This window comes from Oncorhynchus tshawytscha, linkage group LG26 (assembly GCF_018296145.1).
Source record: "Oncorhynchus tshawytscha isolate Ot180627B linkage group LG26, Otsh_v2.0, whole genome shotgun sequence".
NCBI lineage: Eukaryota > Metazoa > Chordata > Actinopteri > Salmoniformes > Salmonidae > Oncorhynchus > Oncorhynchus tshawytscha.
In genome coordinates this window covers 32,586,861-32,723,009 of record NC_056454.1, presented here as the reverse complement: position 1 = coordinate 32,723,009, position 136,149 = coordinate 32,586,861, and the positions used below count along the sequence as shown (strand labels likewise).

General features: G+C 42.2%; 1 protein-coding gene across 2 annotated transcripts; it reads left to right on the top strand.

Annotated features, from left to right (window-relative positions):
• Positions 1-21,999: 21,999 nt before the first annotated feature.
• ube2e3 (ubiquitin-conjugating enzyme E2E 3 (UBC4/5 homolog, yeast)) lies at positions 22,000-81,115 on the top strand. Of its 2 annotated transcripts, none has more exons than XM_024389606.2 (6): positions 22,000-22,145; positions 23,342-23,561; positions 24,924-24,974; positions 63,780-63,912; positions 79,003-79,150; positions 80,247-81,115. In XM_024389606.2, the coding sequence occupies exons 2-6, from the start codon at positions 23,353-23,355 to the stop codon at positions 80,342-80,344; spliced, it is 639 nt and encodes a 212-aa protein (XP_024245374.1). In that variant the 5' UTR covers positions 22,000-22,145; positions 23,342-23,352; the 3' UTR covers positions 80,345-81,115. The 2 variants fall into 2 exon arrangements, with proteins under 2 accessions (XP_024245374.1, XP_024245375.1); XM_024389607.2 differs by lacking the exon at positions 22,000-22,145 and adding an exon at positions 22,189-22,339.
• Positions 81,116-136,149: the final 55,034 nt, after the last annotated feature.

Genomic DNA, 136,149 nt, shown 5'->3' with positions numbered 1-136,149 from the left:
GAGAGAGAGAGAAAGAGAGAGAAGGAAAGAAGAGAGAGAGAGAGAGAGGAAGGAAAGAGAGAGAGACAGAGAGAGGAAGGAAAGAGAGAGAGAGACAGAGAGAGGAATGAAAGAGAGAGAGAGACAGAGAGAGGAAGGAAAGAGGAAGGAATTGAAAGAGAGAGAGAGACAGAGAGAGGAAGGAAAAAGAGAGAGAGACAGAGAGAGGAAGGAAAGAGAGAGAGAGAGACAGAGAGGAAGGAAAGAGAGAGAGAGAGAGAGAGGAAGGAAAGAGAGAGAGAGAGAGAGAGAGGAAGGAAAGAGACAGAGAGACAGAGAGAGGAAGGAAATAGAGAGAGAGAGACAGAGAGAGGAAGGAAAGAGAGAGAGAGACAGAGAGAGGAAGGAAAGAGAGAGAGGGAAGGAAAGAGAGAGAGGGAAGGAAAGAGAGAGAGAGAGAGAGAGAGAGAGAGAGAGAGAGAGAGAGAGGAAGGAAAGAGAGAGAGAGGAAGGAAGGAAAGAGAGAGAGAGAAGAAAGAGAGAGAGAGAGAGGAAGGAAAGAGAGGGAGAGAGAGAGAGGAAGGAAAGAGAGAGAGAGACAGAGAGAGGAAGGAAAGAGAGAGAGAGAGAGAGAGAGAGGAAGGAAAGAGAAGAGAGAGAGAGAGAGACAGAGAGAGGAAGGAAAGAGAGAGAGAGACAAAGAGAGGAAGGAAAGAGAGAGAGAGAGGAAGGAAAGAGAGAGAGAGAGAGAGAAGAGAGAGAGAGAGAGAGAGAGAGGAAGGAAAGAGAGATAGAGACAGAGAGAGGAAGGAAAGAGAGAGAGAGACAGAAAGAGGAAGGAAAGAGAGAGACAGAGACAGAGAGCGGAAGGAAAGAGAGAGAGAGAGACAGAGAGGGGAAGGAAAGAGAGAGAGAGAGAGGAAGGAAAGAGAGAGAGAGACAGAGAGAGGAAGGAGAGAGAGAGAGAGAGAGAGAGGAAGGAAAGAGAGAGAGCGACAGAGAGAGGAATGAAAGAGAGAGAGAGACAGAGAGAGGAAGGAAAGAGGAAGGAATTGAAAGAGAGAGAGAGACAGAGAGAGGAAGGAAAAAGAGAGAGAGACAGAGAGAGGAAGGAAAGAGAGAGAGAGAGACAGAGAGGAAGGAAAGAGAGAGAGAGAGAGAGAGGAAGGAAAGAGAGAGAGAGAGAGAGAGAGGAAGGAAAGAGACAGAGAGACAGAGAGAGGAAGGAAATAGAGAGAGAGAGACAGAGAGAGGAAGGAAAGAGAGAGAGAGACAGAGAGAGGAAGGAAAGAGAGAGAGGGGAAGGAAAGAGAGAGAGAGGAAGGAAAGAGAGAGAGAGAGAGAGAGAGAGAGAGAGAGAGAGAGAGAGAGAGAGAGAGGAAGGAAAGAGAGAGAGAGGAAGGAAGGAAAGAGAGAGAGAGGAAGGAAAGAGAGAGAGAGAGAGGAAGGAAAGAGAGGGAGAGAGAGAGAGGAAGGAAAGAGAGAGAGAGACAGAGAGAGGAAGGAAAGAGAGAGAGAGAGAGAGAGAGAGGAAGGAAAGAGAGAGAGAGAGAGAGAGAGACAGAGAGAGGAAGGAAAGAGAGAGAGAGACAAAGAGAGGAAGGAAAGAGAGAGAGAGAGGAAGGAAAGAGAGAGAGAGAGAGAGAGAGAGAGAGAGAGAGAGAGAGAGAGGAAGGAAAGAGAGATAGAGACAGAGAGAGGAAGGAAAGAGAGAGAGAGACAGAAAGAGGAAGGAAAGAGAGAGACAGAGACAGAGAGCGGAAGGAAAGAGAGAGAGAGAGACAGAGAGGGGAAGGAAAGAGAGAGAGAGAGAGAGGAAGGAAAGAGAGAGAGAGACAGAGAGAGGAAGGAGAGAGAGAGAGAGAGAGAGGAAGGAAAGAGAGAGAGCGACAGAGAGAGGAAGGAAAGAGAGAGAGAGAGAGAGAGGAAGGAAAGAGAGAGAGAGACAGAGAGAGGAATGAAAGAGAGAGAGAGACAGAGAGAGGAAGGAAAGAGAGAGAGAGAGAGAGGAAGGAAAGAGAGAGAGAGACAGAGAGAGGAATGAAAGAGAGAGAGAGACAGAGAGAGGAAGGAAAGAGGAAGGAATTGAAAGAGAGAGAGAGACAGAAAGAGGAAGGAAAGAGAGAGAGAGACAGAGAGAGGAAGGAAAGAGAGAGAGAGAGAGAGAGAGAGAGGAAGGAAAGAGAGAGAGACAGAGAGGGGAAGGAAAGAGAGAGAGAGACAGAGAGAGGAAGGAAAAAGAGAGAGAGACAGAGAGAGGAAGGAAAGAGAGAGAGAGAGACAGAGAGGAAGGAAAGAGAGAGAGACAGAGAGAGGAAGGAAAGAGAGAGAGAGACAGAGAGAGGAATGAAAGAGAGAGAGAGACAGAGAGAGGAAGGAAAGAGGAAGGAATTGAAAGAGAGAGAGAGACAGAGAGAGGAAGGAAAAAGAGAGAGAGACAGAGAGAGGAAGGAAAGAGAGAGAGAGAGACAGAGAGGAAGGAAAGAGAGAGAGAGACAGAGAGAGGAAGGAAAGAGAGAGAGAGAGACAGAGAGAGGAAGGAAAGAGAGAGAGAGAGAGAGAGAGAGAAATAGAGAGAGGAAAGAAAGAGATAGACAGGGGGAGAGATATAGAGAGGGAGAGACAGAGAGACATAGAGAGGGAGAGACAGAGAAACATGGAGAGACAGAGAGAGACATAGAGGGGGAGAGACTGTCACGCCCTGATCTGTTTCACATGGCTTTGTGATTGTCTCCACCCACCTCCAGGTGTCACCTGTTTCCCCCATTAGTCCCTGGGTATTTAATCCGGTGTTCCCTGCTTGTCTGTTGCCAGGTCGTATTATCAAGTCAACCAGCGTGTTTTTACGTGCTCTTGCATTTTCTTATCTCTCTTGTGCTAGTCCTCCTGGTTTTGTCCCTTGCCTGCCTTGTCTCTGAACCCGCCTGCCTGACCATACTGCCTGCCCTGACCTCGAACTTGCCAGTCACTCTGTACCTCCTGGACTCTGACCTTGTTTATGATCTTTTGCCTGTCTACGACCATTTTCTTGCCTGCCCCTTGGATTATAATAAATATCAGAGACTCGAACCATCTGCATCTGGGTCTTGCTATGTGCCCTTATAGAGACATATAGAGAGAGATAGAGAGAGAGAGACATAGAGAGAGACTTAGGGAGAAAGACATAGAGACAGAGAGAATTAGAGAGATACTTAGAGAGAGAGACAAAGAGACAGAGAGACTTAGAGAGAGAGAGACAAAGAGAGAGACTTAGAGAGAGAGAGACAAAGAGACAGAGAGACTTAGAGAGAGACAGAGGAAGAGAGAGAGACAGAGAGAGACAGAGACATAGAGAGGGAGAGACAGAGAGAGACTTAGAGAGGGAGACATAGAGACAGAGAGGGAGAGAGAGAGACAGAGGAAGAGAGAGAGACATAGAGAGAGAGATACATAGAGAGGGAGAGAGAGACAGAGAGGGAGAGACAGAGATCCTGGACAGAGTGAGAGACAGAGAGAGACAGAGACATAGAGAGGGAGAGGGAGAGACAGAGAGAGAGAGACAGAGACTTAGAGAGGGAGAGACAGAGAGAGACAGAGAGGGAGAGACAGAGAGAGACTTAGAGAGGGAGAGACAGAGAGAGACAGAGAGAGACATAGAGAGACAGAGAGAGACAGAGAGAGACATAGAGAGACAGAGAGAGACAGAGAGAGACATAGAGAGGGAGAGACATAGAGAGGGAGAGACAGAGAGAGTCATAAAGAGGGAGGGAGAGAGAAATAGAGAGACAGAATGAGGGAGAGACAGCAAAATAGAGAGAAAGAGACAGAGAGAGAGTGAGGAGAGAGAGGAAGGAGGAATCACACGAATCCCCCTTTCACTAGCAATAATTAATGAGAGATATTAGTGCATCACATTTAACATGCAAAATACACTGTAGTAATCATACTGGCAGAGAACAATTGGGACACATGGACAGAGGGAGGGAGGGAGGGAGGGAGGGAGGGAGGGAGGGAGGGAGGGAGGGAGGGAGGGAGGGAGGGAGGGAGGGAGGGAGGGAGGGAGGGAGGGAGGGAGGGAGGGAGGGAGGGAGGGAGGGGTTGAGAGAGAAGTTGAGAGAGAGTTTTGTGAGTAATGTTGACTGTTCATTTTTTATTATTTATTTCACTTTTGTTTATTATCTATTTCACTTCCTTGGCAATGTAAACATATATTCCCCAAGTCAATAAAGCTCCTTAACTTGAATTGAATTTGAAGTGAGAGAGAGATATGGGAGTGAGAGGTTGAGAGAGTTTTGTGAGTGTAATGTTTACTCATGAGAGAGAGAGGTTGAGAGAGAGTGTGTAATGTGAATATAATGTTTGCTGTTAATGTTTTATTGTTTATTTCGCTTTTATTTATTATCTATTTCACTTCCTTTGGCAATGTTAACATATGGTCCCCAAGCCAATAAAGCCCCTTAAATGGAATTGAATTGAAATTGAATGGAGAGAGAGAGAGAGAGAGAGATTGGAAAGAGAGGGAGATGGGAGTGAGTGAAGGTGAAAGGGAGAAAGATGGGGGAGAGAGAAAGAGGGTAAGTCTTGAAAGGAGGTCTTTGTACTGTACATCAGCTTTATACTGTATATTAATCTATGTCAACAGAGAGCAGATTGGAGCTAAAACACAATCCTGTTTAATAAATCAACAGCGATTAAGACCAGAGTTGTGTTCGCTCGGCTCCAGACTGAAACAAGGAGGGTTTAGATGGCTTTATCCAATAAAAAACACACATTTTTGTTTTCTAAATAACCCTAATGTGCCCTAATGAACATAACCCTGCCCATAAATGCTGTGTGTTGAACCACCTTCCCCTTGTCACTGTCTCATTCAGTTCCAGAGTCTTTTGGTCTGACTTTGTTTCATGTTTCCTTACCTGCAAGTTGTAATACACCTCAGGTTTCATGAATGAATGAATGATATTAATTGACAGATTCAGTTTGTCCCCCTCCGAGCAGCACTTCTAATCATCACACTGTTGTAACGGAGCAAAATCATGTATCTGTGGCCCAGTGTCGTCAAGATCATACTTTACATAGTGGTCCATGGATAGAAAAACACACATACACACGCAGGCACACACACTTGCACACACACGATGCGTCAGACAAGCTGTATAGTGCATTACATATGGAATAGAGTGTCATCTGGAATTGAACCATTGTGATCAAAGAGGGCGTATATCCACTCTGAGCCCTCCCTTTGGCACGTCTCCAGATATGTTAAATCTACAAACCAATCAGTGAACATACACAGTCAGGAGTTATTCACACAATAACCTCCCCCACAAAAGACAGCATAACTATGAACTTATGACCACTTCTTTTAGACCACCTTTGTGCTATTGGATTACAACAAAGTCAATATTTGTTGTCTTTTGACAAAATCCATTGCAGAGAACAATCTATAAGAAATGTCACGATGAGCTGTTTGTACACTGCTCAAAAAAATAAAGGGAACACTTAAACAACACAATGTAACTCCAAGTCAATCACACTTCTGTGAAATCAAACTGTCCACTTAGGAAGCAACACTGATTGACAATACATTTCACATGCTGTTGTGCAAATGGAATAGACAACAGGTGGAAATTATAGGCAATTAGCAAGAAACCCCCAATAAAGGAGTGGTTCTGCAGGTGGTGACCACAGACCACTTCTCAGTTCCTATGCTTCCTGGCTGATGTTTTGGTCACTTTTGAATGCTGGCGGTGCGTTCACTCTAGTGGTAGCATGAGACGGAGTCTACAACCCACACAAGTAGCTCAGGTAGTGCAGCTCATCCAGGATGGCACATCAATGCGAGCTGTGGCAAGAAGGTTTGCTGTGTCTGTCAGCGTAGTGTCCAGAGCATGGAGGCGCTACCAGGAGACAGGCCAGTACATCAGGAGACGTGGAGGAGGCCGTAGGAGGGCAACAACCCAGCAGCAGGACCGCTACCGCCGCCTTTGTGCAAGGAGGAGCAGGAGGAGCACTGCCAGAGCCCTGCAAAATGACCTCCAGCAGGCCACAAATGTGCATGTGTCTGCTCAAACGGTCAGAAACAGACTCCATGAGGGTGGTATGAGGGCCCGACGTCCACAGGTGGGGATTGTGCTTACAGCCCAACACCGTGCAGGACGTTTGGCATTTGCCAGAGAACACCAAGATTGGCAAATTCGTCACTGGCGCCCTGTGCTCTTCACAGATGAAAGCAGGTTCACACTGAGCACATGTGACAGACGTGACAGAGTCTGGAGACGCCGTGGAGAACTTTCTGCTGCCTGCAACATCCTCCAGCATGACCGGTTTGGCGGTGGGTCAGTCATGGTGTGGGGTGGCATTTCTTTGGGGGGCCACACAGCCCTCCATGTGCTCACCAGAGGTAGCCTGACTGCCATTAGGTACCGGGATGAGATCCTCAGACCCCTTGTGAGACCATATGCTGGTGCGGTTGACCCTGGGTTCCTCCTAATGCAAGACAATGCTAGGCCTCATGTGGCTGGAGTGTGTCAGCAGTTCCTGCAAGAGGAAGGCATTGATGCTATGGACTGGCCCGCCCGTTCCCCAGACCTGAATCCAATTGAGCACATCTGGGACATCATGTCTCGCTCCATCCACCAACGCCACGTTGCACCACAGACTGTCCAGGAGTTGGTAGATGCTTTAGTTCAGGTCTGGGAGGAGATCCCTCAGGAGACCATCCGCCACCTCATCAGGAGCATGCCCAGGCGTTGTAGGGAGGTCATACAGGCACGTGGAGGCCACACACACTACTGAGCCTCATTTTGACTTGTTTTAAGGACATTACATCAAAGTTGTATCAGCCTGTAGTATGGCTTTCCACTTTTGGGTGTGACTCCAGTGTGACTCCAAATCCAGACCTCCATGGGTTGATAAATTTAATTTCCATTGATCATTTTTGTGTGATTTTGTTGTCAGCACATTTAACTACAGTGCCTTGCGAAAGTATTCGGCCCCCTTGAACTTTGCGACCTTTTGCCACATTTCGTGCTTCAAACATAAAGATATAAAACTGTATTTTTTTGTGAAGAATCAACAACAAGTGGGACACAATCATGAAGTGGAACAACATTTATTGGATATTTCAAACTTTTTTAACAAATCAAAAACTGAAAAATTGGGCGTGCAAAATTATTCAGCCCCTTTACTTTCAGTGTAGCAAACTCTCTCCAGAAGTTCAGTGAGGATCTCTGAATGATCCAATGTTGACCTAAATGACTAATGATGATAAATACAATCCACCTGTGTGTAATCAAGTCTCCGTATAAATGCACCTGCACTGTGATAGTCTCAGAGGTCCGTTAAAAGCGCAGAGAGCATCATGAAGAACAAGGAACACACCAGGCAGGTCCGAGATACTGTTATGAAGAAGTTTAAAGCCGGATTTGGATTATGAAGAAGTTTAAAGCCGGATTTGGATACAAAAAGACTTCCCAAGCTTTAAACATCCCAAGGAGCACTGTGCAAGCGATAATATTGAAATGGAAGGAGTATCAGACCACTGCAAATCTACCAAGACCTGGCCGTCCCTCTAAACTTTCAGCTCATACAAGGAGAAGACTGATCAGAGATGCAGCCAAGAGGCACATGATCACTCTGGATGAACTGCAGAGATCTACAGCTGAGGTGGGAGACTCTGTCCATAGGACAACAATCAGTCGTATATTGCACAAATCTGGCCTTTATGGAAGAGTGGCAAGAAGAAAGCCATTTCTTAAAGATATCCATAAAAAGTGTTGTTTAAAGTTTGCCACAAGCCACCTGGGAGACACACCAAACATGTGGAAGAAGGTGCTCTGGTCAGATGAAACCAAAATTGAACTTTTTGGCAACAATGCAAAACGTTATGTTTGGCGTAAAAGCAACACAGCTCATCACCCTGAACACACCATCCCCACTGTCAAACATGGTGGTGGCAGCATCATGGTTTGGGCATGCTTTTCTTCAGCAGGGACAGGGAAGATGGTTAAAATTGATGGGAAGATGGATGGAGCCAAATACAGGACCATTCTGGAAGAAAACCTGATGGAGTCTGCAAAAGACCTGAGACTAGGACGGAGATTTGTCTTCCAACAAGAAAATGATCCAAAACATAAAGCAAAATCTACAATGGAATGGTTCAAAAATAAACATATCCAGGTGTTAGAATGGCCAAGTCAAAGTCCAGACCTGAATCCAATCCAGAATCTGTGGAAAGAACTGAAAACTGCTGTTCACAAATGCTCTCCATCCAACCTCACTGAGCTCGAGCTGTTTTGCAAGGAGGAATGGGAAAACAATTTCAGTCTCTCGATGTGCAAAACTGATAGAGACATACCCCAAGCGACTTACAGCTGTAATCGCAGCAAAAGGTGGCGCTACAAAGTATTAACTTAAGGGGGCTGAATCATTTTGCACGCCCAATTTTTCAGTTTTTGATTTGTTAAAAAAGTTTGAAATATCCAATAAATGTCGTTCCACTTCATGATTGTGTCCCACTTGTTGTTGATTCTTCACAAAAAAATACAGTTTTATATCTTTATGTTTGAAGCCTGAAATGTGGCAAAAGGTCGCAAAGTTCAAGGGGGCCGAATACTTTCGCAAGGCACTGTATGTCAAGAAAAAAGTATTTCATAAGAATATTTCATTCATTCAGATCTAGGATGTGTTATTTTAGTGTTCCCTTTGTTTTTTTGAGCAGTGTATATAATTGTGTGAGGCAGGTAGAATTTCAGAAGCCATTCAAACAAAACTAGATGCATGCTATAACTTGTCAATGAGCAAAGAAATGAAGACTAGAAATTCTGAATAAAGAAATCAGATCAGTTATCTAATAGCCAGATGCAGCAAAAACACACCAAGCCTTTTCTTTCAAAATACAGCATTTAACTTGATAAGAACCATATGGGAAACATCCACAAAGACATCAGGGGTAACACCTTATAATGAAATAACTGGACCATACTCTTAAGGAAATACTATAATCTTGTCTACCAACTGTTCTTTTCCCACAGAGTAAACCTGATTAAATCTCAGCTACAGTGAAAACAAATAGCTCTACTGCTCTAGCCAGTATGAGAACATTGGGTGGCAGTCCTCTACAATACTGCATTTAATGTCTTTCCCAAATGGAACCCTAGTCCCTATATACTGCACCACTTTGACCAGAGTGTGGTCAAAAGTAGTGCACTATATAGGGATAGATTGCCATTTTGGTTGCAACTTTGTCTCTGGATAAGTTACAGCCCATAACTTGGTTAGCGAGGTGCCTGCCTTCCATGTCTCACCGGGAGTTAAATATCAGTGTGAGGAAAATATTACTTCCTCTACAACCACACCAGAGAGAGAAAACAACATCAGATTACACAATGTTCTTCTGCGGGTGTTATCTTTGGCTGCATGGAGCCTCTGACACGGCGGAGTGTCATGTCTAGGAGTCTGTATCTACCAATGTGGTGTTTCAGCCTCTAGATCCAGGAGAAGCAGGAGCACTTCCTTGAGGAATGGAGGCTTCTCTCTTCTTAAAAAATGGACATCAGATTTCTAATGCCCTTTCGCTTTTGAATTATTCTTTGAAGTTACATACAGGGAGATAAACAACAGAGAAGCTTAGACAGAGTAGCCAAAAAAGGGTCTCAAACTCTGCTGCACCTTCTTCACCACGCTGTCTGTGTGGGTGGACCATTTCAGTTTGTCTGTGATGGGTACGCCGAGGAACTTAAAGCTTTCCACCCTCTCCACTACTGTCCTGTCAATGTGGATAGGGGGCTGCTCCCTCTGCTGTTTCCTGAAGTCCACGATCATCTCCTTTTTTTGTTTACATTGAGTGTGAGGTTGTTTTCCTGACACCACACTCCGAGGGCCCTCACCTCCTCCCTGTAGGCCTACCACTGTAGTGTCATCTGAAACCTGATGATTAGTTGGTGGCGTGCATGGCCACACAGTCGTGGGTGAACAGGGAGTACAGGAGAGGGCTCAGAACGCACCCTTGTGGGGCCCCAGTGTTGAGGATCAGCGGGGTGGAGATGTTGTTACCTACCCTCACCACCTGGGGGCGGCCCATCAGGAAGTCCAGGACCCAGTTGCACAGGGCGGGGTCGAGACCCATGGTGTTAAATGCTGAGCTGTAGTCGATGAACAGCATTCTTACATAGGTATTTCTCTTGTCCAGATGGGTTAGGGCAGTGTGCAGTGTGATTGGGCCGGTAAGCAAATGGGCCTATTGGGCCGGTAAGCAAATTGGAGTGGGTCTAGGGTGTCAGGTAGGGTGGAGGTGATATGGTCCTTGACCAGTCTCTCAAAGCATTTCATGATGACTGAAGTGAGTGCTACAGGGCGATAGTCATTTAGCTCAGTTACCTTAGCTTTCTTGGGAACAGCAACAATGGTGGCCTCTCTTGAAGCATGTGGGAACAGCAGACTGGGATAAGGATCGATTGAATATGTCAGTAAACACACCAGGCAGCTGGTCTGCGCATGCTCTGAGGACGAGAGTTGAACAGACCTGAGCGTGGGTGCTTCCTGTTCTAGTTTCTGTCTATAGGCTGGGAGCAACAAAATGGAGTTGTGGTTAGCTTTTCCGAAAGGAGGGCAAGGGAGAGCCTTACATGCGTCGCGGAGGTTAGAATAACAATGATCTAGGGTTTTACCAGCCCGGGTCACGCAATCGATATGCTGATAGAATCTGGGAGCCTTGTTTTCAGATTAGCCTTGTTAAAATCCCCAGCTACAATAAATGCAGCCTCAGGATATGTGCTTTCCAGTTTACATAGAGTCGAATTAAGTTCTTTCAGGGCCGTCGATGTGTCTGCTTGGGGGGGAATATACACGACTGTGATTATGATCGAAGAGAATTCTCTTGGTAGATAATGCTGTCGGCATTTGATTGTGAGGAATTCTAAATCAGGTGAACAAAAGGACCTGAGTTCATGTTTGTTGTTATGATCACACCACGTCTCATTGATCATAATGTATACACCCCCGGCCTTCTTCTTACCAGAGAGATGCTTGTTTCTGTCGGCGCGATGTCTGAAGAAACCAGGTGTCTGTACCGACTCCGATAGCGTGTCTCGAGTGAGCCATGTTTCCATGAAACAAAGAACGTTACAATCTCTGATGTCTCTCTGGAAGGCAACTCTTGCTCGGATTTCGTCTACCTTGTTGTCAAGAGACTGGATATTGGCGAGTAGTATGCTCGGGAGCGGTGAGCGATGTGCCCGTCTACGGAGCCTGACCAGAAGACCGCTCCGTCTGCCCCTTCTGTGTCGCCGTTGTTTTGGGTCGCCGGCTGGGATCCGATCCATTGTCCTGGGTGGTGGCCAAACAGAGGATCCGCTTCAGGGAAGTCATATTCCTGGTCGTAATGTTGGTGAGTTGACATTGCTCTTATATCCAATAGTTCCTCCCAACTGTATGTAATAAAACCTAAGATTTCCTCGGGTAACAATGTAAGAAATAACACATAAAAAAACAAAATACTGTATAGTTTCCTAGGAACGCGAAGCGAGGCGGCCATCTCTGCCGGCGCCAGAAGTCTGCAGCACTTCCACTATACCAGACTAATGCTCATGGCTCTATCTACACTCGGTACTCGACAGAGGGAACCTTCAAAAAGATGGAAGATACACTTCCTGCTCTCTGAGTGTCTGACCTTGCTGACTCATATTCTTTATACAGAGGCAGCTCATGCTTGGTTTTCCCTTCCATAACAAAGTTAAAAGAGAGGGGAAAGCTTAAGTGGCTCAATAAACTAACTTCAAATATAGACATCCCCGATACACAAACACTCTTAGTAAATATGATTCAAAAAAACTAACACACACTAGGTCCTACCTTGGGACATACCACTTCCAACCAAAATACATACAGACAGCACAAGAAGTGGATGTTGGGTTTTGAAGAGCAATGTTCCAGTCCAGATGCAGTCTGTTTGTATGCACTTGAAGTGCTTGTTGTGAATCTCTGCCCTGTCTACTGTAGCTGTTTCCCTGGAATGGATGGATGAAAAGAGAGAGAGAGATCTGTGAGCAAGTGATATGTGTATGTGAGAGAGAGAGAGATCTGTGTGTGAGAGAGAGAGAACTATGTGTGATTAAATATTAATGTCCATTTCGTCTGCTTCTGTGTGCTGATGGTCTAATTAAGAACTCATTAATATTAAAGCAGGACAATCATTTTAGGGTTCAGGCAATTCCTAAATTTACTCTCATTTAACCTTTTAAAAGCACAAAGTGAGTGCCACAAAGTACGGGACATTTATTTATAGTGGTTTTGGAACTGTGTGTGTTTGTGTGTGGGCAAATGAATCACTTTGGCTGTCTTGTAAATGCAAACTAATTGTCTTTAGAGTAGCTCTCAGTTTAGTTATGATTTACTTGATTCTATCTACCTGTCGTGCACACCAAAGGCTTTGAAACACTTGAGTATAGCATTTTATGGTCTGACAAATGCAGTTCGCTGATTATGATCAGAAATATCTGCTCAGTATCTACCAGTAGAGTGGTATCTCTCTGTTATGATAAGGAATTTTTCAGTCGCCAATTAACTGTTATTACACATATCATGGATGAGTGATTAAGGACATCCTGCAGCTTTTAGTCAAATGCAGGTGTATAATGTTCCTTTACTTTGCATACATTTGAAAAGGGAGCTTGAAGGCTTCAGTTAAGCCCTAAAACAGTTACATCCACTGGAAGTTGGATTTAGACAGTACACGGATGATAGCTTTGCAGATAACTATCAGTTGACCTACTGATTCATTCAAAGACATTCCTTACCTCCTGGGTAAATAAATACATGAATAATTAACTTGCACATATTCCCAGCCAACAAGTGCTCAGCATATGTGGAAACTCCTTCAAGACTGTTGGAAAAGCATTCCAGGTGAAGCTGGTTGAGAGAACGCCAAGCGTTTGCAAAGCTGCCATCAAGGAAAAGGGTGGCTACTTTGAAGATTCTGAAATATAAAGTATATTATATTGAACACTTTTTTGGTTCCTACATGATTCCATATGTGTTATTTCAAAGTTTTGATGTCTTCACTGTTATTCTACAATGTGGAAAATAGTAAAAATAAAGGCCCCTTAGTCACAGTGAAGGGAAATCGTAACGCTACAGCATACAATGACATTCTAGATGATTCTGTGCTTCCAACTTTGTGGCAACAGATTGGAGAAAAAACATTCCTGTTTCAAGATGACAATGCCCCGTGCACAAAGTGAGGTCAATACAGAAATGGTTTGTTGAGATTGGTGTTGAAGAGCTTGACTAGCCTGCACAGAGCCCTGACCTCAACCCCATCAAACACCTTTGGGATGAATGGTGACACCGACTGCGAGCCAGGCCTAATCACCCAACATCAGTGTCCGACCTCACTAATGCTCTTGTGGCTGAATGGAAGCAAGTCCCCGCAGTGATGTTTCAACATCTAGAGGAAAGCATTCCCAGAAGAGTGGAGGCTGTTATAGCAGCAAAGGGGGGACCAACTCCATATTAATGGCCATAATTTTGGAAGGAGGTGTTCAATGAGCAGCTGCCCACATAATATTGGTTATGTAGTGTATAATATATATGCTATTTAGCAGACGCTTTTATCCGAAGTGAATTACAGTCATGCGTGTATACATTTTTACTTATTGGTGGTTCTGGGAATTGAAACCACTATCCTGTTGTTGGACGTGCCATGCTCAAGTTACAGTTTTTTTCGATTGCTAAACGACAGTGGACACAACTGGAGTCACATGTGCAAAACTCTAACTACAGTCTGCACAGCAGCAGTTCATGTGGACCAAACTCTAGTTCGTTTTTCATTGCTTGAACACAGTTTTCAAAACTCTACACACTTATCCCATGACTTTAACCACAACCTGCACAACACTGTGGATTTACAGCACTTTGTTCAAATGCTAACACACTGCTGTCAAAACTGTGAACCATACATTCAAAACGGAATAGATTTCAGCCTTGTGCCTTTCAAACACTGCTGATTGCAATTTCAGCTGAAAGGCTAAGCAGGTGTCTTGTTTTAGACTTGTTAGTGAACACACACACATATTACAGTATATATAGGTAGAGCTCAGAAAGACTAATTTTGGAAATGGAACAAGGAAGATGGGTTCGTGGAGGGAGAAGGGTGGCAGGGAGAGGGCGGATGCGTGGAGGAAGACAAAGAAGACAAAGAGTTGTTATTTCAGATGAAATAAGGGCTACATTTATAGACCATGTCGTGAACCATGGTCTCTCATTGAGAGAGGCAGGGTTGAGGGTGCAACCCAATCTGCAAAGATCCACAGTGGCATCTGTAATGCGAATTTTCCATCATGCAAACAGGTGAGAGTTTACATCCTTACAGTAAATGAAAACATTACAGGAATCTATTTTGTATTGCAATTATAGAATATTTACACAGATATATATTACAGTAAGTTTGACTGTAAAATATATTTTTACAACAGGACCCAAAGGCTGCCTCCAACAGGGGAAGAGGAAAAATATTTTCAGATGCACAGGAAAATGCTATTGTTGACATGGTTGTTGTCAACAATGCAATAAAACTGCAGGAGATTCAAGATAGAGTGCTGGCTGATAATGATATATTTGAAAATGTTAATTCTGTCAGCACAACAACTATTGCTCGAGTCCTAAAGAAACACCAAGTTACAATGAAACAGTTATACACTGTACCGTTCGAGAGAAACAGTGAACGGGTAAAAGAGCAAAGATACCAATATGTCCAGGTAAGACGTCTGAGGTTACATACACAGCTATACAAAATATTTACAGTAAAAAAAAACACTAGCATTTCTACAGTAAAACTGTGCACTTACTGTTTTTCAGAGAGTAATGGAGGTGGAAGCACTGGAAAGACCACATTCATTTGTATTTATCGATGAAGCTGGATTTAACCTTGCCAAAACACGGCGCAGAAGAAGGAATGTTATAGGTCAAAGGGCCGCTGTGGAGGTTCCAGGCCAAAGGGGGAAATTTCACCATGTGTGCTGCAATGGCCAATGATGGTTTGCTTCTCAACACACCACTCATTGGCCCATACAACACAGAAAGGCTTATAGCTTTCCTAGAACAGCTCTATGTTCAGCTAGTGCCAGCAGAACAGGGTGAGCCAGTAAGAAACCCCCAAGTTTTTGTCATAGTTTGCGATAACGTTGCTTTTCACCACTCTGCAGCTGTCACAGATTGGTTTGCAGCACATCACAGATTTATGGTTTTGTACCTTTTTTTATTTATTTTTTATTTATTTCACCTTTATTTAACCAGGTAGGCCAGTTGAGAACAAGTTCTCATTTGCAACTGCGACCTGGCCAAGATAAAGCATAGCAGTGTGAGCAGACAACACAGAGTTACACATGGAATAAACAATTAACAAGTCAATAACACAGTAGAAAACAAAGGGGGGAGTCTATATACAATGTGTGCAAAAGGCATGAGGAGGTAGGCGATAGGTAGGTATACCTGCCTGCATATTCACCCTTCCTCAACCCAATAGAGGAGTTTTTCTCTGCCTGGAGGTGGAAAGTGTTTGGTCACCACCCACATGACCAAATGTCTCTTTTGGAAGCCATGCGTACCGGATGTGAGGACACGAGTCCAGAGGACTGCCAGGGATGGATAAGGCACTCCAGAATGTTCTTCCCCAGGTGCATGGCAAGAGAAAACATTAGATGTGATGTTGAAGAAAACCTGTGGCCTGATGCTAGAGAGAGGCAGGATTAGCCCCTCAATTATTTGTTCGAATTACAGTATGTACTTTTAGTTTCTACCTTTTTTTTCTCATTACTGTAATTCCGTAAATTACTACAGACTATTGAAGCAAACTGCTAATTTTCATTTACCTTAAAGAATTGTTATGTTCTAAAAATTTTAATAAATCATGTGAAAGAATGTCGCTCTTTTCTTTGAAGAAAATATTACTTTGTATGAAGTCACTGAAATTGTTCAAACTGTAAAGATGAAGAGTTTGTATTTTCTGTATTGGTGTTTGATGCTAGTGTTTTTACTCTCAGTGTTCTGAGTGACAGTGTGTGTTATCTCAGTGAGGGTTGTGCATAGTGTTTGGCTGCACTGAGCGTGTTTTGAGCCATGTGTTAAGAGTTGTGTTGCTTGGAATGAGTTTTGCAGGTGATGTGAACTGTTTAGCTCAGGTGACTGTTGGTAGTGCAGACTGTAGTTAGAGTTTTGCACATGTGACTCCAGTTGTGCCCACTGTCGTTAAGCAATCGAAAAAAAACTGTAATGTCATGTGTAGTGAAATGCCTTTATGCAAGCTCTAAACCCAACAATGCAGCCATCAATATCAATGTAGTAATCAAAGTAACATAAGGTAGAAAAAAAACAAAAAATAAAAATAAGAAATAAGAAGAACACGAGAAGTAAGTAAGCATACTATATACATGGCCAGATTCAATACCATATTTACAATGTGCAGAGATACTGTAGTGATACTCTAGCGATGGAGGTAGATACGTGACTAGGTGACTAGGCATTAGGATATATGATAAACAGAGCAGCAGCAGTGTGTATGATGATTGCTTGTGAGTGTGTGTGAGTGTGTGTAGAGTCAGTGTAAATGTGTGCATGTTATACAGTATGTGCATGAGCAAATTCATTGTGTGTGTGTGTGTGTGTGTGTGTGTGTGTGTGTGTGTGTGTGTGTGTGTGTGTGTGTGTGTGTGTGTGTGTGTGTGTGTGTGTGTGTGTGTGTGTGTGTGTGTGTGTGTGTGTGTGTGTGTGGAGTCTTGCACAGAGACAGGGCAAAAAAATAAAATAAAATGTAAGCATTTCATTTTGTTAGCTATTTAGAAGTCTTATGGTTTGGGCATAGAAGCTGTTCAGGAGCCTGTTGGTGTCAGACTTGATGCACCTGTACCGCTTGCTGTGAAGAAGCAGAGCGAACAGTCTATGGCTTGGGTGGCTGAAATTTCTAAAAAATAAAATTGGGACTTCCTTTCACACTGTCTGATATAGAAGTCCTGGATGGCAGGGAGCTCGGCCCCAGTGATGTACTGTGCTGTCCGCACCATCTTCTGTAGGGCCATGCGATTGAGGGCAGTTCTGTTACCAAGCATACCAAGCAATGATGCAGCCAGTCAAGATACTCTTAATGGTGCAGCTGTAGGACTTTTTGAGGATTTGGCGGCCCATACAAAATGATTTCAACCTCCTGAGGGGGAAGAGGCGCAGTCGCACCTTCTTCACAACTGTGTGTGTCTGTGTGGACCATTTGAAGTCCTTAATGATTTTGAAACAGAGGAACTTGAAGCTCTTGACCCACTCCACTGCAGCCCCGTTGATGTGGCTGGGGGGGCGTGCTCGCCCCCCATTTTCTGTAGTCCATGATCAGCTCCTTTTTTACTGACATTGAGGGAGAGGTTATTGTCCCGGCACCACACTGCCAGGTCACTGACCTCCTCCCTGTAGGTCTACCACCATCGTGTCATCAGCAAACTTGATGATGGTATTCGAGTCATGCGTAGCCACGCAGTCATAGGTGTACAGAAGGGGACTATGCATGCACACACACCTGTGGTGCCCCCGTGTTGAGGGTCAGTGTGGGTCACCCTCACCACCTGGGGTCAGCCCGTCATGAAGTCCAGGATCCAATTGCAAAGGGAGGTGTTCAGTCCCAGGGTCCTGAACTTGGTGACAAGTTTGGAGGGGACAATGGTGTTGAACACTGAGCTGTAGTCAATGATCATCATTCTCACATACAGTAACTTCGGAAAGTATTCAGACCTCTTGACTTTTTCCACATTTTGTTACATTACAGCCTTATTATTATTATTATTAAATAAAACAATTTCCTCAGCAACCTACACACAGCAAAAACTGCTTTTTAGACATTTTAGCAAATGTATTAAAAACAAAAAACAGAAATACCTTATTTACATAAGTATTCACACCCTTTGCTATGAGACAAGAATTTGAGATCAGGTGCATCCTGTTTGCATTGGTCATCCTTAAAATATTTCTACAACTTGATTGGAGTCCATCTGTGGTAAATTCAATTGAGTGGACATGATATGGAAAGGCACACTCCTGTCTATATAAGGTCCCAAAGTTGACAGTGCTTGTCAGAGCAAAAACCAAGCCATGAAGTCGAAGGAAATCATTTCTGCAGGGATCCTGTAGGGATCCTGGCACCATCCCTACGGTGAAGCATGGTGGTGGCAGCAACATGCGTGGTGATGTTTTCAGCGGCAGGGACCGGGAGACTAGTCAGGTTTGAGGGAAAGATGAACAGAGCAAATTACAGAGAGATCCTTGATGAAAACCTGCTCCAGAGGGCTCAGGAGCTCAGACTGGGGTGAAGGTTCACCTTCCAACAGGACAATGAAAATAGCTGTGCAGCAACGCTCCCCATCCAACCTGACAGGGCTTGAGAGGATACGCAGAGAAGAATGGAAGGAACTCCCCAAATACAGGTGTGCCAACCTTGTAGCGTCATACCCAAGAACACTCGAGGCTGTAATTGCTGTCAAGGGTCTGAATACTTACGTAAATGTAATATTTCAGTTTTTTATTTGACATAAATTAGAAAAAAATTCTAAAAGCCTGTTTTTGATTTGTCATTATGGGGTATTATGTGTAGATTGATGAGGGGGAAAAAAAAATTCATGCATTTTAGAATAATGCTCTAACGTAACAAAATGTGGAAAAAGTCGAGGGGTCTGAATACCTTCTGAAGGCACTGTATAGATCTGTTGGGACGGTATGGAAATTGGAGTGGGTCCAGGGTGTCTGGGATGATGGAGATGATGATGTGCCATAACAAGCCTTTCATAACACTTCATGATTACAGATATGAGTGCTACAGGGTGGTAGTCATTTCGGCATTAAGCCTTAGAGTTCTTGGGAACATGTGATGGTGGTCAGCTTAAGACATGTGGGGATTACAGACTGGGATAAGGAGAGGTTGGAAATGACTCTGAATATGCCTGCCAGCTGTTTTGCGCATGCTCTGAGAATACCGTCCAGCCCGCGGCCTTAAGATCACTCAGTTCTCTGGGTCAGTGGTGGCCCTCACGCATGGCACTGTGTTTTATTGTAGAAGCGTCCATAAAATGCACTGAATTTGTCTGGTAGAGAGGCATCATTGGGCCGATCATGTCTGGGTCTTCCTTTGTTATCCGTAACTGACTGAAGCCCTTGCCACATGTGACGTGCATCGGAGCCTGTGTAATATTATTCCTCTTTATTCCTGTATTGTTCTTTTGCTTGTTTGATGACTCTGTGAAGGTCATAGTGGAACTTCTTGTACTTGTTCCTGTCCTCGGCCATAGCCTCAGGGTGGGGACAACGTCACCTTCACAGTGGGGACAACGTCACCTGTGCATGTCCCAATGAAGCCGGTGACGGAGGTGGTTAGCTCGTTGATGTTATTGTCTGAGTCTCGGAACATATTCTAATCAGAGCAAGCAAAGCAGTCCTTTAGCATAATCTCTGATTCTGATGACCATTTCTCAATGGAGCAAGTCCCGGGTACTTCCTGCTTCTGCTTGTAAACAGGAGTTTGGAGTCATGATCTGATTTGCCGAATGGGGGACAAGGGAGGGCCTTGTATGCTTGCTTGTGGGTGGAGTAACAGTGGTCTAGGACTTTATCGCCCCTAGTGGCGAAGGAGACGTGTTGATGGAAGTTGCTTGTGTATAGCCTTTTTCAGTTTGTTAAGTGTCAGCTTGTTATTTTTCTTTTCCTGAGGTGGTATGCATACAACCGTTACGAAAAGCTGAAAAGGCTGAGCTGAGAACTCACTCGGGAGGTAGAAGGGTCGGCTTTTTACCATCAGGTATTCCAAGATGGGTGAACAATGGGTCAAGACTTCCACTGCGCTCAAGTCGGCACACCATTTGTTGTTGTTGAAGAGGCAAACCCCTTCCCCTCTCGATTTCCCTGACTCCACTGTCCTGTCCGCTCGGTGAATGGAGAATCCGTAGAGTTGGATAGCCATGGGGGATATCTTGTCCGAAAGCCATGTTTCAGAAAAGCAGAGGTTGCAGTTACCAGAGTCCCGTTGGTTGCAAATCCGCGATCGGAGGTCATCCTTCTTATTATCAAGTGACTGGCCAGTAGAATGGAAGGAAGAGATGGCAGGTTTTCCCTTTGCCTTAACCTCGGCAGGACTCCTGCAGTTTCCACTTGGAAACCCCCAAAATTGGGTCAAAATGACAGAAAGAATACAGGGCAGATGATTCAAATTGAAGCCAGAATTAAGGTAAGTAACTGCCGAGTTATTGTTAAAGTTATTGTTGGTTATAAGAAATAGCGGATACAGTTTGTGAAAATAAAATAAAAAATAAACGGCAAAAGAATCACAAAATAGCAAAGTTGGGTCGGAGCTTACAAAACGGCAGCCGTACAGTACAGTGCCATCTCAGAATATTAACTGAGCTACAGAGGACCATGATCTACTCCTAATGTAACCGTCTGTTAATTCTATTCTATGCTCTAGATTTCTCTCCATACTGTACATCTGATTCATATCATGGGTAAGTTGAGCCTTGTATTTCACTTTTATGACATCAATAGGAAAGGAGGAATACATGCAGCTCTGTTTCCCTTTTCTTTCCCTGTTGTCAGTGCGCTGTAACACACGATAAGGCCCAGACGTCAGACACTTGCTCTCCTCTCCTCTCTCAGGGGAGAGAGACATGGGGAGCGCTAGCCAACTCTAGCCACACAGCCAAACCAAACAATCTTTCCATTCTCATTTCCCCTCCAGATTCTGAGAAGGAGCCATCAAAGATTCTGAGAAGGAGCCATCAAAGTGTGTTGCAGCTGATACTGAAGCCTACACTGAGCAATTGTATCATTTTTGTCTACTATCTTGTAATTACAATGGCATGACATGTACTTAGCAAATCATTCACTGATAATGTGTTTTCCCCCTCTAGCAATCAACTATCTGTTTATCTGCCACGTGTCAAGAGTTGCAGCTCTTCCTCCTGTTTGCACATGCATCCTATGGGAGCTGCGGAAGTCGCAACATTTGCTGATTTCACCTCTCTTCCCTGTGAGTGAGAGGCTGACAACTGCACATTCCAGCCTGCCATGACAGTGTGTGACTTATTTCTGACTCCTGCGTTCTTCATGTTGACACCTGACACCCTGGAGCCCCCTTTTATTTGTTTAGTTTAACCAAGCTGTCATCATGGCATTCATTTGAATGTGTGTATGTGTGTAGTGCAGAGAGGTATTCACAAATCAATTCCAATGTTTGAGGTTGTTGGCTATTCTTTCATGCTTCTGCCCTCAACCTTGACATAACTCAAACTACAACTGTGTGACCTGGCCTTGGAGACAGAGCCTGTTCAAGACCCAGCAACAGTTTACTATATCACACAGATAACCATAGGTGCTTCCTTTGTCTCTGAATGAATGGGTCAATGATAAAGTGCTGTAAACAGTCAATAGAACTGTACCTACAGTAGCCTATTCAAATGCCACTTCAAATAAAATCAGTTCTCCAATTATGATGAACATTTTAAATTAATTCTATGATGATACTATATTCTATTAATTATTAACATTTCATGTAAAATAGATGCATGTTCCATGATAGAACACAATTACATTAGGCTTTTGGCCTATATATGTAATAAATTGACAAGTATTTGGCAACTTTCAATTTTTTCCAAAGATATACTATTACAGCCTTGTTTATTTACAATGTATCCCTTCTCCCGTTCCATGAATAGCTGCAGTCGAGGCAAAAATCACAGCAAACTTTCACAAGGCAATTATTCAACTGTAGTAAATAATAACATACCAAGCATCGTTCCAACCTGTGTTATGTAATTCCCCTCTGCTGTTTAGAATCTCCAAAACAACAATAGTCCTACATGTGCTCCCTTACTCAAACGAATATCAGAGGACTGCAAGAAGTGACAGCCAGTTGATTTCGTGCCGTTTGCTCCATGACCATCATTTGGAAGCGAGAGTGAAAACGAACCCCTTGACTCAATGGACCCAAAGCAACGATTGACTCACTCGCTATCCAGCGCCACCTGGATTCCAAGCCAGTACTGCAGCATCTCCTTTCCTTCCGATTCTCCAATGTCCACAGCTTGGCCGGAGCTTGTCGTCTTCCCGGCTCCATTTCCACCGGATTTTTAACGCTCCTACCCGTCTCAGATCAAGACGAGACCACGCCAAAGGTAAAGAAGAAGCTCCAATGATCCGGGAGAGTCTAGGTTAGGCGGAGAAAGATCGTCCTTATTTGGTGTTTTCAGCGCTGTCGTGTTAGAGGGAGCTTGCTCGGAACTGACTTCATGCATCAGTTGGTACACCATGCTGATACTGGAGTGTCTCCTACCATAACAAACCTCTCCGTTCTACAAAGGATTCTAAGGTCGGATTCGAACCATTTATCGTTCCTTAGAATGCGTCAAATGACTTATAATCAATATGCTCATATTCGTCGGGTATATACGATTAATGTTCTCCTAAAGTGAGAGAAACATGCTGTGTTTTATTTAGCTCGCCTGCATGCCTTGCGAGCCCCCCTTACTGCAAATAGGTGCAATTATGTTTTCCCTGCAGCTCTTCATTCGCATTCTCCCAACCAATATTCGTGCGCTGGTGACTGTATGCTGTTTGAGTGTTCTGTGTTGTTTTCCCCTATTGCTTGGCTTTTGACAGATACAGCCTTCGGGAATCTCACCACAAAACGAAGGTAGCCTAGTAACGTTAGTCAGTAGTCACAATGACTGAATCCGAGCCTGCTTTTATTAACGACAAGGCTACAAATGAGCTGCGATAATGTAGCCTAACAATATTTGCACTCGTGTTACGGTTCTGTGGGGGGGATTATTCAAAGCCAATTGGACCGAGCTAATGGAATGATTTGGTGCTCCTTATCTAACCATCTAGCTTGCTATAGGCGTGTGGTGTGACCATTATGGAAACATCGTGAACATCGTTTGTCCTTCAAAATGACACGAATTTTAATTAAGTACTCTAATGGATTTTATTTATAAATAGTCTATAGCTATTGTTTATAAACAACTTTTGATGAATAGACGGTAATGTTCAACATCCAACCATGTAAGTCGACAGCAGGACACCGACTCTGAGAAATGAATACTAATGTAGGCTACGAACCAAAGACCAACCCACATAGGGGTCTACCAGTCCAGAGAATTATGTAAAGTTGAGGTATGATAACCTACCTGTCTGATGAGCAGCATCTCTCTCTCTGTATGTATGTATCCCATTGATAGATCCAATTAAAAAGTGTCTATCTTTTCTTCTTTATGGGGGAAATATATGTCCAGTGAAAGGCTATATGTCTATAGATGCTAGCCTATATTGCATTGATCAGTTTGATAACTTTTCTGTCTTTTGTTTTTAGGGGGAATCAAAATGTCCAGTGAAAGACAGGGGCGGTCAGATGACGAGAGTCCAAGCACCAGCAGTGGTAGTTCTGATGCGGACCAGAGAGACCCGGCGGTGCCGGAGCCGGAGGAGGCGGAGGAGAGAAAACAGCAGCCCCCCACACCTCCTCAGCAACAGAAGAAACCCACCAAATTATCCAGCAAGACTACCGCCAAGTTGTCCACTAGTGCTAAAAGGTAATGTCTTCATTATCAGAATCACCGTATTCTTACAATCAGGGATACTGTAGTCTACATGATCCTTCTGTTCAACTGAGTAGCCTAATGAATGATTTATGGTTCATTTATAATGCTTTAATCCTTTGAGACACAAAGGAGAGATATTTATTTTTGAATTATTGTTTTTCCTGTGCCAAATAAGATTGTTAAAAACTAAAGCCATGCAAGTACATTATCATAGTAATGCCTTTATTTGGTTAATTGGTCTATTGTCGCTGGATATGCATCGTTTGTCAAGTTAGGCTACAGGAGCAGAGCAGGACTTAATATTACTTCTTCACATCTAACTTAGCGTATCTGAGGATAAATTGTTTTGAGTTCACATACTTGTGATGGTTGAGTATCGTAAAATAGGTATTTTCACGCTCACAGTTGATGTCTTTCCTGTGTTGCAACCTGTGTTTGTTTGGTTGTAGAAAACTGTTTCTAAGTTTGAGGAGAAAATGGTCAAAAATATGTTTATGACAAATGTCCTATTCCTCTTATTAGGCCTATGCAACTATATTTAGTGTTGGTAAGAGGAGAATGATCACTTTAACGTCCAACTAATAAATATAAAGCAGTTGCATGCAATTTTATCTGAGCTTCAAAAAGAAACTGACTTGTCTACACGATAGTCTTAAAAAATGTATCAAGTACTAACAGTAGATGAGAAAACAAATGTATTGAGTGGCAAGTATGTCAAAATCCTCCCCTTTTCTCCCTTACACACCGTTAATAATGCTTTAGTAACAGCACTCTACTCAGCTCTCTGTTTAAAGGCCCTGTCAAATATACCCAAGGTCCTCCCCCCTCCCTCTCCCTCTCTACCTCATTTGCATATAAGCTTTAAAAGAAAATATTTTGTGCTAAAAGTGACTGGAATGGGTGGATGAGTGGCGGGATGGTAGGTGAGGGGGCTAGCTTTGTGCTGGGGGTGAGAGGGTTGTTTTGGGGTAAACGGACAGGGAGCAACGAAGGAGAGAAAGTTTTGCTGTTCTGGGCTTCGGGTTCTGCCTGGGAGAACAAAGAGGAAGCAGCCATGTTAGCTGTGCTGAGCGGAGAGAGAGGGGGGGGGGGCGTGCAGTTAGAGCATCGCTGGTAGAGGGCAGTGTAAATCTCTAGTCTCGAGCTGTAAACTCTCTTCTCTTCTCACAGCTTCTCTTTTCCTCTCTCATTTCTCTCTCTCTCTGACAGCAAAGACCACGATAGAAACAAGTCTGTTGACTTCAAAGTGTTTTTAGTGTGTGTATTGTTCATCCCTCCAGTGTAGTGCTGTGCATTCTCCTCTCACAGCCCTCTTCTCACAGCTTCAGCACATGTCTCATTTCTCTTCCACAGAATCCAGAAGGAGCTCGCTGAGATCACTCTAGATCCACCACCTAACTGCAGGTATGGCAAAGATTTCATATTCATTTATATTCTCAGTTTATGCTCTTTTTGTTGATAAGGCTTAAAGGCGTCAGCATGCTTCAGGTCGGCTGGTGCCTAGCCGAATAGTGCTAGTCAAACTGAAGGAGTGTGCTTGCATCCTCCCTTAAAAGACATTCGCTTGAAAAACAATTCCTCTTCCTCAAAATAGTCATAATTAATCTGAGATAACACAAGGAATCTGTCATAAATTTTGCAGTTTTTGCCGAAGAGATCTTAGTCGTGCAATTTGACATCTAACTAACATGTTTGGTGCAGTATTTTTCTATGAAAAACGTGCATGAAAACAAGTCGTCCCCCGTTGAATGACAACAAAGACTTTATTGAAGAATTTCTACTGTTGACCAATCACTGAAGAAGGGGAGTGGACTTCGTCTCCGAACTTCGACTTGCCTTCAGAAAAAATGTTGTGTACCCGAACAGCCGTAAAAACCCTAGCCGAAGTCCAAAACGAACAAAAACGCCACAAAATGTAGTCATAATATATGCACAAACTCTGCCGAACTGTTTCGGTTGGGAAGCATGCAGACGCATTAATTAAGGCTGCCTCTTATGTGTTCTGCTGTCACACAAAACTGTTGCAGATATATATTTTTACTTATTGTATTACTATTATAGTGTCGTAATAGGACATTTATATTATTTCAATGCTAGGCTTCAAAGAAGAGACAGAGAGGAAAGTCTGGTGTGGTGGTTTTTGATGTGTTAAATCATTTATGTTTAGCTATGGTCTTTGCACTGTCATGTTTTTAATAATGCAACAGATGCTGCATTTACGCAGACTGTCTTATATTCCATCTTTTGTAACGGGGTTGACATAGATTTGTGTTTATAACAGAGTTGACATAGATATGTGTTCATTTCGGAGTTGACATAGATTTGTGTTTATAACAGAGTTGACATAGATATGTGTTCATATCAGAGTTGACATAGATATGTGTTTATATCGGAGTTGACATAGATATGTGTTCATATCGGAGTTGACATAGATATGTTTTTATATCGGAGTTGACATAGATATGTGTTCATATCGGAGTTGACATAGATATGTGTTTATATCGGAGTTGACATAGATATGTGTTCATATCAGAGTTGACATAGATATGTGTTTATATCGGAGTTGACATAGATATGTGTTCATATCGGAGTTGACATAGATATGTGTTCATATCGGAGTTGACATAGATATGTGTTTATATCGGAGTTGACATAGATATGTGTTTATATCGGAGTTGACATAGATATGTGTTTATATCGGAGTTGACATAGATATGTGTTTATATCGGAGTTGACATAGATATGTGTTCATATCGGAGTTGACATAGATATGTGTTTATAACGGAGTTGACATAGATATGTGTTTATATCGGAGTTGACATAGATATGTGTTCATATCGGAGTTGACATAGATATGTGTTCATATCGGAGTTGACATAGATATGTGTTTATATCGGAGTTGACATAGATATGTGTTCATATCGGAGTTGACATAGATATGTGTTCATATTGGAGTTGACATAGATATGTGTTTATAACGGAGTTGACATAGATATTTGTTTATATCGGAGTTGACATAGATATGTGTTTATATCCAGACTGTATCACAACCGGCTGTGATTGGGAGTCCCATAGGGTGGCGCACAATTGGCCCAGCGTCATCAGGGTTTGGCCCTTGTAGGCCGTCATTGTAAATAAGAATTTGTTCTCAACTGACTTGCCTAGTTAAATAAAGGTTACATTTTTTTTTAAATGACAGAGTTGACATAGGTATGTGTTTTATAACACAGATGTGATGCTGCAGATTCAGTGTAATTATTTTTAATTAGTGAATGTATGATTTTATGTTTTTGATGACCGCAGAGGAATTTTGCTTTATATTCTTTTTACTGTTCATGTTTTTGGGAGGTATTTTTTGTGGTCTGTTTGTAAAGATTCTTGAATGCCATTTTGCCAGTCTTGAGTCTCCTGTAATTGAATAGCTGTCATGCAACCTGATAAACTTTACAATACTTTGCTTACTGGGGTGGGCAATCATTCTTTAATCAAACCAGTGTTGCACAGATACCGGCAGAGGGTATTTTCACTGTTTTTTTATTGCATTTTTAATGTTTACAACCAATGAGAAATTACACACAGTGACCAAATGATTTGGATTGCATTGAGTTTGAGTTATCCCTCCGAATATGTGTTTCATTCATGAAGTCGGTTAGCTCTGATGACTTTGACCCTGGCCTGGGATTTTCCTTCTAGGATTTATTCATGAAGCAGCACTATGACATATGGTCTTTGTTTTGTTCTCTAGACCCGGGGTTTAAAGGGGGGGGTTTGGCATTCTTTAGACTAGCCCCTTCACCCCTCTATTAGGCTGCAAACATGAATTATTTCCTGTTAAACAAACCTCACCGTGCCCACTGACCCTTTGAAAGACCGTCTCTTAAGACGCCATGTGATATGATTCATGTTGCAACAATATCACACTGAGATTCGACATGAATTCCTTTGACTCCACATTTGTGGTTTTAAATTGGAAGCAGTTAGTGTGTGGTGTCATAGACGTTGATGTAGTTTCTGCTACCTTTAGTCAAGAGCCATTTATCAGAAACTACTTTGCACAAACATTCTGTTGTCTAAAAAGCTGATGTTGCATGTATGCATCGGTTAAGTTAACCTTCGCCATGCAAGACTTCCTTACTAAGATGCAGCTCAGGTCACTGTATCCCTGTGAGGACGTGGATCATGGACCACTGATCAGCAAGATGTGGCTTAATGTCTGTGGGTGAATGTGTGCTCCTCCTCCGCTTCCTGTTGTGGTAATGCGGTATTGGTGAGCTCCAGCCCACACCGTGTGTCTTCTGAATAGAAAATCGGGGGATCGATATCGTGCCGCGGCACGACTAGGGGATTCCTGAGACAACGTTGATAATGGTCATTGACAATGCAGGGATTTGATGGCCTTTCATGGTCTGATCCTCTGCTCTGCGCTGTGCACTCTCAGAGTAGAAGTGCTGATGTAGGATCAGTTTAGCCTTTCAGATCATTATGGCTATCATAAAATGGACAGGGGGGCCCTGATCCTGTGCGTGTTCTCAGCAGAAGGAGATAATAACCCCACAATGCCTATATATCAGCTCCATCCCTGGCTCATGATTTTCCTTTCAATTAGTAGGACAGTCAGTCAGTCAGTCTGGTTGCATCCCAAATAGCAACCTATTCCTTATATAGTGCACTACATTTGAGGCTCTGGTCAAAAGTTGTTTACTGTATAGGGAATAGGGTGCCATTTGGGATGCAGACTCGGTCTCCGCAGTGCGTTGTTTACCTGGAGGCTGCCTGGGATGTTACATTAATTTGATGATAATGCATCACATTTCAGCAGCACTGCCTGGCCTGGACATATCATGGAAAAGAAAAAAAGTACCTGGATCTGGTTTCAGTTGTTTGACCTAGCCTAGTTCACTGTTGTCAGTTTGGTTGCATTATCAACTATCAAGTAACACACATGCACACATGCGCACGTGCACACATACCCACACACACAAATCTGTCATTGTGCCCTTGAGCAAGGCACTTAACCCCAATCGCTCCATGCGCGCTGGACAATGGTGAACCTGGTCATGACCCCACTACCAGCAGGTGTCTCAGGGGGAGTTGGGATTTGCAATGAAACACATATCCATTACACTCTTGTACAAGTGTCCACCCACAAGTGTGTAACTGGACAAATATAAGCACCCCCCAAATTAAATTATTATAATGACTAATCTAAGTGCAAGCTCACCTGCAATTTGACACTAAGAAATACAGACTTAATGGACTGAATGCCATTCTTAAACAGATTAATTCAAACATTGCCTGTGTTCTGCTAGTCCACATTGGCCAGTGACTCGTTCCCTCTAGGAAAAATAAACATTTTATATTATATTTTATTAATCATTAACCCAAATACTTATTATACCTGATGGATGAGGGATATCCTGGTCCCTGTTTATGCTGATAATATTGTATAGTAATGCAGACATACCGTATATTACCGTCCAATATCATCCAATATTTCCCCACTGAGAAACACTAATATTGCTTGTCAGACCACACATAAACATACATATTTATGATCAAAGGACATACAGTGAGCTCGAAAAGTATTGACAATTTATTACATTTTTGGGGCTCTGTACTCCAGCAAATGATACAACGACTATGGGATTGAAATGCAGACTGTCAGCTTTAATTTAAGGATATTTTTATACATATCGGGTGAACTGTTTAGAAATTTCAGCACATTTTGTATATAGTCCCCCCATTTTAGGGGAACAAAAGTATTGGGACAAATTCACTTATATGTGTGTTAAAGTAGTAAAAATGTACATATTTGGTCCCATACCCATAGCATGCAATGACTACATCAAGCTTGTGACTACACATTTGTAGGATTTGTAGGATGTATTTGCTTTGTTTGTTTTGGTTGTGATCCAGATCATTTTGTGCCCAATAGATATTAATGGTAAATATTATATTGTGTCATTTTGGAGTCACTTTTATTGTAAATAAGAATAAAATATGTTTCTACATTAATGTGGATGGCCGATTAATTAGGGCCGATTTCAAGTTTTCATAACAATCGGTAATCGGCATTTTTGGATGCCGATTATGGCCGATTACATTGCATTCCACGAGGAAACTGCACGGCAGGCTGACCACCTGTTACACCAGTGCAGCATGGAGCCAAGGTAAGTTGGTATCTAGCATTAAACTTATCTTATAAAAAACAATACATCTTAACATAATCACTAGTTGAGTACACATGTAGCAGTAGCAGGCTCATAAGCATTCATTCAAACAGCACTTTCCTGCATTTGCCAGCAGCTCTTCGCAATGCTTGAAGCACAGCGCTGTTTATGACTTCAAGCATATCAACTCCCGAGATTAGGCTGGCAAACCTATAGTGCTTATAAGAACATCCAATAGTCAAAGGTATATGAAATACAAATGGTATAGAGAGAAATAGTCCTATAAATTCCTATAATAACTACAACCTAAAACTACAACCTAAAACTGTTTTGGCATTATTTAAACCAAATTGAACATGTGTCATTATTTATTTGAGACTAAATTGATTTTATTCATGTATAATATTAAGTTAAAATAAGAGTGTTATTTCAGTATTGTTGTAATTGTCATTATTACAAATATATATAAAATATATAAAAATCGTCCGATAAATCGGTATCATCTTTTTATGTCCTCCAATAATCGGTATCAGTATCGGAGCTGAAAAAGCATAATCGGTTGACCTCTAGTCCACAATCAGCTCTTTTGGCGTACTGACGTTGAGGGAGAGGTTGTTGTCTTGGCACCACCCTGTAGGCTGTCTCATCGTCATCGGTGATCAGACCTGACATCGTCGTGTCGTTGGCAAACTTAATGATGGTGTTAGAACCATTTTATCTTTGGAGTGTTCTCCCTAGAACCCTCTATGAACGGTTCCACCAGCCTTATTATCATTTAAAATGTAATTACATATAGCATAAGACCTTTCTTTGAGGGACAGGTTATACCCTAACACAGGGGTGTTAGAAATATCCTGGTTTACAGGTCACACCAGGCCTGCAAGTCACATAATAGTGGCTTGCAAAGTGCTGTGTAATTCCTATTGGAATCCACCCAGTTACGATATCCAACAAATGGAATGTTTTAATCACCCGCAACCTGCATTCAGAAAGACTGCCACGGTAAGGAAGATTTGAATACTGAGACTACCTCAATCATCTAAACTGGAATAATCATCTCTGAAACAGGTGCAATAAATCCAGTCATTAACAGTTGGATTAGTTTAGAAAACTGTATGTTATTTATCTTTGTGTAGCATAAAATGTCATCCAGTCAATATCATCCAGTCAATATACATGCACAATACAGATATTATAGTAAAACAAACAATAGAGAATGCTGGGAAATATGATATATGGTTCTATGTAGAAGGCTTCTTGTCTTCCAAAGAATCATCAAAGAACCCTTTCTTCCAAAAACGGTTCTTAGGATGTTAAAGGTTCTAGGTAGAACCCGTTGCCTTACAAAGAACCTGTGTCTTCCAAAAAGCAGTTATTCTGATCAAAATGGTTCTTGGTAGAAACCTATCCCTCAGAAAAAAAACCTTTTGTAACCCTTTTTTCTAAGAGTGTAGGTATTACAAACTGGGTCAGGGAGAGCTTGAAAATGTCAGTGAAGACACTTGCCAGCTGGTCAGCGCATGCTCTGAGTACACGTCCTGGTAATCTGTCTGTTAACCTGTTTAAAGGTTTTACTCACATCGGCTACAGAGAGCGTGATCACATAGTCGTCCGAAACAGCTGGTGCTCTCACACATTGTTCAGTGTTGCTTGCCTCGAAGTGAGCATAGAAGGCATTTAACTCGTCTAGGCTCGTGTTACTAGGCAGCTCGTGGCTGGGTTTTCCTTTGCAATCTGTGATAGTTTTCAAGCCCTGCCACACCCGACAAGAGTCAGAGCCGGCGTAGTAGGATTTGATCTTAGTCCTGTATTGACGCTTTGCCTGTTTGATGGTTCGTCAGAGGGCGAAGCAGGATTTTTCACAAGTGTCTGGATTAGTGTCCCTTTCCTTGAAAGTGTCAGCTCTAGCCTTTAGCTCAGTGTGGATATTGCCTTTAATCCGTTGCTTCTGGTTGTGATATGTATAATGGTCACTATGGGGATGACGTCGTCGATGCACTTATTAATGAAGCTGGGGATTGACGTGTTGAACTCCTCAATGCCATCGGATGAATAGCAAAACAGTCCTGTAACTTTACATCCGCTTCATTGGACCACTTCCGAATTGAGCGTGTCACTGGTACACAGAACAAAAATGTCTAGAACCTAAATGGGTTCTTTGGCTATCCTCATAGGAGAACCCTTTGAAGAACCCCTTTTGGTTTCAAATAGAACCGCTTTGGTTCCAGGTGGAACCCCTTCCCTAAAGGGTTCTACATAGAACCCCAAATAGTTCTATCTGGTGACAAAAAGGGTTCTACCAGGAACCAAAAAGGGTTATCCTATGGGGATAGCCGAATAACCCTTTGTTCTTAGAGTGTACTTCCTGTTTGAGTTTTTGCTTGTAAGCCGGAATCAGGAGGGTCTAGTTATGGTCAGTTTTCCCAAATGGAGGGCGAGGGAGAGCTTTGTATGCGTCTCTTTGTGTGGAGTAAAGGTCATCTAAAGTTTGTTTCCCTCAAGTTGCACAGGTGACATGCTGGTAGAAATGAGGTAAAACCGATTTCAATTTTCCTGCATTAAAATCACTGGCCACTAGGAGTGCTACCTCTGATGAGCATGTTCTTGTCGGTTTATGGCCCTATTTAGCTTGTTGAGTGCAGTCTTAGTGAAAGTATCGATTTGTGGTGGTAAGTAGACAGCTACTAAAAACTAAAAACTCTCTTGGTAAATAGTATGGTCTACAGCTTATCATGCAATATTCTAAGTTTTGCATTCAATACCTCGACACTTCCTTAATATTAGAGATCGTGCACCAGCTGTTGTTAACAAAAATACATACACCCCCGCCCTTGAGTTTACAAGACGCTGCCGCTCTGTCCTCGTTCAGCCACGACTCTGTGAAGCATAATCTCGAACTGCGCTCTTCTAGTTTGTTCTCCAATGATTGCACATTCGCCAATAGAACAGAGGGTAGAGGAGGTTTATTTACTCTCCTCCGTAGTTTCATCAGGCTGCCCCCATGTCGGCCTCTATAGCTCCGTTTTTTCCTCTTCCGCGTGTCGTGGATTAGGGGCTGGTCCCAGATGAGCAGTATGGCCTGCGCGGCCGAGTCATTGAAGTAGAATTCTTCAACTAAATCGAGGTTAGTGGTCGCTGTTCTGATGTCCAGAAGCTCTTTTCAGTCATAGAAAACAATGGCGGAAACATTATGTACAATAAAAGATCAGAAACACACACAACAGCAGAATTGGTCAGTAGCCCTTAAATCGTCCGATTTACATGTCAGCGCCACACTACTAATCAATACATTTGCAGAGAAAGAGAGAGAGAGGTGTTAGAGGAAGCGAGCGAGAGAGAGAGAGAAGGAGGGAGGGGGAATGGGAGAGAGGGGTTCGGGGGCAGCATATTCAATCTCCTTTTTATGCATCGTTATCAGATTCCTCTTTATGAGGGAGGGAAGCCCAGAGTGTGAAAGTAGTGGTTTTGTGACTGTATTATGGTCAGTTGTTAACATTGCAATTTTGAATATAAAGATGTGTAGACAGGTAGGCCTAGATGGAGGTGAAATAGGTTATTACACTACAGGGTTTATAATACAGTATTAAAGACACCTGACTTTAAAAAGCAACCATCAACAGCACTAGAACATGGATTGAACCATCTATGTCTGCCCTGCATATCCAGTCAGGGCTCACTGGAAAAGTGCATGTCAATCCCAATATGACTTCCCTGGTAAAATAAAGGATACATAGTAATTGAAATGATTTTGTTAAAGATACAATTGTGTGGTTCAAATTCCCAACTTTCGGTCCACGTATACGTTGGAGCTGTTCTTGTTGTTTGCTTGTCTTGTGTATTGATTGTTAATTCTGCATGGCGGGGTAGATTTCACCATCTGTCCATCCCTAGCTCTCTTCTTATTAGGAAACAGCAGGTGGAAAACATCAATCCTTTTCATCATCTGGTTTCCAGAGGGATACTGTTGAAGAATAATTTAGGGATATTATCAAAATTATGAAAAAGCTTACTCTTATTTATCCATGTTCCATTTATTTATTCATACAATCTAGTTTGTATGTAATTGGTAAATGAGTTGTGTGATTGGTGATCTGCTTTGCATTTAGCCTACTGTAGTTCAGAAAGAGATCAGGGGAAGAAGTATTGTTAGTGTGTATGCTACAAGCTTAAAGAAAAAAAGGTTTCCAATGGGTTTCGCCATAGGACAGACGTTTTTGGTTCCAGGTAGAGCCCTTTTTCATTCCAGGTAGAACTATTTTAGGTTCCATGCACCTGGAACTGAAAGGGTTCCACCTGGAACCAAAAACTGTTCTTCAAAGGGTTCTCCTATGGGCACAACCAAAGAACCCTTTTAGATTCTAGATAGCAACTTTTTTTCAAAGTATATAGACCATAGTCAACCAGAGAAACTCATACCCCTCAACATAGACAAGTATTCTATTTCTCTTGTCATTATTACACCTAGATGAAGCAGTGCATTTAGAGTGGACTATGAAGAAATATGATGCTGCTACCATTGTCCTGTTCATCCAAGATGATCCACCTCCAAGAAATGTTTAAAGAAAGCTCTAGGCTGGAACTTGTCATTAAGGTTTGATGCCCATGTCTGATATGAATAAGAATTAGTTGATAGTCATGCTGCTGGCTGTTATCTGCCCTGTTACTTTCTCAGCTGTAGTGAGCGCCTTGGACATTCTACCCTGCATTACTGACGGGTCAGCCAGTGAAACATTGTTTCCATGTACATGTAAGCCACAGTACATGTAGGCCCCCTCCTCACTCCTTCACTCCACTCTACCCCCTTTCACTCCCCCCTTCACTCTCCTCCCTCCCCCCTTCACTCCTAAGACTGCTAAGAAGGTTATTCTGTCTTGTCATAACACTATACCTGTGATCTTGTGTGGTGTCGTGGGTTAAATTCCCATTGGGATCGTATACACATGCTAAAAATCACATGCACTCACCGTACTGTAAGTGGCTTTGAATAGAAACTAAGTGCCATGCGTTATTTAAGTTATAATGCCCGAGACGATGTTGAAGGCCGGCAGACCGTGCCAATATATCCTCCAAACACCGGCTTCGAGGGCATTATCACTTTTATACAACAGGTTACCAACATATTCATATAATGATTTACATTCGGAAAGTATTCAGACCCCTTTACTTTTTCCACATTTTGTTAAATTACAGCCTTATTCTAAAATGGATGACATGTTTACATCAATCTACACACAATACCCCATAATGACGAAGAAAAAAACGTTTTTTATTTGAGCAAAAAATAAAAATACATTTACATAAGTATTCAGACCCTTTACTCAGTACTATGTTGAAGCATATTTGGCAGCTATTACAGCCTTGAGTTTTCTTGTTTATGAAGTTTTCTTGGGTATGACACGACAAGCTCACACCTGTATTTGGGGAGTTTCTCCTGTTCTTCTCTGCAGATCCTCTGAAGCTCTGTCAGCACAGCTATTTTCATGTCTCTCCAGAGATGATCTGGCAGGGCCACTTAAGGACATTCAGAGACTTGTCCTTAAGCCACTTCTGTGTCGTCTTTGCTGTGCACTTAGGGTCGTTGTCCTGTTGGAAGGGGAACCTTTGCCCCAGTCTGAGGTTCTGAGCGCTCTGGAACAGGTTTTCATCAAGGATCTTTCTGTACTTTGCTCTGTTCATCTTTCCCTCTATCCTGACTAGTCTCCCAGTCCCTGCTGCTGAAAAACATTGCCACATCATAATGCTGCCACCACCACGCTTCACCGTTGCCAGGTTTCCTCCAGACGTGTCACTTGGCATTCAGGCCAAAGAGTTCAATCTTGGTTTCATCAGACCAGAGAATCTTGTTCCTCATGGTCTGAGAGTCTTTTGGTGCCTTTTGGCAAATTCTAAGCTCCCGAGTGGCGCAGCGTTCTTAGGCACTGCATCTCAGTGCAAGAGGCTTCACTACAGTCCCTGGATCAAATCCGGCTGTGATTGGGAGTCCCATAGGGTGGCGCACAGTTGGCCCAGCGTCATCTGGGGTAGGCCATCATTGTAAATAAGAATTTGTTCTTTTAACTGACTTGCATATTTAAGTATAGGTTAAAAAAATATATATAATTCAAAGCGGGCTGTTATGTTCCTTATACTGACGAGTGGCTTCCGTCTGGCCACTATACCATAAAGGCCTGGTTGGTGGAGTGCTGCAGAGATGGTTATTCTTCTGGAAGGTTCTCCCATCTCCACAGAGGAACTCTGGAGCTCTGTCAAGAGGGACCATCGGGTTCTTAGTCAACTCCCTGACCAAATCAAATCAAATGTATTTATTTATATAGCCCTTCTTTCATCAGCTGATATTTCAAAGTGCTGTACAGAAACCCAGCCTAAAACCCCAAACAGCAAGCAATGCAGGTGTAGAAGCACCAAGGCTCTTCCACCAAGATGTATCAGTTTGACCGTGCGGCCAGCTCTAGGAAGAGTCTTGGTGGTTCCAAACTTCTTCCATTTAAGAATGATGGAGGCCACAGTGTTCTTGGGAACCTTCAATGCTGCAGAGATTTTTTGGTACCATTCTGATCTGTGCCTCAACACAATCCTGTTTCGGAGCTCTACTTACAATTCCTTCGACCTCATGGCTTGGTTTCATGCACTGTCAACTTTGGGAACTTATATAGACAGGTGCGTGCCTTTCCAAATTATGTCCAATCAATTGAACTTACCACAGGTGGACACCTATCAAGTTGTAGAAACATCTAAAGGATGATCAATGGAAACAGGATGCACCTGAGCTCAATGTCGAGTCTCATAGCAAAGGGTGTGAATAGTTACGTAAATAAGGTATTTCAGTTTTGCAAAAAAAATCTGTTCCCGCTTTGTCATTATGGGGTATTTTGTGTAGATTGATGAGGAAAATTGTTTATTTAATACTTTTTGGAAAAGGCTGTAACGTAACAAAATGTGGAAAAAGTCTAGGGGTCTGAATACTTTCTGAATGCACTGTATTTTAATTAAAATAGTATTAATTTATTCATACTATTTCATCCTTCTACAAGATATAGTCCAGACAGAAATCTAGGGTTGCTACCCAAGCTGGCTGGTCGTTCGTTCTATCGGTTCGTTTGCCAGAGACGCGACCCAGTCATTCAGTCTTTTTGTTCTGTATCTATAGACGAGACCCAGTTGTTTGTTGTAAATGTTTCATTGCCATACTGGCTTGTAACGTTTTTATCTCTTGCTTGCTAGTTTGCCAACTACGGCTAACTTAGTCATGTCAAACAGCCAGAATAACAGCAAAGTAGCTGCATTTGCATTTGTTTAAGCTGTTTTCTAGTGACATTCATTTGGACACAGCTAACACAATCACTTCAAACTGAAGCTGGAAAGATTGCAAACTAGCTGCATTTTGTTTTGTTTTGCCTGTTTTCTATTGATAGTTCTTTGTTTATATCCCAACTCCCGACACATGCATTACTATGGGAAAGCAGGAGATCGAATTTGAATATTGAAACAATGTTGCAAATGTCGGAGAGACAGACAGCAAGTTAATACAAATCTCTGTTGATGAAAACTAAATTTTAGTCTAAAATAAATGTGAGATAATGTCTAGATGCTTTTTATAGTGGAGATCAAGTTTATAAATTGCCTGGCTGGGTTGACGAGACAGTGGATTGCGCAGTCAGATGGAACAGAGTAAATAGGCATTTTATCGTCATAGATTGGAATAGAGTGGAATAGACACCGGCTGGAATGCGGATTTAACTAATCAGCATTCAGGATTAGATCCACCCGTTGTATAAAAGTGTATTATTATCTGACAGTACCTGCAGTCTTTTCCTAAGGTAAAACCGCTGTCCACTCCAGTCCTGGCTCTTCCTCTCTGTAGTCTTTCTAACTTCCTTCTGTGCTGGCTGCCTTTCAAACACACATTTACTCCTGAGATGACATACAAGTATTTATCTGGCTGAGCCTACCCTGTCAGAGTCTCACTGGGGTTTGGTTTGGCAGAAAATGACCCAACAGACACCACCCTACACGCACATACAGTTCACACACGCTCCCTGTCCCCTGTGCCCCATCAGTCTGCCCCTTCCCACACCTCTATATAGGAAACAACAGGCGCCAAACCGCTATTGATCTGTTATCAGTCGGAGATGCATGAACAGTTTCCCAGTTTCCCCACCTCCCACATCCATTCTCACACACTTGATGTGTTATTGAAATGTGCTGTGTTGTGTTTGTTGCCTCTGTTCTGAGTGATTCATTCAGTGTATTAAGATCACCTGTGTGGAGCCTTGCCATGCTTCTGATTAATGCATTCGGTCATTTGTGAATTAATTACACTTAGCTTGTCTCACAGGGGGACGAGGGTGTTTTAGATTACAGTCTGACCTTCTGGTCCTAGTCTTTCAAAAGTGGTCTATTTACCCAGATTTCGGCTATCGGATAGGATTAAATGCATAGAAATAGAATGAATTGAACGGGAGTCCCCATTCAAGTCAATGATTCGTCCATTCTATTAATTCTATTTATATGCATTTAATCCTATTCAAAAGACGACGTCTGAATAACTTTTGAAAAACTGAGCCCCGGAGAATGTCCTGTAATCTGGGCCTGACTAAAAGCTGCATCCTGCAGATCCACTTGCACACTCCCTCTCATGGATTTATCAACAGTGGAAACCCATTATAATTAAGTCATTTAGCAGATGCTCTTATTCAGAGAAACTAGGACTAAGTGCCTTGGTCAAGGGCACATCAGCAACTTTTTCAACTTGTCAGCTCAGGGATTCAAACCAGCAACCTTTCAGTTACTGGCCCAATGCTCTGAACCACTAGGCTACACCAATCCACATTATTTAGCTCACCACTTAGTGCAGCAACCTCTCCTCTCTTGTTAATGTTACTGCATTACAACAACTTGTTTTATAGGCTTACAAAAAGACTAGAGTGTCTAACCTGTGAATAATATGAAAGAATGATTCCTGATTGCTGTTTGGGGAATGGAATATGAAAGCCTGGGTTTTTATAAAAGGCAGCCAAGAGAGATTCTAACTACTTAGAGAGGGTTCTCTGCCTTGGATGTTATGTGAAGCCAGTCCTGCTTCAATTCCTCCAGATATGGTAAATGTAGATAATGATTCTTTATCTCTGTGTCATGCTTGTCCTCCCCCGCCCTTAAATCCGGTTTCCACTAGATTCCACAGCCACAAAGTCAAAATTGGCTAAATCAGAAATCAGAAATTAGCTTTTTGGTTTTAATTTAAGGTTTATGGTGGGCATAGGGTTAGCAGTGTTGTTAAGGTTAGAGTTAAGGTTAGGGTTAGGTTTATTGTAGAAATAAAAGGGGTTTAGACATAATTTTGACTTTGTGTCTGTGGCCTTAGGGCCTCTTTACACTACACTACAAACTAGGTCCAGGAGAGATACGTGTGTAGTGTAAAGGCTGCATTCTTCGGTTCGGCTGGCTAGGTGAACCGAATGAGTGTGCTTGCATACTCCCTTAAAAGACCTTCGCTTGAAAAACAAGAAAAGGTGCCAATAGTGTGTCCGTTTTGAGACACCGTAGCCAGTATACACTTCCTCAAAGTAGTCAGAATAAATCTAAGATAACTCAAGAAATTTGTCATTAATTTTGACGGTTTTGCTGGGGAGATCTTAGTCACACAATTTTACATCTAAGTTTGGTGTAATATTTCTCAAGTAAAACAATGTGCATGAAAACGAGCCGTCTCTTGTTGAATGACAACAAACACTTCATGAATCCCTACTGTTGACCAATGACTGTTATTTGTGTGCACGAACCGATGAAAAATAGTTGCCTAAAACGAAAACGAAAATCTCTAATTGTCGTCATAATATATGCACGAAGCATGCGGCCATCTTAAAGAGACAGATGTAGATTTAAATCTAGATTTAAGAGATATCTCCCCGCCTAACTCCGGAGGTAGTGTGGGAGACATCTACAACACATACCCCCCTCTGAGTGGTATAATGTAAAGACAATGGCTCTCCCACACCACATGTCCCTGCAAGAATGACCTTAATTAACTTAACTTAATACCAGTAATTTGCCAAATTTAAAATGAAAGGCTTTAAAAATATATCAACATATTTCCTTGTGCCATAGTTTTCTAAAATCAAATAACATTTTATTGGTCACATACACATATTTAACAGATAGTATTGCGGGTGTAGCGAAATGCTTGTGTTCCTAGCTCCAAAAGTGCAGTAGTGTCAAAAAATGATTCACAACAATACACACAAATCTAAAAGTAAAATAATGGAATTCAGAAATATATAAATGTTAGATTGAGCGGTGTCGGAGTGGCATTGACTAAAATACAGTAGAATAGAATACATTATATACATATGAGATGAGTAAAGCAGTATGTAAACATTATTAAAGTGACTATTGTTCCATTATTAAAGTGGCCAGTGATTCGAAGTCTATGTATATGGGGCAGCAGCCTCTTAAGGTGCAGGGTTGCGTAACCGGGTGGAAGCCGGCTAGTGATCTTCTCAGTCTAGCGACTCCTTGTGGCAAGCCGGGCGCCTGCAAGCTGACGGTGGTCGCCAGCTGAACAGTGTTTCCATTGGTAAGGCTGGCTTCCGGGTTAAGCGAGCAGTGTGTCAAGAAGCAGTGCGGCTTGGCGGGGTTGTGTTTCAGAGTACTCATAGCTCTCGACTCTCCTGAGTCCGTAGGGGAGTTGCAGCGATGGAACAAGACTGTAACTACCAATTGGATATCACAAAATTGGAGAAAAAAAGGGTTAAAAGTTAAACAAACAAACAAAAAAATAAGATAAGAAGCTCCTGTATAGCTGGAATTGTTATCTTATTTTGTTTTTCTATATACTATGGTATTTACGGTATTCCAATAGCTGCACTCAAACATGAAGCAGGAATGTGGCTTTAGCTACACCATGTCCAAGCCTAGTGTAAATAGAAAGTTGCAAATCTGACTTTGAAGAGATAGATCTCACTACACATATTTTACTAATGTAAATCCAACTTTAAATCCCAGGTATGTCATAATGTCATAATGTAATGTGCTAGGCTGCTGGCTCTTTGCTCTGTCTAAATCCAATGTCTCAGGAGTGGGCTCTGGGCTGGCTGTTCCTCACCCTTCCCCCTCTACAGTGTCTCCTGAGTGGGCTGGCTGTCCCAGTATGATCCCCTCCCCCCTTCTATGCTAGGAGCCCATCACTCAGGCCTGATAACACAGAGAACAGAAACCTTTTCATGCCACGGCCGTTTGGCCTAGACCTCAGATAACACACACACAAACAAACGAATGCACACATGTAGCATGAGATAACAATATGTAGCATGAGATAACAACATGTAGCATGAGATAACAATATGTAGCATGAGATAACAACAGTACCCCCTCATGTCACAATGCTACTAGGTGAGGGATCGGAAGAATAAAGGTCTCATTTCTTTGTGATCGCTGTTATTTTTCCCCACCTCCAGCTATTTGTGGCTTTGTCTCTTTTTCATTCAAGGACAAGCCAGGATTCTTGTCCAGCAAGATATTGTTTTCCTTTTGCAATCGCTCTCCTCCTTCTCTGCTGATTTCATGGAGACCTAACCTCGTTAGTCTATTCGTTTTGGGTTAAAGGCCAGGCCACTCAGCATACAACTGTTCTGTTGCTGAGTTGTGGGTGGTTCACTTTTCCACTTTTGAGTGTTTTTCCTTTGCAATCATGGTCCGTATTCACACAGAGTGCTAGCTAGGAATGCTGATCCAGGATACAGTTTTTCATTTTAGATCATAATGAATAAGATTATATAGACGGGTAGAACCTGATCCCAGATCAGCATTCCTACTCTGAGACGCTTTATAGGGAATAAGGTGACATTTAAAACGCAGATCTAGCTCCTTACTGTAACACTGAGAGCACAAGGCCACACCACTCAGTTTCACACCAGCCGCAGCCCGGGTAGTGGTGACAATAGAAAGCCAAGGGTCCCAGAGAGGGAGTCTCATCTCATTACATCTCCGGGACAAAAGAGACCAGACCCTACAGACCCATAGGCCAGCTGCCCTTCTCCTCGACACACACACATACACACACACAAAGGGAAGACCAGCTACACAACACGCTAGTCCAATTGGGCTAACCGTTTTTTTTTTACTGCCTGGCTCCCTTTGAATCAGACAAAAGAGCTCATCCTGTTTTCAAAGTGGCCTATCAACGAGCCGCTCTCCACATCAGGCACTTGTTGTTGTCAGTGAAGCCTGCCCGTTTCCTACATTAGCATTTCTCTTTTCCTCCTCCAAGCCTCCATGTCAGAGTCCCAAATAGCACCCTATTCCCTATGTAGTGCACTACTTTTGACCAGGACCCATAGGTTGTGTGATGATTCACTATATAGGGACTAGGATGCCATTTGGAACGTAGTCTCCTCTCTGCCCCTGGCCCGGCTGATGCTGAGCTAGCTGAATCTAATCACGGAGCCCCAGTAGGGAAGCCGGCCTGTGGGCCGCGTCTGTCTCATCACTGTGTACCTGTCAATAGACCTGGGATGTGGTGGTGTTGTTGTGCATCATCACCAGTAGTTTGTCTTGTATGACATGCTCACTGTGCACTATGCTCATCCAACCTAGAGACATTCTGTTTATCTGTAATTTCTATTGTTTGACAACGCTGGTTTGGATACTCGCTCCCTCTCCTTGTTTTCATGATGTGTATTTTCTGTGTGCTGTTTCCCTGTGAAGAATTCATGGCACATATGATTCTACCAATATCTTATGAGTCAGAAGACTGTCTCACAGAACAGCATCACAGGGACACGACAGATACAGTACCTTGTCCAGACTATTCCGTTCATGTTTTTGTGTCTATTTTCTATGAAGAATATAGCCAGGTTTGAATCATGTTGAAAATGACTTAGCATCTGTCAGAAACAGCAATGTTATGGCATGTTTACTGATTAAAAACGTGTTCATGGAGGTGTAACAAGTTCAAATGAATAGGTATCTTCTTAGATGTTCATGAACTTGATGAGGTCGAGAGGAGAGCAGAGCTGTTACAGGATACACAAGTGTGGGTTGTCCTCCACGTTCATTGTTGAATGTGGATTTGAATTACGACTTTATAAACACAACAAGAAACATTTCATTCGTGTCAACATCCGTGTCAGGCCTCAAACAGAACACTGTTTTGAAGTGCCCCTCTCTCTCTCTCTCTCTCTCTCTCTCTCTCTTTCTCTCTCTCTTTTTGTATCATAGCAGGATGAAGTGAATAGGGCTGCTCTCTTTAATGGCTGTCTGCCTTGTCATAATCCACAATTAAAAGTCTTGGCAGATCTCTTAGCAACAAGTCTTAGCAGAGATAGTTCTTACACGCACACAAACACACACACACAAGCACGCACCAGTGCATACACACACACACTTGGGAAAACACAGTCAGGCACACACACACACACACACACACACACACACACACACACACACACACACACACACACACACACACACACACACACACACACATACACAAAGGCAATAACTCATCAGTAGTGATTCATCTCTCAGTCAGTCTCTGCTCCTCCTCAGATCCCACCTCCTCAGTCCTCTCTTGGGACATACATTATAGAAGGGTTTCCTCCCACTCTGCCCAGAGTGGGTGAAAACACACTTTGGCGATGAAAATTCACTTCCTTATGTTATAAAATACATTTCACCAAGACAAATATGATCCTTCATGTTCTGAATCATTCAGAGGGGTCTTTCTCAAACATACCATTGACATTATATCCAAAAAGGCAGATTTTGTAGTCTAAAGCACTGAGCTCTGTTGACAGAGTGGTGCCGCTTCTCGCAGCGAGTTTTGTGGATTTTACTTGTTGTGGTGGTCTCCTCCAAAGTTGTTTCCGCGGGATCGCAAAAAGGTCAATTAAATGACGAGTTCAGCTCAGGGCTCCTTTGACATTTCACAGAGGTACGCTTGTTTTTCGGATACATTTTAGAAAAATATCAGGAATTTCGCGTTAATATGGAAAGCGTATGCTAAACTATGAAAATACATGTCATGTCTCAAAATCGATATCCATCCTACCTCTTTATTGCCAAGACAATGCAGGAGTGGCTTCAGGACAAGTCTCGGATTGGAGAAGAAAGATGACGAGTTCAACGGTGAGCCTGTCAGGTAACCTTAATTATCACACAGCATCCAGCCTAGATGACGCAATGCTACTTTCCTTGACCCTTTCCCTCTGGCCTCCATTGATTTAGTAATAATCTTGGCCATCCTACAAGGGTAAATACTCCAGTCAATTTTGAACGGATTGTTATTTTACTGCTGCTCTTTAATTATTTGTTACTTTTATTTCTTATTTTTATTTATGTATTTTTCTTAATTAAAACTGCATTGATGGTTAAGAGCTTGTAAGTAAAGCATTTCACTGTAAGGTCTACTACACCTGTTGTATTCAGCATTTCACTGTAAGGTCTACTACACCTGTTGTATTCAGCATTTCACTGTAAGGTCTACTACACCTGTTGTATTCAGCATTTCACTGTAAGGTCTACTACACCTGTTGTATTCAGCATTTCACTGTAAGGTCTACTACACCTGTTGTATTCAGCATTTCACTGTAAGGTCTACTACACCTGTTGTATTCAGCATTTCACTGTAAGGTCTACTACACCTGTTGTATTCAGCATTTCACTGTAAGGTCTACTACACCTGTTGTATTCAGCATTTCACTGTAAGGTCTACTACACCTGTTGTATTCAGCATTTCACTGTAAGGTCTACTACACCTGTTGTATTCAGCATTTCACTGTAAGGTCTACTACACCTGTTGTATTCAGCATTTCACTGTAAGGTCTACTACACCTGTTGTATTCAGCATTTCACTGTAAGGTCTACTACACCTGTTGTATTCAGCATTTCACTGTAAGGTCTACTACACCTGTTGTATTCAGCATTTCACTGTAAGGTCTACTACACCTGTTGTATTCAGCATTTCACTGTAAGGTCTACTACACCTGTTGTATTCAGCATTTCACTGTAAGGTCTACTACACCTGTTGTATTCAGCATTTCACTGTAAGGTCTACTACACCTGTTGTATTCAGCATTTCACTGTAAGGTCTACTACACCTGTTGTATTCAGCATTTCACTGTAAGGTCTACTACACCTGTTGTATTCAGCATTTCACTGTAAGGTCTACTACACCTGTTGTATTCAGCATTTCACTGTAAGGTCTACTACACCTGTTGTATTCAGCATTTCACTGTAAGGTCTACTACACCTGTTGTATTCAGCATTTCACTGTAAGGTCTACTACACCTGTTGTATTCAGCATTTCACTGTAAGTTCTACACCTGTTGTATTCAGAGCATGTGACAAATAACATTTAATATGATTTGATTTGATCGAGACATGATGTTTGGACCATTGTTTTTCTTAGAGGTGTGTCTACACAAATTGGTCAAAATATGCATTTTTGATTGGACACCCTAATTATAGAGGCACTGCTTTTCTACTATTGGTCGACCTGGTTGTTATGGATTGTATTGTAGTGGTCTGATTTGATTGTGTGTTGCTTGGTTGGTCTATCTATTGTAGTAGTGGTGGTATGACAAATCTGAAATTGTGAATGGATTACTACCTCAGGGCTTTTCAAAAGGGGGGTTCATGCTTGCTAAAAAGTATATCTACTGTATACAGTGCATTCAGAAAGTATTCAGACCCCTTCCCCTTTTCCACATTTTGTTACGCTACAGCCTTATTCTAAAATGGATTAAATAAATAAAAATGCTCATCAATCTACACACAATACCCCATAATGACAAAGTGAAAATAGGTTTTTAGAAATATTAGCAAATGTATAAAACACAAAAATATCTTATTTAAATAAATATCTTATTTACATAAATATTCAGACCCTTTGATATGAGACTCAAAATTTATGGTAGAGTGGCCAGACGGTAGCCAATCCTCAGTAAAAGGCACAGCCCGCTTGGAGTTACAGGTCTCTCAGACTTTGAGAAACAAGATTCTCTGGTCTGATGAAAACAAGATTAAACTATTTGGCCTGAATGCCAAGTGTCACATCTGGAGGAAACCTGGCACCATCCCTATAGTGAAGCTTGAGGGTGGCAGCATCATGCTGTGGGGATGTTTTTCAGCGGCAGGGACAGGGAGACTAGTCAGGATCTAGAAGAAGAAGGAAGAATGAACGGAGCAAAGTACAGCGACATCCTCAGACTTTGGCGAAGGTTCACCTTCCAAAAGGACAACGACCCTAAGAACACAGCCAAGACAATGCAGGAGTGGCTTCGGGACAAGTCTCTGAATGTCCTTGAGTGGCCCAGCCAGAGCCCAGAAAATATCTGTGCTGCGACGCTTCCCATCCAACCTGACAGAGCTTGAGAGGATCTGCAGAGAAGAATGGGAGCAACTCTCCAAATACAGGTGTGCCAAGCTTATAGCGTCATACCCAAGAAAAATCGAGGCTGTAATCACTGCCAAAGGTGCATCAGCAAAGTACTGAGTAAAGGGTCTGAATACTTATGTAAATGTACTAATAAATACTTATGTAAATGTCATATTAAAAAAAAAATGTAAACACTTTTTGCTTTGACATTATGGGGTATTGTGATGTCATTATGGGGTATTGTGTGTAGATTGATGAGGGGGAAAAAACAATTGAATCCATTTTAGAATAAGGCTGTAACATAACAAAATGTGTAAAAAGTCAAGGGGTCTGAATACTATCCGAATGCACTGTATATGAAACCATGTTGTGCTTGTTGACCAGTGAGTGTATCTTTGTTTTTCTGGGCTGGCATGATGTTCTCAGCATAACTAGAACAGGACTAGAAGAGAATCTCTACTGTCATACATCACATGCATTGCTGTTCGCTTTATGCACTCAATACTCTCTGCCATTGCAGAGACCACATCCTGTTGTGTGTTTCGGAATAGCACCAGACAGTGTTGCTCGTTCACCATCTTTGAAGCTGGAAAGATCTGGGTTGTAGAGCACCTTCTGCTCTCACTGTAAGGTATTAGTGGTAATAGCAGAGACATATATTACACCATGTTTTGCAAGAATGACTATGCTTGAGGAATTCCAGGGCAAGGATCCCCAAATGATGGCCCGTGGGTGATTTTATTTGTCCCCCCAAGCTTTCTGATCTGTTTGGGCTTCTTGCGAAATGATTTGTAATTATGTTCCGGCCCGCCGACCATTCCAAGGACATATGGAATCCCCACTCTAGACAGCTGGGTAAGAGGTGGGTAATTGAATAAACTACGGGCCCTGGTCAAAAGTAGTGCATGATGTAGGGAATAGAGTGCCATTTGGGATGCAGGCCTAGTCTTTCAGACCAGAAGCTTTGCTATATATCTGGATTTTTGCCGAACTGGCTGCTTTTTAAAAGCACTATCATGCAAATCTAAACAGTTGCAGATCTTGTCACACTGAACCACTGAACACATTTAATTCAAAGGCTGTAAGATTGATGAAAGTTGATGGATTTAAAATCAATAATTAATTAGAAAAGTGCCAGAAGTGAAAGTGTCCCAGTTTGATCCCGTAAATACGCACATGCAGCTGCAGAGCAGTTGAGTTCACTTCAGCAATCAGGACTAGTAGTTTATCAAATCAAATCAAGCTTTATTTATACAGCACATTTCAGACATGGAGTGCACCGCAAGGTGTTTTACAGGGAAAAATGAATAAAAAACAATGAAAATAAAAGCTTAAATTAAAAAGCTGAGAAGTTTAGTTTTAGTTTATGAGGATCCCCTTTACTCTTCCTGGGGTCCATATAAAATGTACAAATACACGACTAAGTACAGAACAACTATAGACAAGGACATTAAGTAAATAAAATATGTAATACGAAGAAATATATAAAAAAATACGAGTTATATATTAGAAAGACAAAAAAAGACAAAAAACACTATTTACAAATTATTCATATATACTGTACATATTAATATTCTTAGTCACAGTTAAATGAGATCTTTAGATAGAGAGGCTCTGTGATACAATATGTTTTTTTCATCTGTTTTTTAATGCTCATCTTGCCTTTTGTCTGACTTACCTTTGGTGGCAAAGCATTCCATGATGACATGGCTCTATACGTAACAGAGCGACGCATTACATCTGTTTTTGGTTTGGGTACAGTGAAGAAACGCATAGGGGGGGGGGGTATGTATGTCTGTTTGAAGTGTATGCAAATAGATTATACAAGTGGTTAGACATTTTCAACATGACACATATTTCATAAAAAGACTTGAAGAGAAGTAGTCAATTTCTCCTCAACCCTCAGCCATGAAAGACTATCATGCATGTTGTGGATGTTAGATGTGTGTGCAGTTAAGGGCAGGGAGTGCTGTTTTGTTTTGAGCCCGCTGCAGCTTTACTACGTCTTCTCTGCTGCACCTGGCCATATTACCGCACAGTAATCAAGATGAGACAAGATCAGAGCTTGAACAACTAGTACAGTTTATCTTTATGTCAAAAACGCACTTTCTTGGGACTTGAGTTTTCCCTGTTACTCTCTGTATTGAGCAGGAGCATCAGGACATCAGCAGGGCTTGTCTGAAATGTCGCTCCAGATCACAAACTTTACGTCATGATCATTTTGCAGGCAGCTGGGGTGAAGTGCACTCAGTGCAGTGGTGGGGCTCGCTTCTCCGAGCGCTATGCATCCGTCATGCTCTTCCTTCAGAGCTCTGTCAGGTTTCTGCATGCACTGCTCTCTTCCTCCCAGGTGTGTGCGGAACAGAACAACTCAGTATGCTTAGTTAAGTACTGTATCAATGATGCAGTTAAATCCCACTGCCTACTGCTGCAAATACTTTAGCTATTTAGATACAGACGGTTGAAAGAACAACCCATTTTCCCCTCTGTGGATCGATAAAGTTTATTCAATCAATCAGGCCCTTAGATGATCCCCAAATTCATTTTCAGGTTATTGATGAATCTTTCCGGAAGCTGCTTCAGGCCCCCAGCTGATTGTCAGCCATGTTTGTGCTCTATGACATACAGCACTAATTCAGATAAGGGAACTCCTGTTTAAGAACATCCCCTCTGTCGGATTCACCGATTGTTTCCCCTTATAGACGATTTTGTTATTTTTAAGATGCTGGATACTTTACTGTGATAGCTTTAGCTTGCCATGGTGATAAATTGTAGTCATTTTGTGGCGGAGATAAAACCTTCTTTTTTTTACCCACAAATGATTCACAAATATTTCACAAATACTTCACAAATAATGCACAAATGTCTCATAAATTATTCCCAAACATGTTTTTATAAAGGGTAGTATCTGTGATTAATGGCATATAAATATCTGTTTATTTTCTCTGGAAGCCGTTTCATCTCACTCTGCCTGTGATGTAATGGCTCGTGATAAAGCTGACAGTTTATATAGCATATCAGGTTCAGATGCAGTCTTGCTTAGCATACGGATATCTATTTGTGTCAGATGTACAACAACAACACGTCTAAAGGGAAATGATGATTCTTGAAAAGAGCTATAAAATCCATCTTTATTAACCCTTGAGGAGAGCACTATAGACCAATGTCTCGGAGAATGTACTGAAGTCAGGACGATCACAAAAAGGGGGTGATGAATTATTGTAGTGGTCTAGCAAAAGAGTTACGTGTTCCTTTCTCCACTCGCAACTAGCTAGTTTACCTCCGTCTTATACCATTATGATTGAGGATAAATGCTAAATGCATCCTAAAGATATAAACTATGTGAAGTGAAACATAAATTGAAATAGTGTGTGGTAATGATGCGTGTGGCTGTTAGATTCAACCATAGCAAAGCTGAGGTGTGGTGTATTGATTGTTTCAGCATTTGTTCGGTGTAAAGTGTTGGGTGGGAGGCATAGCTAGACACTTTCATTTGATTGCGCTCCGCTCTTCTCCAGGCAGATGTAGCATCATTGTTCTGCAGTATTACCTACACTTCTCATGTCTCTTTTTGTCGTAATAAAGTGCTCTGTATTTGACACTTTAAGAGCTGTGGATTATGGTTATTTATATAATAACATCATAATTACAGAGAGCTGACTGGCCACTGACTTTACACACTCTCTCTCACACACACACACACACACACACACACACACACACACACACACACACGCACGCGCACGCACGCACGCACGCACGCACACACACACACACACACACACACACACACAGATGGATAGATAACAGTCTAAGTCATATCCTGTAACATGATTATAGCTTCTGGTGCCAGCAGGAGGGAGAGGGAGGAGGGGGAGTGCGGGAGAGGGGGGAGAGCGGGAGAGAGGAAGAGAGAGGGGTGGCCTAGGGAGGGGGAGAAAGGAGCCCTATTGGCCCTGGTAAAAAGTAGTGCACTACATAGAGAATCAGGTGTAATTTGGGACACAGACCATAGCTCTGGATCGATGTGGGACCACAAACAGGAAACACCATCAGTCAGTATTGTTTTGGATGTTTTCTAATTTTTTTCTAGCTATTTATTCTGGATTTCCTATTTTGCCTCTGGCTTGGAAGGACTGCCCTGGAAAAGGCTTTTATACTGAAGTGCTTGCTTCTGTAAAGTGAGTGTGAAAGAATCAGAACCTAAGTCTTGTTAATAGCAAGAGTTTTCTGTGGAGCGTAAGGTTAAATGGGCAATCAGCAGTTGCTACACCCACTTCTTGTGATGTATAAATGAATTATGTGTACCCATTGATATGAATATAACTTGTAAATGCCTCATGAGCTTAGTTCAACTGTTGTTCCCCATTAGAACCCAAAATATAAGCTTGTTTTACTCCAATGTTTGTAAACTGATACAATTTTAAACAAACACTGTATAGCATCCTAACATGGTTAAAACTATAATTTTGATATCATGGATGGTCAGTGCTTGCATCCATAGCTCTGTCTATGAATTTGAGAGTGATTAAACTTCTCCAGCCCCGCCCTTAGCTTTTTACCGAACCAGGGGTGATTGCTGCTTTAAAGGGTAACAAGTCCTTACATGGTTGCTAAACTGAACTCTGCAGTGTGGGGTGACTGAACGTAGTACGTACGAGGAGCAGGAAGGAGGTTCTCTGCAAACACACAGGAGGTGATTTGTGTGCACACTTGCATGTAACCTGGGGAAAACCTGTATTACACCATACTACCAGCCCTGGGGCTGCAGGGAGAGAGCGGGAACCAACGACAAACCCACCACTCCACAAACACACATTACTGAGGTCAAGCCATTTTTTAGCAGGAATATTACCAGACATTCACCACTAACTAGCAGGCCTTAACTTGGCTTGGATCCTATTTCCTGTTATGTAACACAAGCAGCATATTGATGTAATTGCATCATAAATGAATGTGTTGTATATATTTTGTCTCCAGTGGGGTTTGGAACTAGTCAGTGTGGCTATACATGAATGTGTTGCATTTTCTCCAGATGGGTTAGTTATTATACATGTAGCTAACCTGTCTACGAAAATGCATGCACCCATGACTGTAAGCCTCTTTGGATAAAAGTGTCTGCTAAATTGAATATATATTATACTAATATAAATTCACGTGTTCTATGTTCTTCTGCGGGATTAGTATAGCCTGGTCCCAGATCTGTCTTTGATGTCATGCCAACTGCTGAAAGATGTGGGACCAGGCTAGGTTAGCATGGTGGTGGTGCTTCTTTCTGTCTACCACACCAGGAAGGCTGTCTGTCTTGGCCAGCAGACAGATACTATACCTGGGAGGATTTCTGATCTCTGTATGTCAGCTGTGTTCATGCCACTGCCCCAGAGATTAGTGGTGTTCCAACACTTAAACGTTAAAACGTTTAAATGAAATTGGAATTTTTTATAACGTGAAGAAAAATCCCATAAAGTTAAGATTGCAGTGCAGTTATCACAAAACATTATTTTCTGTGTTATAGCCTAAATAGACAATAGGCTATAAAGGCCTGGGGAATGTTGTGTAATTTAAACAAATCCAGAGAGAACGAGGCAAACTTTAGGTTACTTTGGTGAATTTGCGAAGAATGCAAGACAGATTACCAAGACATATGCACACCAAATATTTTTCTGCCAACCCCCTCCTCTCTCTACATTGCGCTGGCTTGCCCGGGGTTTATTCATTACGCCAATTCTGTTGCAAAACATTTCTTAAACGGAAGCAAACGGAATGACACGGAAAGGGATCTACCTGTATTTGTCCAATAGAAACTCTCGTTTTAGTTGCAAAATGTTCAGTTTTGGACTAATGATTTCACCCCTGCTCTTTCTCTTGGCTTATGATGTAAGTGTGTGTTCAGTCTTCCTAGCCTATTCATTGATGATAGGTCCTGCTTTACTGAAGTTGCGAGACATTGCAAACCAAGAAATCGAGAATTCAATTATTTTGTAGTCGACTCTCCACCACTGTCATCATCGTTAACAGCTAGAAAAATGGCGAACTCCTGTATGGCAATACTTTGAGAAGTTAAATGAAAAGGAAAAGCAAACTTTGTGAGGTGAAATTGAGGTACAGTAATGGAAGTACTTGTGCAATGCTTAACCATCTGAAAGGGACTCACTGTGAGACCGAAACCGTTGCTGGCGGCAGCACAGTTGAATTGTGAATTTCTGTGGGGGAAAAAGAAAAAAAGTCAACCGAAAACGGATTTTAAAAATGCAGTTTAAACGTTAAAAACAATTGTCCATTTGTCACATCCCTACCAGAGATTCTAGAGTAGTCTGTAATTCTGCCAGACGAGTTTAGGAGTAGTAGCTCTTGTAGTATGACTGACTGAATACGGTGTGGCTGCTGAGGTGTTGCTGGCTTGGCTTGGTGATTTTTACATTTTTATTTCACCTTTAATTAACCAGGTAGGCCAGTTGAGAACAAGTTCTCATTTACAACTGCGACCTGGCCAAGATAAAGCAGTTCGACACATACAACAACACAGAGTTACACATGGAATAAACAAACGGACAGTCAATAACACAATAGAAAAAAAATCTATATAAAGTGTGTGCAAATGGCGTGAGGAGGTAAGGCAATAAATCGGCCATAGTAGCGAAGTAATTACGATTCAGCAAATTAACACTGGAGTGATAGATGTGCAGATGATGATGTGCAAGTAGAAATACTGGTGTGCAAAAAGTTCATATTAACAATATGTGGATGAGGTAGGTAGATTGAATGGGCTATTTACAGATGCTGTAAGCATCATTGCTCAGAGAGCAGTAATGCTATATGCTTTAGTAGTAGTAGCTAGGGTTGAATAGCAGGAAACGGGTTACCGAGATTTACTGAGATCTCCTGCTCAAACCCACTCTCTTTTCCCGCAATCAATAACTGTGAGAAACCTGTAAATTATAATAAATTATTTTTATGAACAGGATTATGTGAAATGGAACTGTTACATTTCTAAATCTGGCTTCTCTATGGCCTACTCTCAGTTATCTGCATGATCAATCATCAACGCTCAGGGTGGGGACAGACAGCACATCTCGGTATGGAGTGCAGTTTACAATGCATGTATCATCTCATCATGGTAACTTTTTTCTTGTGACAGGTATATATTTGCTGCAGATGAGCAGATACAATAGTAATATAAAAACTGAGTGCATGTCTAATTTATACATATCCATCTCGCTTTCAGGGTTACCTTCATTTTTTTGGGAAATATATATTTTTTAATTGCAGATGCAAAGTTTTAAAACAGGCTATCACTCGAATATCGTTGCTTTAAATAATTGTGCATGTGAGCACTCTCTCATAGTATTTTTCTCTCTCCATCAATTCCATTCAAATTGCATCCAAAATAAATAATCATGTTCAAGATTGAACAAAAATATAAATGCAACATGTGAAGTGTTGGTCCCATGTTTCATGAGCTGAAATAAAAGAGCCCTGAAATGTTCCATATGCATAAAAAGCTTATTTCTCTCAAATGTTGTGCACAAATGTGTTTACATCCCTGTTAGTGAGCAAAAAAAAAAGAAAAATTCTACTTTGCCAAGATAATCCATCCACCTGACCTGTGTGGCATATCAAGAAGTTGATAAACGGCATGATCATTACATAGGTGCACCTTGTGCTGGGGACAATAAAATGGCACTAACATGTGCAGTTTTGTCACACAACACAATGCCACAGATGTCTCAAGCTTTGCGGGAGTGTGCAGTTGGCATGCTGACTGCAGGAATGTCCACCAGAGCTGTTACCAGATCATTTAATGTTGTTTTAGATAATTTGGCAGTACAGTGGTTTGCGAAAGTATTCACCCCTCTTGGTATTTTTCCAATTTTGTTGCCTTACAACCTGGAATTAAAATAGATTTTTGGGAGGGTTGTATCATTTGATTTACACAATATGCCTACCACTTTGAAGATGCAAAATATTTTTTTGTTGTGAAACAAAAAACAGAAAACTTGAGCATGCATAAATGTTCACCCCCCCAAAGTCAATCATTTGTAGTGCCACCTTTTGTAGCAATTATAGCTGCAGGCTCTTGGGGTATGTCTCTATAAGCTTGGCACATCTAGCCACTGGGATTTTTGCCCATTCTTCAAGGCAAAACTGCTCCAGCTCCATCAATTTGGATGGGTTCCGCTGGTGTACAGCAATCTTTAAGTCATACCGCAGATTCTCAACTGGATTGAGGTCTGGGCTTTGACTAGGCCATTCCAAGACATTTAAATGATCCCCCTTAAACCACTTGTGTTGATTTAGCAGTATGCTTAGGGTCATTGTCCTGCTGGAAGGTGAACCTCCATCCCAGTCTCCAATCTCTGGAAGACTGAAACAGGTTTCCCTCAAAGATTTCCCTGTACTTAGCGCCATCCATCATTCCTTCAATTCTGACCCGTTTCCCAGTCCGTGCTGATGAAAAACATGCTTCACTGTGGGGATGGTGTTCTCAGGGTGATGTGAAAATTGTTGGGTTTGCGCCAGACATAGTGTTTTCATTGATGGCCAAAAAGCTCAGTTTTAGTCTCATCTGACCAGAGTACCTTCTTCCATATGTTTGGGGAGTCTCCCACATACCTTTTGGCGAAATGCATGTGGGAGCAATGTCTTTTTTTCTGGCCACTCTTCCGTAAAGTCCAGCTCTGTGGAGTGTACGGCTTAAAGTGGTCCTATGGACACATACTCCAATCTCCGCTGTGGAGCTCTGCAGCTCCTTCAGGGTTATCTTTGGTCTCTTTGTTGCCTCTCTGATTAATGCCCTCCTTGCCTGGTCCGTGAGTTTTGGTGGGCGGCCCTCTCTTGGCAGGTTTGTTGTGGTGCCATATTCTTTCAATTTTTTAATAATGATGCTCCGTGGGATGTTCAAAGTTTTGGATTTTTTTATAACCCAACCCTGATCTGTACTTTTCCACAACTTTGTCCCTGACCAGTTTGGAGAGCTCCTTGGTGGTGCCCCTTACTTAGTGGTGTTGCAGACTCTGGGGCCTTTCAGAACAGGTGTATATATACTGAGATCATGTGACAAATCATGTGACACTTAGATTGCACACAAGTGGACTTTATTTAAGTAATTGTTTGACTTCTGAAGGTAATTGGTTGCACCAGATCTTATTTAAGGGCTTCATAACAAAGGGGGTGAATACATATGCACGCACCACTTTTCAGGTTTTTGTTTTGTAGTAATTATTTTCATTTCACTTCACCAATTTGGACTATTTTGTCCATTACATGAAAAATCAATTTAAATTACAGGTTGTAGTGCAACAAAATGGGAAAAACACCAAGGGGTGAATACCTTTGCAAGGCCCTGTACGTCCCACCGGCCTCACAACCGCAGACCATGTGTAACCACGGCAGCCCAGGACCTCCACATCTGGCTTCTTCACCTGTGTGATCATCTGAGAACCAGCCACCCGGACAGCTGATGAAACTGTGGGTTCAGACAACCGAAGAATATCTTCACAAATGGTCAGAAACCGTCTCAAGTTCACTCATTTGCGTGCTTGTTGTCCTCACCAGGGTCTTGACCTGACTGCATTTTGGCGTCGTAACCGAAGTCAGTGGGCAAATGCTCTCCTTCGATGGCCACTGGCATTGTGGAGAAGTGTGCTCTCCACGAAGGAATCCCAGTTTCAACTGTAGCGAGCAGATGTCATGGTGAGTGCGAGCGGTTTGCTGATATCAGCGTTGTGAACAGAATGCCCCATGGTGGCAGTGGGGTTATGGTATGGGCAGGCAGAAGCTACAGACAACGAACACAATTGCATTTTATCAATGGCAATTTGAATGCACAGAGATACCGTGACAAGATCCTGAGGCCCATTGTCACGCCATCACCTCATGTTTCAACATGACAATGCACCATGTCGCAAGGATCTGCACACAATTCCTGGAAGCTGAAAATGTCCCAGTTCTTCCATGGCCTGCATACTCATCAGATATGTCACCCATTTGAACATCTTTGGGATGCTCTAGGTGGACTTGTACGTCAGCGTGTTCCAGTTCCCGCCAATATCCAGCAACTTCACACTGCCATTGAAGAGGACTGGGACAACATTGCACAGGCCACAATAAACAGCCTGATCCACTCTATGTGAAGGAGATGAGTCGCACAGCATGAGGCAAATGGTGGCCACACCAGATACTGACTGGTTTTCTGATCCACACCCATACTTTTTTAAGTATCAGTGACCAACAGATGCATATCTGTATTCCCAGTGATGTCAAATCCATAGATTAGGGCCTAATGAAGTTATTTCAATTGACTGATTTCTTTATGTGAACTGTATTTCAGTAAAATCTTTGAAAATGTTGTATGTTCCGTTTATATTTAGTTCAGTATATATATACAGTACCAGTAAAAGGTTTGGACACACCTATTCATTCAAATACATTTTAGATTTTAGATTCTTCAAAGTAGCCACCCTTTGCCTTGATGACAGCTTTGCACACTCTTGGCATTCTCTCAACCAGCTTCATGAGATAGTCACCTGCAATGCATTTAAATTAGCAGGTGTACCTTGTTAAAAGTTCATTTGTGGAATTTCTTTCCTTCTTAATGCGTTTAAGCCAATCAGTTGTGTCAAGGTAGGCGTAGTGTTCAGAAGATAGCCCTAATTGGTAAAAGATCAAGTCCATATTATGCCAAGAACAGAGTGTGCAAAGCTGTCATTAAGGCAAAGGGTGGCTACTTTGAAGAATATAAAATATGTTTTGATTTGTTTAACACTTTTGGGGGGACTACATGATTTCATATGTGTTATTTCATAGTCAATGAGAATGGTAAATGACTGGAATAATCATTTATTGAATGCATTAACAGAAATGACTGTAAACAAACAAACATTGTAGACTAGAAATGAATGGTCAATTTACTAGCGGTGATATATTTAATGGGGAATTGATAGACACTAACAATCAAACACAAACAATTCAAACAATGAAGTTATGAAACAATGAATGTGCACAAATTGGTGGGAGAGAACGCATTCTGGATAGAGATGTGCATTGTGCATCTTAGCCACATTCTCTTTCTTCTTGGCCTGTGCCATCCCTGCGGCCCCCGCAATGTATCAGTTCACTGAGATGGGCGTGAATAAGACAGGCGTCTCGTGCACCGTAAAATATATATATATATTTGCTACTGCTCGACAAAAGAAAATCTCGGTCAACCAACAGCCTATCGACCAAACAATTGGGGTTAGCCCTACATTCTACACACTCACACTCACACTCACACTGACACTCCAATACACACACACACACACACTTAATTTGCTCACACACACATAACACATACTGAATCTACACACACACACACACACACACGCACACACACTCACATACAATCATATTAAACGCGGCTGCTACTCTGTTTATCACATATCCTAGTCACCTTACCCCTGTACATATCTAACCCAAACACTCCATTATCGGTGCACATTTGCTCATGACTGCACGGCCAGGCACAACTCCAACACCATCATTACGTTTGCTGATGACACAACAGTGGTAGGCCTGGTCACCGACAACAATGAGCCTAAAGGGAGGAGGTCAGAGACCTGACCGTGTGGTGCAAGGACAACAACCTCTCTCTCAACGTGATCAAGACAAAGGAGATGATTATGGACTATAGGAAAAGGAGGACCGAGCACGGCCCTATTCTCATCGACGGGGCTGTAGTAGAGCAGGTTGAGAGCTTCAAGTTCCTTGGCGTCCATATCACCAACAAACTAACATGGTCCAAGCACACCAAGACAGTCGTAAAGAGGGCACAACAAAACCTATTCCCCCTCATGAGACTGAAAAGATTTGGCATGAGTCCTCATATCCTCAAAAGGTTTTACAGCTGCACCATCTTACTGATTCCGATATATCTGCTAAAATACTGTTTTACATTGGGGAAATTTAAAAAGTTAAAACATTTCACACTGAATTCTCATAAATTGCAATCCAAAAGACAAATTGTCCAATAACTATGCTTCAAATGTTGATTTCATACATTGTGATAATAATGGCACATCTTGACAATGGCCACACGTGTTCTGATAAGCACGAGATTCCCTTTTCATGCTATTTATTGAATATCGGTATCGGTGGAGTTATCGGCCCATACCGTTATATATAGCGTTAAAAGGCCAATATCGGCCGATATATGAGTTGTAATTATACTATAATACAATATTTTTATTTATTTAACCAGGCAAGCCAGTTAAGAACAAATTCTAATTTTAAAATGACAGCCTACCCTGGCCAAACTTTCCCCTAACCCGGATGACGCTGTGCCAATTGTGTGCTGCCCTATGGGACTCCCGATCACGGCCGGTTGTGATGCAACCCAGGATCAAACCAGGGCCTGTAGTAACGCCTCTAGCACTGAGATGCAGTGATTTAGACCGCTCCGCCACTCGGGAGCAATTACTATGGGCTTAAAAAATATTAGCCTACTGGAGCTTGTTTCATTTATTTACCCAATTGCTACACTGTAACACCATGAAACGTGGCACGTTTATAACCTAAACGTCAGTGTTGAAAACTTACACATTAGGCATTTAGATTTGCCAATAGGTGTTCTCATCTTCAACACAGGTGTTTAGAATGCAAGATTAAACATGACAGTCAGCTTTTTCCAGTCAGTTTCCAACCAGGAAAACACCTATATCTTCTTAGTGTTCAGATTTGAAACACTTTTCCTATCATCCTGTTTAGAATGACTTTTAGTCATTGATGTGGTTTTCCATGCATTTTAATCAGATCAGTGTTAGGAATGTCTGTGACCTTACCTACATTTCAGCAAAACAGAACAGGACATTTGATTCAAGAAATAGTTTCAGTCATGTGGTGCTGTTTCTCGATCGTGTTAATTTCCGTGAACTCTCTGAGTGGAACGATCGGCTACATGACTCGAGCAGGGGAAGTGGAGGGAGTACAGGGCTTAGCATGTCTCGAGGAGGCTAAAAAGAGATTTTGGCTTAAAAATATTTTCAGAAGGTGTAGGGTAATTGGTGAAGGGAGGAGGATGGGATTGAATCTGTAAAATTCAAATCAAACTGTATTTGTCACGAGTACAACATGAGTACAACATGTGTAGACCTTACTGTGAAATGCTTACTTACAAGCCCTTAAGAGTTAAGAACATATTTACCAAATAAATAAAAAGTAACACAATAAAATAACAACAACAAGGCTGTATCAAAGGTGTACCGGAAACTGAGTTAATGTGCAGGGGTACAGGTTAGTCAAGGTCATTTGTACATGTAGGTTGGGGCTAGCGATGATGGGGAAGAAGGTATGTTGAGGAAGATTTTTGTCAAGTTCAAACAGGGTGAGCCGGATGGCAGTTTGAGTTCTGGAGGTGAAATGGAAGGGCTAGAAGGTGTTGTGAGGAGCTCGAAGCCCAAGCCTTGCATTGATAGACATGGTTGGGATAAAGATACATTTGTTCCAGTGGGAGGGAGATTTTTGAAGAAGGTGGAACCAGGCCTTTTTGCTGATCCATGGGTGGTTTCAGGTTGGGTGGAAAAGATGGTGGGTGCTGTTGAGTCGGTGAAGGTAACCCAAAGTGGACTTGTGATGTTTGTTTGTATTACCTTAGCTCGGAGGGCACAGGCGCTCCATGCGATGCAACTTGGGGAAAGCCCTGTATCTTGCTTTGCACCATTGAAGGGAGTGATTTCTGGGGTAGTGTTAAATGTGGAGGTGGAGCAATTTATGTTGAAGATTCCTGGTGTTTGTGACACCCACCGTTCGTTGCGACGCAGATTCGGTGGGGAGCATGGTGAAACAGAGGTGACATGGTCTGTTATTTTGAGCTTTGATTCAGAGTCTTTACCTGACAAAGTAATGTTATGATATATGAGTTATGCTGTTAGAGCTGTTGTGCCAAATACACTGCGGTGTTATAGGTGTCACGTTTATGGGAATGTTGCAGCAGTGTGTAGGAGGGAGACTCCAGGATGTGGGAAGTGTGCAGGAGGACATGGGACAGAGGAATTAGTAGTTTTTGTGGGAAAAGTTGTGTGTGTCAACTGTATTGGTGCCCATGTTACTGATCGGAGGTGTCTGGTGTGAGAGAGGCAGGTTGACGTGGCCAGGGTCAGAGTAGTGCAGAAGGTGTCGTATTCTGAGGCAGTAAAGAAAGTAGTGGAGGGTGGATTCTGAGAGGATCCCTGGGAATAGTAGATATGTGCCAGAACAGAGGAATAGGCCAATAAGTGATATACAGAGTGGACAAAACAACTTCTGTTGAACGATGGAAACAGATCAACTTCTGTCTCCATGATATAGACTGACTGGGTGAATCCAGGTGACAGGTATGATCCCTTATTGATGTCACTTGCTATATCCTCTTCAATCAGTGTAGATGAAGGGGAGGAGGCAGGTTAATGAAGGATTGTTAAGCCTTGTGACAAATGAGACATGGATTGTGTATGTGTACCGTTCAGAGTGAGAATGGGCAAGACAAAATATTTAAGTGCTGGTTTGTGTCAACAACTGCAACAGTGCTGAATTTTTCACGCTCAACAGTGTCCTGTGTGTATCAAGAATGGTCCTCCACCCAAAGGACATCCAGCCAACTTGACACAGCTGTGGGAAGCATTAGAGTCAACATTATTCTGAAATAGTAGATATACTACCGTTCAAAAGTTTGGGGCCACTTCGAAAGAAAGGCACATTTTATGTCCATTAAAATAACATCAAATTGATCAGAAATACAGTGTAGACATGGTTAATGTTGTATATTACTATTGTAGCTGGAAACGTCAGATTTTTTATGGAATATCTACATAGGTGTACAGAGGCCCATTATCAGCAACCATCACTCCTGTTTTCCAATGGCACGTTGTGTTAGCTAATCCGAGTTTATCATTTTAAAAGGCTAGTTGATCATTATAAAACCCTTTTGCAATTATGTTAGCACAGCTGAAAACTGTTGTTTTGATTAAAGAAGCAATAAAACTGTCCTTCTTTAGAGTATCTGGAGCATCAGCATTTGTGGGTTCGATTACAGGCTCAAAATGGCCAGAAACAAATAACTTTCTTCTGAAACTCATCAGTCTATTCTTGTTCTGAGAAATGAAGACTATTCCATGCGAGAAATTGCCAAGAAACTGAAGATCTCGTACAGCGCGGTGTACTACTCCCTTCACAGAACAGTGCAAACTGGCCCTAACCAGAATAGAAAGAGGAGTGGGGGCCCCAGTGCACAACTGAGCAAGAGGACAAGTACATTAGAGTGTACTTGCTAAGGTTACGGTTAGGGTAAGGTTTAGAATGAGGGTTAGGGTTAGAGCTAGGGTCTGGCTTAATAGATAGTTTACATGTTACTGCTAGTCTGTAGATTGTCTGTAGAGCATCTTCAGATAGACTATCCAAATAAAGTCTTACAGTTGAAATGTTACTGATAGTCTGTGCATAGTCTGTAGAGCATCTTCAGATAGACTATCCAAATAAAGTGTTAACTATAATACAGGGCAATCCGATCTAGCACCAGGCTAGATGTACTGTTATTCCTAAATGAAAGTCTCCTGTATAGTAAGTAACAGTGAGATCAGGTAACAAGGTGAGGGAGTATCTCTCAGACAGCCAGGCTGGCAGCTTAAAGAAGGGCTTCTCATGCCTCTGCTGAAGGCTTGTCAGATTGATGTGTGGAGGGAAGAGGTGAAAAGATTGATCTGTCTCTACCACCAGATATCTCCAGTGAAGGACAGATGGCTATAGTTAAAGCATCATCACCTGTTTTGGCATTCTGTCCCTTTGTCTTCTAGCTCAGAGTTCTTTGTCTAGATCTTATGGGTAAAACAAACTGTTTTATTTTGCTCCAAAACCAGGATTATAATAATGATCAGCCTGTGTTTGATTTAACTTCTCTGACTGACATTGTATACAATATGGGACAAGGCTAGTGATCATACATTTGTACAGTCGTATTGATTTTATTTATACCCGTATTATTGACAGTGCTGTAATCAGGGTGTATTTTTTATCAATTGTCCTATTGACAATGGGTCGAGTACTTTACTGAGAGACTGGTGAGTGGTGAGTGGCCTCTCTGTCTCTCTCAATTCAATTCAATTCAAGGGCTTTATTGGCATGGGAAACATGTGTTAACATTGCCAAAGCAAGTGAGGTAGACAACATACAAAGTGAATATATAAAGTGAAAAACAACAAAAATTAACAGTAAACATTACACATACAGAAGTTTCAAAACAGTAAAGACATTACAAATGTCATATTATATATATATATACAGTGTTTTAACAATGTACAAATGGTTAAAGGACACAAGATAAAATAAATAAGCATAAATATGGGTTGTATTTACAATGGTGTTTGTTCTTCACTGGTTGCCCTTTTCTCGTGGCAACAGGTCACAAATCTTGCTGCTGTGATGGCACACTGTGGAATTTCACCCAATAGATATGGGAGTTTTTCAAAATTGGATTTGTTTTCGAATTCTTTGTGGATCTGTGTAATCTGAGGGAAATATGTCTCTCTAATATGGTCATACATTGGGCAGGAGGTTAGGAAGTGCAGCTCAGTTTCCACCTCATTTTGTGGGCAGTGAGCACATAGCCTGTCTTCTCTTGAGAGCCATGTCTGCCTACGGCGGCCTTTCTCAATAGCAAGGCTATGCTCACTGAGTCTGTACATAGTCAAAGCTTTCCTTAATTTTGGGTCAGTCACAGTGGTCAGGTATTCTGCCGCTGTGTACTCTCTGTTTAGGGCCAAATAGCATTCTAGTTTGCTCTGTTTTTTTGTTAATTCTTTCCAATGTGTTAAGTAATTATCTTTTTGTTTTCTCATGATTTGGTTGGGTCTAATTGTGCTGCTGTCCTGGGGCTCTGTAGTGTGTGTTTGTGTTTGTGAACAGAGCCCCAGGACCAGCTTGCTTAGGGGACTCTTCTCCAGGTTCATCTCTCTGTAGGTGATGGCTTTGTTATGGAAGGTTTGTGAATCGCTTCCTTTTAGGTGGTTGTAGAATTTAACAGCTCTTTTCTGGATTTTGATAATTAGTGGGTATCGGCCTAATTCTGCTCTGCATGCATTATTTGGTGTTCTACGTTGTACACGGAGGATATTTCTCTCTCTCTCTCTCTTTCTCAAGGCTACTGACAGACGTGTGTGTGTGTGTGTGTGTGTGTGTGCGTGTGCGCGTGCACGTGCGTGCGATGTCTTTTCATCACATTGTAATAGAGCCGAGGGTGAATAGTGAGGACAGTGTAGATAAGTGTCTGTCTGCTCAAGGCAGCTTCCACCCCCTCATTCACCTGCTTGTCTGAGTGCTACATTAACACATAGCTAGCTATCTCTCCTGTTAAGATATGCTTCTACAGCCTATTCAGGCAGAGCCCTGACTGTGTGACTTTCCCCTGTGATAGCTTGTCCATTTACATCCATTTAAAAGGGTCTGGAGGAGTGATGCTGGTCTCTAACTGAGGAACTGAGGTGTAATAGGTAGCAGCAGGGTACAAAAATCAAGTCATGAAATAAAGACCCTCACATTATTGAATGTTTCCACAGTTTTATTGAGTGCAACGTTTTGACCTGTAAGTCTTTGTCAGGCTTAACAATAAAGGCAGAAAGGGTTTCACTTACTCTGGCTGTTGTCTTTGTATATTTGCAGTGCGGGACCCAAGGGAGACAACATCTATGAATGGAGATCCACCATCCTGGGACCACCAGGCTCTGTGTACGAGGGAGGGGTCTTCTTCCTAGATATCACCTTCTCATCCGACTACCCCTTCAAGCCACCAAAGGTACTGTACGCTTTATTCACTTGCTTTATAGGTTTAGAGGTGGTTGGTTAAACAGTTCAGTAACATGGGAGCCTCTGCTTGAGTCCCAAATGTCACCTTGTTCCCTATGTAGGGAATAGGGTGCTGTTTAGGACGCAAACTCTGTCTGCAGTTAGTCCTCTATTGTTCTACATGGAGGTCAGGGCTGACAGGAGTTTGCTGAGGTCATCAGTTGAAACCTTGAGGCTGATTAACATGATGTCTTGTCTTGTGTTTTTGAATAACTGGCGCTGCCCAGCCATCATCTCCTTGAGGCTACTACACAGCAGCAGTTACACTACAGCACTCTGCTCTACTGTCACATGACTGTGGAGACCAGGGGACCAAAATAACCCTGAGCCATTTAACACAATGCTGTTATTATTGAGAAAGAGAGGCAGCAGCAGCAGCCACTAAGAGAGAAGCCCAGCAGAGTCTCTGTGTGTGTTCCAAATGCCCACTATTCCCTACATAGTGCACTACTTTTGACCCAGGACCTTAGGGCTCTGTAGTGCACTACAGTGCCTTCAGAAAGTATACACACAATACCACATAATGTCAAAGTGGAATTATGTTTTTAGAAATGTTTACAAATGAATAAAAAAGGAAAAGTGGAAATGTCTAGGATCAATAAGTATTCAACCCCTTTGTATGGTAAGCAGGAGTAAAAATGTGCTTAACAAGTCCCATAATACGTTGCATGGACTCACTCTCTGTGCAATAATAGTGTTTAACATGATTTATGAATGACAACCTCATCTCTGTCCTCCACACATACAATTATCTGTAAGGTCCCTCAGTCAAGCAATGAATTTCACACACAGATTCAACCACAAAGGCAAGGGAGGGAGGTTTTCCAATGCCTCGCAAAGAAGGGCACCTATTGGTAGGTGGGTAAAACATTGAAATATCCCTTTGAGCATGGTGAAGCTATTAATTACACTTTGGATGGTGTATCAATACACCTAGTCACTACAAAAATACAGGCGTCCTTCCTAACCGGAGAGGAAGGAAACCGCTCAGGGATTTCACCATGAGGCCAATGGTGACTTTAAAACGGTTACATAGTTTAATGGATGTGATAGAAGAAAACTGAGGATGGATCAACAACATTGCAGTTACTCCACAATACAAACCTAAGTGACAGAGTGAAAAGAAGGAAAACATGCATCCTGTTTGCAACAAGGCACCAAAGTAATACTGCAAAAAATGTTCCAATGCAATTGACTTTTTGTCCTGAATACAAAGTGTTATGTTTGGGGCAGAGGCGAAGGTATGCAGACTAGCTGGCTGGTATGTTTACGGACATCGCGCTCTATCCCAGTCTGCTGTCCCCACATGCTTCAAGATGGCCACCATTGTTCCTGTACCCAATCGTCATCACACTGCACACTACCCTATCCCATCTGGACAAGAGAAATACCTATGTAATACCTATGTTCATTGACTATAGCTCAGCATTCAACACCATAGTACCCTCCAAGCTCATCATTAAGCTTGAGGCCCTGGATCTCAACCCTGCCCTGTGCAACTGGGTCCTGGACTTTCTGACGGGCCGCCCCCAGGTGGTGAAGGTAGGAAACAACATCTCCACTGGGGTCCCACAAGGGTGCGTGCTCAGCCCCCTCCTGTAATCCCTGTTCACCCATGACTGCGCGGCCATGCACGCCTCCAACTCAATCATCAAGTTTGCAGACAACACAACAGTAGTGGGCTTAAATAACCAACAACGACGAGACAGCCTACAGGGAGGAGTTGAGGGCACTCGGAGTGTGGTGTCAGGAAAACAACCTTTCACTCAATGTCAACAAAACAAAGGAGATGAGATAGTGGATTTCAGGAAACAGCAGAGGGAGCACCCCCCTATCCACATCGACGGGACAGCAGTGGGGAAGGTGAAAAGTTTTAAGTTCCTCGGCGTACACATCAGAGACAAATTGAAATGGTCCACCCACAGAGACAGTGTGGTGAAGAAGGTGCGAAATTTGGCTTGTCACCTAAAACCCTCACAAACTTTTACAGACGCACAATTGAGAGCATCCTGTTGGGCTGTATCATAGCCTGGTATGGAAACTGCACCACCTTCAACTGCAAGGCTCTCCAGAGGGTGGTGCGGTCTGCACAAAGCATCACCGGGGGCAAACTACCTGCCCTCCAGGACACCTACAGCACCCGATGTCACAGGAAGGCCAAGAAGATCATCGAAGACTACAACCACCCGAGCCACTGCCTGTTCACCCCACTACCATCCAGAAGACGAGGTCAGTAGAGGTGCATCAAAGCTGGGACCGAGAGACTGAAAAACAGCTTCTATCTCAAGGCCATCAGACTGTTAAACAGCCATCACTAACACAGAGAGACTGCTGCCTACATACTGACTCAAATCTCTAGTCACTTTTATAAATGCATCACTTGTCACTTTAAAAAAATGCCACTTTAATAATGTTTACATATGAGATGAGTAATGTTTACAATACTCATCTCATATGTATATACTGTATTTTATACCATCTGTTGCATCTTGCCTATGCCACTCGGCCATCGCTCATCCATATATTTATATTTTCATATTCTTATTCCATCCCTTTACATTTTTATTTATTTATTTGTATTTATTTCACCTTTATTTAACCAGGTAGGCAAGTAGTTAGTTAGGTAGTTGTGAAATTGTTAGAATACTTGTTAGATATTAACAAGAACTAGAAGCAAAAGCATTTCACATTAACATCTGCTAACCATGTGTATGTGACCAATACAATTTGATTTGAAGTCATGTGTCCGCCAGAAACATGACCCACTTAACAACGTCCTTAAGACCCACCAGCCAGCCGCTCCAATGTTTCAGAGGATACACCGTTCATCTGGCGTCAGCCTGCCCACCACAATGAGTCATTAGAGCACAATGAGCCAAGTAAAGCCCCATCTGCCAAACCCTCCCCTAACCCAGACAACGCTGGGCCAATTGTGCGCCATCCTATGGGACTCACGACCATGGCTGGTTGTGGCACAGCCCAGGATATGAACCCAACACCGTAGTAATGCCTCTAGCACTGCTGCATGCAATGTAGTGCCTTAGACCGCTGCGCCACTCGGGAGCCCCATAGTTTCAAGTATAGTGGTGGCTGCATTATGTTATGGGTATACTTGTAATCGTTAAGGACTGGGGAGTTTTTCAGGATAAAAAATAAACGGAATGCAGCTAAAACACAAGGCCAAATCTACACTGTAGTTGCTTACCAAGAAGACAGTGAATGTTCCTGAGTGGCCGAGTTACAGTTTTGACTTAAATCTACTTGAAAATCTATGGCTGAACATGGTTGTCTAGCAATGATCAATAACCAATTTGACAGAGCTTGAAGAAATTTCAAAAGAATAATGGACAAATGTTGTGCAATCCAGGTGTGGAAAGCTTAGAGACTTACCCAGAAAGACTCACAGCTATAATCCCTGCCAAATGTGCTTCTACAAAGGATTGACCCAGGGGTGTGAATACTTATGTAAATGAGACATTTCTGTTTTTAATTTTCAATAAATGACACTTCTTGTGTGTTATAGGCAATGCAGGGGCTCCTCTTTTTTAGAAGCGTATATTCTCAGTAATAGGCTACAACAGGCTACACTGCCTATTATGTTTCTGAGAAAACTGTACGGGAGGTGGATATAATCAGGATCATAATAGCTTTCTGCTAGTGGACGGGAGCAATAGGGTTATTTCATAGAAAGCAATCCCATTTCACATAAAACTAACGTAATCTATTTAGGAGAAATCACCCTCAGAACTAAAAGCTGTACCACTCTATACTCTATACTGGACTGAGGGGGTGTCATGATATGTTTGCTCTGTCTAACAGTTTTATTATTCAACACAAATCCGCTGTTTACAGTGATGGGATTAGCCTTTACAGTGGTTATGGTAATACAAGACTGAGTCTGGCTCGTCTGGTTTCTATTAACATGTCATAAAGATGGCATATACAGCTTGACTGGAGAGGGAGAGGGAGTCAGACCCCAGGGTAATTGGTAGCATGGAGGGGAACCACACCGCCTCTGAACAAGTCTGCTCTCGCTCTACTCTCTCTCTCTTCTCTTTCTCTCTCACTCTCTGTCTCTTTCTCTCTCTCTTATCTCTCTCTCCCTCTAATGTCAAAGCCATAAACAGCTAGTGGTATCATTAAGATCATTGGCTGTGCGTGGCCCTAATTGGTTTCCCCTGCAATAAGGGCTGCTCAGAGAGAGAAGGCCTCAATAGGATGGATGGTAAAAGACTTCCCTTATGTAAACACCACATAATTTCACATGTGGAAAATCACATGATTTACATTTGACATTTCCACATGTTTTGCACGTGGAAAACCATGTATTTTTGGAATAATTCACATGTGGTGATGTGGATTTTCACATGTGAAACCATGTGTTAATGGAACATTTCACTTGAAACTAGGTGTTTTTGGAACACTTCACATGATGATACTTCACATGTGGATTTTCACGTGATCGCATTACCTTTCACTTATGGACTCAAGTTTTCACACGTGATTTCACAGGTGATGCCCTGCAAACAAAAATGCGTCTTCATGATACACACACAGTGTTTTCAACTTACATATTGGACACATAACTACATTGTGTATGTTTATTTATATAGTAATTATTATTCAACCTGTCTTTACCTGGGATTAGACCTCACAACCTCTTGGTTCACTGCATTCCAATCGTCCTGCTACGCCACCATGTCTGTGTCATTAACTCATTTCACCTGTATTCCTAGACTTTGGAATTCAAAGTACATCTCAGATTTGCTAAAAAATACTCTCACCTGATTCAGTGTATTTTTTAGCAAATCTGAGATTCAGGTGTAACATTAAAGTAAAATAATATGCCCACCAACATTAGACAACGTCACAGAAAACCCTCAAATTGCTGAAATAAGTAAATGTAATCAATGATGAGAGAATAGTCAGAATAACTGATAACTAAAATAGCAGTGCAGATGTCACTCTTTTGCTAAGTGCAGAGATGTATTATAGTTGTTGAATGTGTATGAGAATGTTACAGACTTTGTTATGCAGCAGTAAGGGCAGCATACCTCAAATCCAGAGGTTGTGTGTTCAAATCCCAGGTGGGTTCATACTTTCGCTGAACAGTGACTTCACATGTGAAAAACATGTGACATATGTGAAAAACATATGTGAAGTTTCAAAATCAAATTTGTAAAGTGTTCCAAAATCACATTTTCACGTAAAATATCACACACAAGTGTTCCAAAAACACATTTTTACATGATTTCATATGCGAAATGTCATGTGAAGTGTTCCAAAAACACGTTTTCACATGTGAAGTTTTCACAGAATTTCACATGTGAAATGTCAAATCATGTGATTTTCCACATGTGAAATAATGTGGTCCTACATGTTAGCCATTGCTGTAATAGGATACTGTATTAGTGTTTTGATACATGTTTACTGTCAATTGCAATGCAGACTACTTTTTGTCCGTCATGCAAATTAACATGATACACAGATTATTTTATAGTAAGTTACCAGCTACTTTTTATGTATTTCCACAGCTGAACTGTATTTTGTCATTAAATTTACAACAACGAACTATGCTGCCAATCAGCAAGTGATGCACATGTTGTCAACAGAAGAGTCGGTGAATGCACAGTAGGTTACGAGCAAAGATTGGTTACTGTCCCCCAAAAATTGGCAGTATGTATCTGTTAATTTGACAATAACTTACTAACTAGTAGTTTCCAAGTAAAAAATGACAAATTCACAGCAACAAGTTGCAATTAACTTTCTGTAAAAAGCACAATAACCTCTTTACAGTGCAGCTCATTAGTGACGCATGCTCTTACAAAGTTTGCAGAAAAGAGGTGCATAACCATCAAACACTTAAACTGCTACAACAGTTGCTTGAGCACTGCTAGTTTTACCTAAATGTTACGTTGGTGGTGATAATTGCACAATTATTTACTTGATTCTGGGCAGCGTTGAATAATGCAGAAATGCATTCCTGCCAATATGTATGTGGCCCATATGTATTTCACACTCACAGATCTGGTGGTGTAGCTGCACTGTAGCAGGACATTTCAGGTTGTTAGCGACTGAGAGGTTATGAATTCAAATTCCATTCAAGGTCCCAATGGTGGTCACAGTACAAGATTCTACAGTAATTGAAATCAGAATTTAAAAATAAAAAAAATATTTCACATTTATTTAACCAGATAGGCCAATTGAGAACAAATTTTCATTTACAACTGCGACCTGGCCAAGATAAAGCAAAGCAGTGCGACAAAAACAACAACACAGAGTTGCACATAAACAAACGTACAGTCAATAACACAAAAGTAAAGAAAAATAGAAAAATTTATGTACAGTGTGTGCAAATGTAGAAGAATAGGGAGGTAGGCACTAAATAGGCATTAGAGGCGAAAATAATTACAATTCAGCATTAATACTGGAGTGATAGATGTGCAGATGATGATGTGCAAGTAGAGATACTGGGGTGCAAAAGAGCAAGAGGGTAAGTAATAATATGGGGATGAGGTAGTCGGGTGTGCTATTCACAGATTGGCTGTGTACAGGTACAGTGATCAGTAAGCTGCTCTGACAGGTGATGCTTAAAGTTAGAGAGGGGGTTATACGAATCCAGCTTCAGAGATTTTTGCAATCCGTTGGCAGCAGAGAACTGGAAGGAAAGGCAGCCAAAGGAAGTGTTGGCTTTGGGGATGACCAGTGCAATATACCTGTTGGAGCGCGTGCTACGGGTGGGTATTGCTATGGTGAACAGTGAGCTGAGATAAGGCAGGGCTTTACCTACCGAAGACTTATAGATGACCTGGAGTCAATGGGTTTGGCAACGGATATGTAGTGAGGGCCAGCCAACGAGAGCATACAGGTCGCAGTGGTGGGTAGTATATGGGGCTTTGGTGATAAAACGGATGGCACTGTGATAGACTGCGTCCAGTTTGCTGAGTAGAGTGTTGGGGGCTATTTTGTCAGTTTTACGAGGGTATGTTTGGCGGCATGAGTGAAGGAGGCTTTGTTGCAAAATAGGAAGTCGATTCTAGATTTAATTTTGGATTGAGATGCTTAATGTGAGTCTGGAAGGAGAGTTTACAGTCTAAACAGACACCTAGATATTTGTAGTTGTCCACATATTCTAAGTCAGAACCATCCAGAGTAGTGATGCTAGTCGGGCGGTTGGGTGCGGGAAGAAATCGGTTGAAGAGCATGCACTTAGTTTTACTAGCATTTAAAAGCAGTTGGAGGCCACGGTAGGAGTGTTGTATGGCGTTGAAGCTCGTTTGGAGGTTAGTTAACAGTGTCCAAAGCAGGGCCAGATGTATACAGAATGGTGTTGTCTGCATAGAGGTGGATCAAAGAATCACCAGCATCAAGAGCGACATCAGTATAATGTTTCTTGATATAAATAACGCCTACAAGTTGTTGTGTATATATTTACTTTATTTTCACTGCAACTTTAGGCGAAGTGCACAAGTGTGTTCTTGGCAATAAATATATAGCTGATCTCCTTTATGTCTACAGACCAGGTGACACAGCAGGAATTTCAGATAGCTAGCAACCAAGCGGTTCTCAGGTTGGTTACCAAGTGATTCAAATAATAGGGCTCCTGAGTGTTACAGCAGTCTAAGGCACTGCATCCCGGTGTAAGAGGTGTTCCTACAGTCCTTGTTTCGATTCCAGGCTGTATCCCATCCGGCCCGTGATTGGGAATCCCATAAGGCGGCGCTCAATTGGCCCAGCGTCGTACGGGTTTGGCTGGGGTAGGCTGTCATTGTAAATAAGAATTTGTTTTTAACTGACTTGCCTGGTTAAATAAAAAAGAAAGGGAACTGTTTTTTAAATAAAGCATCATACTGTCCATTAACACCATAATTTAGCAATAAAAATACAGTGTCATATTCATGGGATCACATGTAGAAATTTTGCCTCCCCATGTCACATTTATTTCACGAGATTGTTTTTTTACATGCTGTCACTTGTAGTTTCATGTTATCACATGTTGAGATTTTGCATCCTCTTTTTGTCACATTAATTTCACGTTAATTTCACGACATCCCGTTCTCACATCTGCTAACATGTTGTCATGTGTATTTTTATGTTATCACATGTTGCTTCACATTACCTTTACATTAAGTCACGTGATCATATGAGATTTGCAATTCATGTGTTAGCTCAACACATGTCACCGACTGGCCTAGCTACCAGATATAGCAGGGAAATGCTAATAGATATTCACACACCATTTGCTGGTACCTGAGGTCTCCCGGTCTTATCTACTGTATGGTGGCTTAATTATGGGATGTGTTAAGTTGCCATACACATTTATGCCAATTGCCTGTCTTTATGCTGTTTTATAAAGGCAAATGTGAAGGATGTGTGATTTAGCTTTGTGAGGTTTAGATGACGACAGTATCTGCAGACTTAACAGCCAGGGAGCTGTGGATGGTTGGGAATGTTCTTGTTCCACAGTAAATGTTCTCGCTCCTCCTCAGGCGGCAGGTAGCCTAGCAATTAAAAGCTTTGGGACAGTAACCGAGAGGTTTGGTTTCAAATCCCCGAGCCGACTAAGTGAAAAATATGTCGATGTGCCCTTGACCAAGACACTTAAACATAATTGCTACTGCAAGTCGCTCTGGATAAGAGCGTCTGCTAAATGACTAAAATGTAAATGTCAGTAAATGTTCTTTGTCCTCTGTAAATGTTCTAGCTCCTCAGTAAATGTTCTAGCTCCTCAGTAAATGTTCTAGCTCCTCAGTAAATGTTCTAGCTCCTCAGTAAATGTTCTAGCTCCTCAGTAAATGTTCTAGCTCCTCAGTAAATGTTCTAGCTCCTCAGTAAATGTTCTTTGTCCTCTGTAAATGTTCTAGCTCCTCAGTAAATGTTCTAGCTCGTGACCCTTGCATGCTTTATTGTTGACCCAATTGTTAACACTGTAGCTTATCTTATCTGGCTGGCTGATAAAGCCTGAATGTGTTTCATGCCTTCCTCCTCTTCCACAGGTCAGTTTTCATTTGAGGAAAGTGGGCCTAACAAAAACAATCAGGGCGTACTGATCTGTATGTATGTGTTGTTTCCTAGCCAGTGTACAGTTGAAGTCGGAAGATTACATACACTAGGTTGAAATCAATTAAACTCGTTTTTCAAACACTCCACAAATGTCTTGTTAAACTTGTTAGGGCTAGGGGTTCCGCTAGCCCTATTCAAAAATATATATTTTTGAATATTTAACTTTCATACATTCACAAGTGCAGTACACCAAATTAAAGCTTAACTTCTTGTTAATCTACCCATTGTGTCTGATTTAAAAAAGGCTTTACAGCGAAAGCACACCATATGATTATGTTAGGTCAGAGCCTAGTCACAAAAACACATACAGCCATTTTCCAGCCAAAGAGAGGAGTCACAAAAAGCAGAAATAGAGATAAAATTAATCACTAACGTTTGATGATCTTCATCAGATGGCACTCATAGGACTTCATGTTACACAATATATGTATGTTTTGTTCGATAAAGTTCATATTTATATCCACAAATCTCAGTTTACATTGGCTCTTTATGGTCAGTCATGTTGTGCCTCGAAAACATCCGGCGAAATTTCAGAGAGCCACATCAATTTACAGAAATAGTAAACTTTGATAAAAGATACAAGTATTATGCACAGAATTATAGATATACTTCTCCTTAATACAACCACTGTGTCAGATTTCAAAAAAGCTTTACGGAAAAAGCCAACCATGCAATAATCTGAGTACGGCGCTCAGACACAAAAACAAGCCATGCAGATACCTGCCATGTTGTGGAGTCAGTAAAAGTCAGAATTAGCGTTATAAATATTCACTTACCTTTGATGATCTTCATCAGAATGCACTCCCAGGAATCCAAGTTCCACAATAAATGTTTGTTTTGTTCCATAAAGTCCATCATTTATGACCAAATACCTCCTTTTGTTAGCGCGTTTAGTAAACAAATCCAAACTCACGAGGTGCGGGCAAGTCCAGGCGAAAGTTCAGACGAAAAGTTCAAAAAGTTATATTACAGTTCGTAGAAACATGTCAAACGATGTATAGAATAAATCTTTAGGATGTTTTTAACATAAATCTTCAATAATGTTCCAACCGGAGAATTCCTTTGTCTTTAGAAATGCAATGGAACGCAGGTCGCTCTCACGGGTGCGCGCGTGATCAGCTCATGCCACTCTGGCAGACCTCTGTTTGACTCAGCTCTCATTCGCCCCCACTTCACAGTAGAAGCCTCAAACAACGTTCTAAAGACTGTTGACATCTAGTGGAAGCCTTAGGAAGTGCAATATGACCCCACAGACACTATATATTTGATAGGCAATGAGTTGAAAAACTACAAACCTCAGATTTTCCACTTCCTGGTTGGATTTTTCTCAGGTTTTCGCCTGCCATATGAGTTCTGTTATACTCACAGACCTCATTCAAACCATTTTAGAAACTTCAGAGTGTTTTCTATCCAATACTACTAATAATATGCATATATTACCTTCTGGGCCTGAGTAGCAGGAAGTTTACTCTGGGCACGCTTTTCATCCGAACGTATGATCTCTTTAATTGCAAACAAAGGTTTCTGTACCAAATATTAAGTTCTGCTTTTCTGATGTATCAAATACCTATGTCATGCAATAAAATGCAAATTAATTACTTAACTTGTTCACGCTAAACGTTGCCCAAGGGCACCCCCCCCCCACGCTCAACGCAAAAGATGGCGCACAGAATGCAAAAATATTCTTAGAAATATTTAACCTCCACACATTAACAAGTCCAATAGCTCAAATGAAAGATAAACACCTTGTTCATCTACCCAGCGAGTCAGATTTCTAAAATGTTTTACGGCGAAAACACACCACATATTTATATTAGACCACCACCGAAACAAAGACAAGAGGCAGCCATTTTGTCCCAGAAAATATAAAATTATAAAAGCAGGATTAAAAAATAAATCATTCACTAACCTTTTGAAAATCTTCATCAGATGACAGTAATAGTACATGTTACACAGTACATTTATGTTTTTTTCAATAATATGTCATTTATATCCATAAATCTCCATTTACATTGACTTCATGTTCAGAAAATACTCAAAAATGTCCGGAAAAATTATACATAGTGCCGCCAGATAACATAAATAGACATCATAAACTTTGACTAAATATACATGTTCTACATGTAGTTAGAAAGATACACTGCTTCTTAATGCAACCGCTGTGTTACATTTATTTTTAATGTTACAGAATTAGTTCACTATCTAATAATCTGAGACGGCGCTCAGACGTAAGCAATATTTCTCCGCTATGTTGGAGTCAACAGAAATACAAAATTACAACATAAATATTCCCAAACCTTTGATGGTCTTCGATCAGAATGTAGTGGAAGGAGTCATACTTACCCAATACATTGTTTTGTTTCACTTTGTGTGTTCTTACAGTAGCATCTGCTAGCAGTTTCAGCTGAAATGCACCCAAAATTACTTCTGGTCCCGGACAGTTGGGCATCAAAACTTCAAAATTACAGTGCCTTGCGAAAGTATTCGGCCCCCTTGAACTTTGCAACCTTTTGCCACATTTCAGGCTTCAAACATAAAGATATAAAACTGTATTTTTTTGTGAAGAATCAACAACAAGTGGGACACAATCATGAAGTGGAACGACATTTATTGGATATTTCAAACTTTTTTAACAAATCAAAAACTGAAAAATTGGGCGTGCAAAATTATTCAGCCCCCTTAAGTTAATACTTTGTAGCGCCACCTTTTTCTGCGATTACAGCTGTAAGTCGCTTGGGGTATGTCTCTATCAGGTTTGCACATCGAGAGACTGAATTTTTTTCCCATTCCTCCTTGCAAAACAGCTCGAGCTCAGTGAGGTTGGATGGAGAGCATTTGTGAACAGCAGTTTTCAGTTCTTTCCACAGATTCTCGATTGGATTCAGGTCTGGACTTTGACTTGGCCATTCTAACACCTGGATATGTTCATTTTTGAACCATTCCATTGTAGATTTTGCTTTATGTTTTGGATCATTGTCTTGTTGGAAGACAAATCTCCGTCCCAGTCTCAGGTCTTTTGCAGACTCCATCAGGTTTTCTTCCAGAATGGTCCTGTATTTGGCTCCATCCATCTTCCCATCAATTTTAACCATCTTCCCTGTCCCTGCTGAAGAAAAGCAGGCCCAAACCATGATGCTGCCACCACCATGTTTGACAGTGGGGATGATGTGTTCAGGGTGATGAGCTGTGTTGCTTTTACGCCAAACATAACGTTTTGCATTGTTGCCAAAAAGTTCAATTTTGGTTTCATCTGACCAGAGCACCTTCTTCCACATGTTTGGTGTGTCTCCCAGGTGGCTTGTGGCAAACTTTAAACAACACTTTTTATGGATATCTTTAAGAAATGGCTTTCTTCTTGCCACTCTTCCATAAAGGCCAGATTTGTGCAATATATGACTGATTGTTGTCCTATGGACAGAGTCTCCCACCTCAGCTGTAGATCTCTGCAGTTCATCCAGAGTGATCATGGGCCTCTTGGCTGCATCTCTGATCAGTCTTCTCCTTGTATGAGCTGAAAGTTTAGAGGGACGGCCAGGTCTTGGTAGATTTGCAGTGGTCTGATACTCCTTCCATTTCAATATTATCGCTTGCACAGTGCTCCTTGGGATGTTTAAAGCTTGGGAAATCTTTTTGTATCCAAATCCGGCTTTAAACTTCTTCACAACAGTATCTCGGACCTGCCTGGTGTGTTCCTTGTTCTTCATGATGCTCTCTGCGCTTTTAACGGACCTCTGAGACTATCACAGTGCAGGTGCATTTATACGGAGACTTGATTACACACAGGTGGATTGTATTTATCATCATTAGTCATTTAGGTCAACATTGGATCATTCAGAGATCCTCACTGAACTTCTGGAGAGAGTTTGCTGCACTGAAAGTAAAGGGGCTGAATAATTTTGCACGCCCAATTTTTCAGTTTTTGATTTGTTAAAAAAGTTTGAAATATCCAATAAATGTTGTTCCACTTCATGATTGTGTCCCACTTGTTGTTGATTCTTCACAAAAAAATACAGTTTTATATCTTTATGTTTGAAGCCTGAAATGTGGCAAAAGGTCGCAAAGTTCAAGGAGGCCGAATACTTTCGCAAGGCACTGTACATATTATATGTCTACTAAACTGGTCAACCTAAGTGCAGAATCAAGCTTTAGGATGTTCTAAACGTACAAAACAATTATCTAATCTATTGGAGAAACGTGCCTCTTCTCAGGCAATCTGGAACAAAGGAACGTCTCTCCAAAATGCGCGCTCTCGTGACCTTGTATTTTCTTCTTCTTTCGCCTCCCAAAGGGTCAAAACTCGCTGTACTGACTGAGGACATCTAGTGGAAGACAGAAAGTGTCTCCAGATCCATAGCTGGTTGGGAAGGGTGGGGGCGATGACGTCAAAGTTGCCCCAAATTTCAGGCTCCCAAAAATAGGGAGTTTGGGAGATTGCCTGCCCTGTGAGTTCTGCTATACTTACAGACATAATTCAAACGGTTTTAGAAGCTTTAGAGTGTTTTCTATTCAATAATAATTATTATATGCATATATTAGCAATTTTGGACAGATTTTATTTCAGTTTACTATGGGCACGCAATTTATCCAAAGGGGGCAGTATTCTGCTGAGGCCTAACAGGTTAAAAATCATACAATGTGATTTTCTGGATTTTGTTTTAGATGGAGAAAATAAAAAGAAATCAGCCAAGACCTCAGAAAGAAAATTGTAGACGTCCACAAGTCTGGTTCATCCTTGGGAGAAATTTCCAAATGCCTGAAGGTACCACATTCTCATCTGTACAAACAATATTACGTAAGTATAAACACCATGGGACCACGCAGCCGACATACCGCTCAGGAAGGAGACGCGTTTTGTCTCCTAGATATGAACTTCCTTGGGTGGGGGGGGGAGTGCAAATCAATCCCAGAACAACAGCAAAGGACCTTGTGAAGATGTTGGAGGAAACAGGTACAACATGATCTATATCCACATAAACAAGTCCTATATCGACATAACCTGAAAGGCCGCTCAGCAAGGAAGAAGCCACTGCTCCAAAACCGCCATAAATAAAGCCAGACTACGGTTTGCAACTGCACATGAGGACAAAGATCATACTTTTTTGAGAAATGTCCTCTGGTCTGATGAAACAAACACCATCCTAACCGTTAAGCACGGGGGTGGCAGCATGTTGTGGGGTGCTTTGCTGCAGGAGGGACTGGTGCACTTCACAAAATAGATGGCTTCATGAGGCAGGAAAATGATGTCGATATATTGAAGCAACATCTCAAGCATCAGTGGAAGTTAAAAGCTTGATCGCAAATGGGTCTCCAAATGGACAATGATCCCAAGCATACTTCCAAAGTTGTGGCAAAATTGCTTAAGGACAACAAAGTCAAGGTATTGGAGTGGCCATCACAAAGCCCTGACCTCAATCCCATAGAAAATGTGTGGGCAGAACTGAAAAGGTGCGTGCGAGCAAGGAGGCCTACAAACCTGACTCATTTACACCAATTCTGTCAGGAGGGATGGGCCAAAATTCACCCAACTTATTGTGGGATCTTGTGGATGGCTACCCAAAACATTTGACCCAAGTTAAATAATTTAAAGGCAATGCTACCAAATACTAATTGAGTGTATGTAAACCTCTGATACATTGGGAATGTGACGAAAGAAAAAAAGCTGAAATAAATAATTCTCTACTATTATTCTGACATTTCACATTCTTAAACTAAATTGGTGATCCTAACTGACCTAAGCCAGGGAATTTTTACTCGGATTAAATGTCAGGAATTGTGAAAAACTGAGTTTAAATGTATTTGTCTAAGGTGTATGTAAACTTCCGACTTCAACTGTATATATTTACTTTATGTTGTCTCCTAGGTGACATTCTGCACCTGGAACTACCACTGTATCATCGACAGTCAGGGTTTGATCCGTCTGGATCTACTTTATGTTCTTTCTCAGGTGATGTTAGATCTGCTTTATTTCATTCCGTAGGTGACATTCCGCACCAGGATCTACCACTGTAACATCAACAGTCAGGGTGTGATCTGCCTGGATATCCTGAAGGACAACTGGAGCCCCGCCCTCACCATCTCCAAGGTGCTGCTGTCCATCTGTTCCCTGCTCACAGACTGTAACCCTGGTGAGTGACACAGTGGTCAACCAATCAGACATATAGTATATATACTGTACACATGTAACAGACTGCAACCCTGGTGAGTGACACAGCGGTCAACCAATCAGACGTACACTGAGTGTACAAAACATTAAGAAAACCTTCCTAATAGTAAGTTGCACCCCCCTCCCTCTCAGAACAGCCTGTATTCATCGGCACATGGACTACACAATGTGTTAAAAGCGTTCCACAGGGATGCTGGCCCATGTTGACTCCAATGCTTCCCACAGTTGTGTCAAGTTGGCTGGTTGTCCTTTGGGTTGTGGACCATTTTTGAAACACACAGGAAACTGTTGAGCGTGAAAAACCCCAGTAGCGTTGCAGTTCTTGACGCAGAACGGGGTGCCTGGCACCTATTACCACTTAAAAAAGGCACTAGAATCTTTTGTTTTGCCCATTCACCCTCTAAATGACACACATACACAATCCATGTCTCAATTGTCTCAAGGCTTAAAAATCCTTCTTTAACCTGGCTCCTACCCTTCATCTACACTGATTTGAAGTGTTTAACAAGTAACATCAATAATGGATCATCGCTTTCATATAGATTCACCTGGTCGGTCTGTCGTGGAAAGAGCAGGTATTCATAATGTTTTGTACACTCAGTGTATAGTAGATACAGACTGCAACCCTGGTGAGTGACACAGCGGTCAACCAATCAGACATACAGTAAATATACTGTACACCAGTAACAGACTGTAACCCCAAAGCAAGCCTCAAAACCAAAGAGATTACACTGCACTTGACTTGTGGAATGTTTGCGCTGTGTCAGGGATGGGACAACGGGACAGCCATAAATTTAGAAATCCTACTCAATCTTTCTTCTACCTTGATGCATGCTTCAATTTCTACTTGAATGAAGTAATTTATACAAAAACAAAAAACAAAGCAGTCCTGTATGCCTGACTTGAGACTTGATCTAAGTTTGTCCTCTTACCAATGACTAAGGCCTCTTACTCATGACTGTCTCATCCCTTTCCTCTTCAGTCATTTTAGACTTCCGCAACCCTCTTACTAATGCGTTGCTCATCTCTTTCCTGTCTTCTCCCTTTCCTCTCCTCAGCTGACCCTCTGGTTGGTAGCATTGCCACTCAGTACCTGACCAACAGAGCCGAGCATGACAGGATAGCCCGACAGTGGACCAAGAGATACGCCACTTAGAGGTCACGACCCCTAACCCCGTCCTGTCTGATCCCCTGTCCACCCAGTCCCCCTGCCTGCAGTGTGAAGGTCCCGGAAGGCGACGTCACATCGTGCAACAAATCTTTATAGCCTTTACAATACGGACTTCTGTGTATATGTCTGATTACTGATTCTACTCCTCCACATTTTTTCCCTGCTATGAGGACTGGGTCTGAAGAGAGACAGAGAGAAAGATCCAAGCAGGCATTGTCTCACGTCAGATAGCGAAGTGTCGCCTCTGTCTGCACTGATAGTTCATGGCAACACAGAGCGTTAGAATGACGCCATCTGTCGGAAGACAATGCCCAACAAAAGGTAAATGTATATTGGAGTAGAATTTTGTCGCTGTAGATTTTAGTTATGTTTAAATGCCTCTACTTGCAAGTCTTGCTTCTTTGGGATATTAAAAAATAAAATGTATTTTGTGATGTAATAAAGGAAACTATTCCTAAAGTCTCAACCAAATATTATGGTGCATTTTAGCCTTCTCCATTATCTGTATGAAGTTAAAGAAGAAAAAACAACTAGCTGATGTAGATTATTAGAGATGATGATGTCATTTATATGAAAGCCAGACACCCATTTCCAGTTATGTAGTTACATTATACTGTTGTGATGACTCTGTTTTACCTTGTCAATTTGTAATGAAAATGAGATTTCATTGAAACCTTTTTGTAGCTCAACAAAAGATGAGCCACCACTGTAACATCCCCAAAACACAATAAACATGTCCCCAAGGGTTGAATTGTACAGTGTAAACTCATGGATGATTGACATTGGCAGCTAGCATTAAATAACCAGGGTTGCATCCCAAATGACACCATATTCTGACTTGTAACCAGAGCCCATGCGAAGAAGGGCACTACATAGAGGATAGAGGATTTGTTCAGTGCCAATGAGAGGAATGAGAGAACCCCGGGAAATGACCAAGACAATGTCATTATGTTACATAAAGTTGGACACTCAGAACTGCTGCTCTGCAAACTGCCGTACTGTTATCTCTTGAGATGTATAATTTCATACTGATTCTACACCTGCTATTACCATATGAGGACTGATGTCTGTAGGAAAAGACGGTGCTCAAATCGACCTAGACTTGAAGTACACATAAAAGGGGAAACAGACGCAGCTCTCCATCTCTTGAAGTTAAATCCTATGAGAATAAAACAAAACGTTGAAGGATGGAAAGAGAGAAACTGGTAAATGCTATTCAAGTAGAATTTTGTAACTGTAGTAGATTTAGTAGATATAGTGATATCTCTATTTTTGCTAGCGGCCTCTGTACTCTATAAACATAGATACAGGTTTTCGTTTTTATTGACGTGGGTTTTTTCATTATTCTCTATCGATCTCGGACTTGTTTGATGTGTGGTTCAAGAGTTGGTCTCTGAAGAGTAGCTGCTGTCAGTGTTCGGGCTAATTTTTCTATTTTCACTGTCTAGCCTCAACAGTGGAGTGAGAGATAGATATTCTCTGGCCCGTATCATAACCCTGGAGATGGATAGAAGAATATCTGGTAGTGGTGCTTTAGGATTAAGGCATAGGTACCACTACATACTGGTCTGTGTTTTGTCACAATTGCTGAGGTTAGGCTGTTGGTATTGCAAGCTGATCCTAGATCTGTTTCTATGGGCAATTTCACCCTTAAAATCACCCTCTCATAGTTAGACCACCCCCTTGTGGTTGGATCTTTGAACTACACACACCTGGAAGAGGCTATTGTTCAAGTACTCATGGTCTTGTTCTACATTGAGTTATGCTCTATGACCATAGATAGATAGCATGTTGCTGGTTTAATGAAGCAATATTCATATGATGCGTTGAGAAACCACAGTAAGTAAATGATTGCTTGCGGTGTATCTGATGATTCTGACTTTTTTAAGACTAGATGGGAAGAGATGCTTATAAGTTAAATGGCTCGTTGAAATTCTAAACTGAACAAAAATATGAAAGGTACGTGCAACAATTTCAAAGGTTTTACTCAGCTACAGTTCATATAATGAAATCAGAACTGAAATAAATAAATTTAGGCCCAAATCTATGGATTTCACATGACTGGGCAGGGGTGAAGCGATGGGAGCCAGACCCAGCCAATCGTAATGAGTTTTTCCTCACAAAAGGGCTTTATTACAGATAGAAATACCTCTCAGGGTGGAGATCATAAAGGGACATATCACAGACACACACAAACACACACATAGATTGAGAGAATCCCTATGGCTGGTAGGGCAAGCTGTAATGCTTTCCCTACCATGGGCCAAATGGGGCCTCACTCTCCACTGAATTTCTCTCAGACAGCAGGACTGCTGTCATGAGACAAGGTAGAGTATAGCCCACAAACTCAGGGGTGAGTCACCCCTGAGTTTGAAGCCCCCCCACTTGGCCCATGACTGACAGCAGTCCTGCTGTCTCTGAGAAAAATTCAGTGGAGAGTGTGGCCTTTCCCACCACCGTGTGTGTGAGTCTACACAGCAAGACCAGACTAAGATAACATGACTGGTGAACAGGTCAGGGTTCCATAGCCACAAGCAGAACAGCAGAAACTGAATCAGTAGCACAACCAGGTGGAATGCGGACGGGGACAGTCAGGAGTCGTCAGGCCATGTAGTCCTGAGGCATGGTCCTAGGGCTCAGGTCCTCCAGGAGAGAGAGAGATGGGAGAATTAGAGGGAACATACCTAATATCACACAGGAAACCAGATAATACAGGATAATTACACAAGGTTTGACAGACTAACCCTAGCCCCCCGGCACATAGACTATTGCAGCATAGATCCTGGAGACTGAGACAAGGGGGGGGGTCACTGTCTCCCCGTCCAAAATTACCCTAGGACAGGGCCAACCAGGCAGGATATGACCCCACCCACTTTGCTAAAGCACAGCCCCCACACCACCAAAGGGATATCAACAGACCACTAACTTACTACCCTGAGAAAAGGTAGAGTATAGCCCACAAAGATCTCCCCCACCGCACAAGCCCGAGGACAGAAAGGATGGGAGAGCGAGAGCAAGCCAGTGACTCAGCCCCCGTAATAGGGTCAGAGGCTGAGAATCCCAGAGGAGAGTGGGGAGCAGGCCAGGAAGAGACAGCAAGGGTGGTTCGTCGATCCAGGACATTGACATTCACCTTTGCACCCCTGGGCTAGACTACACTCAATCATAGGACCTATTGAAGATATGAGTCTTTAGTAAAGACTAAAAGGTTGAGACAGAGTCTGCGTCTCTCACATGGATCGGCAGACCATTCCATAAAAATGTAGCTCTATTAGGAGAAAGCACTGCCTCCAGCTGTTTGCTTAGAAATTCTAGGAACAATAAGAAGGCTTGTGTCTTGTGACCGTAGTGTACGTGCAGGTATGTATGGCAGGACCAAATCGGCAAGATAGGTAGGAGCAAGTCCATGTAATGCTTTTTATGTTATCAGTAAAACTTTGGAAGTCAGCCCTAGCCTTAACGGGAAGCAAGTGTAGAGGTTAGCACTGGAGTAATATGATCAAATGTTTTAGTTCTAGTCAAGATTCTAGCAGTCGTATTTAGCACTACCTGAAGTTTATTTAGTGCCTTATCCGGGTAGACGAAGTGAAAAAATGATGGATTAGCTTTTCTTCCGAATTTTGGGACAAAAAGTTTCACATTATTGCAATGTTACGAAGATGGAAAAAGACTGCTCTTGATATATTTTGTATGTGTTCGTCAAAAGCTAGATCAGGGTCCAAAGTAACTCGGAGGTCCTTCACAGTTTTATTTGAGACAACTATACTGAGCAACCTTTGAGATTCATTGTCAGATCCGATGGCAGATCTCTTTTTCCTTCTTGGGACCTAGAACTAACATCTCTGTTTTGTCTGAGTTTAAAAGTAAAACATTTGCTGTCATCCACTTCATTATGTCTGAAACACACGCTTCCAGGGTAGGCAATTTTGGGGCTTCACCATGTTTCATCGAAATGTACAACTGTGTGTCGTCTGCATAGCAGTGAAACTTGACATTGTGTTTCCAAATGATATCCCCAAGTGGTAGCATATAAAGTGAAAACAATAGTGGTCCTAGAATGGAACTTTGAGGAACACCGAAACTTACCACTGATTTGTCAGAGGACAAACTATCCTATCCACAGAGACAAAATTATCTCTTTCCAACAGATAAGAACTAATCCAGGCAAGAACTTGTCCGTGTATACCAATTACGATTTCCAATCTCTCCAAAAGAATGTGGTGATCGATGGTGTCAAAAGCAGCACTAAGGTCTAGGAGCACGAGGACAGGCACAGAGCCTTGGTCTGACGCCATTAAAAGGTCATTTACCACCTTCACAAGTGCGGTCTCAGTACTATGATGTGGTCTAAAACCAGACCGGAGCATTTCGTATACAGTATTTGTCTTCAGGAAGGCAGTGAGTTGCTGAGCAACATCTTTCAAAAACAAATGTTGAGAGGAATGGGAGATTCGACAGAGGCTGATAGTTTTTGTAATTTTCCGTGTAAAGGTTTGGCTTTTTCAGGAGAGGTTTTATTACTGCCAATTTTAAGGAGTTTGGTACACATCTGGAGGATAGGGAGCCATTTATTATGTTCAACATAGGAGGGCCAAGCACAGGAAGCTCTTTCAATAGTTTAGTTGGACTAAGTCCAGTAGACAGCTTCAAGGTTTAGAGGCCATTACTATTTTTGTGAATGTGACAGGAGATATAGGATTAAAAAACGTGAGTATCTATTGATCCGAGGTCCAGGCAGTTCTGGTCAGACGCAGGACAAATTAGTTTTGGAGAAATATGCATATTCAAAGAGGAGTCCGTATTTTTTATTTATTTATTATTTTCATCTAAGAAGTTCATGAATTCATCACGGCTGAAGTGAAGGCCATCCTCACTTGGTGAATGCTGCTTTTTAGTTAGCTTTGCGACTGTATCAAAAATAAATTTCTCCTCAATCAGGTTGGAAAAGTAGACTGTTAGATCAGCAGTGAGGGCTTTTCGATATTGCACAGTACTGTCTTTCCAAGCTAGCCAGAAGACTTCCAATTTTGGTGGAGCGCCATTTCTGTTCAAATTTTCTGGAAGCTTGCTTCGGGTCTTGGGTATTTTCTGTATACCAGGGAGCTAGTTTCTTGTGACTGATTTTTTTTGTTTTTAGCAGTGAAACTGCATTTAGGGTATTATGCAAGGTTAAGTTTAGATCCTCAGTTATGTGGTTCACATTCTTTGGTAAGGGGAGGGACTCAGGAAGGGCATTTAGGAATCTTTGGGTTGTTCAAGAATTTATAGCGTGGCTTTTGATAATCCTTGGTTGATGTCTAAGCAAATTATTTGTTGTGATTGTAAACATAATAAGATGGTGGTCCGATAGTCCAGGATTATGATTTTAAAAAACATTTAGATCCACAATATTTATTCCACAGGACAAAACTATGCATATGTCCCGAGCCATGTAAAAACTCAATGAGTCAATGATGGCTCCAAAAGTTTCTCTGTGTGAATATTGAAGTCACCAAAATGTTTTATATTATCTGCCATGACTACGAGGTCCGATAGGAACTAAGTGAACTCAGTGAGGAGTGCTATATACGGCCCAGGAGGCCTGTAAACAGTATCAATAAAAAGTGTACAGAGGCAACTCTCTTCCTCTCTTGAGCCAAGTGGTCAGAAATAGAGTAAGCAGACTCCTCTCTGTCGGCATAGTCACACCTGACCCCTCTCTCCTACCTCCTCTCCCCTCTCCTCTTTAATCCTCTCCCGTGGTGTTAGAGCCATTACAAGTGGCAGACATAATGAGTTAATTGAGATGAAGTGATCTGTGGTCTGCTCTCTGTGTGCTATGGATCTCCGAAATGCCATAAGCCAGAGTCACAATAGAAGACCTCGGATGGAGGGTGTGTGTGTGTGTCTGTCTTGGGCGGCTAAAACCGTCCTTATTGTTTCTGAAGGACTATGTGTTTCCAATGGCAGGCCGTGCAACATTTCCTTTAATCTGAAACCCTTTTCACTAGGCCTACATGGTCATAATGAAATCACACAAACCTGAGTTCGGCTGTAATTTAATTTGAAATAAAAAATTATTTCTTCCTTCTTCCTTTTCTTCCTTGTAAAGGATGCAGCGTTGAATTTATCACCCAAGGACACACTTTCCAAACATGTACTGTACCTGTATTATCAAGATGGATAAGGAATGGATAGTGTGTAGGAGTGTTGCTCTCTTGGCTGGCTAAAAATCCTTTGGCTTCCTTCATGCTGTGTTTTGCCCTAGTTCAAAGACCAGAGCTTGTGTCTTTTGACAGGGAAAGACAGAGCCATCCGAACTGGACATAGGCTTTGGTCCAGGATATAAAACTATTCCAAAAACCTTCCTTCCCACCAAGGTTTTTAAGAGAAAATAAACCTGGAATGACTATCACGCTTTAAACACTACATTTCCGTTACAAATTTGAGGTTTTCTAATGTAGAATTCTCACCACAAGTAATTGTTTGCACATTGGTTCTTGCTTTTTTTATACGCATGTAAAACAAGGAATTTCCTCCTTGAGGACCTGTAGGCCCCCAACTCCCTATTTAAATGGCTTTAATTGGGTCAAACTATCCATGACTCAGATGAGATTATGTATAATGCATTATAATGTGGTTATGCGTGGTCAAACTAAATATCAGCCATTTCGAGTCATTTGAAATTGTTCTACATGTGTTCTAGTAATAATTCCTAGCACTTGTGCTGTACTAGAAAGTGAGCCTGTGTGTCATCCAGTCAAAGGTTAAGAAGAACCAATGAAGAGGGGAGATTGAACAAATCACATCAAATTGTATTCGTCACATGCTTCATGAACAACATGTGCAGACTAACAGTGAAATGCTTACTTACAGGCCCTTCCCAACAATGCAGAGAGAAAGAAAATAGAGAAATAATAGAAAAGTAATAATACAAGTAATAATAAATACACACCAAGCAACAATAACTTGGCTATATGCATGGTGAACCAGTACCGAGTCAGTGTGCAGGAGTACTAGGCAATTGAGGTAGATACACTATATATATAAAAACAAGTATGTGGACAACCCATTCAATTAGTGGCTTTGGCTATTTCAACCACACCTGTTGTTGACAGGTCTATATAATCGAGCACGCAGCCATGCAATCTCCATAGACAAACATTGGCAGTAGGCCTTACTGAAGAGCTCAGTGACTTTAAATGTGGCGTCGTCATAGGATGCCACCTGTCCAAACAAGTCAGTTTGTCAAATTTCTGCCCCAGTCAAGTGCTGTTATTGTGAAGTGGAAAAGTCTAGGAGCAACAATGGCTCAGCTGCGAAGTGGTAGGCCACACAAGCTCACAGAATGGGACCACAGAGTGCTGAAGTGCGTAGCGAGTAAAAATCGTCTGTCCTCAGTTCAACCCTCACTACCGAGTTCCAAACGGCCTCTGGAAGCAATGTCAGCACAAGAACTGTTCGCCGGGAGCTTCATGATATGGGTTTCCATGGCCGATCAGCCGCAAACAAGCCTAAGATCACCATGCGCAGTGCCAAGCGTCGGTTGGAGTGGTGTAAAGCTCACCCCGTTGGACTCTGGAGCTGTGGAAACGTGTTAGTTAAAAAAGGGCCAAAGTTAGTTAAAAAGGGCTCCATGCAGATTGTCCACCTTTGTATTCATTAAACTATTTAACAAACTATATTGCAGTCTTATGGCTTGGGGTAGAAGGTTTTCAGGGTTCTGTTGGTTTCAGACTTGTCGTGTGGTAGCAGAGAGAGTCTATGACTTGGGTGGCTGGAGTCTTTGACAGATTTTAGGGCCTTCTTCTGACACCGCCTGGTATAGAGTTCCGAGATGGCAGGGAGCTCAGCCCCAGTGATATACTGGGCCGTACATATTGCACTCTGTAGTGTAGTACCCGCAAAACACTAGTCTCAACGTAAACAGTGAAGAGGCGACTCCGGGATGCTGGCCTTCTAGGCAGAGTTCCTCTGTCCAGTGACTGTATTCTTTTGCCCATCTTAATCTTTTATTTTTATTGGCCAGTCTGAGATATGGCTTTTTCTTTGCAACTATGCCTAGAAGGCCAGCATCCCGGGTTCGCCTCTTCACTGTTGATGTTGAGACTGGTGTTTTGCGGGTGCTATTTAATGAAGCTGCCAGATGATGACTAGTGAGGCATCTGTTTCTCAAACTAGACACTCTAAAGTACTTGTCCTCTTGCGCAGTTGTGCACCGGGGCCTCCCACTCATCCTTCTATTCTGCTTAGAGCCAGAGTTTGCGCTGTTCTGTGAAGGGAGTAGTACACCGCATTGTACCAGATCTTCAGTTTCTTGGCATTTTCTCGCATGGAATAGCCTTCATTTCTCAGAACAAGAATAGACTGACAAGTTTCAGAAGAACATTTTTTTTTCTGGTCATTTTGAGCCTGTAATCGAACCCACAAATGCTGATGCTCCAGATACTCAAATAGTCTAAAGAAGGCCAGTTGTATTTCTTCTTTTATCAGAACAACAATTTTCAGCTGTGCTAATATTGTTGCAAAGGGATTTTCTAATGATCAATTAGCCTTTTAAAATTATAAACTTGGATTAGCTAACACAACGTGCCATTGGAACACAGGAGTGATGGTTGATGATAATGGGCCTCTGTACGCCAATGTAAATATTCCATTAAAAATCAGCCGTTTCCAGCTACAATAGTCATTTACAACATTAACAATGTCTACATTGTATTTCTGATCAAATTGATGTTATTTTAATGGACAAAAAAAGTGCTTTTCTTTCAAAAACAAGAACATTTCTAAGTGACCCCAAACTTTTGAACGGTAGTGTCGGTGTTCCTCCTGGTGTAGATGTGGTAGATTTGAGCCATGACCAGCCTTTCAAAGCATTTCATGGCAACAGATGTGAGTGCTACAGGGCAGTAGTCATTTAGACAGGTTACCTTGGCTTTCTTGGGCACAGGGACTTTGTTTGTCTGCTTGAAACATGTAGGTATTACAGCCTGGGTCAACGAGAGGTTAAAACCATGCATGGTGCTCTCATGCATGGTTCAGTGTTGCTTGCCTCGAAGTGAGGATAGAAGACATTTAGCTCATCTGGTAGGCTTGCGTCACTGTGCAGCTCGATTGTGGGTTTCCCTTTGTAATCCATGATAGTTTGCAAGCCCTGCCACATCCAACGAACGTCAGAGCTAGTGTAATAGGATCGATCTTAGTACTGTATTGACACTTTGCCTGTTTGATGGCTTGTCGGAGGTCATAGCGGGATTTCTTATAAGTGCCGGGATTAATGTCCAGCATCTTGAAAGCGGCAGCTCTAGCCTTCTGGTTGGGATATGTGCTTACGGTCACTGTGGGGAAGACGTCATCGATGCACTTATTAATGAAGCCGGTGACTGATGTGGTAAATTCCTCAAAGCCATTGGATTAATCCACAAACATATTCCAGTCTGTGCTAGCGAAACAGTCCTGTAGGTTAGCCTCTGCTTCATCAGACCAATTCTGTGTGTGGAGTAAAGGTGATCTAGAGTTTGGTTGCCTCTAGTTGCACAGGTGACATGCTGGTAGAATTTCCCTGCATTAAAGTCACTGGCCACTAGGAGCCCCACCTCTGAATGAACATTTTCTTGTTTGCTTATGGCCCTATACAGCTCGTTGAGTGCCACCATCGGTTTGTGGTAGTAAATAGAAAGCTGGTCCGCTGTTGCTCAGTTGGTAGAGCCTGGTGCTTATAATGCCAGGATAGTGTGTTTGATTCCCAGGACCACCTGTATGTGAAAATGCATGACTGTAAGTCACTTTGGATAAAAGTGTCTGCTAAATGGAATATATTGCTATTATGAAAACTCTCTTGGTAAATAGTATGGTCTACAGTTTATCATAAGGTGATCTCAAGCAGAACCTTGAGACTTTAATACAGTATTAGAGATTGTGAACCAAAGAGACACTCACCACCTCCCTTGAGCATACCCGAGGCTGCCGTTCTGTCCTGCCAATGCATTGACAAAACAGATATATGTATGTTATCCATGTCCTGGTTCAGCCACCACTCCGAAAAACAGTATATTACAGCTCTTCAGGTCCCGTTGATAGAATAGACTCGAATGGAGTTTGTTCAGTTTGTTCACCAGTGATAGTACATTTGCCAATAAAACGGAGGGTAGAGGCGGATTATGTACTCACCGACATAGTTGGCCTCTCTAATGCCATCTCTTCCTTTTCCGAGTCTCTGGGATTAGGGCCTGGTCCGGGGTGAGCAGTATGTCCTGTGCCACAGACTCTCTGAAGTAGAAATCCTAATCCAAATCAAGGTTATTGATCATTATTCTGATGTCCAGAAGCTCTTTTCAGTCATAGGAAATGATGGCGGAAACTTTATGTACAAAAAAAGTTAAGATCATCGCAAAAACACATACAAAATAGCATAATTGGTCAGGAGTCCGTAAAATAGCAGCTATCTATTGCAGCTCCATTCTTCACAGCCATCCACTAGCAGCACGGTGTCAGCAGGCATGTCATAGTGTCATGATAGCGTAAGGGCAGTGTGCTGTGTGCCTACAGTCAGCTGATCCCATGAGCCAAGCCTGACTTGGAACAGCAAGCCAGAAGGTGTATAATTGGCCCACAAACACATGCTGTAGTCAAAAACTACTTAGAGACAGCCACTGTTGTTCCATCCATTATCTTATTAGATTCACGATGAGATTCTTCCAAGGAATAGTAGCTCCATCTGTCAAATGTAATCTAGCAAACCTAATCTTAATCTCTAAATTGACGTTTTTATTTCTATCTCTAGTGTGCCACTCTGGGCACTGTATGTGTGCTAGTTTATGTGACCAACAGATGGCGCTGTATCCACACTGTACCAGTTTCTGGTTGAACAACCAGTGACACAGAGATTGGAGTTGCTTTGTTTTCATGATGGAGCTTATATGAGTGGCTAAGTATGTCGTCTGGGGTGCTGTTGTCATGGCAGTTTAGCAGTCAGCCAGCCAGCCAATCAGACTCCAACATGAGATGCTCTTCTCTCACAAACCATAGCAGCTGCTGCTGCCGCAGGGATCATTGGCCCATTTTATTTATTTATTTAACCTTTATTTAACCAGGTAGGCCAGCTGAGAACAATTTCTCATTTACAACTGCGACCTGGCCAAGATAAAGCAAAGCAGTGTGAGAAAAACAACAACAGAGTTACACATAAACAAAAATACAGTCAATAACACAATAGAAAAGTCTATGCACAGTGTGTGCAAATGTAGAAGAGTAGGGAGGTAAGGCAACATATAGGCAATGGAGGTGAAATAATTACAATTCAGCATTAATACTGGAGTGATAGATGTGCAGATGATGATGTACATGTAGAGATACTGGGGTGCAAAGGACCAAAACAATACATAATATGGGGATGAGGTAGTTGGGTGGGCTGTTTACAGATGGAATATGTACAGGTGCAATGATCAGTAAGCTGCTCTGATATCTGATGCTTAAAGTTAGAGAGGGAGATATGAGACTCCAGCTTCAGTGATTTTTGCAATTCGTTCCAGTCATTGGCAGCAGAGAACTGGAAGGAAAGGCAGCCAAAGGAAGTATTGGCTTTGGGGATGACCAGTGAACTAAACCTACTGGAGCGCGTGCTACAGGTGGGTGTTGCTATGGTGACCAGTGAGCTGAGATAAGGCGGGGATTTACCTAGCATAGACTTATAGATGACCTGGAGCAAGTGGGTTTTGCAATGAATATGTAGTGAGGGCCAGCCAACAAGAGCATACAGGTCCTAGTGATGGGTAGTATATGGGGCTTTGGTGATAAAACGGATGGCACTGTGATAGACTACATCCAGTTTGCTGAGTAGAGTGTTGGAGGCTATTTTGTAAATGACATCACCGAAGTCAAGGGTCGGTAGGGTAGTCAGTTTTACGCGGGTATGTTTAGCAGCATGAGTGAAGGAGGCTTTGTTGCGAAATAGGAAGCCGATTCTAGATTTAATTTTGGATTGGAGATGCTTAATATGAGTCTGGAAGGAGAATTTACAGTCTAACCAGACACCTAGGTATTTGTAGTTGTCCACATATTCCAAGTCAGAACCGTCCAGAGTAGTGATGCTAGTCAGGCGGTTGGGTGCGGGCAGCAATTGGTTAAAGAGCATACACTTAGTTTTACTTAGATTTAAAAGCCTCGGAAGGAGAGTTGTATGGCTTTAAAGCTCATTTGGAGGTTTGTTAGCACAGTGTCCAAAGAGGGGCCAGATGTATACGGAATGGTGTCGTCTGTGTAGAGGTGGATCAGAGAATCACCAGCAGCAAGAGCGACATCATTGATATATACAGAGAAAAGAGTCGGCCCGAGAATTGAACCCTGTGGCACCCCCATAGAGACTGCCAGAGGTCCGGACAACAGGCCCTCCGATTTGACACACTGAACTCTGTCTGAGAAGTAGTTGGTGAGTCATTTGAGAAGCCAAGGTTATTGAGTCTGCCAATAAGAATGCGGTGATCGACAGAGTAGAAAGCCTTGGGCAGGTCGCTGAACATGGCTGCACAGTACTGTCTTTTATCGATGGTGGTTATGATATCGTTTCACTATGATTACCGTTTCACTCTAGAGAAGAGAGGAGAGGACATTATGTAGTTCCTCTTTTTGAGAACCACTATTTCTTCATTTTCACCTCTTGGTGCTGCTGATGATTCAAGAAGCAATGAGGGAATTCAGCTTATCGACAATAGTCAATAGTCTAATATCACAATCCTTTTTGGGTGGTGTAATATTGGGTTAAATGGGGTGAATTTATATAATTTGCGTGAACTGCAGCACACCATATAGTACTATGAACCTGTCTGCATTAAATAGATTTTTATCTTCAGTTGATTTTTATCCTTGGTCAGTTTCAACTATATCCCGCTTTTTTATAGCAATTAAAGCAAGACAGTAATAAGTGGACCACTTCTGTGTGTCTGCTCTTGCTATAGTGACTCAGGACTAGACTGTATGTAGAAACCCTGTTTTCCACTCCCCTTCAAACTCAAAGCTGCAGCAGCAGGGATTACAGGAGGGGTTTGTGTGTTTATTTTCCTTGGGGATCCTCCTCCAGTCTAAACCCAGTCCAAACCGAAGGTCCTACATGACGCAGTAGACTGAGAATGCGTCCCAAATGGTACCAATATAGTGCACTAATTTTGACCAGGACCCATCCTATTCCCTATGTAGTGCTATTGCCATTATATTCCCTATATTTATGGTTGCACTAAAACATTCAATCATCTAGTCCGTGTCCCAAATAGCACTCTATACCCTACATGGGGCCTATGGGCCTTGGTCAAAAGTAATGCACTATAAAGGGATTTGGGAAGCAGTCTGTATCTCCTCCTCTAGGACCCCTAGCCTGACCTCCCCTGGGCAGAGTCAGTCAGTACTATCAGCACCTTGATCTGGGTATTTTCCAATAAAAAGTTAGGATTATGATTCCTCCACTCGTCAGTTTGAGGTGTGGTGTGTTTGGTTCATATATGCCTCCTGTGTGGCGCTTGAGTGAATCCAGCGTCCCTGTCTTTCAGTTTATAAAAGATGAGGTAAGAACATGGGGAATGTGTTTCTAGAGAAGACATAAGTAGGAGGACATGAAGAAGATGTCAGAAATCTCATAAGATGTCATGTTTGGAAATGCCTTGTCAAACATGTTTAGAACCAAGGTATTTCTCAGGCCAGAAAACATAACCCTGTTGTCCCAGTAACTGTCTGATAGTTGACAAAATAGTGGGATTAATGTTCAAATAATGTATTTTTAGAACACAACGCCAAGAATTTCATATTTGAAGAAGAACAGAGACCATAGTAATGAAGGATTTTTTACATGGCCATTTTACATGGCCAGGTTTTGACTATAGCTGTCCTGAGGTCCCCCCAAAGTACTCAGGATTCTAACCCACTAAACACCTCTTATTCTCAAAAAAAAATTCCAGCTCCTGATCTGCTGAATATGAATACAGACCCCACGTTCCTCGTCCTTCGCAGCCAGCAATACTCTATATGAAGCAAAGCTACCCTACCCACGCGTCTAGCTGCCTGCCAGGCATAAGTCACCAGAAAGTTGTCTTTCATATTCATTTTCAGTGAGATCAGCTCTGTGGCCACACTGATTGGCCCCCACAGTGAACTCAGAGCACATACACACGTGCATCCGTGCGTGTGTGTGTGTGTGCGCGGCCATGTGTGTGCGCGTGTTTGTGGTGTGTGTGTCTGAGCCGAGCTGATGTGTGTGGAATTCTGAGAGCTCTCATCCATTCACACAGACAGGGAAACACAGGAAGAGGGTTGGTCCACACGTCCAAATAAGGTCACAATGTGTGACTGATCTGTTTCCTACTTCTTCTTGTGTGCTGAAGAGTATAATGTGGTTTTAGCTGTAGGCAATATACTCAATCATCTCTGTTTGCCTCCCAAAGGGCACCCTATTCCCTTTATAGTGCACTATATAGGGACTAGGGTGCCATTTGAGATGCAGCCTCTTCTGTCTTCTCACGTCAAAGAACAGCAGGAGCTTTTAAGACATACAACTGTTGAGAACAAGCAGTTAGTCAGCCATGAATATAAACTTCACTTAGTCAGCCTAGGATAATAGATATAAACTTCCATGACGCTAATAGAACAGCTCTCCATAAACATATGTTTTCTGTTAACTAGCTAATGGTGACACTGTTCAATGACATGATCGGTATTCTAATGGGAAACTTTGAAAACTTAATTGGGGTTTTATAATCTCATCATAGTCTGGAGTGTTCAGGGTTTGATGAAGGGATCAATAGACATGGATGACTCACTGGGTGAATCACTGAATGTGTACAAAATGCCAGAACAGAACACAAGATTGATTTGTTCTGACTGAAGGCTATAACATTGAGTATTTAAAGAAAGAGTGTGTCAAGTAGAGAATGTAACATGATGTCTAGCAGGCTCTCGGTTAAATTCCATTGGAGGATCCTTCAGGTTGACAGCCCTGGCGACTCTGAGGACAGATTTCACAATAAAGCCTCTTTCTCCCCTGCACTGTTTCTACCAACATGATCTCACAAGATAACTAGCATGTTCCTACTCTTGAATACTTGAGAGTGACCAACTGAGCACACACTGGTTGAATCAAAATCAAACTTTGTCACATGCGCCGAATACAAGTGTAGACCTTACTGTGTACAAAACTCATTTGCACCTCATTTGGCCGCCTTTCCTTCCAGTTCTTTTCCTGTGACTGGAACGAATTGCAAAAATCTTTTGAAGTTGGAGACTTTTATTTCCGTCACCAACTTTAAACATCTGCTATCTGAGCAGCTAACCGAGCAGCTAGCCCACCCAATTTACCTACCTCATCCCCATACTGTTTTTATTTATTTACTTCTCTGCTCTTTTGCACACCAGTATCTCTACTTGCACATGATCATCTGATCATTTATCACTCCAGTGTTAATCTGCTAAATTGTAATTATTCGCTCCTATGGCCTATTCATTGCCTACCTCCTCATGCCTTTTGCACACAATGTATATAGACTATTTTTTTTTCTACTGTGTTATTGACTTGACTTGACTTGTTTACTTGACTTGACTTGTTTACTCCATGTGTAACTCTGTGTTGTTGTCTGTTCACACTGCTATGCTTTATCTTGGCCAGGTCGCAGTTGTAAATGAGAACTTGTTCTCAACTAGCCTACCTGGTTAAATAAAGGTGAAATAAATTAAATTAAATAAAACTGTGAAATGCTTACTTACATGCACTTAACAAATGCAGTTCAAGAAGAGTTAAGAAAATATTTACCAAATAATTTAAAATAATTTAAATAACTAACATAATAACGAGGCTATATACAGGGGGTACCGGTGCGAGTCAGTGTGCGGGGTACAGATTAGCTCAAGTAATTTGCACATGTAGTTAGGGGTGAAGTGACTATGCATAGATAATAAACAGCAAGCAGCAGCAGTGTAAAAAACAAATGTGGGGGGGGGGGTCAATGTAATAGTCCAGTGGCCATTTGATTAATTGTTCAGCAGTCTTATGGCTTGGGGATAGAAGCTGTTAAGGAGCTTTTTGGTCCTAGACTTGGCGGTAGCAGAGAAAACAGTCTATGACTTGGGTGACTGGAGTCTCTGACAATTTTATGGACTTTCCTCTGACACAGCATATTACATAGGTCCTGGATGACAGGAAGCTTGGCCCCAGTGATGTACTGGGCCATGTGCACTACCCTCTGTAGTGCCTTACGGTCAGATGCCAAGCAGTTGCCATACCAGGTGGTGATGCAACCAGTCAGGATGCTCTTGATGGTGCAGCTGTAGAACTTTTTGAAGATCTGGGGACCAATGCAAAATCTTTTCAGTCTAATGAGGGGGGAAAGGTTTTGTCGTGTCCTCTTCACTACTGTCTTGGTGTGTTTGAACCCTGATAGTTTGTTGGTGATGTGGACACCAAGGAACTTGAAGCTCTCAACCTGCTCCACTACAGCCCCGTCAATGAGAATGGGGGACTTAGTGATGAGCTTCGTGGGCACTATGGTGTTGAATGCTGAGCTGTAGTCAATGAACAGCATTCTCACGTAGGTGTTCCTTTTGTCCATGTGGGAAAAGGGCCGTGTGGAGTGCGATTGAGAATGCGTCATCTGTGGATCAGTTGGGGCGGTATGCGAATTCGAGTGGGTCTAGGGTATCTGGGAATGTGCTGTTGATGTGAGCCATGACCAGCCTTTCAAAGCACTTCATGGCTACCGACGTGAGTACTACGGGGCAGTAATAATTTAGGCAGGTTACTTTCACTTCCTTGGGAACAGGGACTATGGTGGTCTGCTTGAAATATGTAAGTATTACAGGCTCAGTCAGGGAGAGGTTGAAAATGTAATTTAAGACACTTGCCAGTTGGTCCGCACATGCTTTGAGTACACATCCTGGTAATCCATCTGGCCCTGCAGCTTTGTGAATTTTGACCTGTTTAAATGATCTTGCTCACATCGGCTACCGAGAGTGTTATCACACAGTAATCCAGAACAGCTAGTGGTCTTGTGCATGCTTCAGTGTTGCTTGCCTCGAAGCGAGCATAACATTTATTTAGATAGGCTCGCGTCACTGGGCAGCTCACGTCTGGGTTTCCCTTTGTTGTCCGTAATAGTTTTCAAGCCCTGCAACATCCTTCGAGCGTCAGAGCCAGTGTAGTAGGATTCAATCTTAATCCTGTATTGATGCTTTGCTTGTTTGATGGTTTGTCTGAGGGCATAGTGGAATTTCTTATAAGCGTCCGGATTAGTGTCCCACTCCTTGAAAGCAGCAGCTCTAGCCTTTAGCTCAGTGCGGTTGTTGCCTGTAATCCATGGCTTCTGGTTGGGATATGTACGTATGGTCACTGTGGAGATGATGTCGTCGATGCACTTATTGATATAGCCAATGACTGAGGTGGTATACTTCTCAATGCCATTGGATGAGTCCCGGAACATATTCTAGTCTGTGCTAGCAAAACAGTCCTGTAGCGTAGCATCCGCGTCATCTGACCACTTCCGTATTGAGCGAGTCACTGGTACTTCTTGCTTTAGTTTTTGCTTGTACTGTAAGCAGGAATCTGGAGGATAGAACATTATGTACAAAATAATTAACAAAGTAAGTTAAACAAAAAAATGAACAAAATAGCACATATTGGTCAGGAACATCTAAAAAGTCAGCCATCCTCTTTGACGCCATCTTATCAAACAATTGTTTGACTCCAAGTCATTTCAATGAAATAATGTTGAACCAACGTGGAATAGACATCGATTTGACCTCTGTGCCCAGTGGAAATCTTGACTGTCCATTCTCACATTGTATCTCATAAACCCTATTAAAGGAGAAGTTTACCCAAAGTCCAGAAACTCCCAAATGGTTCCATACACTGAAACTAGTTCAGTGGAGTTTGCCCTCTACTTCTCTCTCTCTCCCTGTAGTGCTGTACTAAACAGATGCAGAAACGGGTCATGTAGCTCGTGACGTTGCTGGATGCAGGCCTTGCTCTGATCCGTTGCCGGTGAATTCATGATTCAGAAATCTGCAGCATGTGGACAAATGTGTTGTTTTACTGAAAGTGTACGGCCGAATTAGCTATTTTTTGTCAAAAGTGCTATCAGCTTTGAGTCAGCAAATGTGTACTTTTCCACCTTAAAATAATGATATAAAATAATCACAAATGTTTATGTAATCGACTGCCACAGCAGTGGAGATGGTACATAGAAACTGCACCTTAAGTCCTTATTGACAGATGAAAAGATTTTCTGGCGGAGAAGTGAAGACAACATTACACATTAGTTATACAAAGTAGACAACATACAAAAAATGATGTCTGATGACTGAAACTCGCGAGTGATGAAGAAAACTACTGGAGGGGCGCTCATGATGTCATTGAACTGTATTTATTTGCGTTTCAGATGGCCGCTGCCACTCTAGCCTGCGAAGCCACAGCAGTAGCTCGACCACAGCCCCAACCCATCCTTAGGATCAACACAGACTGGTGGTGCAATTGTGGAAATTGAGCTCCAAATTCAAATACGTGACTAAAATTCTTACAGAAATGGAGGAACATAATGATGGTGAGGAGCAGTTAGTTTGCTTTTGTGACCATGGGGATATTGCTAGCCACAAACTCTGGTGTCCTTGAAACATTTTTCAGTATTACAAAAACAAATTGGAGACGCACCTCTGTTCCGGTTGGGCCAAATGGACAGTTATCTAACGAGTACGTAGCTAAACTTTACTTTACTCAATGATCGCTTATCATAAACCTCAATGAATGTGGCCGTTATTGGGTTTTATGTTTTCACATTAGCCCAAAACACTCTATAACCAATGTTGAATTATCACAATGCTTTTTGGGATAGTCTATTCTGCAATGTAAGGTAACACAATGTCTACTACTCAACCCCCCCTGTCATAAATACATAGGAAACATATGGTAACCTGTAAAGCACCTAGGCCTATATGTGTACATAATGTGATGTAATGGTAATAACACAATAAGAACAACTGTTGCTTTAATTTCTTACCTTTTTTTGTGGAATTTTCTTACAAGCCCTTGTAAGTTGTAAGTAAGCCTTTCACTGCAAGGTCACCTGTTGTATTCGGCGCATGTGACAAATAACATTTGATTTGATTTGAGAATCAGGCTAGGCTACATACAGTTAAAGTCAGAAGTTTACATACACTTAGGTTGGAGTCATTAAAACTCGATTTTCAAACACTCTACAAATTTCTTTTTAACAAACTATTGTTTCGGCAAGTCGGTTAGGATATCTACTTTGTGGATGACACAAGTCATTTTTCCAACAATTGTCTATAGACAGATTATTTCACTTACAATTCACTGTATCACAAGTCCAGTGGGTCAGAAGTTTACATACACTAAATTGACTGTGCCTTTAAACAGCGGGCAAAATTTGAAAAAAATGTAATCATGGCTTCAGAAGCTTCTGATTGACTCAAATGATGTCAATTAGCCTATTGGAGGTGTACCTGTGGTTGTATTTCAAGGCCTACCTTCAAACTCAGTGCCTCTTTGCTTGACATCATGGGAAAATCAAAAGAAATTAGTCAAGACCTCAGAAAAAAAATTGTAGACCTCTACAAGTCTGGTTCATCCTTGGGAGCAATTTCCAAACGCCTGAAGTTACCATGGTCATCTGTACAAACAATAGTACACAAGTACATACACCATGGTACCACACAGCTGCCATACTGCTCAGGAAGGAGTCGCGTTCTGTCTCCTAGAGATGAACGTACGTTGGTGCGAAAAGTGCAAATCAATCCCAGAACAACAGCAAAGGACCTTGTGAAGATGCTGGAGGAAACAGATACAAAAGTATCTATATCCACAGTAAAACGAGTCCTACATCGACATGACCTGAAAGGCCGCTCAGCAAGGAAGAAGTCACTGCTCCAAAACACCATAAAGAAGACAGACTACGGTTTGCAACTGCACATGGGGACAAAGATTGTACTTTCTGAAAAATGTCCTATGGTCTGATGAAACTAAAATAAAACTGTTTAGCCATAATGACCATTGTTATATTTGGAGGAGAAGGAGGAGGCTTGCAAGCCAAAGAACACCATCCCAACCGTGAAGCACGGGGTAGCAGCATCATGTTGTGGGGGTGCTTTGCTGCAGGAGGGACTGGTGCACTTCAAAAAATAGATGGCATCATGAGGGAGGAAAATTATGTTGCTATATTGAAACAACATCTCAAGACATCAGTCTAGAAGTTAAAGCTTGGTCACAAATGGTTCTTCCAAATGGAAAACGACCCCAAGCAAAATTCCAAAGTTGTGGCAAAATGGCAAAGTCAAGGTATTGGAGTGGCAATCACAAAGCCCTGACCTCAATCCCATAGACAATTTGTGGGAAGAACTGAAAAAGTGTGTGTGAGCAAGGAGGCCTACAAACCTGACTCAGTTACACCAGCTCTGTCAGGAGGAATTGGCCAAAATTCACCCAACTTATTGTGGGAAGCTTGTGGAAGGCTACCTGAAATGTTTGACCCAAGTTAAACAATTCAAAGGCAATGCTACCAAATACTAATTGAGTGTATTTTTACTGTATTTATTTATTTCACCTTTATTTAACCAGGTAGACTAGTTGAGAACAAGGTCTCATTTACAACTGCAATATAGTCTATATACATTGTGTGCAAAAGGCATGAGGAGGTAGGCGAATAATTACAATTTTGCAGATTAACACTGGAGTGATAAATTATCAGATGATCATGTGCAGGTAGAGATACTGGTGTGCAAAAGAGCAGAAAAGTAAATAAATATAAACAGTATGGGGATGAGGTAGGTACAATTGGGTGGGCTATTTACCGATGGACTATGTACAGCTGCAGCGATCAGTTAGCTGCTCAGATAGCAGATGTTTAAAGTTGGTGAGGGAGATAAAGTCTCAAACTTCAGCGATTTTTGCAATTCGTTCCAGTCACAGGCAGCAGAGAACTGGAAGGAAAGGCGGCCAAATGAGGTGTTGACTTTTGGGATGATCAGTGAGATACACCTGCTGGAGCGCGTGCTACAGGTGGGTGTTGCCATCGTGACCAGTGAACTGAGATAAGGCGGAGCTTTACCTAGCATGGACTTGAAGATGACCTGGAGCCAGTGGGTCTGGCGACGAATATGCAGCAAGGGCCAGCCGACTAGAGCATACAGGTCGCAGTGGTGGGTGGTATAAGGTGCTTTAGTAACAAAACAGATGGCACTGTGATAAACTGCATCCAGTTTGCTGAGTAGAGTATTGGAAGCTATTTTGTAAATTACACCGCCAAAGTCGAAGATCGGTAGGATAGTCAGTTTTACTAGGGTAAGTTTGGCTGCGTGAGTGAAGGAGGCTTTGTTGCGGAATAGAAAGCCGACTCTAGATTTGATTTTAGATTGGAGATGTTTGATATGAGTCTGGAAGGAGAGTTTACAGTCTAGCCAGACACCTAGGTACTTATAGATGTCTACATATTCTAGGTCGGAACCATCCAGGGTGGTGATGCTAGTCGGGCATGCAGGTGCAGGCAGCGAACGGTTGAAAAGCATGCATTTGGTTTAACTAGTATGTACACTTCTGACCCACTGGGAATGTGATGAAAGAAATAAAAGCTTAAATAAATAATTCTCTCTATTATCTCTATTATTCTGATATTTCACATTCCTAAAATAAAGTGGTGATCCTATCTGACCTAAGACAGGGAATTTTTTACCAGGGTTAAATGTCAGGAATTGTGAAAAACTGAGTTTAAATGTATTTGGCTGAGGTGTATGTATACTTCCGACTTCAACTGTACCTCTGTAGACTTGCTTTCTCTTCTCAAACGCGCCTTTGCATTTTGGCCAGATCCAGTCCATGGAAATAGAGTAGCAACAGCTGTATCTTTTAGTATTCTTCAGTTTTCTGATTGCATATCTCATTCAAATGCATCGTCACTGAAGTACTTGCTACACACACACACACACGCTGTGATGCAATGTTGGCTGCAGGAGTATTTATGTAACAATGTACACTGAGAGTCTGGAAGCAAGTTCGGGGAGTGAATACGTTTAATAAATAAATGAACAAAACAAGAACCACGAACAGACACGGACATGAACAGGAACAATGACGACTGGGGAAGAAACCAAAGGGAGTGACATATAAAGGGCAGGTAATCAAGGAGGTGATGGAGTCCAGGTGAGTGTCATTATTCGCGTACCGCTGGTTACAGGTGTACGCCCTAATGAGCAGCCTGGTGACCTAGAGGCCAGAGAGGGAGCACACGTGACAATTTACATTATATTAACTATTTTGAATTGCTACTAACCATCTTCTGTATCTCTCCCTATCTTTTAGAGGAAAAAAAGTGACATTTTGTGCCTTCTTCCCTTGATTCCTTGTGTAAAATTCAGATGAACACCAGCTTGCTCTTGCTGCCATCTCTTTTTCCACTTTGGATAACTTTACCTGTGAATGCCAAACTCTATCAAATTTCACACCATCTCCTTCACACCCCCCCAAACATTTTATATGTAACATCAAGCTCCATATAAGGGCGTATTGTGATGCTTCTACATAGCAGGGTCTCCCTCACTAATAAGATTTCCTGACTCAAAACTGATAGTACTTTTGACAAAAAATTGCTAATTCAGCCAAATGCTTTCAATAAAACAACAAATTTGTCCACACTTCGCAGATTTCTGAATCATGAATTCACTGGCAACGGAACGGCGCGAGGCCTGAATCCAGCAACATCACGAGTCACGTGACCCGTTTTTGCAGCTGTTTCGTACAGCACTACATGGAGAGAGAGGGGGAGAGGGCAAACTCCACTGAACTAGTTTCAATAGGCTTTGGATTGTATGTAAACTTCTCTTTTAAGGGCAAGGCATGGGAATGGCAGACAGCAAAAAGCTGTACAGATCAGTGTGGAAAGGATCAGACCTGGATTCAAATACTATTCGAAATCTTTCACACTGAGCATTTGCTTTAGCCTGCCTGGAGTGCCAGATAGATGGGGTTTGCTGTTTTAGGACTATTATATTGGTTCCATCGTGACAGACAAGCTCAATCAAGCACAACTTAATTATTTGAAATAATTTAAAATAGTATTTGATCACAGGCCTGTTCTACGCCTTGTGAACAGGGATGGGTCATAAACATTTCCTCATACAATGAAAAGACTGGCACAGAGAATGATAACAAGAATGATAACAAGTGGAGAGGAAATTGTGAAGTTAATGAGTGAACACACCGGTAGATCCACGAAAACAGAACAACATTCCTTCCTACCTAAACCCCATCCTGATTGCTGATATGTGTAGTCATAGAGCATGAGACGACTTGGTTAATTGCTCCTGTTCACTTGGTCATTTCATGTTTTTGTCCCTCAATTGATTCTCTGCAGGTTCACCTAGGCCCAGTGAGAGGATCTACGACTGATTTGGAGTATAATCCTGCACCACGAGGAACCACAGCAGGACGGTTTCACTTAACATTTACACCATTCAAATGAGCCACAGCCTGCAATAATAAACAGATTCAGAGAAAACCTTAGATGTGGATGATGCTGTATTAACTAAGCCAGTAATAAGAGGTAGGTACCATACTGCATATCGTTACAGATACACAGCAAGTGCACCAGTGTTCAATTAACACTGAAAGTGTAGACCCGTATAGACACTGGCCGTGTCCGAATACCCATACGCACATACTCATTTCCGTGTTTGATCTTCACTAGTAGAATTCACTTGTCTTTTCTGACAACAGCTGATAATATGATACATTGACGTACTGTACCAAAATGAATAAATGGTGGGAGTCAACGCAATCACGCATTAGATGATGCATTCTGAGTACTTTTTTTTGCATACTATTTAATACGCTAGTATGGGTAATCAGACACGGCTACTGAACAGTGTTAGAGTAACACACTCTTAGTGTATAAATCTTTATTTGCATATTTCCTAGAGTGCCTTTCAAATTAATTGTAGAGTTATGACCCATGACTGACTTTGTTAGTGACAGAGACATACTTGTTGCATTTATCCATTTTCAGATCTATGGACTAAGTGAATATGTTATAATTTTAAAAAAATGGACACAGTACCATACAGTATGTATTTCATAAAGCCAACTTTTGAGAACTTACACAAAATATACTGTGTTGTTTAAATGACCAAACTGCTGTATTGAAGGTATTGTTTTTTTGTTTTTTTAAAGAGCAACGTTGGTTTGTTGATGCTAGGTTTTTGAGATATGACCCAGTGGGAGGCTTGGCTTATTAGGGGCGTGTCTTTCTGGAAGTTAATTTAGTCCACCCTTGAGAGTAAATGTCACTCAATTTCATCTGTTCTGTTGAATTGTTATAGGCACACTGTTTCAAAGTAAATTGCTTAGCAATTGTGACGCATGCCTTGGCGCGCCGGTATCAAACGTGCTTCAATAGTTAGAGGTAGTGATGGGGAAACTAAGCTTCCTGAAGCATTGACGTTTTCCAGCAAATTGTGTCCAAAATAGGCTCATTACTCGAGGCTTTGATCAACACAGTGTACACTAGTGGCACCTGCTGGTCAAAATCATTTAGAGCAGACAAATTTCTATACAGTAGATGACGTCCCCACACACCGTAGCACGTGTGCAGCGTAGCCTTTTTGTCTTCTACCAAACCAATACCAAACCAATCAGGTGATCATGTGCTTCTCATAAAGTGATACAGACATTGGCACACTGCTTCGAATTACACTGCTCAGCGAATTTGATGCATGCCTCGGAGCTCCGGTATCAAATGTAACATCACTAGCTATAGGTTCCCAGGGACTATGTTGAATCTGGAGACCATATTCTGCCTGCCTTGCAGTGAGGCTGTAAAAAGAGATGTGATGTGTACTTCTTGAAATATTCATTCAGTAGGCGTCAATGACAGCTTAATTTGAGACTCATATGTAAATATGTAATTATACATTAAAATAACGCAGATACTGTTTCTGTGCTTCTATTCTGATATCAATATTCCTATTATAGAATTGTTATCATTATCTCAATCAAATATACATAATTAAACATTTTTCATGCTGTTTTTACTTTAAGGTCAATGTGGTTATGGTTTTTGGGCGAGAGAGAGAGATAGAGAGACAAACTAGGGGTTGTTAGATCTACATCTACCAGTCACCAGTTTGAGCCACAGCAGACATCAGAGAACCCCAGTTCTCAGCCCACTTTAGGTATAAATCATTGTGGATATATCAGCACTGTCACAAGCATTTCGCTACACTCGCATTAACATCTGCTAACCATGTGTATGTGACAAATAAAATTTGATTTGATTTGATTTGAGCACTGTCACCACTTCTTATCTGAGAAACGCAGCCTGGAGCTGTAAATTACAGGACACTTATAGGCCTGGGGCTGTCTATGGAAATCAGTGAAAACCCAAAGTAGCCCACTCTTTCAAATCTCAAACAAAAAAATCAGTAATGGTACAATAAGTGGAAAGAATATCGAGACGATTGTGACAATGTGACATGAGTTTCCTGTACAGTCAGAGTATGCTTCCCAAATGGCACCCAATGCCCAATGGGCTCTGGTCAAAAGCAGTGCACTACAAGCTAAAAACAAATGGTTCTATATAGTGCCAAATAAGGGTTCTTTGGCAAGTAACCATAGCAGAAGCCTTTTTTGTTGCTAATACTCCGAGTCGATCCTCATGTAATAATAAGGAATTCCCCTCGACTACACCCACAAATGAGGGAAAACAAACATTCTTTCCTTTTGACCTTCATTGTAAAAGAGGCAACTTCATCTGCAATTTTTTTTACAGAGAAATAACAAAATATGCCTAAAAGCTGCTGTGCTATTCAATGTAAATGTAACCAGGTCAAAAGTCCCTACATACGGTTCGCAGTGCCCCACGTAAGGAAATAAAGCCAGCAAGAAGAGCCCTGTGGCTTTAAAAAATATATATATATACACATTTCACCTTTATTTAACCAGGAAGGCAAGTTGAGAACAAGTTCTCATTTACAACTGCGACCTGGCCAAGATAAAGCAAAGCAGTGCGACAAAAATAACAATACCGAGTTACACATGGGATAAACAAATGTACAGTCAATATCACAATAGAAATATCTGTATACAGTGTGCGCAAATGAAGTAAGGAGGTAAGGCAATAAATAGGCCATAGTGGCGAAGTAATTACAATTTAGAAATTAACAGTGGAGTGGTAGATGTGCAGATGAGGATGTGCAAGTAGAAATACTGGTGTGCAAAAGAGCAGAAAACAGAAACAAATATGGGGATGAGGTAGGTAGTTGGTTGGATGGGCAATTTAGAGATGGGCTGTGTACAGCTGCAGCGATCGGTAAGCTGCTCTGACAGCTGATGCTTAAAGTCAGTGAGGGAGATATAAGTCTCCAACTTCAGTGATTTTTGCAATTCGTTCCAGTCATTGGCAGCAGAGAACTGGAAGGAAATGCGGCCAAAGGAGGTGTTGGGTTTGGGGATGACCAGTGAAATATACCTGCTGGAGCACATGCTACAGGTGGGTGTTGCTATGGTGACCAGTCAGCTGAGCTAAGGCGGGGCTTTACCTAGCAAAAACTTATAGATGACCTGGAGCCAGTGGGTTGGCAAAAAATATGTAGCGAGGACCAGCCAACGAGAGCATACAGTTCGCAGTGGTGGGCAATATATGGGGCTTTGGTGACAAATCGGATGGCACCATAAAAGAATGCATCCAATTTGCTGAGTAGAGTGTTGGAGGCTATTTTGTAAATGACATCGCCGAAGTCAAGGATCGGTAGAATAGTCAGTTTTGCGAGGGTATGTTTGGCAGGATGAGTGAAAGAGGCTTTGTTGCAAAATAGGAAGCTGATTCTAGATTTAATTTTGGATTGAAGATGCTTAATATGAGTCTGGAAAGAGAGTTCACAGTCTAGCCAGACACCTAGGTTTTTATAGTTGTCAGAACCGTCCAGAGTAGTGATGCTAGTCGGGCGAGAAGGTGCGGGCAGCGATCGGTTGAAGAGCATGCATTTTGTTTTACTAGCATTTAAGAGCAGTTAGGAAGAAGAGTTGTATGGCATTGAAGCTTGTTTGGAGGTTTGTTAGCACAGTGTCCAAAGAAGGGCCAGATGTATACAGAATGGTGTCGTCTGCGTAGAGGTGGATCAGAGAATCACCTGCAGCAAGAGCGACATCATTAATATATACATAGAAAAGAGTCAGTCTGAGAATTTAACCCTGTGGCACCCCCATTAGAGACTGCCAGAGGTCCGGAAAACAGGCCCTCCGATTTGACACACTGAACTCTGTCTGAGAAGTAGTTGGTGAACCAAGTCGATGAAGATGGCTGCACAGTACTGTCTTTTATCGATGGCGGTTATGATATCGTTTAGGACCTTGAGCGTGGCTGAGGTGCACCCATGACCAGCTCGGAAACCAGATTGCATACCGGAGAAGGTGCGGTGGGATTCGAAATGGTCAGGGATCTGTTGGTTAACTTGGCTTTCGAAGACTTTAGAGAGGCAGGGCAGGATGGATATAGGTCTGTAAGAGTTTGGGTATAGAGTGTCTTCCCTTTGAAGAGGGGGATGACCGCAGCCACTTTCTAATCTTTAGGAATCTCAGACGATGTGAGGTTGAACAGACTGGTAATAGGGGTTGCAACAATGGCAGCGGATCATTTTAGGACGAGAAGGTCCAGAATGTCTAGCCCAGTTGATTTGTAGGGATCCAGATTTTGCAGCTCTACCAGAACATCAGCTGGCTGGATTTGGGTGAAGGAGAAGCAGGGGGGGCTTGGGCCAGTTGCTGTGGGGGGTGTTGGCCGGGGTTGGGGTAGCCAGGTGGAATGCATGGCCAGCCGTAGAGAAATGCTTATTGAAATTCTCGATTATCGTAGATTTATCAGTGGTGACAGTGTTTCCTAGCCTCAGTGCAGTGGGCAGCCAGGAGGTGCTCTTATTCTCCATAGACTTTACAGTGTCCCAAAACATTTTGAAATTAGTGCTGCAGGATGCAAATTTCTGTTTGAAAAAGTTAGCCTTTGCTTTCCTAACTGACTGTGTATATTGGTTCCTGACTTCCCTGAAAAATTACATATTGCGCGGACTATTTGATGCTAATGCAGTATACCACAGGATGTTTTTGTGCTGGTCAAGGGCAGTCAGGTCTGGAGTGAACCAAGGGCTATATCTGTTCTTAGTTCTATATTTTTTGAAAGGGGCATGCTTCTTTAAGATGGCGAGGAAAGCACTTTTAAAGAACAACCAGGTATCCTCTACTGATGGGATCAATATCCTTCCAGGATACCCGGGCCAGGTCGATTAGAAAGGCCTGCTCGCTGAAGTGTTTTAGGGAGCATTTGACTGTGATAAGGGGTGGTCATTTGACCGCGGACCCATTACGGACGCAGGCAATGAGGCAGTGATTGCCGAGATCCTGATTGAAATTAGCAGAGGTGTATTTAGAGGGCAAGTTGGTCAGTATGATTTCTGTGAGGGTGCCCATGTTTACGGATTTGGGGTTGTACATGGTAGGTTCCTTGATCATTTGTGTGAGATTGAGAGCATCTAGCTTAGATTGTAGGACGGCCGGGGTGTTAAGCATATCCCGGCATATCCAGGTTTAGGTCACCTAAAAGTACAATATATGGTGGGCAATCAAGTCACATATGGTGTCCAAGGCACAGCTGGGATCTGAGGGGGGTCTGTAACAAGCGTCCACAGTGAGGGACTTATTTCTGGAGAGATGGATTTTTAAAAGTAGGAGCTCTAACTGTTTGGGCACAGACCTGGATAATATGATCTCTGCAGGCTATCTCTACAGTAGATTGCAACTCCACCCCCTTTAGCAGTTCTATCTTGACAGAAAATGTTGTAATTGGGGATGGAAATTTCAGAATTTTTGGTGGCCTTCCTAAGCCATGATTCAGACACGGCTAGGACATCAGGGTTGATGGAGTGTGCTAAAGCAGTGAATAAAGCAAACTTAGGGAGGAGGGCTTCTGATGTTAACATGCATGAAACCAAGGCTTTTACGGTTACAGAAGTCAACAAATGAGAGCGCCTGTGGACACACAGGGCCTGTGTTAACCTTTAGATCACCAGAGGAACAGAGGAGGAGTAGGATGAGGGTATGGCTAAAGGCTATAAGAACTGGTCGTCTAGTGCGTTGGGAACAGAGAATTAAAGGAGCAGATTTCTGGGCGTGGTAGGATAGATTCAGGGCATAATGTACAGACAAGGATATGGTTGGTTGCGAGTACAGTGGAGGTAAACCTAGGCATTGACTGACGATGAGAGAGGTTGCATCTCTGTAGGTGCCAGTTAAGCTAGGTGCGGTCTCCGCATGTGTGGGGATGGGACAGAGGAGCTATCTGAGGTATGTCTGTTGAGCGTGATTAGAGGCCCCGAAGTAAAATAAAACAATGAGAGCTACCCTAAACAACAGTACACAAGGCATACTGGCATTAGGGAGAGGCATAAAGCAATCATATGTGTTGATTGGGAGAGCTAAAACAGCAATGGGTAAAGACAACAACAGGTAAACAGCTAAGACAACAACAACAGGTACATGGTGATGAATGGGCAGAGAGGGTCAGGTCAGCTACACACAGGGCCTGAGTTCGAGGCTCGGGCCGACAAATAAACAAATTTAAGTACCGTGTTAATGAACAGTCCAGCAGACATCAGTTGTGAAGCTTAGTGATCATAGGGCTTTAGGCCATTAAGTGTGGGAGAGTGACAAATATGGGGACCCGGTGTCCAAGTAGGCTACACGTAGCTATATGTGTGAAAAACATGTCATCACGGGTAAGACATTTTACTTGTTTAGTATAGTCCGTTTGTAACTCCACTCACTACTTCTCGCTGTTAGATAACTCATGTGACTGCTAGCACTATCATGAAAAGGGCATGAAGGAAGCCCCACAATATTAAGTTTTTCTAAGTAGTGAGAATGCTCGAGAGCAGGCAAGGTTGAAAACAAATCTTTAGACATGATGTGCTTTTCTTAAATGTAGTTTTGTAATTGACTAAAACAAGCAGATAACAAGAACATTGCATTTGAAAAAGGTCAAGTATTTGCTGTGAGCCAATGGGGTGACCTAGGTAACCACAGGTTGTTTTCCCCACACGAGGGTGGGTCCGTAACATTCTATCTAATACCAACTGGGACTACGTTTATAAAAAAGGTTTTTAATGTTCTTTTTTTTAAGGTTCTATTAAGAACCATGCTCATAAGGTTCTAAATGGAACCTGTATGGTGCTATAAAGAATCCTTTCCTAAGGCTGTATTAAAAAAGGTTATATATAGCACCAAGAAAGGGTTCTGCTATGGTTAAAACTAGTGATGGGGAAACTAAGCTTCCTAAAGAATTGAAGCTTTCCAACCAATTTGATCAACACAGTGTACACTAGTGGCACCTGCAAGGTCAAAATAATTTAAAGAAGCCAAATTATTATAGATGACGTCCCACACACTGGAGAGCATGCACATTTGAGCCTTTTTGTCTTCTACCAAACCAATACCAAACCAATCAGGTGGTTGTTCGACAAAACAAAGCTTTGGACATAATTGATCATGTGCTTCTGATAAAGTGATACACGCATCGGCACTCTGTTTCGAAGCCAACTGCTTAGCAATTTCGAAGCATGCCTCGGAGCTCTGGTATCATACGTAGCATCTCTATGCCTAGGAGCTCCAGTATCAAACGTAACATCACTACTTAAACTCTTTTTGGGGCTATATAGACCTCTTTTTTATAGAACCTTGAAGAATGGTTATATAATGGAGCTTTCTCAAATTCAGAGGTTCTTCGTAGACCAATACTCTTTTTTAAATTCTGGTTTAATAGCCACATTATATATTTTTTTATTTCATGGGTTTCATTATTGTGTTTATCAACAAATGTAATCAGGTGTGCTAGCTCTGAGGAAGGAATTGAGAGCTACTGACTTAGACAACAGTCCTCAATTGGCCATGTGTGATTCTTTGGTTTGTGCACACCTCTTTTTCTGCAAACGGTAAGCGAGACTGCCATTCCAGTTTTTCTAATGTGTTGTCTTATGCTATTACATGTTACATTTCACTATGGCCAGTGTTCCATGTCTTGTGAAAGAATCACACATGGCCAATATTTACATTTTCACTAGAAGAGAAAATAACCTTTTTTTTGAACTGCAAAGAACCATTGAAGTGTTTAACGGGAGCTTTAAGACAGTATGGTTCCACATAGAACCATTACCTTTCCCAAAGAACCCTTAAGGATACAAAAATGTTTCTGTGTATTTTTTAAACCTTTATTTAACTAGGCAAGTCAGTTAAGAACAAATTCTTATTTACAATGATGGCCTACCCCGGCCAAACCCTAAGCCGGATGACGCTGGGCCAATTGTGCTTCGCCCTATGGGACTCCCAATCACGGACGGTTGTGATACAGCCTGGAATTGAACCATGTATCACATCTCAGATGCCTCTAGCACTGAGATACAGTGCCTAAGACCGCTGCGCCTCTCGGGAGCCCTATATAGGTATGTATAGGGCGACATTTGGGGATGTCGCCCTAAGGGCATTTATGTCATCGCTTTTAAAAGGAAGGAACCTTTATTTCGGCTCACTGCCCCTTGACTTCCTGTTACATTCCTACATCACCACCCAGCAAGATAAACTTTCTCATTGGCTCCCAGACCTGGGTTCAAATATTATTAGAAAATGTTTCAAAGGGAGAATCTCATTGCATACTCCTTGCGTCCTCGCTCCTCGCCTTCTTCTCAAAACCCATTGGATGAGAAGCCAGAGGTCCCGCCCCTCTGACCTTCTCCTCCAATGGATTTTGAGAAGGAGGCACAGCAAGAGCAGAGAGGACGCGAGGAGTATGCAATTGAGATTCTCTCAAATACTTGATTTGTGCTTGATTGAGATTGCCTGGCTTAATGGACCAATAGAATAGTTCCAAAACTGAAAACTCTGCTGATTTGTCACTGAAGGCAGGCTAGAGCAAACAGTCAAAATATTTGAACAATTTGAAATAGTATTTGAAACCAGGTCTGTTGGCTCCCACAACCAGCACTCAGCTGCTGCCAGATCAAACCCCATTTTCACAAGGGGACCTCTGAACACTTAATTCAATCAAAAGGTTAATAGCTTAACTCAATCACCTAGGCCTTAGGGTATAGTGAACGCATATGGGTTAGCAAACAATGATATGCAAGAGTTATTCTGGACAATCTGGCCATTGAAACCATTGAAACACAAGGGCCTCCTCCCATGTTTCATTTATGTTTATTTTTCTGTGAGTGAGAATGAATGCTCATTGAATTCTGCTGTTTGCTCTTGTGGATCTTGTGTTTAAGTCACACTAAATACCAAAGAACAGATGTCCTCCATTACCAGCGAGATGTCTCCTCCAGTCTGCTAACATCTGACCTGGGAACCCCTCTTAGCCCATATTAGCTGCTTCACCCCTCTGGTACCCCATGTACAGAAGTGGAACCAAGACCTGTATAACCAAAGTGTTTGGGGAAGTTATTTATGGTTGTACTAAAACATTAAATCATCCAATAATTCAGAGGCACTGCTGGAACTCTGATATCTTTACAACCAAGGAAATAACTTAAAACACATCATATTAATGGAATGTGAAATCAGTAAAGGTGTTCTTCACCTTGCTCCGGTCAAAGTCAGTGTGTGTGATAAGAACTTCTTGACCCTTGGCTGCAGTTGAGAATGATAATCAAGTAAGTATGCTGGTACCTACACAAGCTGGTACCTACACAAGTGATTGTGCCAGACGCCCAAGAGGCATGCTGAACTGTACTATTTTCATGATTTACATGAAAATAGCAATTTACAGTTTTGATGTTCTTGTAAAAATGCTGCATTTGCAGAGATTTTGCTTGCGTGTCACCCAGAACCACACGCTCCAAAACACAACCTGTAATATCTGGAAACGAACCACATTGATTTAAGGATGATTTACAGAGCAGAAATTGAACCAACATTTCCCTGTTAATTAACAACTGAGTCAACTGACTTTCCCTGAAACTTCAGTACTGTTTAACAGTTAATGTAAATAGCTGTGAGACTTGACTAGTTGGCCTTTAGACTGTGTAAAGTTTGGCTCGAGCATCAGCTCTGTTCAGTATTATTACACTGTGTGGATCCCAAATGGCACCCTATTCCCTATGTGGTGCACTACCTTTGACCAGGGCTCTTAGGGCTCTGGTCCAAAGTAGTCCACCATGTTGAGAATATAGGGGTATCATTTGAGACGCACACAATAATACACTGTGTCTTATCGACTGAGGAGGTAAAGGGAAACATACTGCACACTGTAATTTCGACAGTAAAACACTGTAGAATTCACAGCAAAATACCGTAAATGTGTTTTACACCACACTGTAAGATGTTCTGTAATTTGAACAGGAAAATGATCCATTGTTAACCCATTCAGTCCTGAGACCTCAACAAAAATGTGCTTTTCAAAATCAAATCAAATCAAATCAAATGTTATTTGTCACATACACATGGTTAGCAGATGTTAATGCGAGTGTAGCGAAATGCTTGTGCTTCTAGTTCTGACAATGCAGTAATAACCAACAAGTAATCTAACTAACAATTCCAAAACTACTGTCTTATACACAGTGTAAGGGGATAAAGAATATGTACATAAGGATATATGAATGAGTAATGGTGCAGAGCAGCATAGGCAAGATACAGTAGATGGTATCGAGTACAGTATATACATATGAGATGAGTATGTAAACAAAGTGGCATAGTTAAAGTGGCTAGTGATACATGTATTACATAAGGATGCAGTCGATGATATAGAGTACAGTATATACGTATGCATATGAGATGAATAATGTAGGGTAAGTAACATTATATAAGGTAGCATTGTTTAAAGTGGCTAGTGATATATTTACATCATTTCCCATCAATTCCCATTATTAAAGTGGCTGGAGTTGAGTCAGTGTCAGTGTGTTGGCAGCAGCCACTCAATGTTAGTGGTGGCTGTTTAACAGTCTGATGGCCTTGAGATAGAAGTTGTTTTTCAGTCTCTCGGTCCCAGCTTTGATGCACCTGTACTGACCTCGCCTTCTGGATGATAGCGGGGTGAACAGGCAGTGGCTCGGGTGGTTGATGTCCTTGATGATCTTTATGGCCTTCTTGTAACATCGGGTGGTGTAGGTGTCCTGGAGGGCAGGTAGTTTGCCCCCGGTGATGCGTTGTGCAAACCTCACTCCCCTCTGGAGAGCCTTACGGTTGAGGGCGGAGCAGTTGCCGTACCAGGCGGTGATACAGCCCGCCAGGATGCTCTCGATTGTGCATCTGTAGAAGTTTGTGAGTGCTTTTGGTGACAAGCCGAATTTCTTCAGCCTCCTGAGGTTGAAGAGGCGCTGCTGCGCCTTCTTCACGATGCTGTCTGTGTGAGTGGACCAATTCAGTTTGTCTGTGATGTGTATGCCAAGGAACTTAAAACTTGCTACCCTCTCCACTACTGTTTCATCGATGTGGACAGGGGGGTGTTCCCTCTGCTGTTTCCTGAAGTCCACAATCATCTCCTTAGTTTTGTTGACGTTGAGTGTGAGGTTATTTTCCTGACACCACACTCCGAGGACCCTCACCTCCTCCCTGTAGGCCGTCTCGTCGTTGTTTGTAATCAAGCCTACCACTGTTGTGTCGTCCGCAAACTTGATGATTGAGTTGGAGGCGTGCGTGGCCACGCAGTCGTGGGTGAACAGGGAGTACAGGAGAGGGCTCAGAACGCACCCTTGTGGGGCCCCAGTGTTGAGGATCAGCGGGGAGGAGATGTTGTTGCCTACCCTCACCACCTGGGGGCGGCCCGTCAGGAAGTCCAGTACCCAGTTGCACAGGGCGGGGTCGAGACCCAGGGTCTCGAGCTTGATGACGAGCTTGGAGGGTACTATGGTGTTGAATGCCGAGCTGTAGTCGATGAACAGCATTCTCACATAGGTATTCCTCTTGTCCAGATGGGTTAGGGCAGTGTGCAGTGTGGTTGAGATTGCATCGTCTGTGGACCTATTTGGGCGGTAAGCAAATTGGAGTGGGTCTAGGGTGTCAGGTAGGGTGGAGGTGATATGGTCCTTGACTAGTCTCTCAAAGCACTTCATGATGACGGAAGTGAGTGCTACGGGGCGGTAGTCGTTTAGCTCAGTTACCTTAGCTTTCTTGGGAACAGGAACAATGGTGGCCCTCTTGAAGCATGTGGGAACGGCAGACTGGTATAGGGATTGATTGAATATGTCCGTAAACACACCGGCCAGCTGGTCTGCGCATGCTCTGAGGGCGCGGCTGGGGATGCCGTCTGGGCCTGCAGCCTTGCGAGGGTTAACACGTTTAAATGTCTTACACATCTTGGCTGCAGTGAAGGAGAGACCGCATGTTTTCGTTGCAGGCCGTGTCAGTGGCACTGTATTGTCCTCAAAGCGGGCAAAAAAGTGATTTAGTCTGCCTGGGAGCAAGACATCCTGGTCCGTGACTGGGCTGGATTTCTTCCTGTAGTCCGTGATTGACTGTAGACCCTGCCACATGCCTCTTGTGTCTGAGCCGTTGAATTGAGATTCTACTTTGTCTCTGTACTGACGCTTAGCTTGTTTGATAGCCTTGCGGAGGGAATAGCTGCACTGTTTGTATTCGGTCATGTTACCAGACACCTTGCCCTGATTAAAAGCAGTGGTTCGCGCTTTCAGTTTCACGCGAATGCTGACATCAATCCACGGTTTCTGGTTAGGGAATGTTTTAATCGTTGCCATGGGAATGACATCTTCAACGCACGTTCTAATGAACTCGCACACCGAATCAGCGTATTCGTCAATGTTGTTATCTGACGCAATACGAAACATATCCCAGTCCACGTGATGGAAGCAGTCTTGGAGTGTGGAGTCAGCTTGGTCGGACCAGCGTTGGACAGACCTCAGCGTGGGAGCCTCTTGTTTTAGTTTCTGTCTGATGGCAGGGATCAACAAAATGGAGTCGTGGTCAGCTTTTCCGAAAGGGGGGCGGGGCAGGGCCTTATATGCATCGCGGAAGTTAGAGTAACAATGATCCAAGGTCTTTCCACCCCTGGTTGCGCAATCGATATGCTGATAAAATTTAGGGAGTCTTGTTTTCAGATTAGCCTTGTTAAAATCCCCAGCTACAATGAATGCAGCCTCCGGATAAATGGTTTCCAGTTTGCAAAGAGTTAAATAAAGTTCGTTCAGAGCCATCGATGTGTCTGCTTGGGGGGGATATATACGGCTGTGATTATAATCGAAGAGAATTCTCTTGGTAGATGATGCGGTCTACATTTGATTGTGAGGAATTCTAAATCAGGTGAACAGAAGGATTTGAGTTCCTGTATGTTTCTTTTTCCCCCGCCCCTCTTCTTACCAGAAAGATGTTTGTTTCTGTCGGCGCGATGCGTGGAGAAACCCGCTGGCTGCACCGCCTCGGATAGCGTCTCTCCAGTGAGCCATGTTTCCGTGAAGCAAAGAACGTTACAGTCTCTGGAATGCTACCCTTGCTCGGATTTCATCAACCTTGTTGTCAAGAGACTGGACATTGGCAAGAAGAATGCTAGGGAGTGGTGCACGGTGTGCCCGTCTCCGGAGTCTGACCAGAAGACCGCCTCGTTTCCCTCTTTTTCTGAGTCGTTTTTTTGGGTCGCTGCATGGGATCCACTCCGTTGTCCTGTTTGTAAGGCAGAACACAGGATCCGCGTCACGAAAAACATATTCTTGGTCGTACTGATGGTGAGTTGAAGCTGATCTTATATTCAGTAGTTCTTCTCGACTGTATGTAATGAAACCTAAGATGACCTGGGGTACTAATGTAAGAAATAACACGTAAAAAAAAACAAAAAACTGCATAGTTTCCTAGGAACGCGAAGCGAGGCGGCCATCTCTGTCGGCGCTGGAGACAGAGATGGCAGACTTTCATTGATCTGCATGTCCAGGCCTTATATTTAGCCTCACAATTAAGTGTTTTGCCATTTTATTTTCAGGACAACCAGGGCTAGAAGGAAAACACAACAATTGGATATAAACAGTTGCATTCACGAGTCTTATTGACAAATGTCAATAAAAAATAAATTGTCCGCCAAAGCAAAAACCGGATAAAAAATGTATTTATATTAATGCTGTAAGTACAGAGATTGTTTACGCAGTGGGAAAAGCGAGTACCCAGCTAGTCAGTGAGACAACTGTGTGGAGTTTGGAGTTTGTGACAGCAACAGTATTATGGACACTATGTAGAAGAACCCCTTACCTTCGAATGACTCTTGTGTAGCTTGTGAGTGTCACAGAGCAAAACATATATGTATTTTCATAGATAGCTCTTATTAGTTTGTAGCTCAAACCATTCGGACACAACAGACGTTTTTGTAAAAAGACCCGGCCCGGGCCTCTTTGGGATATGCCCTTGTCTCACAAACTATTGTGGGACAATTGTCGTTTCTGACTAATTAATATATTTGGAGGTGTGTCTAGTAAGAGGATATATTTGTTGGACCCATTAGTAAGAATGCTGTATGAATTTAACTAGTACCAATGGTTGTATGGTCAATAATGGACTTTTGATCTGTTTTTCCCTGTAGTAACTGTCAGCTCAGAAGACTTTGAAGTACTCAAGTACAAGTGATAAAAAACACTAAATATAATTTGGTTTGCTGTTTATAATTATAGAATTATAATATCATGTTATTATGGTGCATTGTGGAAAACAGATTGTGGGAGGGGAAAGAATTGCTGTCTCATTACCATATTTTAAGGAGTGCCTTCTACATGGCTATGTTTGTAGCATCCGTTAGTATAAACGCTGTACCAATTGAACAGATATGAGGTAGTAGTGACATGGCAATTTGTTGTGTATAGGGTACAGATGTTTTCTAAACCTTTAATAGAAGACTTGAAAAAAAATATTTTGTCTCAACACCCCTATGTCAAATGATGACTAAATGCTGAAGACCAAACAAACAAAAGACCAGCCCCTAAGACCACCTGAGAACCAAAACACTGATGGCAGCAAACACAACCCGCAAAACCCCTTATCCCCTCTGCGAAACAGTCTCCTCCTTCAAGACCCCTCACCATACCACCCCCTCCCCCACAGTCCATTACTTCCTCTGATTGCCCCTTCCGGTCCCTGATCCCCCCTCCCACCACCAACTGCCCTTGTCCCCCTACTGCTCCTGGCTCTTCTCCCCTGCTCCTTACTGACCCAGATCCACCTGCATGAGCCCTTCCTGCCCCTGATCCCGCACAGCAGCAAGCCAGCCAGCCTCAGTTCAGACCCCCTGGACCCTTCAAACCGTCTTCACCCCTCCCAGCACCCCCCATTCTATCATCAAGTCAGTAAAGGGGAGGCACGCCAAGGCACGCCAAGACCTGTGAGGGGAGGCACGCCAAGACCTGTGAACAGCCAAGAATCACCCAACAACACAAATGACACACTAGAGGCCCTCATCCACCTCTTCAATAAAATTATAAAACCCAGACCCCCGCAATAACCCATCACCATGACCTTGGCAATACACTCAGAAAGACACACTCCAGATGGCTGTTCATGGTTACCTTCACCCTAAGGAATCCATCCATAGACAGCACAAGGTAGGTACAGAGAACTGCCCCCACGGATGCACTCACAAACTGAACACAACTGACCAACTGTTTGTGAGTGCTCCGTGGCCAGGTGGGACTGGGCCTGATTTGTTCCCTCTGTCCTCCAGCATCCAGCTTTGCTGCCACATTGCTCCTCCTCCAGCACTAGCCCAGGCCAATGGACATACCCTCCACCACCCCATTCTCCCTCTCCATCTCTCTCCCCCTCCCTCTTTCTACATTTATCCATCTCACAGAATCTGAACCAGGCCAGAACCAGGAACTATTCATCACCACACCAGAAGAGACGTGGAGGAAGGACCAATGATCTAGACCTATGTCCGAAACGAGCAGGCCACATGGTATACCATCACCGACCTCCGGGTCCTGGGCTCCCATGTGTGTCTGCTTGCTCCTCAGCTTGTCCTTCCTTTCCTCTGCAGTTCTAGCACCAGACCGAGCACCAATCACAATACCAGAACACCGAAAGAGGCGTATAGGACGGACCAAAGCGCTAACCTTCAACCGGGGCGAGCAGACCACAGGGGAGTGCCACCATATTGATCTCCGGGCTGAGATTTGTGTTGTCATTTATGATCACAAGTTCCGGACTTGTTTCCATGCTGCTGTGAGGTTTGTTGCTACTTGCTACCTGCCAACTTTACAGTTTTTACTTTTTAATAACCATATTATATTTACATTTCTTCCTCGCTCAACTTTTTTCATTCAACTTTTTCACCCCGGACACTTTATCTGGACATGGTTACAGGACTTCCACCAGCCGAAGCTAAGTAGTAACATTAACATTATGCCATCTAATTGCATTAGCTGTACTCATAATATACAGAAGAACTATCGCCTTATGGTGAGGATAGCCATGTTGCAAGCCCAGCTTCAGACGCAATCATTAGGCAAGGGTAATTTAAGTGTAGGAAAGGATGAAACAGCATCTGTACCACCAATAAGTAAAGATAGTAGTATAAATCCCCTCATCCAGTCCCCGCAGCTGGACCATTTTTGGGTTGGCTTCTGGAAGGAAATTCTGTCGGAATGGTCAATCGGTGTCGCTCATTCAGCCGGCAGAAACTTTCAACCGGTTCTCTATATTAAGCAACGAGTCGGAATCAGAGGCTGAGCATTCTCCTGTCTCTCCTCCACCCGTTACAGGGTCTGAGACGCCGAAGCCTCCCACCATTTGCTCTGACAAATTGAAAACCCTAGTCATTGGCAAATCCATTACCTGCAGTATTAGACTTAAAAATAATGATCCAGCGATCATACACTGTTTACCAGGGGGCAGGGCTATCGACGAAAAGGCTAATCTGAAGATGGTGCTGGCTAAGGCTAAAACTGGCAAGAGTAGAGCGTATAGGGATATTGTTATCCACGTCGGCACCAATGATGATTGCCTGGTTTTAGACCCCATGATAGCACTGTGACTGTTCTCGTGAACGTGGTAAATTACCTTTTAATGGCATCAGACCAAGGCTCTGCATCTGTCCTCATGCTCATAGACCTTAGTGCTGCTTTTGACACCATCAACCACCACGTGTAACAGACATAAGGAAGTGGATGGCGGTGAGAGATTTGGTTTCTGAGCTTTATATATTATTAATCATTAGGAAAAGTAGAGACATGAGGGGGTGCCATAAGTAAGCTTGGGAGGGCTGAGTGCAGGGGAAACGATCACATGTAGCAGTACTGATAAGGGGAGGAACTATTTAAGGCCCATATCCCTCAGCTCCCTGCCTCGCAATAATGATGCAATGTTTTGTGATAAGGAGGAGACTCCACCCAAAGTGGGGTATGTATACTACCACAGGTGAAACCAAGTTTTTGTCTAATGCCGCTGTATTGACCCTCTGGGCAGAATAAACTTGGTTTAAAGCTTTCATAATGTCCGTTGAGCTTGTACTCTGAAAATTAGAACCTAACAGAGGCACGTTTTTTACTTTTAAACTCTGTTGGATCTGACAATTAATCTTGATGGTTGTACAGTCGTCTCAAATAAAACTGTGAAGGACCTCGGTGTTACTCTGGACCCTGATCTCTCTTTTGACGAACATATCAAGACTATTTCAAGGACAGCTTTTTTCCATCTACGTAGCATTGCAAAAATCAGAAACTTTCTGTCCAAAAATGATGCAGAAAAGTTAGACTAATGCAATGCTCTACTTTCCGGCATCCCGGATAAAGCACTAAATAAACTTCAGTTAGTGCTAAACATGGCTGCTAGAATCTTGACTGGAACCAAGAAATTACTCCAGTGTTAGTCTCTATACACTGGCTTCCTGTTAAGGCTAGGGCTGATTTCAAGGTTTTACTGCTAACCTACAAAGCATTACATGGGCTTGCTCCTACCTATCCTTCTGATTTGGTCCTGCCGTACATACCTATACTGTATGTACGCTACGGTCAAAAGACACAGGCCTCCTTATTGTCCCTAGAATTTCTAAGCAAACAGCTTGGAGGCAGGGCTTTCTCCTATTGAGCTCCATTTTTATGAAATGGTCTGCCTATCCATGTGAGAGACGCAGACTCAGTCTCGACCTTTAAGTCTTTATTGAAGACTCATCTCTTCCGTCGGTCCTATGATTGAGTGTAGTCTGGCCCAGGGGTGTGAAAGTGAATGGAGCAACGAACCACCCTTGCTGTCTCTGCCGGGCCCGGTTCCCCTCTCTCCACTGGGTTTCTCAGCCTCTGACCCTATTACAGGAGCTGAGTCACTAGCTTACTGGTGGATTGAGTCACTGACTTGATCTTCCTCTTTGGGTTGGCGCCCCCCTCGGGTTCATGCCATGGGGGAGACCTTTGTGGGCTATACTCAGCCTTGTCTCAGGGTAGTAAATTGGTGGTTTGAAGATAACCCTCTAGTGGTGTGGGGGCTGTGCTTTGGCAAAATGGGTGGGGTTATATCCTGCCTAGTTGGCCCTGTCCGGGGGTATCGTTGGACCGGGCCACAGTGTCTCCTGACCCCTCCTGTCTCAGCCTCCAGTATTTATGCTGCAATAGTTTATGTGTCAGGGGGCTAGGGTCAGTCTGTTATATCTGGAGTACTTATCCTGACTTATCCAGTGTCCTGTGTGAATTTAAGTATGCTCCCTCTAATTCTCTCCTCCTCCCCTCCAGGAGGACCTGAGCCCTAGGACCATGGCTCAGGACTACCTGACCTGATGACTGCTTGCTGTCCCCAGTCCACCGGGTCGTGCTGATGCTCCAGTTTCAACTGTTCTGCATATGGAACCCTGACCTGTTTACCGGACGTGCTACCTTGTCCCAGACCTGCTGTTTTCGACTCTCTCTCTTTACCTCACCTGCTGTCCCTTACTCTGAATGCTCGGCTATGAAAAGCCAACTGATATTTACTCCTGAGGTGCTGACCTGTTGCACCCTCTACAATCACTGTGATTATTATTATTTAACCCTGCTGATCATCTATGAAGGTTTGAACATCTTAGCCATGCACTGTTATAATCTCCATCCGGCACAGCCACAAGAGGACTGGCCACCCCCCAGAGCCTAGTTCCTCTCTTGGTTTCTTCCTAAGTTCCTGCCTGTCTAGGAAGTTTTTTCATGCCACCATGCTTCTAGATCTGCATTGCTTGCTGTTTGGGATTTTAGGCTGGGTTTTTGTCTTGCACTGTGTGACATCGGCTTATGTAAAAAGCGCTTTATAAATACATTTGATTGATTGATGATCTTCGGGCCTAGGGCTTCCTTGTGGCTCTGCCCGCTCCTCAGGATGTCCTTCCTCCCCTCTACAGACCCAGATCCTGCCCCAGCCCCAGTTCATGGTTGCTAGTTCCCAGTGAAGTTTTACCTCAGTCCCAGCACCAGAACCTGGTTTGCAGCCCTGGTCCCAGTACCAGCATGACTCCCGGTCTTAGGCACAACACCTGAAACAATCCTGGGCAGAGCACCAACCAGCCACAACTTCGACCTCAATACAACAATTGCCAGCCCAGACCCCACCCCTCCCCAAACATAAAGACACAGACACATTGTGTACTGACTGACTGACTGATGGACTGATTGTTTTTTTAATTGATTGCTTGTTTTTTGCTTTTGTTTGATGGGATTTGTATATCTATACAGTTGAAGTTGGAAATTTACATACACCTTAGCCAAATATATTTTAGCTAAGTTTTTCACAATTCCTGACATTTAATCCTAGTAAAAATTCCCAGTCTTAGATCAGTTAGGATCATCACTCCATTTTTAAAGAATGTGAAATGTCAGAATAATAGTTGAGAGAATGATTTATTTCAGCTTTTATTTATTTCATCACATTCCCGGTGGTTAACATACACTCAATTAGTATTTAACATACAAGTTAACATACACTCAATTAGTATTTGGTAGCATTGCGTTAAAATTGTTTAACTTGGGTCAAACGTTTTGGGTAGCCTTCCACAAGCTTCCCACAATAATTTGGGTGAATTTTGGCCCATTCCTCCTGACAGAGCTGGTGTAACTGAATCAGGTTTGTAGGCCTCCTTGCTCACAAACGCTTTTTCAGTTCTGCCCACACATTTTCTATAGGATTGAGGTGAGGGCTTTGTGGCCACTTCAATACCTTGCCTTTACCTTGCCTCTTAAGCCATTTTGCCACAACTTTGGAAGTATGCTTGAGATCCTTGTCCATTTGGAAGACTCATTTGCGACCCAGCTTTTAACTTCCTGACTGATGTCTTGAGATGTTGCTTCAATATATCCACATAATTTTCCATCCTCATGATGCAATCTATTTTGTGAAGTGCACCAGTCCCTCCTGCAGCAAAGCACACCCACAACATGATGCTGCCACCCCCGTGCTTCATGGTTGGGATTGTGTTCTTCGGCTTGCAAGCCTCCCCCTTTTTCCTCCAAACATAACGATTGTCATTATGGCCAAACAGTTCTATTTTTGTTTCATCAGAGGACATTTCTCCAAAAGTACAAACTTTGTCCCCATGTGCAGTTGCAAACCGTAGTCTGGCTTTTTTATGGTGGTTTTGGAGCAGTGGCTTCTTCCTTGCTGAGTGGCCTTTCAGGTCATGTCAATGTAGGACTCGTTTTACTGTGGATATAGGTATTTTTGTACCTGTTTCCTCCAGCATCTTCACAGGGTCCTTTGCTGTTGTTCTGGGATTGATTTGCACTTTTCGCACCAAAGTACATTCATCTCTAGAAGACAGAACGTGTCTCCTTCCTGAGCGGTATGATGGCTGCATGGTCCCATGGTGTTTATACCTGCTTACTATTGTTTGTACAGATGAACATGGTACCTTCAGGCATTAGGAAAATGCTCCCAAGGATGAACCAGATTTGTGGAGGTCTACAATTTTTTTCTGAGGTCTTGACTGATTTCTTTTGATTTTCCCATGATGTCAAGCAAAGAGGCACCGAGTTTGAAGGTAGGCCTTGAAATACATCCACAGGTACACCTCCAATTGACTCAAATTATGTCAGTTAGCCTATCATAAGCTTCTAAAGCCATGACATCATTTTCTGGAATTTTCCAAGCTGTTTAAAGGCACAGTCAACTTAGTGTTTGTAAACGTCTGACACACTGGAGTTGTGATACAGTGAATTATAAGTGAAATAATCTGTCTATTAACAATTACTTGGGTTATGCACAAAGTAGATATCCTAACAGACTTGCAAAACTATAGTTTGTAGACATGAAATTTGTAGAGTGGTTGAGAAACAAGTTTTAATGACTCCAGCCTAAGTGTATGTAAACTTCTGACTTCAACATACATATAACATTTATTTATTTAACTAGGCAAGTCAGTTAAAAACAAATTCTTACTTACAATGATGGCCTACCAAAAGGCAAAGGCCACCTGCAGGGACTGGGCTCTGGGATAGTTATATATTTTTTTTAATACAATATAAATATAGGACAAAACACACATCACGACAAGAGAGACAACACTACATAAAGAGAGACCATAGACAACAACATAGCAAGGCAGCAACACATGACAACACAGCATGGTAGCAACACAACATAGCAACAACATGGTAGCAACACAACATGGTAGCAGTACAAAACATGGTACAAACATTATTGGGCACAGACAACAGCACAAATTGCAAGACGTTAGAGACAACAATACATCACACAAAGCAGCCACAACTGTCTGTAAGTGTTGTCGTGTCTTTGCCTATGCCGGATTAAATTATATGACATGCTATTCTATAAATATGACATGCTATTCTATATTAATATTACCTGATTGAGCTAATCATGTAAATGTAATTAACTCAAGAGTCGGGCACCACAAAATAATATTTATAGAGCTGTTATCTTCCGAATAAACTCTTAAAGCCCTAGTAATATTTTACATGTAGTTATTATCTGAACCATTCTGACATAGGACCGTCGTCCTACATCCCCGGAACAGGAAGTTATGTTGTCGTCAAGGCTTTATATAGGAAAGGAGAAAAGGGGTGTGTTTCATAGTTTACAACCTCTGTCTTTTCACGTGGGCGGGCCACTGAGTGAGCAGCCCTATCTTATTATGAAAACCAGACATCTCACATTTTAGAAGCTAAAATCAAATTTCATCGCATCACAAATAATTTCATATTCAAACATTTAAATTGAACATTAATTCCATGTGAATCCGATAACTCTGATGTGTAGACTTTCCACTGTAGAGTTTATGTCATCTTATCATTGATGAGAATGTCTCAGATGACAACCGAACTGACATCATATTCATTAAGTACCACCGCATATGTTCAATTGTACGGATTACCAGAATATAGTTCATTTCCCCCCACCTACTGATGTTCCCAGAATCTCTATTTTAACCAAGGGTTTTCAAATGTAACCTTAGGAGTGTAGAGAGAGGAAAAAGGGGGAAGAGGTATTTATGACTATTATAAACCTACCCCCCAGGCCAACGCCATGACAGTGTCCATGATTGAGTCTTTGAATGAAGAGATTGAGATAAAACTGTCCAGTTTGAGTATTTGTTGCAGCTCGTTCCTGTTCCTAGCTGCAGTGAACTGAAAAGAGGAGCGACCCAGGGATGTGTGTGATTTGGGGACCTTTAACAGAATGTGACTGGCAGAACAGGTGTTGTATGTGGAGGATGAGGGCTGCAGTAGATATCTTAGATAGGGTAGGAGTGACGCCAAAGAAGGTTTTATAAATAAGCATCAACCAGTGGGTTTTGCGATGGGTATACAGAGCTGACCAGTTTACAGAGGAGTATAGAGTTCAGTGATGTGTCCTATAAGGAGCATTAGTGGCAGATCTGGATATCTATTTGGTTAGCCTATTTTGATTTGTTTGCAATTGTTTGTATTTTAACACATTGAACATTTTACCTGTAAGAATTGAGAAAATTCGAATAAAAGTACGTATAATGGTTAAAAATTAAGCCATGTCCTTTGGATCTCTTTTGCCCTGTAATCACAGCCAGTTTGCCTCTAGAATTGCAAGTGACATTAAACACCTTGTTTTAATTGATATGTTTTAATATACAAATGCCTAGCAGCCAAACTGCTTGCTCCAATCCTATCAAATTACAGTAAAATACTGTAAATAATTTTGTTGGTTTATTACTCACTTTTACAGTAATGTACAGACAGCTGGCATCAAGTTACCATTAATATCTCAGCACTATCTAGAGATTGTCAGTGATATCATAAGAGATCTTGTTGTAACAATTATTTGAAGACCCCTATTGGTATAATAGCCCTATTCATCATACCTTTTTTTAACTAGGCAAGTCAGTTAAGAACAAGTTCTTATTTTCAATGACAGCCTCAGAACAGTGGGTGAATTGCCTTATTCAGGGGCAGACCTATAGATTTTTACCTTGACAGCTTGGGGATTTGATCTTGCAACCTTTTGGTTACTAGTCCAACACTCTAACCACTAGGCTACCTGCTGCCCCTTTTTTGTGGCAAGCTCAGGCTATTTGATGCCTCTGGTGTGGGGTAGCTATTTGATGCCATTGTGATGTGTGGCTAGAGAAAGTTAATTGAGTGAAGTGTGGTTCCTATGTTTTATCAGATCACAATCCTTGTTGGTATTAGCCCCAAAGTGTATTTGGTATTGATGCTTGGTGTGGGGAGGCTGGGGCTAGTTGATACCATGTGTTCCTGAGGGTTGTGCAGGAGGGGGTTGAAACTCCCTGGAGGGGGTTTGGGGACGTGGGATGCGGGCCGATGGACACTGTGGGATACCATACATGAACTTTGACTTCTACTGCTTCCTGTTTGGCCCAGGCCCAGCACTGAAGAATGTGGGAGATAAAAAGTCAGGGCTGGGAGAGGGTTGGGAGAGACAGGGTCCTTCTGTACACAGTCCCAGGAAGTGCTGAAAAATGTGTGTGTGAGAGAAAAAGAGAGAGTTCTAAAATTTTAAAAAGGTTATTGAAATGTATGGAAGTCTGCAGATCTCTTTCATGGCACACAGCAAACTAGCCAGTGTTAACTAGTTTAGACTGTTCAATATAATATTTCTAGTGTTGATTCAAGAGGGAAATAACCAAAATAACCAAAACCACTCCCATCATTATCATATTTTCCAGCATGCTCTGTTGCAGGTAGATTTGTTGCATGTATAGTGAACATAATACATATTAACACAACATGGAAAGTCCCAAGTTTCATGAGCTGAAATAAAATATCCCAGAAATGTTCCATATGCACAAAAAGCTTATTTATCTCAAATGTTGTGCACAAATTTGTTTACATCCCTGTTAGTGAGCATTTCTCATTTGCCAAGATAATCCATAAACCTGACAGGTGTGGCACATCAAGGAACTGATTTCATAGGTGCACCTTGTGCTGGGGACAATAAAAGGCCACTATAAAATGTGCAGTTTTGTCACAATGCCACAGATGTCCAAGTTTTGAGGGAGTGTGCAATTGTAATGCTGACAGCAGGAATTGTCCATCACAACATTTTCAATTGACTGATTGTCCTATATGAATTGTAACTCAGTAAAATTATATTGCGTTTATATTTTTGTTCAGTTGATTAATTAATCATATGCTACTCAAATATAAATAACATACATTTTCTAAACTATTCCAATCTGTTACTTGGACTTATTGCACCCGCTTCTGAATTGGTTGTTCTAGCTGAGATGTTTAAGTTAATGTCATAGCATAGACTTCCCAACCCTGGCAGTCATTCTGAATGCAGGTTGCGGGTGAATAAAAATGCCAAATGTTTGATAGCTCCACTCTGGCTGGGTTCGAATCGGAATAACACATCTTTTGAAAGCCAGCATAATGTGACTTGCAGGCCTGATTTGGCCTGTAAACTATGAGTTTCAGACCATCGTATTATGGAAAAACTAGGCCCTTTACAGAAGGCCTTAGGAAATAGGAAATATGTAGTCTTAAAAATTACATTTTAAAGGTTGGAATTGAAGGAAACCAGATCAAAGTATGATGACCAAATTTGAAAAATGACAGTTGCTTCTACATTAATAAAGTAGCTCAATCCAAGATGGTGGTGCAGTAGGACGTGTGTATCTGTCTTTGTCTTATCCTGTGTCTTATCCCTTGTAAATAGCCAGTCTTTTTTCGCGTATATCTTAATCTCACTTCTATCTACGAACTAAATATTCTTTCCTGCAACCCACCTCACCCAATGTGATATGGATCTGCTATTTTCTTTCCGTATAACTGGAACTTCCATCAGGAGCTAGCCAGCTAACTTGCTACTAGTCTTTGTTAGCCATGGATAGCGGTCCTCGCCTTTTTCCCCTGGAATCAGCCAGCCTTAGCTCAGACAATCACCTGCCAGTCTGCACAGCGCAAAATCAACCCAGAGCATATCGGACTGCTTCTCTCTATCATATCACCGGATTCCTGCCACTCTGGATCATTACTCCTAGCTAGCTGCTAGCTATCTAGCTGCAAACGAGTGACTACTCTTAGCTAATGTCTCTGTCCTGATGCAAGCCCCAGCTAGCCTTGAGCTAGCCTCAAGCTAGGCCCATATACCAACTAATTCTAGGGCTACAATACCTCCTTTGCCAATTGGCCTGGACCCTTCATTGTCGACACGGAGCCCTGCCGATCCATCACGACTGGACTGCCAATGTGATCGCCCGATGTGGTCTCAACAGGATATTCTGTTAGGAAATCACAGCAGAACCATCTACTAGCCCCGGCCCGTTAGCTTTTTCTGAATGCTGTGTCCCCTGCTCGCCCAGCGCAGTAGTGAATACCGGACAGCACCCTGACTCACCTATTGCTACTCTTTTTACCCTATGATCACTCGGCTACACAGCGGATGCCCTCTGGACTGTTTCAATAATACAGTACCTCATTTTGTTTACCTGTCGGCAACATTCTCAAACTCAGGTCCTGTATGTATCTAACTGACCTGCCCTTTCATCGCCATTTACCCGTTGTTGTCTTAGCTCTCCTGATCAACACCTGTGTTTGCATTATGCCTCTCTCTTATGTCAATATGCCTTGTCTATTGCTGTCTTGGCAAGTTTTAATTGCTTAATTTCACTGTAGAGCCCTCAGTCACGCTGAAAATGCCTTTGATAGCTCTTTCGTCCCACACCACACAAATGCAGAGACCTCACCTACATTAATTGATGCCTCCAGAGACGAAACCTCTCTCACGTCATTGCAACGCATAGGTTTGCCTCCACTATACTCACATCCTACCAAACCGCTGTGTGTACATTATGCCTTGAATCTATTCTACCACTCCCAGAAATCTGCTCCTTTTATTCTCTGTCCCCAACGCGCTAGACGATCAGCTCTTATAGCCTTTAGCCGTACCCTAATCCTACTCCTCCTTTGTTCCTCTGGTGATGTAGAGGTTAACCAAGGCTCTGTAGCCCCCAGTTCCACTCCTATTCCCCAGGCGCTATAATTGTTGACTTCTGTAACTGTAAAAGCCTTGGTTTCATGCATGTTAACATCAGAAGCCCTCCCCCCTAAGTTTTTTTTCTCCCCACTGCTTTAGCACACTCTGCCAACCCTGATGTCCTAGCCGTGTCTGAATCCTGTCTCAGGAAGGCCACCAAAAATTATGAAATTTCCATCCCCAACTATAACATTTTCTGCAGAGATAGAACTGCCAAAGGGGGTGGAGTTGCAATCTACTGCAGAGATAGCCTGTAGAGTTCTGGCATGCTATCCAGGTCTGTGCCCAAATAGTTTGAGCTTCTACTTTTAAAAATCCACCTTTCCAGAAATAAGTCTCTCACTGTTGCAGCTCATTACAGACCCCCCTCAGACCCCAGCTATCGCCCTGGACACCATATATGAATGAATTGCCCCCCATATATCTTCAGAGTTTGTACTGTTAGGTTACCTAAACCGAGATATGCTGAAAACCCCGGCCGCCCTACAATTTAAGTGCTCTAAATGCCCTCAATCTCACCCAAATAATCATGGAACCTACCAGGTACATCCCCAAATCCATAAACCCGGGAACCCTCATAGATATCATCCTGACCAACCTGCCCTCTAAATACACCTCTGCTGTCTTGAACAAGGATCTCAGCGATCACTGCCTCATTGCCTGCGTCCGTTATGTGTCCGCGGTCAAATGACCACCCCTCATCACAGTCAAACATTCCCTAAAACACTTCAGCGAGCAGGCCTTTCTAATTGACCTGGCCCGGGTATCCTGGAAAGATATTGACCTCATTCGGTCAGGAGTGGATGCATGGTTATTCTTTCTAAGTGCGTTACACACCATCTTAAATAAGCATGTCCCATTCAACAATTGTAAAACCAGGAACAGATATAGCCCTTGGGTCACTTGACCAGCACAAAAACATCCTGTGGCGTACTGCATTAGCATCGAATAGCCCCCACGATATGCAACTGTTCAGGGAGGTTAGGAACCAATAAACACAGGCAGTTAGGAAAGCAAAGGCTAGCTTTTTCAAACAGAAATTTGCATCCTGTAGCACAAACTCCAAAAAGTTCTGGGACACTGTAAAGTCCCATCTAGAATCGGCTTCCGATTTCACAACAACGCATCCTTCACTCATGCTGCCAAACATACCCACGTAAAACGGACTATTCTTCCAATCCTTGACTTCGGTGATGTCATTTACAAAATAGCCTCCAACACTCTACTCAGCAAATTGGATGCAGTCTATCACAGTGCCATCCGTTTCGTCACCAAAGCCCCATATACTACCCACCACTGCGACCTGTATGCTCTCGTTGGCTGGCCCTAGCTACATTTTCATTACCAAACCCACTGGCTCCAGGTCATCTAAGCCTTTGCTAGGTAAAGCCCCGTCATATCTCAGCTCACTGGTCACCATAGCAGCACCCACCCGTAGCACGGGCTCTAAGCAGGTATATTTGACTGGTCACCCCCAAAGCCAATTCCACCTTTGGCCGCCTTTCCTTCCAGTTCTCTGCTGCCAATGACTGGAACGAATTGCAAAAATCACTGAAGCTGGAGACACATATCTCCCTCTCTAACTTTAAGCATCAGCTATCAGAGAGAGTTTACAGATCATTGCACCTGTACATAGCCATCTGTAAATAGCCCACCCAACTACCTCATACCCATATTGTTTTTTTGTTTTATTGCTCCTTTGCACACCAGTTTCTCTACTTGCACATTCATCTTCTGCACATCTATCACTCCAGTGTTTGTTAAATTGTCATTTTTTTCCCCACTATGGCCTATTAATTGCCTTACCTCCCAAATCTTACTTCATTTGCACTCACTGTATCTAGAATTTTCTATTGTGTTATTGACTGTGTAACTCTGTGTTGTTGTTTGTGTCGCACTGCTTTGCTTTATCTTGGCCAGGTCGCAGTTGTAAATGAGAACTTGTTCTCAACTGGCCTACCTGGTTAAATAAAGGTGAAATAGAAATAAAAAATACAGTTTAAAAAGTTACTGGTCGCCTTCCCCAACGTGACATCACCTTTAACGTTCATTTTAAAACACCAATGGTAACATGATATTCTCTTACCTAATTTAAATATGTACCGTTTAGTAAATATGTACCATTTAGTAAACACACAGAAGGTGTGTTCACTGTTCGGTAGCGATGCAGGGGGGCGTGGTTTCTACAGCCAGATAGCTAATCTACTGGTGCCATATGACTGTAGGGTGACAGCAAATATAAAGTACCAGTCAAAAGTTTGGACACACTTACTCATTCAAGGGTTTTTCATTTTTTTTTACTGTTTTTTTTACATTGTAGAATAATAGTAAAGACGTAAAAACTATGAAATAACACATTTGGAATCATGTAGTAAGCCAAAAAGGGTTTAACAAAATCAAAATATATTTTGATTTTAGATTCTTCAAAGTAGCCATCCTTTGTCTTGATGACAGCTTTGCAAACTCTTGGCATTCTCAACCAGCTACACCTGGAATGCTTTTCCAACAGTCTTGAAGGAGTTTCCACATATGCTGATCACTTGCTGGCTGCTTTTTCTTCACTCTGCAGTCCAACTCATCCCAAACCATCTTAATTGGGTTGAGGTTGGGTGATTGTGGAGGCCAGATCATCTGATGCATCACTCTCCTTCTTGTTTAAATAGCTCTTACACAGCCTGGAGGTGTGTTGGGTCGAAGTCCCACTCAGCGCAAACCAGATGGGATGGCGTGGCGTACCGCTGCAGAATGCTGTGGTAGCCATATTGGTTAAGTGTGCAATGAATTCTAAATAAATCTATGACAGTGTAACCAGCAAAGCACCCCCACATCATCACACCTCCTCTTCAATGCGTCACGGTGGGAACCACACATGCAAAGATAATCCATTCACCTACTCTGCGTCTCACAAAGACACTTTTTTGTAACACTTTTTTGGTTACTACATGATTCCATATGTGTTGTTTCATAGTTTATGTCTTCACTATTATTCTACAATGTAGAAAATAGTACAAATAAAGAAAAACCCTTGAATGAGTAAGTGTGTCCAATCTTGGTACTGTAATTAAAAGTTTACCCTATTCATCTATGACAAAGATACTTATATATTTCCCCTTTCATCTATGTCTGGTGCTAGCAAGTTACTCACTAGCTAGTTCTTTGCATTCACAAGAGGCATGCCAAATGGGATATATATATATATATATATATATACACAGTTGACGTCTGACATTTACATACACTTCGGTTGGAGTCATTAAAACTCGTTTTTCAATCACTCCACTAATTTCTTGTTAACAAACTATAGTTTTGGCAAGTCGGTTCGGACATCTACTTTGTGCATGACAAGTAATTTTTGCAACAATTGTTTACAGACAGATTATTTCACTTATAATTCACTGTATCACAATTCCAGTAAGTCAGAAGTTTTCATACACTAAGTTGAATGTGCCCTTAAACAGCTTGGAAAATTCCAGAAAATTATGTCATGGCTTTCGAAGCTTCTGATAGGCTAATTGACATCATTTGAGTCAATTGGAGGTGTACAGGTGGATGTATTTCAAGGCCTACCTTCAAACTCAGTGCCTCTTTGCTTGACATCATGGGAAAATCAAAAGAAATCAGCCAAGAAATTGTAGACCTCCACAAGTCTGGGTCATCCTTGGGAGCAATTTCCAACTTTTTAAACCTTTTGTTTCACTTTTATTTAACCAGGTAGGCTAGTTGAGAAGAAGTTCTCATTTACAACTGCGACCTGGCCAAGATAAAGTAAAGCAGCGCAACACATACAACAACACAGAGTTACACATGGAATAAACAAACATACAGTCAATAATACAATAGGTAAAGTCTATATACAGTGTGTGCAAATGAGGTAGGATAAGGGAGGTAAGGCAATAAATAGGCAATGGTGGCGAAGTAATTACAATATAGCAATTAAACACTAGAATGGTAGATGTGCAGAAGATAAATGTGCAAGTAGAGATACTGGGGTGCAAAGGAATAAGATAAATAAATAAATACAGTATGGGGATGAGGTAGTTGGATGGGCTATTTACAGATGGGCTATGTACAGGTGCAGTGATCTGTGAGCTGTTCTGACAGTTGGTGCTTAAAGCTAGTGAGGGAGATATGAGTCTCCAGCTTCAGTGGTTTAATATGCATAATGTGGTTTTTCAGTACATAGTGCCTTTTGCTCCCTCTCCCGTGCATGCCTTTAATCCACTCATCAAGCAATCCCGCAAACATCCCCTAGGCCTAATACTACACACAACACATCCTCACATAACCCATTCTCCACTCTATCCTCCATAACACATCTCTATACATATGCCATGTTATTCAAGTCCCTTGAGAAGTTTCTACAAGAACACCTGTAAAATGCTGTACTGATCTTAAAGTCAAGTACGTTCTCTATAACCTCTAAATTCTTACAAAGTCTTTCTGCTGTGATAGCCAATCAGATGATCACAGGAAGTGATCCAGACCATTCCATAGGAATTAGGGAAAGTGTTTTTTCTTTTCTTTCTGAATCATCTAAATGTCTGAGACAATGACAGATGACTGCAAACATGTCTACTGAAGGAAGGTGACAACTTTTACACATCCTGTCACCTCAGTGGATTTTGTCACTTTCACAACAGACTCTGGTCTAATGATACTTACCTTTCTCAATATCATCACCTTCTCTTCACAGGAAGGTGTCAGTGATTCCTGCTGATCACGCCAATGCTTTGACATGGTTTGACATTAGCTGTGGTTGTCATAAACTGTGTGTGCGGTGTGATAGCTGTGTGTGCAGTGAGATTACGGGGTGAAATCTAGTCAGAGGTGGTAATGAATGTACCAGTGAAGTTATTTATACTGTAATGTGCAGAGACGCTCTCATTCAGTCACTTACCACATTCGGAGACAGAGCCATCAGTAGCGCGCATGCACGAACGCACCCTCGAGCATACACGCACAAGCACACACACACATACACACGCACACAGCCTATACAGTAATTTACCACACTCTGAGGTAGAATCCTTCTGACACAGAGGAGAACAGCATGCAGCATGTCTCCATGAATGGATTCCTATGCCGGAGATTGTTAGTTTGTTAATTACAAAGGAATGAATGAAAAGTGAGGGAAGGTCTCTGATTATTGGACACTGCTTTCTCTAGCAACGTGGGGGGTTATACTTAAAGTTGAAGTCAGAAGTTTACATATACCTTAGACAAATATATTTAAACTCAGTTTTTCACAGTTCTTGACATTAAATCCTAGTAAATATTCCCTGTTTTAGGTCAGTTGGGATCACAAATTTATTTTAAGAATGTGAAATGTCAGAATAATAGTAGAGAGAATGATTTATATCAGCTTTTATGTCTTTCAACACATTCCCAGTGGGTCAGAAGTCTACAAACACTAAATTAGTATTTGGTAGCATTGCCTTAATTTTTTTTTCACTTGGGTCAAGCATTTCAGGTAGCCTTCCACAAGCTTCCCACAATAAATTGGGTGAATTTTGTCCCATTCCTCCTGACAGAGCTGGTGTAACTGAGTCAAGTTTGTAGGCCTCCTTGCTCACACATGCTTTTTCAGTTCTACCCACACATTTTCTATAGGATTGAGGTCAGAGCTTTGTGATGGCCACTCCAATACCTTGACTTTGTTGTCCTTAAGCCATTTTGCCACAACTTTGGAAGTATGCTTGGAGTCATTGTTCATTTGGAAGACCCATTTGCGACCAAGCTTTAACTTCCTGACTCATGTTTTCAGATGTTGCTTCAATATATCCACATAATTTTCCATCCTCATGAAGCCATATATTTTGTGAAGTGCACCAGTCCCTCCTGCAGCAAAGCACCTCCACAACATGATGTTGCCACCCCGTGCTTCACGGTTGGGATGGTGTTCTTCGGCTTGCACGCCTCCCCCTTTTCCCACCAAACATAACGATGGTCGTTATGGCCAAACATTTCTATTTTTGTTTCATCAGACCAGAGGACATTTCTCCAAAAAGTACCATCTTTGTCCCCATGTGCAGTTGCCAACCGTCATCTGGCTTTTTTTATGCCGATTTTGGAACAGTGGCTTCTTCCTTGCTGAGCGGCCTTTCAGGTTATGTCGATATAGGATTCGTTTTACTGTGGATATAGATACTTTTGTACCTGTTTCCTCCAGCATCTTCACAGGGGCCTTTGCTGTTGTTCTGGGATTAATTTGCACTTTTCACACTAAAATACGCTCATCTATAGGAGACAAAACGCGTCTCCTTCCTGAGCAGTATGACGGCTGCGTGGTCCCATGGTGTTTATACATGTGTACAGATGAACGTGGTACCTTCAGGTATTTGGAAAATGCTCCCAAGGATGAACCAGCCTTGTGGAG

Coding starts and splice junctions, on each gene's coding strand:
- ube2e3 (XM_024389606.2), top strand. CDS start 23,353: ATGTCCAGTGAAAGACAGGGGCGGTCAGATGACGAGAGTCCAAGCACC. Junction 24,975..63,779: donor GATCCACCACCTAACTGCAG/GTATGGCAAAGA, acceptor GTATATTTGCAG/TGCGGGACCCAAGGGAGACA. Junction 79,151..80,246: donor GCTCACAGACTGTAACCCTG/GTGAGTGACACA, acceptor TCCTCTCCTCAG/CTGACCCTCTGGTTGGTAGC.